Source organism: Caloenas nicobarica, chromosome 1 (assembly GCF_036013445.1).
Source record: "Caloenas nicobarica isolate bCalNic1 chromosome 1, bCalNic1.hap1, whole genome shotgun sequence".
NCBI classification, from domain to species: domain Eukaryota; kingdom Metazoa; phylum Chordata; class Aves; order Columbiformes; family Columbidae; genus Caloenas; species Caloenas nicobarica.
In genome coordinates this window covers 50758788-50902966 of record NC_088245.1, presented here as the reverse complement: position 1 = coordinate 50902966, position 144179 = coordinate 50758788, and positions in this window count along the sequence as shown.

Genomic DNA, 144179 nt, shown 5'->3' with positions numbered 1-144179 from the left:
CTGAGTTTTTTTAATTATGAGTATTCAAATTTTGGTATTATATTTCTCTTTGAATCTAAATTTCTGTGGTGCTTGTAACTTTTGTAATCAAGTTTCTATATTTTGCTTCCTGAAAATGTGAATTATATTAAATAGAACAGCTCTTATGGATGATTCTGGGTGGTGATGAATGATACTATAACTTCACCAAAATTCCAGTTTCTGGTTAAGATAAATATTTCTTTTGTCCAGCTGTCCAATTAAATTTTTGATTGTTATTTCAGTAACTGCTCACTTCAAAAAATCTTATTGTAGTTTATCTACCTAAAGTATTTCAATTAAAAACCCCCGCATATCAGTTCTTCCCATGAAACCCATTTTTTGACCATTTGACACTGTACAAAATGCCTGTTAGGTGCAGAATTTTTCTGATGGTAAACTGTCCATCTTAGCTGATATCACTCACTTCAAAAAATATTTTAATGTTATGATAGTTGCTGACAGAAAAGCTTTCTTAGTAGAAAACATGAGTGGAAATCCCAAGTTTAATATTATTCGTCTCTTTACAAGTCTTAAATTCCATGCCGTGTTCAACCTCCCTTTGTCCAGAATTAACTATCATTCCTCTCGGTCGTTTGTATGTTATGATACATTGTTATCCTTCCTCCTTCACAATTCACTATTTTCCAGCCTGTGAAAATACTTCTTTGATTAAACATAGCCTTGTTTAACACTGGGACTGGTGATAGGAGAGGCTTTAGCTGTGACTTAGAGCACAATGTTTTCTATTCCAATTTCTGGTCTCTTCTTTTACATGACATAAGTTGTTTTTTGAAAGAAGTCACATAGTTTGTATGACTGTTTTTTATTCATTCCTTTTAAATGCTAATAATTCATATAATCACACAAGGTAGCCTTTGCACACTAAAGCCACTATCTGCATTTTATAAACCTAAGCCTACGTGCCAGTGCATCATTAACCATTTCTTTTATTGCTTCATGGGCCTGACCTGTAATCTTCCCAAATTAAATATATAGAGTGTTTGATGAAGTTGTTATTTATGATGACCACTTAATTGAAGCAGAAAAACAAATCAACCAAATATTTTTTCAGTTACATCAGAGAAAAAAATTATAAACAAAAGACAGACCACGCTTGGGAAGAAATCTGCACTTGAAGTACTGTTTTTAAAAATTTTGTTTTATCTTTGACATTTGAAATATTGATATGTCTGCCATAACAGGGATGGGAAGAAAGGCTAGGATATGTAAAAATGAAGGAGACTAGGAAAGTCTAAGCATTAAGTCCCTTTAAAATAGTTTTGTTTGAAGTATCTCACTTTTTTTCTCAGCCTAATTAAGTGAGATGAATCATTTATCATCATTGATTGTATCAACAATGCTTTCAAAATGATGGAATACCAAGACTAAAACAGCTTGGGGAACATGTATCATCATCTCACCATTCTGATTGAACGTTAAATAGTGAGTAAAAGAATAGCAGAAATTAAATTTTAGATTCCCAAGGTCTATACCTTTATACAAGGTGAATTAAAGTTTCTGTTTTCTTCTACAAGGTCACAGAACCTCCTTGTACATAGAATGTGTGTCGTTGGGAAATACCTTTATAACTTATACCCTTTTGGGAATTAAAAATGAGATGATAGTAAAGTTAAAATGCTGATACTGGTATAATATTTTAAGTACTTAGAGAACAGCTTTTAATGAGCATAACAGAAAATACTGCGTGAATTGTCTTACATGTTTTGTGCTGTCAAGTTCATATAAAAACTAATGAGTACTGCCTATGCAGGAGAACATCCTATCTGCCCCATGTCTGCTTAAATTATGTAAAATACAATGGTTAGCTGTCTGCATGCTTTTCTATACACTTGAATGAGTCACAGATGAGACTAAATATTTTAAGCCTGTGAGACATTTCTGTGTTGGTTGTGACCACTGTTTAGATCCTGCTCTTTTATGGTGGTGTAGAGAGTCAGTGTTGGAGGTCATTACAGAGAGAAACCCAATTCTTCCAATACCAGTGGAGCTGGTGGTCTCATGCAAGAGGATGATATTTTTTCTTGACCATCATAAAGTTTCAGAATGTGGTTTTCCTTTTTGCTGATATCATTAAGAGGAACACTGTGATAATGTGTTAGAATATCTCTCGATGATGTGTGCACAGGAGTTTTAAAAGCCATGTACACATTTTCTTATACACCATTTCACTATGAAGTTGTAAAATCTCATAATCTTTTGGAAAGCAAAATTCATGCCAGTGAATATTATGTAATTTGCACAAAAACATTTAGTTTAGGTGGTGTTTCATATTTCAGAAAACTCAAAAATAAACATTTTATTAGAGAAGGTTTTTTTCTTTTTTTGTTAAAAGGTAAGATTTTTCTACTTTTTAAGTGAAACTTGTTCAGAGCATAATTTTGCCGTAAAATAGACCAAGAAAGTCTTCAATACTTTTTTGTACTGTATTTGCTCTGTTTGTGTCACAGCTGCAGACTGCTTTATGCCTCTGCAGGAAGCTTCATGTTGTGGCAGTGCTTGAAAGGTTAATGGCATTTACTGCATTACTAATCTATTCCTTAAACCACTGATTAGCATTGAAATTGATTCCCAGCTCCTCATGGCTGAAACGACATTAATCTAGTCTCTGCTATTAAAAATGTTACACCTTTCTCATGTTACCAGGTGATAATACATCATTAATTTAATGGCTTCCATTGTTCTGTCCTTCGTTGGAACACCTGGAAGTGTGAGCAGTGAGCAAAAACTTAATACATTCATTCAGAAAGAAAAATTACAGTAGGTTATCATTAAATGTATTTCAAATGTGAAGGGCAACCATTTTGTAACTGTCAGATCCAAAAGTATGGATACAGGCATTAAGTTGTGGTCAGGCAGATACAACATTATTATAGTTATAAAACTTGCAAATGCAATTGACTGTGATGGTGTTGAAAGGTGGGTGGACAGTATCCAGTTTTTAACTACTACTGCTCTGTCTCCATATGGCATTCAAATTACAAACAAACTGATGATTTAATGTTTTACCCATCAGACCAAACCCAGATGCACAATTCCACAATATGTAGTGCAAGAAAACACTGAACATCAAAGAACATACAATCTTCAAAGCTATTTTCAGTTTCCAAGCACCAAGCCCAGCCTTGCCACTACACTGTTGATTTAGATACCCCAAGAGTGACATCTGTTTGGGTATGTAAAGTCATATGGTTCAGCTGCTTTGTCCAGAATACTACTTTTAGTATGAAATTAAATAGACTGTAAAGTCAGAATCTATTTTAGCAGGATAGTTTATTCCTGCTAATCATAATAGGTATCAAAAGTTAAAATCATACGTTGCAATTTATGCACGAATCTACAGCCTCCTTTTAAGCAGTAGAAAATATTTTAGAAAATAATCTATCGTTGATAGAAACATAGGAGGTGATAACACACTATTTCTTTACAACTATTCACATCTGGCTTATGAATTTTCTGGCATCAGATTATAATAAGAAATTATCATAAAATGGGGAAGAAATAACATTCGTACTATCATGAAAAAATACTGGTCTGGGTTTTTTTCACTCTAGTGAGCCAGCTGAAAAAAGGCTGATGCTGTTAGTTACGTCAGTGAGAATGCATTATAATCTTCATCTCTAATTCAAATTCCTTTCTAAGATGAGTATGTGTTCACCTTGAAAATAAAATAAGCAATTACTAGAATGGCATCTTTGTAAACACTGTTGTTTTACGACAGCATTTCTGACACACTGAAGGTTAAAAAACAACAAGATATAACACACTGAAATTTCAAAATAAGCAAAATTGTAAAAAATCTAGTAAAAGCATCCATAAGACTTTTATGTAAGTTATAAAACATGGATGAGGTTTGCATAAAAGGCACAAAGAAAGTGAGCTGCAAGATCAAGAGAACTCTAAAAATGACTAAATAAACACTATGTTTTTAAATAGAAGAAAAAGATCATAGAATCATAGAACAATTTGGGTTGGAAGGGACCTTCAAAGGTCATCTAGTCCAACCCCCTTGCAATGACCAAGGACATCTTGAACTAGACCAGGTTGCTCAGAGCCCCATCCAACCTGGCCTTGAATGTTTCTAGGGATGGGGCATCTACAACATCTCTGGATAACCTGTTCCAGTGTTTCACCACTCTCATAATAAAACATTTCTTCCTCATATCTAGCCTAAATCTACCCTTTTTTAGTTCAAAAACATTACCCCTTCTCCTATTGCAACAGGTCCTACTAAAAGTCTGTCCCCATCTTTCTTATAAACCCCCTTTAAGTACTGAAAGGCCACAATTAGGTCTCCCTGGAGCCTTCTCCAGGCTGAACAACCCCAACTCTCTCAGTGTTGTCTCACAGGAGAGGTATTATATCCCTCTGATCATTTTTGTGTCCCTCCTATGTACCATCTCCAACAGGCGTATGTCTTTTCTGTACTGATGGCTCCAGAGCTGGACGCAGTACTCCATGTGGGGTCTCAACAGAGCAGAGTCAAGGGCAGAATCACCTCCCTCGACCTGCTGGCCATGCTTCTTTTGATGCAGTCCAGGAAATGGTTGGCTTTCTGGGCTGCAAGCACACATTGCTGGCTCATGTCCGCTAGTACCCCCAAGTCCTTCTTTGCTCTCGATCCTGTCATCCCTCAGCCTGTATCGATACTGGGAGTTAGCCCAACTCAGGTTCAGGACCTTGCACTTGGCCTTCTTGAACCTCATGATGTTCACGAGCCCACCTCTTAAACCTGTCCAGGTCCACCTGGATGGTATTTCATCCCTCGGGCATGTCAGCTCAGCTTGGTGTCATCTGCAAACTTGCTGAGGGTGCATTCATTCCCACTATTTATGTTATTGATGAAGATAATTGTATTAGATCCGTGAGGGACATCACTTCTCACCAGTGTCCATCCAGGCACTGAGCCATTGACTACTACCCTCTGGATGCAATCATCCAACCAATGCATCAGTCACTGAACAGTCCATCCATCAAATCTGTACCTCTCTATTTTAGAGATAAGGATGTTGTGGGATACCATGTCAAATGACTTACAGAAAGTCCAGATAGGCAACATCCATAGCTCTTCACATATTCATTAATGTAGTTACTCCATCATAGAGGGCCACTAGGTTGGTCAGGCAAGACTTGCCCTTGGTGAAGCCATGCTGGCTATGTTGAATCACCTCCCTCTCCTCCATGTGACTTAGCATAGCTTCTAGGAGGATCTGTTCCATGATCTTCCCAGGCACTAAGTGAGGTTGATGGGTCAGTAGTTCCCAGGGTCCTCCTTTCTACCAGTTTTAAAAATGAGTGCAATGTTTTCCTATTTCCAGTCATCAGGAACTTCACCTGACTGCCACGACTTTTCAAATATCGTGGATAGTGGCTTGACAACTATATCAGCCAATTCACTCAAGACTCTGGGGTGCATCTCATCAGGTCCCAGAAACTTACATTCGTGTTCCTCAGGTGGTCATGAACCTGATCTTCTACTACAGTTTTAACTGAAAAAGAAAACTACTAAGAGTCTTAAAAATAGGTAGAGGCAGAACTAAGCAAAGTCCATAATTTAAAATATGACATAGCACATGTATCATCAAAGGAGAAAGAAGACAAAAGCTCTTATGAATTACTACATTGGAAAGGTCCTGTTCTTCAAAACAAAGACATACAAATGTAATATAGCTGAATATTAAAAATCCCAAAAGAAAGAAGTAGCAATTTAGTTTTCATTTTGAATAATGAGGTAAAAATTCCCATGAGGGCATCAAGATTGTAGGTCACTACAAAGTATATGCAAATACATCAGGCATCATGCCGCACTTCATAAAAAGACAAAATTCCACAAGTTATGGCAAAAATATGTATGCACAGGGTGGAGAAATACATTGAAATTGGTTGAAAGACAAACAGTGGAAAATTAATCTGAGACATGAATCTGTAAGTACTAGTGTTATCTTTTTTATAGACTAAAAAATTTATCCTGTAAATGTTAAGAATGGAGAATTAGAGAACAATGCCAAAGAATCTCTGTAAAAGACACAACTATTTCTGCCATTGAAGGTTAAAAATAAAGAAAAACAACAGAATATGGAAAACCAGTCTATGTGTATCATTGTAATTTTGAGTTGAATGAAAGGATAAATAAACACTTCTGAAGGAACGAACCTGAACATTTTATAAAATAGGTGTTAATATGGAAAATTATGCTGGTGAAGAACATATAATTAGTCATACCAGGCTAGATTACTGATCTGTCTAGTCCAGTTATTTGTCTCCATCAAGAGTCTGTGCCAGCTGCATTAGGAGAACATGTGAAAAATATCCTGTAAGATGCTTATAAAACAAGACACAGAAAGACAGTTTCCATTCATTGGAAGGTAACTAATATTTAGAACTATGAGAATTAATATTAATACCAAATACTTTTCTTCAATGTTCATTATGTTGAATGCTGTGTATTTTTAGATACTCTGGATTATCTCTGTCTGCAGATATATTGCTGATCCCTTTTTGCTGTCAGATTTAAAAGTTTATTAGGGGCATAATAAGAAAAAATTATTTCCCATAAGCAACTTTGGTTGCTTAATTAATCAATTATTTATTGTTTTCTTTTGCTAGCTGTTAAATTGCTGTGTTTCAAATTAGTTGGTCTTCTCTTCCTGCTTTCTACAGAAGATGAAATGAAAGTTTCCAACTTACTTGATGGCAGAATTGCGAGTTACTGTGCACCTGTTCAAAATATTTCCCAATTTTTTCAGTCTTTTTTACAGGATTTGGTTTTGGTTGGTTTTTGTTTTGGGGTGTGTTTTGTTTTGTTTTCCCCAAAATGTCTTGAGTATTCAGAGCATATTTCACTGAATTTCTTCAGTTACCACACTTTTGAAAAAGCTTTTAATATGAAAATATACTGGGGAAAAATGACAACAACAACAACAAAACCCCACTAAAATTTCCATAGCTAGACCATACTAAGTCACATTTCTCAATTAATTGACATAAATTCTGATTCAAGTGGGAAATGCTGGACTCCATTTCCATCAAATACTTAACATTAAAACAAAATTTAGATTGTAGAGCAATTAAAATGAGTAAAGGATCAGTGATAAAAAATTAAAGCTATATGTTAAAAATTTCTCAAATTAAAGATAACATAACCAACATAACCACAATGTTTACCCAAAACCTTGCCATTGAGAGGGAACAGAAAACTCAAATTCTTGAGATGGAAAATATGAGCAATGAACCATGTGTAAGCTGAAAGAAGAGTATATGATAGAAATATACTGCTTTATCAACACATTTTAATCACATCGAATAAATGTTAAATCCAGAGATATATTTGGAGCTATAAAATAAAGCATAAAAGGCAGTATTTTAGCCATTTAGGTTTCTAATTTCTGGTAGAAGATTTTTGAGATAGTTCTGACAAACACTGTTTATTGCTTTTTCCCCTGTCTTTACATTTCAATGGAAGGAAGACAAATAGGCAGACAGACAAATTTTTTTAGCAGATAGTGGCTGAGAAGTCAGATAAAGTAATGACCTCTTTCTGAGTAGCTGAGGAAGAGGTGATATCTCAGGGGGCTTTTGCTAAGAGAATGAAAATTAGGCAGATGGTTTCCATTCTCACCCACAGCTGAGGTGTTACAGTGGTATTATGTCATCACAAATCTATAACTGAAACAGTATCTATGCACTTTTTCTTCTCTTCTTTAATGACTCCGCAAAGAACAGAATAAAATACATTTGATGCTCCTGGTTATACGACTTTCTGCTTGTAATATCTGATACTAGAACTATCAGATATTGTTGCTTTCTAATCTTCATATTTTCAGTAAGGATTAAAATGCAGCTGCATTTGTTAGATTACTTAATGACATACAATATATCACAGAATCACAGAATCACAGAATGTTAGGGATTGGAAGGGACCTCAAAAGATCATCTAGTCCAATCCCCCTGCCAGAGCAGGAACACCTAGGTGAGGTTACACAGGAAGGCGTCCAGGCGGGTTTTGAATGTCTCCAGAGAAGGAGAATCCACAACCCCCCTGGGCAGCCTGTTCCAGTGTTCTGTCACCCTCACTGAGAAGAAGTTTCTTCTCAAATTTAAGTGGAACCTCTTGTGTTCCAGCTTGAACCCATTACCCCTTGTCTTACTGTTGGTTGTCACCGAGAAGAGCCTGGCTCCATCCTCGTGACACCCACCCTTTATGTATTTATAAACATTGATGAGGTCACCCCTCAGTCTCCTCTTCTCCAAGCTAAAGAGACCCAGCTCCCTCAGCCTTTCCTCATAAGGGAGATGCTCCACTCCCTTCATCATCTTTGTGGCCCTGCGCTGGACTCTCTCCAGCAGTTCCCTGTCCTTCTTGAACTGAGGGGCCCAGAACTGGACACAATATTCCAGATGAGGTCTCACCAGGGCAGAGTAGAGGGGAAGGAGAACCTCTCTGGACCTACTAATCACACCCCTTCTAATACACCCCAGGATGCCATTGGCCTTCTTGGCCACAAGGGCACAGTGCTGGCTCATGGTCATCCTGCTGTCCACCAGGACCCCCAGGTCCCTTTCCCCTACACTGCTCTCTAATAGGTCATTCCCCAACCTGTACTGGAACCTGGGGTTGTTCCTGCCCAGATGCAAGACTCTACATTTCCCCTTGTTATATTTCATTAAATTTTTCCCCGCCCAACTCTCTAGCCTGTCCAGATCTCGCTGGATGGCAGCACAGCCTTCTGGCGTGTCAGCCACTCCTCCCAGCTTGGTGTCATCAGCAAACTTACTGATAGTACACTCAATTCCCTCATCCAAGTCATTGATGAATATATTGAACAGTATTGGTCCCAGAACTGACCCTTGAGGCACTCCACTAGATACAGGCCTCCAACCAGACTCCGCCCCATTGATCACAACTCTCTGGCTTCTCTCCTTCAGCCAGTTTGCAGTCCACCTCACTACCCGATCATCCAGTCCACACTTCCTCAGTTTTGCCGTGAGGATGCTGTGGGAGATGGTGTCAAATGCTTTGCTGAAGTCAAGGTAGACCACATCCACTGCTCTGCCATCGTCAATCCACCTTGTTATGTCTTCATAAAAGGCTATGAGGTTGGTCAAACACAACTTCCCCTTGGTGAAGCCATGTTGACTGTCCCTGATGACCCTCTTATCCTTGATATGTCTTAAGATGGCACCAAGGATAAGGTGTTCCATCACTTTCCCAGGGATGGAGGTGAGGCTGACCAGTCTATAGTTGCCCGGGTCCTCCTTCTTGCCCTTTTTGAAGACCGGAGTGACATTTGCTTTCCTCCAGTCCTCAGGCACCTCTCCCGTTTCCCAAGACTTGGCAAAGATGATGGAGAGCGGTCCAGCAATGACTTCAGCCAGCTCCCTCAGCACCCGCGGGTGCATCCCATTTGGACCCATGGATTTATGGATGTCCAGATTGCTTAATTGCTCCCTAACCCAGTCCTCATCAACTGAGGCAGACTCCTCCATTAATACATATATACAGAATAAAAAAAAATCACAGCCAATTATTTGACAAAATCAGAACTTTAAATGAATAGTATTGTGAATTTTTTAAACATTTTCTAGAATAATCCAATAGTGTAATATTTATTGAATATGAACTATTTAAAATGGTGTTGTAGTTTAACCCCAGCTGGCAACTAGGACCACACAGCTGCTCACTCTCGTCCCCCACTCCATCCCCCGCCACCAGTTGGGATGGGGGAGAGAATCAGAAATGTCCCATCATCACCACACTTTTCTCAGTTTTGCCAAAGTTCATTCTTCAATTGTCTGGGTGATTCTTGCTATAATACTGTTCATATGACATATAGCAACTATAGTAGTGATCACATACAGTATTATGTAAGCATTAATGTCACACAATTCAAATTGTTGGTTATTCCCACCTAGAATCAAATCCCCTTGAGGTACACATTGGAATTCCCCATCCTTCCGCATTACCCACCAAGTGCACTCAGGTCCTTCAGCAAACACATTCCCACAGACGGGTTTGCCTTTGTCCAAGGCAGGAGAAACCCCAACTGTCTTCCCTAACATTATGTGCTCTACAGGCACTTCATCCCCTTCTATGGTATGTAAAAGTCTTGATTGTGTAGGGCCAGCTTGATTGGTAGATCCCTTAGTGTTGACTAACCAGGTGGCTTTTGCTAAATGTATGTCCCAATATTTGAAGTTCCCAACACTCATTGCTCTCAGTGTAGTTTTTAACAGTCCATTTTATTGCTCAATTTTCCCAGACACTGGTGCATAATAGTGGATGTGATATACACACTCAATGCCATGCTCTTTGGCCCAAGTGTCTGCAAGGTTGGTTTGGAAATGAGTCCTGTTGTCTGGCTCAGTTCTTTCTGGGGTGCCATGTCACCATATGACTTGTTTTTCAACGCCCAGGGTAGTATTCTGGGTGGTGGCATATGGCACGGAATATGTTTCCAGCCATGCAGTGGTTACTTCCACCATTGTAAACACATAGCACTTGCCTTGGCAGGTTTGTGGGAGTGTAATATAATCAATCTGCCAGGCCTCCACATATTTCTATTACAGCCATTGTCCTCCATATCATATATGCTTTAACTGGTTGGCTGGTTTGATTGCAACACATTTCACATTCATGGATGACGTGTGCAATAGCATCCATGGTTAAGTCTACCCTTGATCATGAGCCCATCTGTATGTTGCATCCCTTGCCTAAGGTATCATGGGCATACCAACTATAAATAACTCACCCTTATGTTTCTAGTCCAAATCCACCTGACACAGTTCAGTCTCAGTAGCCTGATCCACCTGCTGGTTGTTCTGATGTTCTTCAGTGGCCCAAATCTTGGGTACATGAACATCTACATGACGTCTTTTTACAATCAAATTCTCTATCTGAGCAACAATGTCTTGCCATAATTCAGCAGCCCAGATGGGTTTACCTCTGTGCTGCAAACTGGTCTGCTTCCATTGCTGTAACAACTCCCATAGAGCGTTCATCACCATCCATGAGCCAGTATAAAAATAAAGTAACAGCCATTTTTCTCATTTAGCAGTATCTAAAGCCAACTGGATGGCTTTCACCTCTGCAAACTGACTTGATTAAACTTGTCCTTTAGCATCTTCTGTGATTCGTTGTGTAGGACTCCACACAGCAGCTTTCCACCTTCAAAGTTTTTCTTCAATATCATGGGACCATCAGTGAATAGGGTGTGTCACTTCTCATTTTCTGGTGGCTTATTATACAGTGAGGCCTCTTCAGCACATGCTACTTCCTCTTCTGGTGATATTCCAAAATCTTTGCCTTCTGGCCAGTCCATGATCAGTTCTAAGATACCTGGGCAGTTGGGGTTTCTCATTCAAGTTTGTTGTGTGATCAGTGCAACCCACTTACTTCATGTAACATCAGTTACATGATAGATAGAGGGGACCTTCCCTTTGAACATCCAGCCCGGCACCAGTAGTTGGGATGTCAGGAGGACTTGTGCTTCAGTATCAATCATTTTTTGAAGCTGCTCGAACTCCTTCAGATGCTGCCAATGTCTCCTTTTCAATTAGAGTGTAACAGGCCTCACATCCTCAGTTTCCCTGACTCCAAAATCCCAGGGATTGACCTCGAGTCTCTCCTGGTGCTTTCTGTAAAGGCTACAGGTAGGGCCATTCTCCACAGTTGCAGTGTAGAGCACATTTTTTATATCTTCTCCCGCTTGGACTGCGACAAGGGTTACTGCATGAACTGTCTCCTGCTTAATTTGTTCAAAGGCTTGTTGTTCCTAAGAGCCCCATTTGAAATCATTCTTATTCTGGGTCACTTATAATCAGACTGTAATTTGGAATGTGCATTCTCCAAAAACCCACAACCACTAAAAAAGCTTCGGTTTCCTATTCATTAGTCAATGAAGGCATAGCTGCTATTTTGTTGATCACATCCATTGGGATCTGACAACCTCCATCTTGCCATTTTATTCCTAAAAACAGAATGTCCTGTGCAGGTCTCTTGACCTTACTTTGTTTTACGGCAAAACTGGCTTTCAGAAGGATTTAGACTATTAATATGTCATCAACACCTATAGCAATCATATTCAATTCATACTCATCCTCAATTCCTTTTAACAAAATGTATCTTTTCTTATTTGCTAGATAGACTCTTTAATGCTGCTAATCTAACAAATGCATGTAACTTTAACATATTCTAGACTTCTCAACAACAACAGCCTGAATAATAAAATAGTCACTTTTGAAGCAATAAGAAATTCAAACTGCTCTAGCAGGAGAAAGATTGATTACTATCAAAACCTTACAAAATCATACAAAAGGTATTGTTCCTTGCTCTTATTTCAGATATTAGTGGTGGTAAGGGGAATTTGACTGACTAATGTGTTTTGCTGCTGGCTCAAGACCTATTCATAACTTTACTGGAGACAAGAATTAAAAATAAAGGAGGTCTTGTTTCCCCCCAACAAGCAGATTTCAAAATATGGGTATATGGCAGCTCTGAGCCATAAATGTCAAGCATTTAATGATTTATTTCAGGTCTATAAAGTAATTCTAAGAAAAGGATTAATGTATAAATGTTGTAGTGATGCAACATCCTATTTTCAAATATCTTGCGCTTGGAACTTTATTCAGGGTAAATGAGCTATGAAATCTCTGGAGTTGAGATAGCTCTGAACAGAATCTAGGATGGCCCACACTTGGAACTAGATGCTACAGGATATAGAATATACTATGAAGTTTCTAGAGCTAGTCAAAAGGAAATGCGATATATTTTAGACTCCAAACTCCGCAGTATTACATGCCCTAATTATAAACACAAGGTGCTTTTGTGTACTTGGAAACATATAAATCATATTCTTTTTGTTTGGTTGGTTTTGATTTTGGCTTTTTGTTGTTGTTCAAGCTGTACTTCTTCCTTTTCATTTTACCCTTCTCCCTTTGACTAAAACACTGTAGAGATGCAAGTGCTCACAGATAAGAAACCTGAATAAAATTCCCTCCACCTCATGGAATATTAAATTTAAAGACAGAGCTGTTCTATATTAAAAAAAAAAAAAAAGGCTGGAAATCTTTTACCCACCTGTAAAGAAGCTTGGCAAAAAAAAAGGCCTGAGGGTCCTGGTGGACATCAAGTTGATCATGAGCCAGTAATGTGCCCTTGAGCCAAAAAAGGTTAAAGGTATACTGGGCTGCATCAGGCAAAGTATTGCTAGCAGGTCAAGGGAGGGGATCCTTCCCCTCTACTCAGCACTGATCAGGCCATGCCTGGAGTGCTGTGTCCAGTTCTGGGCTCCCTAGTACAAGAGAGATGAGAGAACCCAACAAAGGGCCACAGAGATGATGAAGGGATTGGAGCATTTCTCCTAGGAGGGAAGGTTGAGAGAGGTGGGACTGTTTAGCCTGGAGAAGTTTCAGGGGGGATCTCGTCAATGGATATAAATAGCTGGAGGGAGGGTGCATAGAGGACAGAGCTCTTCTTTTCAGTGATGCCTTTCTTTTCAGTGATGCCCAGTGACAGGACCAGAGTCAATGGACACAGACAGAAACACAGGATGTCCCCTCTGAACATCAGGAAACACTTTTTTGCTGTGACGTTGACTGAACACTGGCACAAGTTGCTCAGGGAGATTATGGAGTCTCCTTGGAGATACTAAAATACACAGTCTAGATACAGTCCTGGGCAATTGGCTCTAGGTGGCCCTGCTTGAGCAGGTGTGTTGGACCAGGTGACTTTCAGAGGTCCCTTCCAACCTCAAGCATTCTGTGTTTCTGTGGTGCAGAGTGATCAAATTTAGTACAGCTTCATGAATACAGTACTCTTAGGCGACTTAAGCTTTAAATGCCTTCTGGCAGGAGAGAAAATTGAAGAAAACTTCTCACTTAAATATGTTGCACAAAAGGCGGAGGAGCATCTCCACAAGTTTGAAAGACATCTGATAGTGCAGTCACAGGGCCAGTCAATAGCACTCTGGAAAGATTGCCAAGTTCATCATCTCAAGAATAGCTGAAGGTGTTAAGAACTCCCTAATACCTATAAAAATAGATTTGAAATAATGTTCTGTATCCCCACGTTTTGACTAAGCTACTTTTCTGCGTGTGCAGGAGCAGAATTTTCAGCACTTAGAGAGGCACTGAAAGAGAGGCATAAAGAGACATGAGGGGGACACTTTTCTAAATTAAAAATCCCAGTATGGACAGTCTCTCCTTAAACCTTGGAATAAATTAATAAAAAAAGAAAGGAATAAGCACTGAGCATTCCACACCAGATGCTGAGTGTTCAGTCATATAAGGAATGTTTTGAATTCTGTCATTATTAGAATGGCTCAACAACATCTGGCACAAGTTCCGATGTTACATAAAAGTGTGGTGGATGGCATTTCCTGCTAAGCATTGATTGCCATAACAGCATAAAATAAGAGGTAATTCTAAATGTTGTATTAAATAACAGCAGTGCTAATACAAGTATCTTTAACAACAAAAACTAAATTGTTTAACCACTTTATTGATCAACAAAACAGTATTTCTCTAATATAAGAGATGTAACTCCATGTTTTTTCTCAATAAAATAAATAACCTTACTGTGTTCTGGACTTCGTCAGAGTTTGTCAAAGAGTACAGCTGCTGAGGGAGAAATAAAATACAATTTCTACCTAAGGGCTGTTTCATTATGCCAGACAACACTTTGTATTGATCCTTCTCTATTTATTTCTAATTTTGTTGTCCCTGATTGAGCTGAGCTCTAAATCTTGTGATGGCTTACATGCTGTTAGGATGCAGAATTGCTAGGTGAAGTGCAAAGCGGCAATGTTCTCATTTTAAGCCCTAATTTAATCTGATTTGCAACAAATTAGGCTTTCTAAAGTAGAATTTTAGTAGAGAGCCCATTTGTTTCATATGTTTTCTATAATACGCATAGAAATTTCTGTACCGTGAAGTCAGTGAAGTTTGTTAGTTTTGCAAGGGTCTTGGGACTTGCTTTTTTTTTTTAAAAAATTTGACACTTCATATCTAAACTTCTCATTTTTTATGACAATATGAAAATATTTCACATCATTCCATCATTTCAATAGGTCACAGAAAATAGAGAAGAGTTAAGTAGCTTTCTGTTAGCCTTTTCTTGGTTTAAAATATATGCTGAATTATATGACTTTTGTTTATCAGACTACTTTTGGTTCCTATTTTTGTAGATCACAATTCCATCGCCTTACAAGTAATGATCATTCAATATAAGAACAGAAATGGAAAAGCTGGTTCTTGGTGAGTGGAGGCACACTTGCAAAATGTCAACTTACATGATAATTCTATGGATTGTTTTAAGAGAGTGTCCAAAAAGGAAAAACAGAATACATTACTAATTGTAAAGAAGCTGTATTTTCCCATTAATGTCATAGTCTTACACCGATGTCCTCACTTGGTAAAATACATCACTGATGTATTCATGCAATATATTCAGCTACATAAATGAAGGTAAATAAATTGCAAGTGATTGTTAATATACTATGGATTTTTAAAAGGAAAAAAGAAAAGCTAAGGAGGGAAAAAGGTGCATGTAAAGTACATTATCTCCAAAACAATAAACTTTAGTCTTTTCATTATAGATGATACAGATGATCACTCTGGGACTCAAAGTCTGTTAGCTAGCATTTTATGAGACTAGTTGGCTTCTTTGAACATTTCTTCCAAACTGAGAGAAATACAGGCTTCTCCAGGGTGGAGGGGAAACAGCAGAAAGCATTCTTAAAGATCTATACTAATCATTTTTAGTAAATTGTATAGTAATATATTTACACCCTTCCACACATCTACACAAAGACTTTTTCTTTTGGGAGATGTATTAGAAAGAGAAGGGAAGCGAGTCTAGATTTTTAAATTAGTTTGAACTAGTGCATAAATGTGGAGTTTATATTTTGATGCTGTTAACATTATTTTCTAATCATGGTCTCAATACCTTCAATCACATATAGATAATGATGGAAGAACGGAGACATTGAGTAGATGAAGTCTACAGAAAAAGGCTTTTCTGTTGTGCCTCTTGGCATAGTTTTATTTTAGATGACTAAGTAAATTGCTTTTGCAAAAGAGGTAAGTCACAGTATAATTTTTTTCATTTTGCTTTATGTGTATTTCTGTTATACATATGCTGGTCAGAAATGTACATGTTTTTTACAGTTATAACCAACCAAGCAGTAAAACTTGGAACTGTAGATCTGGCACAGGATTTGCTACCTCTTGTGTAGCCAAGTTAATTATGCTTAGAAGAAAAATTCTTCTAGTATCTTGTATGAAATTGGGTAAGGGGTGATTTATCATCCTAGTTGCCCATGTTTTAATATGCCTTCTGCTGAAAGTTTATCTAAGGACCTAATTCAGTTCTGCACATCCGTGCCCATGAGATGTGGGCTGCCCACAGCTCAGAAAAGAGCTGAAGTGCCCTCAACCCAGCTTGAGTGCAGGCTGCCTGTTAATACTGACTGCCTTAGAGGAATTTTCACCAAGGTTTCTCCAAGAATTCCAATCTCACAAGAGGGTAAGTATGGATCTGTGGCCTATTATAAGATGTAACAGGCATCAAAATTACCACTGTCTCTTTTTGTCTTAATTCTGCCCTTTAGAAAGGATTTCCATTCATTATTCGAAATGCATTGACTGGCAAATTTAAACTAAATGGCAAGTGCGGATATACTCTTTATATGTTTATTGCCATTAGGAGGAGCTGCGAGATAAAGCTGTGGTTCAGGTGTTAGGAAGAAAGTGTGGTATTTTTCATGACTGCACATCTTAAATAGTCATGTTAATGGGATTAACAGCATACCCATACACAAGCAGCAAGGGTTTATGTTAAAGCAATCTGGAGGTCAGTTGCATCTGATTTAGATTTACTCAGGAAACAAGCAATTCACAATATAGGAATCATTGCCATGATAACTCAAAATAAATTATATTTTTTTAAAAATACTGTTTAAACTAATTTTAAAAGTAACAAATTTAGCCATTAAAATCTAGCCATTACCATGCAGGGAAAAATGTATACGTTTCTCCATGTATGTTCAGTTATAAGGAACGAATGAAGAATTTTTTTTTACAAAATCTTTACTCTGACCTTAATTGGAACCTATCTTCAACCTTAAAACAACAACAACAGCAGCAGCAGCACTAAAACTAAGTTCATTCAAAAATTAAACACCAAAAATAATTCTAATGAAACACTTTCTTGGGCTTTATGTTTGTCATTATAATGTAGGCTGAAATCCATTAAATTTTTCCTTTAACAGGGGTTTAATTTCAGGCATGAAATTTTCATCTGTACAGCAAGCTATCTCTGTTACACCATAAAGACATATGTGACTCTCTTTCAATTCTCACTTAAAAAAAAAATTATAGAGATATATATATCGATATATATATATAAAAATCCAGAATTTGATTGTTGAGAATAAAACTAAGGTCACAATGATCTTTTGTATAAACCTATTTTCTTATTTTGTCTGGAATATAGCATGAAGCACTGGTCACCCCTTCATCAAAATGGGCATAAATAAAATATTCAAAAACTGCAGACATAAAACTGAAAGGAATTTTGATGGTCGAGATAATAATGCTACCAAAAAGATTAATCTCTTCATTAATATGAAGGGTGTGGATTTGCTTTTGTTATTTGTTCTTTAGCTGGTTTTTGTTAGTTTAGGGGTTTTTTTTAAATTCTGCAGACGGTTTCTTCCTTCAGAAAGGATGCTTAATCCTTCTTTAGTTCCCCTACATCTCCAGAAATAAATACAAATATTGTGTATTGCTTTTGATATAAGCACAATAGTTAATTTCATAAGTGTTGAAATACATCACTTGTTAACACAATTTTGAAAGTAACAGTTTTGTTGAAACCATAAGTGTTTTTCAAAGTTTCATCATTGTTTGTTGAATATTTCACAAACCAGTGACCCTGATGCAATGACAGGGTCTTGTTTGCTACTTGGTTTTGCTACTGTTATGAAAAAAAAACCTAAAAATTAAAAAGAAAATAAATCAAAAAAAAAAAAAAAAAAGACAAGAAGAAACTACTCAAAAATCTGGTGGCACAAAAGCTGCTGGCAGCACAAAATATGATCATGACTGATCATATTTCCCAGTCTTTCCCAGGATTGTTAACTCCTTTGTTATTTATCTAGGGAAATTAATTTCTCAGAGGCATCATGCAAGATACCTCCACAGTTCAAGTGGATTGCTCAAGAGCTCATGCAGATTATTAATTCCACTCATCTACTTAAAACTTATCACAGGAGATGAAACAATCTTTCATTGGGTAAATACACCATCCAGTTGAATTTTCAATGAGAAAAGAGGATGGGACTTGATATTCTTGTAACTACTTTGACCTCAAAGTGACATTTAAATGGATCCTTAAGCATCAGAAATCCACAACAAAAACATATCAGCATTCCAGTACACTGAAAACACAGACCTTGTGAAAATATAAGTTTAGATGGAGAATAATCGCAGCGGCTACAGTTTTGTTGATTATGTTTCTCCTTATGCCTTATGGTCCTTAGACAGAATTCAAAGAAAATAACCTGTCAGGCTTAGATAGTGAAGTACCTGTTTCAACTAATGAAACAAAAATTGGCTTTAAGGAATTTCAGACTCTGTTTTTTCTTGCTCCACCATGCACCAAAGTAAAATCCTAAAGTGTTCTCTTTTAACACTATATTTTCAGAGAAAATTATTTAATAAAGAGTATACTCAATTTTGGCTAACTAGCTGAGTTGAATACTAAGATGTGTGACATCAAGGTTCCTTTTCTTTCTTTTTTTTTTTTTATTATAACTTCAAAGTGCATTCAGTTACACAACACTATTCGAGTGTGACATATTCTGAAAAAAATTCCAGGCTGCACAGAGACACAAATAGGAGCCTAGGACTGAATCCCACTCAATGCGGAGGTTGTCACTGTGGCTACCAATTATCATCACATAATCACAAGCTTCTAGTGGAGTAGAAAGAATAATGTAAAAGAAACCAAAGAATTGTGAAAAATGTCATCATTTCAAACTTATGAGTGAACAGCTGCCCTTGGGTCAGAAAAGATTATCCTACAATTTTTTTTTGGTTTGGCTTAATGGAGGCACTATGTTTCATTTCTTCACCAGAACTAGTGAGAGTAGCCCAAACCCTGAGTCCAGCTTTTTGAGATATATTCTGAACGTTTTAGACTCAATTCACCTTAAGCTTTGGTTAGTATATTGACTATCAAATTCAGCAATTTAATTCATTATAGTTTTCATAAAAGAAAATAAGTACGTGAAATCTAAGAAAAAAATGTCTATTTGAGAAATAGGCCAGTCAGATTATGAATTGCAGGATATTACTTAAACAATGAAGAGCAATTCGGTATCAGCAGGCAATAAACATTAAAAAATGAAGAGATAAACATGATCTTCTTCCTATTCCATTTTCTACTCTCATCTATGTGTCATTTTTCTTCCTGTGTTCATCTTTTTTACCTTTTGCCATTCTTATCTCTCTGATTTGTGTCCCTGTTTAATTTTCATACTTTTTATAGAATCATAGAATACCAGGTTGGAAGGCACCTCAAGTATCATCTGGTCCAACCTTTCTTGGCAAAAGCATGATCTAGACAAGATGACACAGCATCCTCTCCAGATTAATCTTAAAAATGCCCAGTGTTGGGGAATCCACCACTTCCCTGGGCACATTATTCTAATGGCTGATTGTTCTCATCATGGAGAGTTCCCTCTTGTGTCCAACTGGAACCTCATCAGGAGTAACTTGTACTCGTTAGCCCTTGTCTTTTCCAGGTGACTCCTTGTAAAGAGGGAGTCTCCATCTTCTCTGTAGCCATCCTTTAAATACTGGAACATGGTGGTGAGGTCTCCCCTAAGCTTTCTTTTCTCAAGGCTGAACAAGCCCTGTTCTCTCAGCTTTTCCTCACACGGTGGCTTCCCAGGACTTTGATCATGTTTGTGGTCCTTCTCTGGACCCTCTCCAGCCTGTACACATCTTTTTTCATAGCAGGGACCAAAACTGAACACAGTATTCCAGATGTGGCCTGAGGAGTGCTGAATGTGATAATGACTTCTTTGTCTCTGCTGGAGATGGTCTTCTTGATGCAGCCCAGCATCCTGTTGGCTTTCTTTGCTGCAGTAGCACAGTTTGCTCATATTGGGCTTGTCCACCAGCACCCCCAGGTCTCTTTCCATACAGCTGCTCCCCAGCTGGGTAAATCCCAGCCTGTGCTGCACTCCTGGATTATGCTTTCCCAGGTGCAAGACCATACACTTTTCCATGTTGAAATTCAGAAGATTTTTCTTAGCCCACTCTTCCAGCCTATCCAGGTCATCCTGCAGAGTGGATTTCCCTTCTGAAGTGTCCACTTCCCCACTCAGTTTGGTATCATCAGCAAACTTCATCAGAGTACATGTGATCCCATCATCTAGATCATTTAAGATATTAAACAGTGTTGGGCCCAATATCGATCCCTGAGGGACCCCACTTGTGACAGGTTGTCAGTTTGAAAAGGAGCCATTTGCCACCAACCTCTGGGTATGGCCCAACAGCCAGTTCCCCACCCACCACATAGACCACTTGTCTAGACAAGGACAGGAAGCCCATCTTTGCTATGTTTTGAAAACCAAATACTGTTCTGGCATGTGGAAATAAAGAGAGAGCTGGTGCTAGTAAAATATTTTGAAGGCATCACAAAATTTTTAAGACAAGGGTGTGATTAATACTGATTTCTTGTGGAATTCATGGCTCATGACAACCGTACAGAGCTGTGAACCTGTGACTGGACATACGTTCTATAAAACAGTCTATTAGCTATGAAATACTGTATTGTACCACCTGTTTTCATGTTATTCTGCAGCTGCCACTGTATTTAGGTTACCTTGGGGAAGGTGAGGTTTGTTAGATGACTCCCATCTTTGGATTCTGTGAAAGATTAAAACCCATTTTACACTCAAATTGAAGTCCGTAGTCTAATTAATTATGTTAATAACATTTTTGCCATAAATGTTAACAGGCCAGGTTTCCACTCTGGTGCATTTCACCCTAATACACATCACAAGGTACGCTTCCAGCATAAATGTTTCACTTTTCTGCTGGTGAAATGATCTTCCCACAATTTATTTCTTCCCAGTTTCATAAAGTTACATGTTAAATCTTCGAAGTTTTCCTTTTCCTTCCCAACTTCATCTTTCCATGCAAACATATGTAATACACAAATAGATAAAATCTATAGATATTTTTCCCCTTTTTCTGAAATTTTTCATATTAGCTGTTGTTAACAACAAACACATGATTGCAGAGAGGTAAGCCTTTTTTTTTTTTAATTTTGTCCAGATTCCACTGAATAAAATCAGATGTTTTAAATCCGTGTTTAAAATATAGCACAGCAAAGGCAAAGTTTGCCAAAAGCCGTAAGCCAGCCTCTGTTCATTAGTATGTAAATGGCAATGAAATCAATCATAGAACAGGGCCAGTGTGACTCTGGAGCAGACTACAAGTAATTAGATTCTTTTTATGAACAGAGTTGGTGCATATAAATGGTATTGTTTATTTTTGAAGGCTCACTTTTCTTTTAAACAATTAATCTGAGAAAATTCAGACACATCTAAAAATCTTAGACAGGAAACACAAATACCACTTTCTTTCTTTTTTTTTTTTTTTAATTTATTACCTGGAATGTACTGTCTCCTAATCTCTCTGATTGGGGTTGGAAATTGAAAGAAATTGCCCAAATCTTCCCTCCTAATAAATTAAACTTTAGAGGTGATTTCTTATCTGGTTTTGCATACGTAGATGTAGAAATGAGTTTTCTGAGACTATGAAGCTTTTTAATCTAGGGAAAAGAACATTACAAAAATAATGTTGAAAATTTACACTAGAAAAATTTACTCAGGTTAATAATAATGTACCAACTTTTAAAGAGTGAGAGTAATCACTCAACTGGGATATTTTATCAAGAAAGGCAATGAATTCTCTGTTGCTTTAAGTCTTGAGAGAAATATCATTTGAAAGAATATAGTCATTTCCTGCAGGGAATATAAACTTTACCCATTATTTCTTCAACTAGAATTCCCTGTCACATTATGCAATAGGTGAAACCAAATTATCATAAAAGTTCTGTTTTGTTTCTAAATCTGGGATAAATGCCACAAATAAAATGGTTGTATCAATAAACTCCTACATTCTGTAAAAATTTACATTTCAGTAAATTCTGTACATGTAATATAACTACACTACTTATGCATAAAACCCAGACATACCTGAACTTTATCCTTTTCAGGGATACTAACAGCAGCATCCTAACAGCACATTCCTTGATCAAATACACATCCATTTTGTACTTTTTATTATGTAGAAGGTTATACTCTTAAATATTCACATTCTTCTTTGTCTTTGACTCATTCGGTAAAGAAAAAATCCTGCTGCCCTCTGGGAGAGTCTTTCTTCATGGAAGAAAACTCATGTAAACCAGACAAACTTCATTTCTATTCAGCTGTCTCAAGTTTTACTGTTTTGGTAACCTAAGAATTCTAAACTCCTTTTTGCTAGCTACATTGTCTGTAGTTTTCTGCTAACGATTTATTGGAAAATTTGTAAGCAGCTTTTATTCTACTCCATTTCTCATGAGCATAAAGGGATTAAAAAAAAATCACCAATTTAATTATGCAACATCTGAAACTGCTTGTCAGTGTGAAAAAGAAAATTCCTCTGGTCATTTCTGTCTCCATGTCCACCTCAAAAAACCCTGAAGTTACTGAATGTGATGAGTATGTGTGACTCATATTCATGTTCAAATACCTTGACTATGTCACTTTTATCCAATATATACAAAGTTATATAAACATGCTGCATTCCTACAGGTGCAAATACAGGCTGCTGTAAGAACACATGATAATTTAAAGTGTATAGACCCAAGGAAAGAAGAGGGTTGTTTCATGTTTCAGTTAATGAACATAGCCTTGCTATCGGTGATTCTTACTAGGCAAAATTCAGCTGTTCTTGAACTTAATGTCCCATTCATCATTTCTGTGTTTCTCTTACACACACAAGCTGTCTTTTAAAGAATAATAAATTATCTCTTTGACCTATAGAAATCTGCACAGCTTCAGTGGCATTTGTGAAAGAATATAAGGAATGCCATAGGAATACCAGCACTTAGTGTGTTCTTTGGTACTGATAAGGTGATATGCATTTCATGGAGAAATAATATCCAAAGAACTAAAATTTATGAGGGATTTTAATTCTAAATCCAAGCAATTTTTCTAACATTAAGCTTTTCTCACAAGACTACTAAAAAAATCCCCAAGAATATAAAATGTAGCATTTTTATTCAGAATTCAGTTACTGATTTTACTAAAATGAAATATTTATAATGAATTTTTCCCCATTTTTATAGTGCATTTTTTGTATTAGTTTCATAATTTTTGTTTGGTTTTCTCCTATAAAGGTATGTCCATGCTTTATACCAGTAACATGGTCTGTAATATGATGAGAATCTGGGTAAAACTATAAATAAGGTGAATACTTTTAAAGAATTTTGAACAACTGCAGCTGAATTAGGTATACAGGAGGTATTAGAGTTTGCATGACCTTCCTTAGTCAACAGGGACAAATTCAAACTCCAGTGTCAAACTTTGTATAGGTGGGTTTCATTTTAGGGGTACTTATAAAACACTGTTCTATTTATTCCGCTACTTATTGGGTAAGAGAGGAAAAAGTATTCTTGATGAGAATTTAGGGATTATTTATAAGAAACATTGAAATTCTGAATTATATCCCAATTTCACGGTGATATAGTATCTCTCAAATCTATAAATACAATCAGTGTTAACTCACAGGTTTTTTGCTGCTCTAAGTGTAAATTTTATAGCTTTCTCAAATTTCTCTCTATCAAAACTGCTGCTAAATCATGACATTTGAGAAAATGACCACTTAGAAATCTGTAAATAGCCCATAGTTGTTTTGTGCAGGGGATAGTACATTTTAGATTTTTCTTACAAAAGCTCCAAATTATTACTGTCTTTACCTTTCAGCTTATATATATATTAAAAGATAACCACCAAAAAATATACACATATGAATATGTGTATATTCATGTATATTCTATGTGTGTATTTGAAATCTATGTAGGAAGAACTGTATATCAGTCAGAGAATACACACATATTGAAAGTTTTCCTCCTTGTACAGACACTGCAAAGCAAAAGAGAAACATCACTCAGTTTTATCCTCAGGGACTGTTATCTATTTAAGGCTGCCTAACGTGCAAAAAGTCCTGAGTAAGCATGGCAAAATATACTGGTTTTAATCTCCAAGACACCTTCAAAGCTATATAAAAGGATTATTGCTTTTATGATCTTCTTTTAACACTGTATCAATATTGATCTTTTCATGTAATTATGGAAGGTTCCCCAACCGTGTTTTCCTGGAGCTGGGATGGAACTGCTTCAGTATTACATATAAATTGTTTAAAAATTGCTTCACTAGGATTGAGTATGCCAGAATGAACAGTGCATTCAAATTTTTTTTAGCCCAGAGCTTTTCATGTCCTCCAAATACAGTCACAAACAAAATCTAATTTATTTTCTGCAAGTATAACGTAAGGACTAGAGTCAATAAAATTGCTTTCCAACATAGTCGCAAACACTGGATAAAAACAGGCAAAAGGATTTCAATGATTATATTTGCATTTAATTAACATTTGGCAGCCTAGCTAACTCTCTGATGGCTAGTACATGGATAACGCCAGATCTCCATTTCCAGGATGGGAAACTGGTTCAATTGAAGGTGATTTTCTGTCTTTAAGACAGAAGTCCAAGGCCATGACTTACTGTTGAAATGCATTCAAATCTGCATCTTTTTTTTCTGGTAATCCACCCTCCTGTCATCAAAAATTATGCTGCTCCTGCTGCTGGATTGTGACATGCTACAGCAGTATCTCACACAATCATGGGCTGGAGTGTGCATCTCAGGTGCATAAGAAAGAAATATTATATGGTACTGGTAATAGCAAAAAGCGGAGGACGAATACTAAACTAGTTTTTGTTCTGTGATGATTCCTCTTTTCCAGGGTTTTGCTGGAAGACTAAACAAGCTCAGAAATATCAGCCTGTCAAAGAGAAAAATAGGATGAAACAGATGTGCCTTCAAAATTTTACTCCTTTAGGAGTATATATTTCAGTGCCCTGGCACCATACAGAGTATTTTGTGGGAGGCTAGTAAAATGCTGGAAGAGGTTGCCCAGAGAGGTGGTAGATGCCCCATCCCTGGAAATATTCAAGGCCAGGCTGGACGAGGCTCTGAGCAACCTGATCTGGTTGAAGATGTCCCTGCTCATTGCAGAGGGGTTGGACTAGGTGACCTTTGAAGCTCCCTTCCAACCCAAACTATTCTATGATTCTATTAGGTGGCATCCTACACAGCTCTAGCTTTAGAAAGCCCTCTATGGCATAACATGTTCATATACATACAAACACAGAGAGCTCAGCAAGAATTTAACAAAAATAACCACTACGTTCTGATGTCAGATTATGTTTATATCTCCAGCTAAAACAATGGAATGCTTGCTAGTTATAATACAACAATTCATTACAAATAAATGACATGTTCATGTTGCTCTTTTCAAATTGTTAAAACATAATGTTAGACTGCCATGTGCTCATCTCAAGTGAAAGAAGAAACCAAAATTAATCTTATGGCTTTTTCGTTGGGGAATCAATTCAGTTTATTTACCTTTTAGCAGAAAAGTCAAACTTTTTCCTATTTCTGTTAAGCGGTCCTGAAAAGTTGAAAAAGTTTCATTTTAAAATAAAATTATACACAATTTTTACAATATACTTTACCCTCTTCTGCTATCCTACATTAATGGAGCAAATATCAAATATGCAGTAATTACAATCATGAAAATATCAGGCTTCTCAGTTAGTTTTTCATTACTGTCATAGCAAGAAAAGAGTATTTTCCCCTTGCAAATACTAATTGCCATATGCTTTCCAGCAGATGTAAATCTCATGTACTTTACTCAGAACAATTTTGGCCTGTTCTTTGCTTGCCTTTGACACACACTATAAATTACAGTAACAAGTGATGAAATGCTCCATCATTCTAGTAGATTTTCCAGTAGGTACTATATATTTACATATAAGGTGATTTTTAACTCATATTATTAAGCCAATGCACTGGTCCCATAATAATAAATATCTTCTGTTGGACAAATTTCAACACAATGCAGTCATTTCTTTCTTCAGTGTAAATTATCAGACTTTTAAACTCACTGAGAGAAAATGTGCATCCAAAAAGCTAGTGGCATTTCATTTAATTCAATTATTAAATACAAAAATTTATTAAGGACTGCCAAGTAAAAACATTCAAGCTAGGAAATTATTAAAGTGAGGCTATTTGTGCAAATTAATATACATAGATCCTTTGTGCATACACATTTAAAGATGATCTGTGATTACACAATCTGCTAATTACATTGACTACTTTGTTTTTCTTTTGATTCTGTGTACAGTAATACTTACAGGATTGGCTAGGAGCTCGTATGGTTAGCTCCAATGAAATTAACAGAAATATAAAAACGGATTTTGTATAAGTAGATGAAATAACATAAAAACTGTTCAAATGTAGGCTTCATCCCTTAATTATAATTTTAATTTTCCATAAAGAGGAGAAAATGTCATATGTGAAATAAACAAACATGGTAAAGCTACCTGAAAGGTCAATAAAACATCTGGGTTTATGGAATAAATAAACTGACTGCTGAAGTTCCAGTTGCAAGATTCATAATACCAAGTAATACTAAAGCACAGAAAAGTCAACAAAACAAAATAAAATCAACTAGCCTTGTTTATGCATTATTGAAAAATAATTCATTGTTTTCTGCAAGTGAAAAATTACTAAAAACTAGAACATTTCCATATTTCACATAATATATATTTCCTTTCTAACTTCTTCAGATTTCTCAAGTCTGAAAAAAAGACATAGTATTGGATTCAACACAGACACTTTTGTGAAAATCAACTTTCAAATAGAAGCTAGTTGAAGAAGGAACATATTCTAGGAAAGGACTACACTTTGCAATTATTTATCATGACTCAGGAAATAGGCAGTTTATTTGGTTAGGGAGCATGTCACAGGACATTTTCATTTGTCCTGAACAACCCTGCATAAAACGAAATTACAGAAACTTGTCTGATGTGCTGAAGTGCAGAAGGAAGGCACAAGTCAGTATAGGTCATTATCTGAGGCCCAGGTTTGAGCAAGTGAGATACTGAAAACTGTGTACATAGAGCTCTGTTGGAAAACTGAATTTCAAAAATTGTTTTTCTCAATCTAATTAAAAAGAATTTTTTATTTAGAAAAATCCACATTTATTATTCTTTCATTTCACTTTGTTTCATTGCAAACTGCTATAAATGCCTGTATTCCCTGTCTCATTTTCTGCTATTTGGTTTAAACACATTCTGGAAGCTGCATGCACATATTTCTCCGCAATATATTTTGCAGGCGATAGAATCAAGGACCTTGAACCAAGAATCAAGTAGCTTGAGAAATTAATTCTTAGAAAAGTTTTCTGTTTAGAAGAGTGAAAAGTCCTGTCCAGCATATGCAAACACCCCAAAGGATGAAGGCAACCATCAAAGGTAATCCTTTCTGCAGTCTCCAGATCTCAGCCCTCTTGTATATTTATCTGCAGGTTAGGATTAATGAAAAGGAGTTTGAACAGAAGGATTTGCCTAGCATAATTCACCTGGGATTTTTTTTGATCAATGCTGAAAATGTGAGTATGTGTGCATAAAAGCATACTGGAACTGCCTGTGAAGTGCTATCTTACTGCTAAACATTCAAAGAATACTTTTCAAATATTGATCTTCCACTTCTTTGGCTGTGCAGCAAATGTGTTTTCAAATTAAAGTCTTAGAATCTTTAAAATCTAAGAGAGTGGATCCATTTCTTTCCTTCCAAAAAGTTTTAAAGAAGTGTGACAAAAATGGCACATACTGTCCTTTTATATAAGTACAACATCTGAAGACCTTGCTGGCTTTAATTTTTTTTAGTATGAATTATGGTTCACCAGTTAAATACTACTCTATAGAGATAGGAACCAAGGCACAGGCAATCCACGGTTAAAAACCATCTCTCTTAACTTAGGCCTTAAGAAAGGCCTTCTCATCTGACTAGCTCACTTAGTCTATTTACACCTGCAGTTTATATCACAGATTTGAAGAAGTGCTGCCCAGCTCTTGACATCGAGTTCGCAAGCAGCAGAACCAATGAACCACTGTTTTCTCTAGTCTTCTACTAATAGTCTTCTACAATTAACTGCTACCTGGAGTTTTGGCAGAGAAGATACCTCCATGAAAACTTCATCTCAGTATTCAGTGGGGACCAAAAAAAAGCAAAGCAAGTGTTGTGAATTAGCAGGAAAGGAATAAAGAATAAACAGATATATAAAATCATTGTATTGATCTATGGTTTACCCATACCTTAAATATAGTGTGCAGTTCTTGTCTCTCTATTTCTAAAAGGCTAAAGTAGTGCTAGATAAGGCCCAGACAGCATCAACGAAAATGAAGAAAAGTGTGAAATATTAATAGCTTCTGCACAAGGAATAAGGAAGTAGGCTAGGATTCTTCAGGTTGACAAAGACAAAATACCATGAGTCCCTTCTAATATATTATTCTGTCATTCTAAAATATGATAAAGAGTAAATCTCAATGGGGAAAATAGTTGTATCTTCTTTCCCCATGATAACCAGTTTTCCTGGAATCTGTAGAGACTTCAAAGCTTTGGAGTATCTTGACTTGTCTTCACTACAGCTACTTTTCTACACCTCAGTGAAATGTGAGTTGAAATTTGCTGAAAGTATAGTTGACACAACTCACTGATAGATAGATGCATGGGAGCATTGAAACCTGAATTTCCTAACAAACCAGGCCATGCTGTCCTGTGCAACACTACTCCTTTTGGTAACTGTTACAAATGTCAAAACACACCACTTTATATCTCTGAATTTCTCGTTTTTCTATTGGCTGCTATAAGAAGTTTTCACAAGATCACTAAGGCAATAAAAGCATTTAAACTTCAACTGCAATCAACTCTTGAAATGATAAAAATTATGAAAAGCAAATGTCTCCTGGTTTTAGCTGGGGTAGACTTAATTCTCTTCCTGGTAGCTGGTATAGTGCTGTGTTTTGGATTTAGTGTGAGAATAATGTTAATAACATACTGATCTTTTAGCTGTTGCTAAGCAGTGCTTACACTAAGCCAAGGACTTTTTGGCTTTTCCTACTGCCCTGCCAGTGAGGAGGCTGGGAGTATATAAAAAGCTGGGAGGGGACACAGCCGGGACAATGGATCCCAACTGACCAAAAGGATATTTCATACCATTCATTTCATGCCATTCTCAGTGTATAAAGTATGTGGAAAGTTTGTCACGGACCTGCTGCTCAGGAACTGCCTGGGCATCACTTGATGGGTGATGAGCAATTGCATTGTGCATCACTTGGCTTTATATACTCCATTATTATCATTGTCATCATCATCATCATCATCATCATCATTATTACCATTATTACTATTTTCCCTTTCTGTCCTGTTAAACTGTCTTTATATTAACCCACAAGTTTTACCTTTTTTTCCAATTCTCTCCTCCATCCCACTACAGGAGAGTGATCAAATGGCTGTATGGTGTTTAGCTGCCTTCTGCATTAAACCACAACACCAAAGTCACTCTGGTGAGCCAAAGGAAGGAAGAAATTTAGAAATTGACAAATTCTACATCTGGAACAGTACTGTCTATTACCAAGTTTCTATAATGGGTAAATATTTTTAAAGTCTCTGCATGTATTTCTTTTCTTATATTTTTAAAAGTCAGCAATTCATTTTGCATAAAAAATATGAGAGAATTAGGTTAACTCCAGAATTATTTCCTACTGGTTAGATTAACTTAATTCATTTCAGAAAGCATGCTTTAGATACTGAGTTGCTTGCCTGATCCCATGGCTAAGAAAGAATGTGAGCTCAATGACTTCAAGACACAGCTATGTAAATATAGCTTTAATCTCACCTCAGCAACAACTTTATTCTCAGGTCTTTTTATATGAAGTGTTTTGACTCTGGTACTTTTGCCTTGAGGTAATGCAGCAGAGTGTCTTTGTCTGGGAAACATTTATTCTCTGCAAAAACTGAAGTCTTCTGTTTTTCTTTCCAAAATATTTACATCTCTATTTCTTTCACCTTTTCCTGTTACCCAAAGTTTTTCATACTCCTTGTATTCCAGTTATTTAAGCTTCTTAACACACCATGTGGTCTTTAATCTCTCCTTGTCAAAGGACGTAGTGAACCTACTACGCCATGTATATCTGTGAGGACGTTGGAGGACTGGGAGGTGGTGGGTTTTTTCTCCTTTTGAATGAATTGTATTCTCTAAAGCTTTAATAAGACCTTCAGATGTCTCATCTCTTTCACTGCTTTCAATTAAGAATTATAACCACGTACTATGGTTACTTGACTTTTAACTGTTGTAAAAATACACTAGAAAAGAAGGAAAATGTAAAATCTGTTCCTCAAGAGTTCTAGCATTTTAAAAATACCCAGGCTCTAAGGAAAAAAATATATCAACATTTATTTTTGGAAAACATCTATATAGCCCTTCTGATATCAATACATACTATCAGTGAATAAATTACCACAACAAGATTTTTTTCTACATTACTGTACCAAGTAAAATCTCAAAACTTAAAAATGTATTGTTATTTTTCTACTGAATTTTTAAAATCAAACGTTGTTACTTAAGCTTTAGAAGATAAACTTGGCTACAAAGGAAAAGTGTCACACAATCCAGTTAAGACATCACAAGTAAACTGGACATTAGTATCAACTGCAGAAGGTGTCATTGTTGAAAATGCTCATTCATATACATCATACATAAAAACAAACTGCAGAGTTCGATAAGTTCCCAAATATACTTCAAATTACAAATGTAAAATCAGGAAAACATAAGCTACACAAAAATATTAAACATTACTTTTCTTATTTGCTCTGTGTACTTTTCACTTGCAAGTTAGTATAGTTCATTATCATTTGTTAACTGTTCTCTGTCATATTTTTTTTCCATTTCTTGCAGATGTATAAAAGTAGAGAATTCTATGCTCAAGAGGGAACTATGATGATCAGCAAGTGCACCACGAAGTGGTGGGTCAGAAGAGGGTTTTTTGAAGAGCTTTTATGTGGCTGAAGAAAATGTTTCTAATGGAAATGTAAATTTATGTTGATCTCTAGAAAAAAGGGAAAGGGATAAGAAAGAAAAGGAAAAAAACGTACAAGTCTGGAGTATACAGAAATACTGACTTTCTGAACAATTTTAATTCTACATGCATTTGTGTTTTTATGCATTTTCCTAATTTTAGATTCAAGACGAAGAAACTATTTTCTCAAGTCTACCTTGCTACTCTGGTAAACTTTATTCATGAAGACACATACAAATAAACACAAAAAATAAACCTAACATAAAGTTTCAACTCTGCTGAAACAATCTATGACAAGGTACTTCATGTTCTCATTGGTGTTAACCTATGTGTTCACTCCAGTCACTGATTCTAAGCAAAGGTTTATTTTTCCCTCTACAGAGAAATTTCTTTTATGATTGTATGATTGAGAAATCATTGCCATGTTGTGGGGGTTTCTTAATTAATTTTCCATTCTTTTTGCTGACGTTTATACATTATAAGATTAAAACATACAAAAGTGACATGAGAATATTGAATGTCAAAGCATGTATGTCCTCATCATGTTTCCAGTTAAAGCTCATTGCAATGGATTTACTTACTTACTTACTTACTTACTTACTTACTTAATTAGTTATTAAGATGAGTTGGGCACAGAGCAGAGAAAAGCCAAATGATTGTGCTAGGAAAGATTGACCATGTTTGATTTCTAATGTACCATGGATGATGAAAATAAAGCTAGCCATTTAGGCTCTACCTATAATCGATTAAGGGGTATAAGCAACATCTTAGCAATCACAGACATCTCTGCTACTGAGGTGCAACTGTCTTAAAGCTCTTTCTTTCCTGGTCTGTCTCTCCATGTCTACAGAAGGAGCCAACATAATTAACTTAGATGAGATAGCTAATTCTAAGACAGCTGGATTTAATGAATTTCACTCAATATTATTAAGATGCTTAAAAGCTATCATCAGAGTGTTGATTAAAAGCTTATTTCAGGATAAAAAAAGAAGAAATTATTAGAACAAACTCAATTTGTTTTTTCAAAAGATAAGTCTAGATCTTATTGTCATAATTAGTCTTTGTGCTTATTTTTATCATTCATTAAGTTACAGTCATGATATTATGTGTGATTTTTTTGACACCACTGGTTGAGGCGTTACAGTGATGACAAGACAAATTTTGTTCTGTAACCAGGACTCACCAAAATTAAAGAAACTACAATTCCAAATAACCCCCAGAAGCAAATCAGTTGGCTATGTGAGCATGAAAAGGCAGGAAGAGATCTTCTGTTGCATTTACTTTAAAGTTCATAACTAGTTTTTCAAAAAACACCATGGTCTGACAAGAGTAAGACTTGAACTAGCATTCAATTTTACAAAAAAAGTACCTTCAGAGGGAGAACGAAACCTATGATTCTTCCCATCTAGGGTTAAATCATTAGTCAGCTAACTCACTCCCTCCTAGGGGCATTATAGAAACATACAAACCAGCATAAAAACATACATTTACTCACCTTTCAGAACTTTTAATTTGAAATTCCTATTCAATGTGAAACATAGTATGTTAAAATCATCTTTTGGCATTTCAGGGTTTTTTTGTTGTTTGTTTTTGTTTGTTTGTGTTTGGTTTTGGTTTTATTTTTCCTTTATAAACACACCTCAAAGTAAAACTGAGCTTGCCATTAAAACGGAGGTTAAGGCAAAACATGATACTTAGGTCATCACAAAAACTAAATAGACCTTAACAGAAAAAGAAAAAAAAGTCTGACTTTGCATGCTCTGTGTATTATTTAACACCCACAAAACAAAAGAAAGTTGGAATAAGAAATAACTGAGAACAAACTATGTATTCCCTCTTTGCTGGTTGCCACGCTTTGCTATGCCGAGTAATAACTTTTAAGTGCTAAGAAATTGAAAAGGAGCATTTGTTCCTCAGTGATTAATGGAAACAGGTATTGGCTCGGACATTAAATGAAAAACCTTACCAGATCCTTTGATTTATCATTCATTGAAGAAATATACTTCTTTGTTATTCTTCTGACACAAACTGCTGAGGAGTGATTTAAATTAGCCCATGTTAGAATCCTCAAAATGCAATTCAGCCTGCATTTAAGGAGTAATGAAATGGTTCCTTTATTAAACTTATATCTGGCTACTTAACTATTGGGGTCGTGTGAGTGCATTCAGATGAAGCATAACCCACAAAATTGGTTTTAACCCCCAATTTTCAAAACCAGATTAATTCAATTTTTTCCACTGCAGACTTGTTTGTGAGAGAAATGTAAATAATCTGCACCTCAGTGTACCCAGGACATCAGTCAAACAACTGGAAAGGCATTCAACACACTGCACATCACCCAGCTGAACATTTATTTTCCTCCTTCTTTGAATAACAAATTCATCAGAAAAAAAAAAAAAAAAAGCAAGTGATAGTAGGCAAGAAGAATACTTGAAACATGAAGTTTTTTTAGAGCCCTGAGCAGACCATCAAACTCTGCAACCTTCACCCACCTGGGCTATGGCTACCTGTACTCAAGGCCAGATTTGATATGGTGCAACTGAGTCACTCAGAATCAGACTGCTGGGAGAAGATCTGTCTGCGGAAACTGATGTGGAGGCCTTTGTGCTATGTCTTGGGGACTACTCAAGCACTTTCCCTTGAGTTTGCCTTGAGCTATGTTGTAGACCTGCTTGTGCCCATCCTTGTACCTGGCCTGGCCTATCTGAATTGACTTGACTTTGAGCCTATAAATGTATGCATTGATTATTGTCTTGTCTGGTTAGCACTGGCCTGTGGCTGACTGTGGCTGTCACAACCAGACACACTCTGCTTTTTCTTAGGTAGTGTGGGGCAGACCCTTTGTTGGTGAGGGCACTACTCTGCCTGCCTGTTGGTGCCTCCTGCTCCTGGCTCAACATCCCTCACAGGGCAGCACACTGTTGCTTTACTATATGAAATCTTGCATAAACAGTAACCACATTTGTTCTTTTTGAAGACAAGAGGTTGCAATGGTTGGGACAGTTTAGGGTGGGTGATTATTTGTGATGGAAGAGTCAGTATATTTGCTTAAGCCTCCCAATACCTGAGAGGGCATGACTGAGAGGAGAGGTCTAAACTCATTGGAGTGTGCTGTAGAGGCCAAGACATAATGGTCGCAAATTGAAACAGGAGATGTTCTGACTGGCTAATAGGAAAAAAGTTTTTCCTGGATTGCTTAAAGAGGTTGTGTAGTCTCCACCCTTGGAGTTTGTAAAGGTCCAACTGAGCAAAGCCCTGAACAAAATGGTCTGAAGTTAGAGCTGATCCATATTTGAAGCAGGAGGTCGGACTAGAGACTACATGAAGTCCTGTCCAATCTCAGTTACCCTATCTTCTCAAGAGAGGAGATCATAATTTTTGAAGAGAGAGATTAATTTGGTTACTTCTGTCCACCTAAAAGGTTATCTGTACCTCTTTAATATTTCATGGAGATAAACCAGTGTAAAGAAGCTCTCTCTGCAGATGCTTAGTGCTTTCCACAATAATAGCAAGAACCTAGGAATTTAGGGAAGACTGTTAGGTTTTGTATAGATAAGGAGAGACTAAATGAATCCCACTGTGAAGAGAGGGAGTATTTCTCCCCTCCCAAAGACTCAAAATCAGTAGAACAGACTTTTTTTAAAAAAAGCTAAAAATAAAATATAAAAATCACTCTGCTGATAATTCGAAATGCTTTACAACAACATTCTAAAGCATGTTTAGATGTTTTCCATAATTAATTTTTGTTTTATCATTTAATTTCTTCAAATGGAGTAATTTTTTTCAATTAAAATATTTATTGTTATTGTGGTTTTTTCTCCATTTCTATTTTACAATACCAGGCAATTTAACTTCTTTTTTTTTTTTTTAATTTTCCATTCCATGGACATATCTATATGTGTTGAGTTTTTCTCTTTCATGTTATTTTGGAGTTCATCATGGACCTTTCCTTTACCTTTAGTGACATTCCTAAGGCTCCCTGTACCAGTAAGATCCCTATAATCATTACTGGACACTATGAACTTATTGCATGACCCAGAACTAATACAAGAAATTAAATCTTACTGGTAGAGTTAGTGTTAAAATTATTTGTTGATAATTCCCTTCTTTTAACCTTAGACTGAAGACAAGTCTGATGACACCAAGTCTTGTTAAAGATTCTGAATGTTTGAATAAAATGCACTGTACTGACGTTTTCTTGTCCTGACTGAATTCCTTGAAATAACTTCATCCAGAAAGCAAAGAGTACTGCATATGTTCTAATATACATATGAAAATAAATTAAACAAATGTTAATATATGCGATTAGTTACTTGGGGAGCCTCCACCAGAACTAAATCCAAGTATTTTGCAAACATTAAAGAAACTATAAATAAAATGTTTATTACCAATACTTTGGGAAAATATAGACTGAATAAGATTACAAAAATACAGTGTAGACACTAATTCAGATCCTGATTAATTGATCTTGATCATATCTATACAAAAAAGAAATTAAACATTTTCGTTAATGAAACCCCACTAAAGTTATTTCTCAGTTTATCTACCAAATAGAAACATTCTCTGAAACAGAGCATTAATTCCCAGCACTTTATGGGACAATAGCAACTGTACAAGCACACAAGTAGTATGTGTTTTTTAAAAATTGCTAATTAACTTGTTCGCTGCAGAGCACACAGGAAATCTGTGCCAAAGTTACATGTTTCCATCAAGTCAGAGAACCACAGATCATGCCTCCTTCCCTCTCATCACCAGAGGCAGAAACTCTTGAGTGTACTGCTGTTTCCTCAATGCCACACCATGGCCACCCTTGCCTCATCTGCTCCTCTACCAGCAGCTCTGCCTTCTCCCCTACACCCTCTCTTTTGCATCTTTATGCTCAGCCTAATATTTCTCTTCTCTGTTTCCTAGAAAATGAAAGAAAATTATGAAGAGGAATGTAGGAGAGGTTAATTTTTATGCTTGAAAATGCCCATGTTTGCTACCAATCACTTTGCTCTACAAATACACATAGAAATGGTTAAGTCTGTGGCTGGCTAATCAGATCCATGATGTTTCGTGGATTCCATATAGTAATGTCCAGAACATGCATTGAAAATTTGAAACTAACCAGAAGCCCAAATAAAAATATTACACCCCACCCACACCCCCAAAATTTACCTCAAAATCTTGATTCGTTCAGCCAATCATGTGCAAACATGCATGTGGACTGCTTGTTTCCCAAAATGTCTATGCCAAATACGTGTGAAGAGTTTATAAGCAAGCAAAAATACTTATTTTTAAATTTTCATTACCTGAGAGTGGAAGTTTTATTGTGTAAGTAACAAAAAAATATAAAAGCGTGTTTAAGAATATTTAAAATATTTTTCCAAATTTTTAAATTAAAAAATCCATATATGATATTCTTCTATGAAGTGAATTCGATAAACACATACAGAGAAAATGTCATGAGTGTGATAAAAATGTGTTCCTCTCCAAAGTACTAACTAAAACACTGTTGACGTTTGAAACAGCAGAGTTCATGCCAGATGTTCTGACACTCTCCAGACTGATATATTACATGAAACTTGAATCAGGTCAGACTCAGTTCATTTTTTCTGTGTCAGATAAGGTACTTCAATGTTTTATAGGAGAAGACCTGTCTGGAGATAATTGAAGTTATGCCTATTCAAATGGTGAACAATAAATTAATTTTTTTATTAGTTCATCTTATTTCCGGTTTTCTAAGATAATTGAGCAAAAGATATTATACTCATTTAAATGAGATATTTGACAATACAAGTACGCATACCTTTGTATTTTCATTAAAAACTGAGTCTCCCCCTACAAGTTAAATCATCAAATCACTTGATATTTTGCCAGCAATCAACAGAATCAGAGAAAATGTCTGTCTCCAGTCCTATTTTTTTCAATTATGATATGACTTCAGTGATATTCAAACTGCAAGTTGTAGACACAATGAATGTATTCCTCAACCCTCTCAGAGATGTACAACTCATTTGTCCACCTAATACAATATTTATAAACAAGCTCTTAAACCAATACTCAACCTCCCAATAGATATAGGGTTCACTTAGCCAGAGTTCTACTGCAGTGTATTAGTTAATGCAGACTTAAAAAATTTCACAGTGTAGGTAAAAAATCAGAGAAGTCAAAATTCAAAGTGAGTCTATTCTGAGATTCACACAACTACTTTTTAGTTTTTTGTTCCACCAATGTGATTTTTCAAGATCTAAATTCTGCTTTTTTTCCTAATACTGAAGTCAGTGACATGACTCGAGGAACAATATTCAACTGCTACCTCTGTCAGAAGAGACACTGAATCAGTCCAGGCTCTTATGGAATTGTTCAACATACAGCCATCAGAGTTCCAGACAAAAAACTACAAGAACTTTCATTTTAAAGAGTAGTTTTGCTACTGAAAAATTTTATCATGATGGATTATTCCTTGTCAGAAGCTCTAATAGTTTTCCAAGATACTCTGACTGAATAAGTGGGTCTAGATATATATGTTGGTTGAACTCCTTAATTTGCTTCTGTGAAAACAGGTAATTGACTTCCTAAATTAAATCAATAAACAATTAAGATCCTTTGCAGTGATGTACTCAACAAGAAAGCTATACCAAAGTGCAGCTACATCAAAACCAATAATGGTTGCTGGTTTTGGCTCTTTGGTCTTCCTGAATTTAGTTGATCTACAGATTCAAATTCTGCTTAGCAATTACAAACAATACAATTCTAATGTTAATGGTTTTGCAATTCCATACTATTTCTCCTTAGGCTGCATGATTAGCTCTTTAGAAGAAAACAGAATAAACATTGTAATTTCTGATTTTTTTAAAAACTGTCTTACACAATACAGGAGTTTGAAAATTCAATAAAAATATTTTACTGTGGGGAACCCTCACCCTCATTTTTCATCTGAGAAATCTCAATATCCTACAATATCAAGCATCACATAACTGAGTTCTTTACTCTGCTTTTACTGTCTTATGAAGTAGAGAGAGTACTTTCTATATTCTTCAAAAAAACATTTACAGTCTTAAATCAAACATGTTCTATCTGCTTCTTTCAGAAAGCTTTTGATCCCTTAAAGTACCTCTATTTATAATATGTTATTGCTGTAGATAATTACTGCAACTCCCTCTTTCTGATTGACCATGATCAGACTAAATTTTTAAAGTTGCACATTGGAATTCAGTAATGAATGTATGATGGGCAATAGTGGTTTTGTAAAACGTTTTAAAAATCTCCTATATTAAATTTAATTCCGTTTTAAGCATGAACAGCTTCAAGTTTTTTTCAGAAAGAGTGTGGCCAGCAGGACTAGGGAAGTGATTGTCCTCCTGTACTTGGCACTGGTGAGGCCACACTTTGAACACTCTGTTCAGTTTTGGGCCTCTCACCACAAGAAAGGCATTGAGGTGCTGGAGAGAGTTCAGAGAAGGGCAACAAAGCTGGGGAAGGGTCTGGAGCACAAGTGTGATGAGGAGCAGCTGAGGGAATTGGGGCTGTTCAGCCTGGAGAAAAGGAGGCTGAGGGGAGACCTGATCGCTGTCTGCAACTACCTGAAAGGAGGTTGCAGCATGGAGGGTGTTGGTCTCTCAGGTAACAAGCAACAGGACGAGGAAACAGCTTCAAGTTGTGCCAGGAGAGGGTTAGATTGGATATTAGGAAAAATTTCTCCCTGGAAAGGGCTGTCAGATATTACTCAGGGAAGCTGTTGAATCACCATCCCTGGAGGTGTTCAGAAGACAAATAGATGTTGTTCTTAGGGCATGGTTTAGTAAGTTTCAGGTTAACAGTTGGACTCAACTATCTTGAGGGTTTCTTCCAACCAAAAGGATTCTATTATTCCATTTTTCAATATATGCTTGGCAATCTAGAACTATGTATCCTTTTTAAATGAAAGTAATTTATTTTTCTACTTCATTTTGAGTAGGTAAATGATGACCACATCAAAAAATTATTTTCATTTCTTATAAAAAACTGAAGCACATGTGTAAAACCAAGCAGATTAATGTTTTCCTTGACCACAGATTTCAATACCAAGCACATGCTTAAACATTTTGGTGAATCAGGACTGAAGTTTTTTCTTAAATTTCCCGCTAGTATGAACCTTTGCAGAAAATATCACATTATAATCCACATGTACAAAAATCTGTTAGCAGCCAGGTTAAAAATGAACCACAACCCAAAAGATAGCCAGGAGTTGAACAGATACAGTACTGGGCCTGAGCTGATTTTCAGAAGGATTTTCAGCTTCTCTTAGTTTACCTGAAGTTGTAATTTCCCAATGCCTCTGAAAAATCAGGTCATACTAGAGGATGAAATTATTTCTACTGGATAGTACTACCACGAAGACTTAGTAAAAAAAGATGTTCCCAAACAAAGATGAGACAATTTTAAAATATCCCAAAGAGTTTCTTACAGTGATGTGAAGAACTTAGTTTTCTAGAATGATTTGACAGTGATATTTGAGAGAAGGAAGAAAGATAATTTCCTCTTCTGAGGGATGTAAATATATTTGTATCACTAAACAGGTACACAAAACTGTAGGTGTTCTCAGGCTAATATTTCAAATGGTCCCTAGTACAGTTTCCTGCTTGGACGGTTTGGCAGAGTGAAAAAGCAAGTTCTACGACCTTCCTGCAGCTTTTGCACTGAGGACAATTTCTGCTGAATAAGGCTGAAAATAATCAGGGTACAAAAATGTACAGCATAGGTATCTGATCTCATTTCATCATTATGGTACAAGTAGTGAATCGTATGAAGATTACACTTTGATTTTAATTTAAATGGATTTTACTGGTAAATTGGATTTTGTCATGCTTCATAAGAATATATTTCATGAAGCGAGCTGAATTGCCTACCTTTACAAATTGATATAGATCAGAAGAGAAACTTCATTTCTTGCAACCTTTGAAATACCCACACAGAAATGTAAAATTTACTCTTGCAAGTCATCTGTGGCTCTAATGCATTAAGAATTATTTTTATCTCACCAGATGGAAAAGTTTGCTATTTAGCTTACTATTTATCATATTTTCAGCTGTTTTATTTTCATCTCTAATAACAAGAAGGATTAAGACTATAATCTCTTTATGTTTCTAAAAATATTTCTATTATTTTAATTCCACTAATTCTACTTGTGCCTCAATTTCCTGCTTTATTCCTATGCCTCATTCAAGCTAAGCTTTTTTCAAAGTAATTTGAAATAACTGAATATGAACTGTATACAAAATATAGTTTTGTTTTTCTGAAAGTTTCAAAAATATGCTTGCTTCATTCTACACTTCTCATAGGATTCTGCATACGGTTTTCTTCATTGCTTCACTCAGACCATACATTTAGAGGGCAAGTAAACATATTCTAAAGTTATACAATCACTTACCTCTATTAGTTACAATAAGGATTAAACATAAACTTAAATACTTTACTGAAGAAGTATTTAACTTAGTATGCACTAATATCCAGTATTCCTCATACCCAGCAAATAATCATGCTAAAATTATTTTAGTTATCATAAAACTAAACTGGTGAAAAACATTCTCATGCTGTACTAAGATACTAATACATAAAGATTTCACTCTTTTTCTTAAATAAATATTTTATTATAATCAAGGGAGTACTCTTAGTATTCATGTTCTCTATAATATGAATTTATTTTAGTATATTTTACTCTTTTAAACTATATGTAGTCACTCAGTATATTAACATTTCATAGTATTAAGAGTACATTAACATATCTACTTTTAAATCATCTACTGACAAAAATATCATAATACTCCCACGTGTTAGTCTAAAACTATATAACCAGAAAGTATCAATAAGAATTATGCTTCTAAAAGCCTAACTGCAGAATTTTCAAGGTATACTTAAACAAAACCCCTACAAAACAACAAACAAACCAATTGTTACAGGTAGTTACCCCTATTGCTAAAAAGAAAATTATTCAAAATAATTTTACATATTAAAATAGTATCTTTTATATATTAAATTATGTATCTTGTAAGACAGCTATGGTGTCAACTTATCTCTAAATTGTGTCCTGTAATATGTTGTAATAAGCCATCTGCAAGGAGCAATGACACGTTGATGAAAGTAAAGCTTATTTCCACCCTGAGGCCACATCTCACTTGTTAAAAATCACAGGTGGAGCCAGGGTAAAGCTTGGAGTCTATTCTGGGTTTGGTGACTGACAAAGCTTTCCATTTCAGGAAGACTGGTTGGAGGTAATTGGAAAATCAATGCGTGTCTGTGTGATTTTACATACACCTTTTTTCAGCATGTTTTTCTTTTATAGATTACCACATTTTAGCTGTATTCAGATACTCTAATCCAAAATTGCTTTTTTTTCTTCCCCCACACCGGATAACCAAAGCATTTTAGAAAGGTCACACTGTACAAAGAGGTCAAATATATAATGAATTTTTGCTCATAAATTTAAGGTGCATTTTCCTGATGCCAAACCCTTCTTGCATTAATAAGTGTCTTGTAATATTGTTACGGAGTAAAAGCAGCTTAGCTTAAGTGATGGAATTTTAATAAAATATCAGTCATTTTTGTGTTATTATTTTATCTGTTTCCAAGGTGATTACAGTTAATATTTACCTTCTTTTAAACATAAAAATGACAATAAATTCTTCTTTCCAAGAACACACAGAGCTATGTTTGTGGTCAACAAAAATATTGTGAGTGCTGTTGCCTAGCAACCTTCATGTGAGGAAAATTATATTCCTGAGCACAGTTTACACTGTAATATAAGACTCTAGGATACCTATAAAATGTTGAAAGCTACAGTGTTGCTTCTGTAAAATGAACTCAGCACCCTAGAAAATACAGTTTGTCAATTTAAATTAACACTAAGAGTTTCAAGTGTTTACTAAGAAAAAAAAAATCCAAGATATGAAAATAATAAATAACATGAAAAAATATTTTAAATGCAAAGATCGTTAGACACTCAGGAAAACACAGTCAAGCCCATCATCAATAATGAGTTCTTATTCCAAAAATTATGCTGTGGTGTTTGGGAAGGTTTTAATTAATGACAAATATTGCTCTTATGAAAACAGACCTCATTTTATTAAAGTATAAGAACACTACTGTGTGAAAAAAGAAACCTTGTATACATTTGATTAATATTAATGCTAAGTGCTGCATGAATTGGACAGCCTATCCAGCTTCATACATTCACAAGATGGCTCCATTATACTTACTCTGTATGAAGGCTTGTTTCCTCTATATTCTATTTTATTTCAGATAAAATTAATTAGAATTGAAACTGCCCCTCTTTTGTAGAATCAGATTAAAAACAAACTAAGTGGTATATTTTAGTGCAGCAACAGGGACAAAAGCTGGCTTTGTCCTCAAATATAAGCAGCATATAGAAACCCATAAGCAAGTTCAACACTGCAATGAACATCCCATTCAATACAAAGCAGTAATATTCAGGCTGTGCCTTCTATTATTTGTGTTATTCTATCATGATTAAGAAAAATATTACTAACAAAACACATTCTCTATTGCTAAAGGTCATGTTAACTGAGGCTTAAAATAAATCTATAAAATACTGTAGTGCTTCCAGTGGAAGAACGTTTTGACTTGAGTCTACAAGCCATGTGCATGAGAAAACATTAAGTAATAATAATTCTGAAACTGCTCTGAATTATCATTTTTTATGTGTAATAGATCTGTGCAACATGTTTTGTGGTCCCATTAGAATGGAGATATTTGGATTCCATTTGGTAAATATTTAAAGTCTACTTAATTAAACCTTGGCAAGTTATATATGCAATGCTTGATGAAATTTGGTACTTTCCCTGAATCACTTTATTCCCTTTATGTAGCTTAAATAAGGAATGTGACCTCAGACTTGTTAGATGGATCAGTGTAGTAATAGCAAGATATCATTCAGATATGCTGGTTACCACCAAGAGTTATTTTGTGATTTGTCAGAAAGGAATCAGTGTTTCCTTTCTTTGTTAGTATGTCTAGTTTTAGCAAAAAACAACATGAGAGAGGTTTATAATTTTTTTTATTTGCTTGCTATATCCACTTGAACATCAGTATTCAATGCCACATCTGCTATATTTATGAAGTGATAGAGCCAAAAAAAATGAAATGGTCTCTATTTAAATTTTCTTCCTTTGATAGCATCACCCATTTCTATCCAATAATCCTGACTGAGAGGCCTCTTAGCTCCAGCTAATTAAAGTGTAAGGGCTACTATAAATTAATCTATTTAGATCCCTCTATAATATATTCATAAACTTTTAAAAAATATCTACTTTCTTATCTTACATGATTGGTGGGGTTTTTTGCACACCTGTGTATCTTCCCCAGCTACAAGGAGAAGAAAGAAGACTAGCTCAAAGCAGCCATGACAAAAGTTGATATTGTATCTCAGGTAAGAATTGTTATTATTTTACAACATTGTTACATATGTAAACAAGGATTATAAGCAATACATATTTTAATTAGTATTTATAGCTGAAAATAGAATTATTTTGTTAATTAGTGAGGAGCAATTGGCAATTATTCACTTGCCTATATTGTTCAAATTCTTTTCAAATTCTGATTTCCTCCATCTAACCCAGCTCCATGGGTAATTTTTAATTGGAGAAAATAATATATTTTTTGTCCAGAGCCTCTCATTTCCATACTAACTCTAATCAGTGTTCCTAAGTATAAGAACTATCAAGTACTCCAACTTCTCTGTAGCTGATGTTGAAATAACAAGTGCACAGGGGCCTTGCTTCTTGAAAACACAAAATCTGATGATAGCAAGCGGGAACAAAACACAAGAAAAAAATTTCAGAGCATTAAAACTTTAGAGGAGTCTGACCTGAGCAGTCTGACCAGAGAGGTCTAGGTCTGCCACACCTGCCAAGAAGAAGCTTGGGAGGAATCAAAGCCTTGACCTTCCCAAAGCACTTGAAGATTTGCGGTCCTTACTTCTTTGAACTCTCCAAATGTAGGTTTTTCTACAGATTCCTGTTAGGTTTAGTGTCATAGATGACAGCTCACATAGGCGATAAGAGCAGCATAATTTTTTTTTTTTTTTAATATGTATATATGTTAACTTTTTCTTAAATTTTGGAAATCCATCATAGCCAAGAGTAAAATTGAATTAGAAGCTTAGATGCAGTTTGAGGTCCATCTCACCTCGCTGAGTTTTTGCTACACTGAAAAACAAGAAGGCAAACTCATGCTTAATAAAGAGATGATAAGATGTAGAAGAGAATGGCAGGGGGAGGTGTTTATTAGTGTTGGGGTTTTTTTTTAAGAAGAAAGGATAAAATAAATAGGCCATGTCACCAGAGGTACCCAGATAGCAAAATCAGAAAAAGAAAAATATTCACTACAGCTCCCTGCTGTCCTTTGAATAAAACATACAGAGGGAATTCTCCCCATTTTCCAGTATGCAAGTTCACTTTCAAAAGCCTGCCCATCGTCAGGGAAGTTGTTCCCAATCACTGTAAATAACCCTTCCCTCTTGGCAGTTCTGCTGCTGCAGTCATACTGCCAGAAGATATAGGCCTCAAGGTATCTACAGTACAGAATCAGTGAAATGTTTCACTGTGAATAATGTATTTTGGCAGATGCTTGATCTTATCTTTTAAAAGTAAAACTGAAACTAGACTTCTTCAGAGTTCAGGCATTTCATCTTCTTAAAAGGGTTCCTTTGACAAAGTCATAGAGACTTGTCTATCCTGTGTCTCTTTTTCTCCTACTACATCAAGATATTAAGCTGTACAACTTTGATGAGCATGACATCCCTTTCAAAATCACAAAAAATATTTCAAAATGTTTATTAAAATAGGCTATCTGCAAACGTTACCTCCTTATGTTTCAGATCTCAGCTAGCGGTTCCATCCAGTTCTTTTCCTTATTTTGGAGTGGAGGAATTCAGGAGCAAGACCTGAATCAATTAAGTATTCAGTGTGTGCAAGACAGAAAAAGTCTTGTCGGAATAAGAATACTTTCAACATACAATCTCGTAACCTATGCATTAGTGAAACTAGCAATCACAGGAAAACATGTCTTTTTCCAAATGGAAAAAATTGAGACAGCACCTGGGCAGAAAAAAAAAAAGATAAAACTATCTGTATAAATGTATATGTGAACCATACGTAGAAAGAAAGAAAGGCAGAGAAATAAAGAAATATAAGCTACCATTTTAAAATATATACATTAGTAATAACGTGAGATTATTATTTTAGGGGTTTTTTTCTGTACGTGGTCATTAAAATTTTCAGTTCTGTAGCATACATTCCCAGTTCCTCTAAAAACAAGAACTTTCTAAAACAATCAGCCTAATTCATTGGATTTCTGGTTCTGAACCGTGTTCAGGGTGGTAAAGAAATTTGAAAAGATTTGAGGAAATCGGAAAAGCAACAGCAATAACTCTTAGAAGACCAATTTAACATCTTGGAAATAAGATGAGGAAAGTATATGTCTGGTCTTTTTGTTTATGTGCTTTATTATTTCTGCTCCCTTCTTCTTAAATTATACTATATGTATATTCTTTTAATGGTCAGTTTAATTTCTCACTAGTATCTTTTCTAGAAGCAAGTATTAAACTTCTAGAATAGGACTCATGTCTAGAGTAAAAATTCAAAATTTAGGTATCTAGATTTTAGCTAGCTCATGCTGCAGTAAATGGAGATGTAGTTAGGTATTTCATTAAAGTCCAATGAAGTGCACGTTAGTGGTTATGGTGCTTGTTTTCTAAGAAACATTGACATGTGCTGAGTCCATGCTTTCCAGGAAGTGGCTGAACACCTGCCTGAAGATGGGAAGTAGTAAGTAAATTCCTGTTTTGCTTTGCTTGCACACACAGCTTTGCTTCACCTATTAAACTGTCTTTATCTCACCTCGTATGCTTTCAGCTTTTCGTCTTCTGATTCTCTCCCCCATCCTGCCAGGGCAGAAGTGAGTGAGGGACTGTGTGGGGGCATAGTTGCTGGCTAGGGTCAACCCACCACAATAAACAACTGAATAGAACCCTTGGTTCATACAGAAAAACCTAGACAAAGACACTCTGATATTTTGTATGGTATTCTTTACTTTCAGGAATCAAAAAGGGCATTCTGCCTAAAACCTCTTACTTTATTCCATTTGGAACAGTTAATTCAAGCACTTCAATGGCTCGGCTGACTTTCTGAGGCTTCTGATTTTCTACTATTTCACTTTAAGTGTTCCTAGTTCACTTCCTCCCATTGAATACTTAGCTTCATGACTGCTATAAAGTGCTGAACAGTAGGAAATCAAGTTACACAAAACACGTCGCATTTATTTTTACACAACTCCTAATGGTGTCGTTTCATGATCTGATCACTACAAACAGACAGCTGGACAAAGCATGTGTCTCATGAGCAGAAAGGAATGCCTAATTTAGCATTTATTTATAGCATCAAATGATTTTCTCTCCTATGATCGTTGAACACCAAATCTGATTATGAGGCTAACATTTGATAGCCTGCATGATCTGTGAGTCAATAGGTGCAGCAGTACTTTCTGGATAGATTAAATCTTGAAATGTGTAGGGAGAGAGAAACTGTGGAGGGAAAGATAATTGAGTGAAGCTAAGAAGTAAAATCACAGTCACTGAAATACAGTTAATTGAATATTTCTAACTGTTAAAGAATACCTGGGGCATCAAACTACTAACATGAGAAAATTAAACTGACTTCAAGGAAGGTTAGGGTAGGAAATTTTGTTCTCAATTGCATTAGTCAATTATACTAACTCTGATTTGCATGGATATAAACGAGGCCATGTAGATCTGGTCAGAGAATGACATTTCTTTAAAGGAAAACTTATTTTAGGTTTACTTTTTTAAGTACAAACCTTAACCTAGAGAAAAAAAAATCAAATTAGTGTACAAAACTGATGTGGACCAGAGAAGAGGAAAATTTTTATATAATTTAAACGACTTCATGTATTCTATATGTACACTATATATAAAAATTATATATCATAATTGCATTATATATAATTTAAATTACATAAAAATAATATAAATTACTTGTATATACAATATTTTTATACATATACATATAAAACCTTGTATACATGTGTATAACCACTCTACATTTCATACATTTTACACACAAACATATAAGATATTTTTCAATCGAAAAATAATTTATAAACAAAGAAAAGAAATTTTTATTATGGAAATTAAGCATTACCCTAAGAGAAAAAATAGTATTGTAAAATCTATGCTTTTTAAATAAAACAGGTAAGTATTGTGGTATTATATGACAGAAAACTGTCTTGATTAAAATGTTCAAAACACTTGAAAATGTGTAATTTTTTCCAACTGTAAATAAGTCAAATGTGTCCTTTGCCTTCATATAATATTTTGTCCCTTTACTGAGGCAATTCTTCTTGGATTCAGCCAAGAATGCTGAAATTTTAATCAATGTTCTTTCCTTTTTCCATTAAAAATTCTGGAGTGGGGTTGGGACAGTTTCTTTAAAACAGTATGGAGTTAAAATTCAGTTCATTAAAATACAACAGTAGGGCATCTGCTGAGCATCAGGTGAATTTTTCCATACAAATGAGGCAGTGTAGAACTTACTCTGTGGAGCTAATGATTAAGAATTCTAATCATCTGAAATTCCTCACTCCATGGGTGCTGATCTGATGGCTCCATAATTCAGCACATAAGAATGGGATTACATTAGAATTTTAAAAGAGTAGTCTTTGTGGTCACAGAGGGCCACTTTTAAGCCTTCATGAATAACACACAGACAAGGAAGGGAAGAGATATCATTCAGAGTTCTAACCAGAACAATTACGGAAGAGTTTTGGAATAAAATGAGTTTCTTTGATTCTATTCAGTTTGAAAGCTTTCACAATCAGCACAAACTAAGTTTAACATGAACATATGAATGAGCTATAAGTACTACATAACTGATTTTCACCAAATGGTATTGGTCCTATACAGATATAATGCTGTATTTCTTCAATTGAATTAGATTAACTAAACCTTTCTGCCTAGAATTATTTTCTATAGGATTGCCACAAAATGTAACTGGCTATGTAAATTATTAGTTGTGCAAAACTATACTCTCTCTCCTGGAAACTGATTCTGTAATTTCTAGTTACTTCTATTTTCCCCTTGAATTGCAATGAAACTTAAAATTGTCCATGCTTGACCAGATTCAAAAAGCTAGGGATTCTTAGGAGCATTATTTCCCTACTTTTCTGTATACATATACAACTCTGCATTACGTAAAATCCTATCGGGAATTTTGCAAAAGGCATGCTGGCTTGGGCCAGAAAGGAAGAACAAGGAGACTGAGAGCATAAAAAACCACAGGGACAGAAGTATGTGAACAATCCATAAAACATGGTCCTACCTTTTCAGAAAGTATCTCCTCAGAGAAGCCATTGCAGTGTCAAGTGCTAAAATAACTGATAGCGTGTCTACTTCTCAACTTTCACCTTTTAAAGGGCTCTATGTGATTATTAGAAGACGACATGCTTCTGAGATGGAGGAATTTTCTCCATTCTACTGTTGTGTGGAAAATATAGACAAGACAGACAAAGAATGGAGAAATTATTGCTCTGTTCCTGGTCTAAGTTAACATTTACTTTGCAAAGATCCAAGAACCAAATATAAATTAAATAAAAACCAGCAATTTAGTGCATTGAGACTCTGTAATAATGAGTAATATTTTGAGGAATATTACACATCTATTTATTGATTCAAATATTTCCCCTAATTTGGACACTGACCAGAAAAGTACCTCTGTGGACTCAGTTTTAATTAAATTTTAGCTCTGCTCGTGAAGTTGCTTAGGTTCTGAAAATATATACAAAAATCAGTAACCTATATTTTGAAAGAGCAACAACACAAAGGAAACCAACCACTTCACAGAAAACTAGGGAATTCAAGGAAAAAGAGAGAGAAAAAAGGAAGAAAAATGAAGGGAAAAAAAGAAACAAAGACGTGTCAGTTTAAACACAAAATAATTTGGTTCTTTTCATGCAAAGAAACCTATTTCCAAATCTAATTTGAGGTAACATTTCTCTAGAATTTTCTATCCAATATCAAATACTCCTGCAAAATAGTGATGGGTTTGAGCCTTTTTTACTGTTCCTTCTCTATCTTATCTCTTTGTCCACTTCTATTACCACATTTCCATGGGAAAAGGCATTCGCATCATCATTCAGTCTTCGATTTCATTATATTTTTAGATCTGTACACACATGCATACAAAATCTCCTGTCAATGGTGTGAAATACGTCTGAGAAAGAGCCTCTAATTAAAAAAAATAAAATAAAATAAAATAATTTTTTTTTTTTATTCTAAAGGATCACCATTTTCTGTTAGTTTGCTTTCGGACTGAAATGACTTTATATACGCCCTATACTGTGTCATTCTATAATAAAATCCTACATTGCAAGGGTAACATAATAAAACTTATATTTAATATAGCCTTTGTCTTGTCCTTGTCTGTACTTCAAATTTTAATTTCAATTACCTCAGTTTTCTTTCCTTTTATTTTTAATACTGCTTCCATTCACCCTTCATGTCCCCTGCAGTTTTTCTTTATGCCATTCTATGACACTCTTCATCAGCATTTCTCTAATCTCATCACTGCCTGAATTTTAAGTTCTTTTGATATGAAACATTTTAGGCATAAGCAAGAGCATTCAGAAGAAAGAGTAGAACAGTTCATTGTTCACATAAAGTAAGGGTGATAGTAACATTCTGATATCCCCTGGGTACAAAACCAATGAAAAAGAGAACAGTTTAGGAGCACTTTGTAATTGAAAGTAATAGTAAAATGGTAAGTCATGAAAATCATAATGTGATTAAAAGTGTAGAATTTACAAGCACATGGTTTTCTTTTCTGGAGAAAATTAAGCTGAAGTAACTAAAGATGTGAATTTAAAATATACTAAATACCTCCTTGATTATCTTCTTCAAAAGACAGGTGGTTTTAATCTACTTTAGTTTCGTTGCTTTGAGGAAAGGGAAGGGACATCCATACAGGAATTTAATGCTCTTCAAATTCACAAAATTAATTAGCAGAACGATCCTAACTGTAGAACAGACTTGCTCTTAAAGGCAGAATGATCAAGAATGGTGAAAGTTGCACAGGGATTAATTTAAAAAGATTTCAGGGAATATGCTGCTGAGAGATGATACTTCACCAAATCATGTCATTTTACTGACTACTTAGGAAAGGGCAGTCTCAGCACTATTAAAACAACTTTTCATCAATCAAAACCACTTGCTTTGAGGAAAGATGGCTCATAAAAGTTTTTTTTCAAAGATCTCTGCATTAAGGCAGGATGAAGTTTAACAAGGGCAAGTGCCGGATTTTGCACCTGGGACACGGCAACCCTGGCTGTACATACAGACTGGGGCACGAGATGCTGGAAAGCAGCTCTGCAGAGAGGGACCTGGGGGTTCTGGTCGGCGGGAAGTTGAACATGAGCCAACAGTGTCCCTGGCAGCCAAGAGGGCAACCGTGTCCTGGGTGCATCAAGCACAGCATTGCCAGCCGGGCCAGGGAGGTGATTGTGCCGCTCTGCTCTGCACTGGTGCGGCCTCACCTGGAGCACTGGGTGCAGTTCTGGGCACCCCAGGATAAAAAAAGATATAAAGCTACTGAGAGTGTCCGGAAGAGGGCTACAAAGTTGGTGAAGGGTTTGGAGAGGAAGCCATATGTGGAGCAGCTAAAGTCACTTGGTTTGTTCAGCCAGGAGAACAGGAAACTGAAACCTCATCGTGGCTACAGCTTCCTTCACAAGGGGAGGGGGAGGGGTAGGCACTGATCTCTTCTCTCTGGTGACCAGTGACAGAACCCGAGGGAATTAAAGGAAGATGTGCCAGGGGAGGTTTTATGTTGAACATTAGGAAAAGGTTCTTCACGCAGAGAGTGGTAGAGCACTGGAACAGGCTCCCCAGGGAGGCAGTCACGGCCCCAAGCCTGACAGTGAGAGTCTCTTCAAGAAGAGACTGGACAACACCCTCAGATACATCGTGTGAACTGTCTGTCATGTGCAGGAACAGGAGTTGGACTCAATGATTCTTGTGGGTCCCTTCCAACCTACTTTACCCTAGTTTATACACTGAGGGTGACCTCATATGATATGGAATATCCCTTTGGCCAGTTCAGCTCAGCTGTCCTGGCTGTGCCCTCTCCCAGCTTCTTGTGCTTCTCCAGCCTCCTCACTGAAAAGTTCTTGACTTGGTATAAACATTGCTTGGCAACAACCAGAACATCAGTGTATTATCAACATTCTTCCCATATTATGTCCAAAACATGGCAATATTTCAGCTAGTAGGAAGGAAATTAACTCTATCCTCGCTGAAACCAGGACACGTGGGAATTTTATTCTTTCAATCACTGTGAACAAAGAATGTGATCTCCTACAGAACTGGGTAATTTGCACTTAATGTATTGATGTAAACATTTATCAGCATATCAGTCTTTCATTGTGCAAGGTTGTGTAGTTTTGGGGTTTTTTTCATTTTGGTTTTGCTTTTAACCTGGAGGCCATCTTAACCAAATTGAATTACCTTATAATTTGTGCTTTTCAGTGAAGCTGGTGATGCATAACAGTAATTAAAAATACAGATTCCTCATCACTGTATTAAATGACCTAACTTTTGTAACATTGAATGAAATACAGCTCCTATTTAAATACCAAAATAGCTAGTGTTTCAAGGACCACTTTCTGCATTCCTGTGAATCTAATTCATCTGAATTTTTAATGGACAAGAACATAACTGACATTCGCCCTAATTACATCCTCATTCCAAGACAGAAAGAGGACAAAAGAAAAGCATAAAAGGCATAAGAGTGAAACGAAATCCTTCATCTATGTAAATAGCTAAGCATCTGAGTATGTAAGGAAGCCCAGTTACACCAGTAGAACTATCCAGCTACTTTGAGTTAAATGTCTGTTTACCAGCTTTGCTGAACTAGTACCTTAATAAAGTAATTGTTATGTTCCCATATTTTTTTGTACTCAGGTAAATGATAAATCTGGTGATCCAGAATGCTTTTCTTGCAATGTTACCAGCATCAAGAGCAAGGTGGTGTCATCCATCATGAGATATTTTCCCTAAAAAGAAAAAATATTAGTTCTTAAGACTCAGTGTCGTAAGGTATGTAAGGAATGCCACAGGCCTACTGACAGCATCTCAGAAGAATTTGTGATAAGACATGATAAGTTTCTTACTAAAGTAGATGATCATCAGATTATCCAACACAGCTCCAATGAAGTTATGGACCCATGAAGATTTACCCTCAACTTAGAAAAGGGATCATGAAGAGATTCCACATCCTAACCACAATTTTAGATTCAAATTTTGGAAATAGTTGTGAGCATACTTAATTGCACAAATAAATTAATATTATTTGTATTATGCTAACCAGTATTTAATACTTACTTTGGTATGCAGGAAAGTTTGCTATATGCCTCGAGTCTACTTTGCAGTGCAGGATAAACCAGGCCTAGCCACTCAAAGTATCGAAAGTGGCAACTAACAAGTTCTTTGCAGTCAGTATTGACCTTTTATAATACTCATCAGTTTACACAGGTTTATTCAAAGATCTGATATCCGAACATCATTAGAAATATCATTAAAAACAGAGGTCTAGGTCCTGTCTATTCCAAGTAATTATAGCCAGTTCATTAATCTTTTGGAAAACACAGCGGAAAGTAACTGAATGCAATACTTACTGACATGTTCAGGAAACATTCATACTGTGCTGATCAATTGAAAATGAAGTATTATTTTAATATAAAACATAACAAGTTCTTCACTAACATTCCTAGGCCTGTCCAGACAAAACCTTATAGGGAACACTGATTTCACAGATTCAAGTTATAAAGTCTAGGAAGTCTTTTCTTTCTCCTTTCCTTTCCTTTCCTTTCCCTTGAATCAATCTTTCCAGATGATGCCCAGTACTGCAAACTCGGTTTAAATGCAATTGCAGCTGATGTGATTGTGTGAACATGCCAACACTGTTCACCTACAGATGAAGAGAAGTAAAAAGATAACAAATATATTTGTTGGCCTCTCATCTGTGTTTGAAATTACTGTTATCTACTTTGATCATTTAAACACTCATGTAGAAAATAGAAAATTTATCTTGGCCATCAAAACAGTGACATGACAAACAATGGACTTCCAAGCTTCTACACTCAAATCCTTTCTTCATTTTTCCCCTTTTCCCATTTCACTTTTCCCATTCACCAACTTCATCATTAAAATCATACATTTGAATGACATTACACTTGTAATAGAGAAGGCTAAACAAATCCTGAAAAAAAAAAAAAAACACCACCACAAAACAAAAAAACAAAACCTCACAGTTCTAGTGACTTATGTCACAGATCAGCAATTGAAACCAAGGATTGCATTATCTGTATTCCACTTGAACAAGCAAAAGCCATAAAACTGCTCACAATAAATTTCTGTTACACAAGACCAAGGTAAATCAACAACTACCCAAAGTATCTTTCAGCTGCAGAGTACAAGTCATAGTTGCTAAAAGCAAATGAAAGACGAAAGACCAATAAATATCACAAACAAGCTAGGACATAATACCAATACAGTGATACTTATACCCTAGAGATTTTAGCACAGGCATTAATTACATTTGCAGCAGAGCATTGCTGTCATTTGCTAAAGCAGCCCTCATACCACACTGCTAGGTAAAATCTCATTTTAAGAATGATAAAAGATGTGCTAAATTCTCTTCAGAACTCCCTGGCTCCCTATTTTGAAACACTATGCCAGTAAGTTTCAGACACGAAGTACTGATGCTACAGAAGCACAAAAATCATGGTTGATATCAACTTAGTAGGCTATAATTGCATTGATAATATACTTAACCACTTAAATTCTAGAAAGCCTGAATATATCACTAGATCTTGCAACAGAAATGAGAAAAATCTTGAGTTATTAAAAAAAAGACCAAAAAAAAGACAAGAAACATCAGTGATTTGATGTTCTAAACAAGGACTTCCTTGGCTCCAATAAAATTAGTATAAAGATACAGTTTTCCTTTGGTATTGGTCTATACTCAGTCGTAACAGTTCACATAAGTCATAAATATCCTTTACAATAATGGAGTCACACAGTTTTCTGCATAGCAGCCCTGGCAAATTGAGATTATCACTCAAACATGAGTATATGTTCAATGCAAAAGGCCTAAAAGGAATTCATTAAGTCCCCTCTGGTTCTATTGAATAACTCTATAACCAAAATATAAATTTATCATCTACTGTTGCTTCTCAAAATGCCATATGCATGGGAAAGAAAGCAATGAAAAAGAGCATCAAGATCATTTTTTTTCTCAGATAAGGTATCTTGACAGATGATGTTAGGTGCAGATAGAGCATTCACAGGAGTACAACCTTAGTCATGAGAATTTAGCCTTAAATTTTAAAATGCAAGGGAGACTACAGTGTCTAGAGCCTTCCTGTACTATTTTAGCCTTTTCAGTATTCCGCATTTTGTTGCCTGTTTGTTGCTCTATTTACTTACAGATTACTAAAGCTGTAATCATGAAAAATTGTCACTAGCAAATGAAATTTCAAAATCAAAAGTAATTCCATTTGCTATTATATTTCAAGGACTATATAACACTTCTGGCAGTTATTGCAAAGAATGTGAAACATCATAAATCTGTTATCATGACAAAGATTTTCACAGCAATGGAAAATAATGTGAACTCAGTGCAATCATGTCTACATTTCCAAAGAAATTAACCTAGCACCGTTCATCATGACTGATAGTCATGGAAGGATGTAAACCTGGACTAGATGGTTTGCTCTGGGTCGTATTTCACCTATGGCGAAAACATAACCTGTAACCTCTGGCTAAATAGGCATGAATGACAGTGTTGGATTTTACTGAGCAAGAGGGAAGAGTGGAAATCAGTGAAGTAAAAGGGAATTGTTGTTTTAAACATTTAAATGCTTTTTTCCTCTCCTGTTAGAAGCACCATGACATAATAGAATAACTTAGAACATAGATGCTCTTTTTATTTCTTATAGAAATATGCTGCTACTATTTTGAGGACCTATACATGACAACTGCAACAGGATGCAGACAGGAGAGCTGAAAAACCTTAGTGATCATAAAGCTGAAACTGAAGAGTAAAGTCATTTTTCCTTTAAAGCCACAGGGACATTCCCGTTGATTCAGGAGGTGTGAAAGGATCAGATACCTCCCTTACTTAAATCAGTGAAACACTAAAATGACAATGTATTGCAAACTCATTAATTATATAAACTGTAGCAGTATTGCCGATAGCATATGACAAATAGTGTAGTGATGGATTGGCACTTTTTTATACAGCATCTGAGCACCAGCTTCTTGAGTTTGTCAAATGAAGATCATACTTCTGATTCTGCCATTGAAAGAAATGAAAGTTATTGGGAGAGAGTAACATACAGAATAAACTGAGCAGAGAAGCTGGAGCACTTGTTCTCTTTTCCAGCTCGATCATGATTCTGATTTGTGACTTTTTAATCATAAAATAAAGAATAATCACAGCTCCTCCACATTTATGCTTTGATTTACCTTAGTACTAGAAATCAATGCTAGTGTTTAGCTATGTTCAAGCAAAAAAGTGTTGAGAGAAGCAATCCTGAGAAGCAGTTTTTGTCATGGTTTCCAAAATGTGACACTGAGTGCAATCTTTTGCTTTTTAACAAGTTTAAATTCCTCTGCTTTTTAACAAGTTTAACTTCCTCTGCTATTTGCACACCTGTTGTTATTGTTATTTGCATAGCTCTTCACTACTGCTGAAGACATTGGGAGGAGTGCTGAATTCTGCATATTCTACTCAGATATATGAGATTCCAGTATAAATTCCATACTGCAACAAATGTTAATGAGTGATCATAGTTCATTCCTTATCTGAACCAAACTAATCACCAGTTATAAACTGTGCTCATCACTACAGCAAAGCATTCACAAATGCTATCTATTCACAGCAACAGCTTTTGCTTTATTATCATTTAGCAATTTCTTCCTTCATTTTCAACCCACGCTATGTTAGTTTTACTTTCTTTAGAAATTCATCAAGTAACTTCACATTTATACATACATACAATATGCCTTGCATTTATATAAGCTATATTTTCTGAAGTTCATGTACCAAGAAAAGTATATTCAAAAACTGATCATATTTTTAGCTTAGCAGTAATGACATCTACTACAGGTCAATGTGACTAATTGCATGTTTATCAAACAGTTCAGATCTCTGATTACTACCTTGGTAGACATGCCCGAGTTATCCTAGGTACTAATACTGGCATATCTACAATGATGTAGCATAAGTTAGAAGTCAACCTATACACTAGGACATTTTGTTTGCACTTAATTCTGTTCAGAAATGATTACATAAAATAATTGCCCATGTTTGCTAGTTTAAAACAAATCTCATGACTGTGCTGAACTACAGAGTGAAAAAAAGCTTCAGCCAAAGAAAGGGATATGTCTTTCGGAGAAGAAATTATAACCCTTACCTGTTCATTCCTGTGACAAGAATTGGCACAAAAAAATGTGGTTTAGCTTAGGCTTCGAATACAACTTGTATCTGTTGTGAGCTTTGTACGTGCAGCCACCTTAGTTGTTTTTAACAAAATCCCTCTGAAGTGAGCAGAGGTAGCTTATCCCAAGTGATACAATGCTTCTGAGGTAGCTCAATTATATAAATATGTAATGTCAGTGTTTTCACTGTCAAGCAGTGAACACATTAACAGTGAAATATCTTAGTCCAAAGGACATTATATACTCTGTGTAAAACAAAAAAATAGAATATAAATTGCTTAAGTAAAAATTTCAATTCAGAACTGACTTCAAGTGTAACTATTCCCCTAGACCTCTGCGTCACTGTAACAGAATTTTTGTATGCTCTTTTAGGATAACAGCAAGAAATAGACAATAGATTACCATTATAATCACCTCTTCATAGTCAGTAGGCATCTGAGCTCATTGCTTGTTCAGTTAAGATCTCTACTGATATGACAAATGATTGGACTCCATCAGTTTCATCTGTGGTTTTGCCCTCCTACAGTAAATTTGCCTCGTTTAGCATACCAGAAATATCCCAGGTTGATATATAGTAATTTAAATTTAAACATTCAGTGCAACACAGCAATCTGTTGTTTACCTCTCTCCCCTTTCCCCTCTTCAGTACATAGTATCTGCAGCTCTGCTGCACAGAGTTCAAATTTGAACTCTCTTAACCTAAGAAAGAATAAATGGCTCTACTTTGAGGCCTTAAATTTGAATTAATCTCTTCAGACAAAACACATTCTCTTTCATTTTGTTCCAGAAGACAGCAAGAGATGGCATGGACATGATCCTGACTGTCACAGTCAGTGATTTTATTCCAGTGGAAAATTTCCAAACCCAAGACAAAATTTTCACATTCTCTTAAATTATAATAATAGCTGTTTTGCAGTGTCCACATTAGGGGGGAAAAAAAAAAAAAAAGAAAAAGGAAAGAAAAAGGAAAGAAAAAATACTAATGTAGAAAATATTAAATTACGCTTATTTAGAGAGTAAGGAATGTTTTGTGTGTTGCATGCATCATTTCTAGTAATGACTCTGAACTCACAAATTTGATTTGCACAGTAGAAGGAAATGGAAATATTACAAAAAACCCCCTTTTTATGTGGTTTCTATTCCCACTGGAATGTGTTGGCTAAGGAAAAAAAATAGTTCATACAGTTGTCTTTTGAAAACTCAGTCTCAGATTAATCTTTTTTTTCCTTTAAAATACCTTTGATATGAGCTTTTCTCCGTGTTATAGAAAACATTATAAAAAATGTTTCAATGTTTCGTTTCAACCTTGCTAACCTCATCAGCAATAAAACATAAAATTGATGTATTTTTTTTTAAATCTTCCAGAAATGTTTCATTTCAGATGCTTGAATATTTAAACTTTACCTTCTTACAGAAGCATCATAGGTCCAAACTGTGGGTATGTGACTGAATGAAGAAAACAAGACCAGGAATGGAATTTGCATTAAATATATATATAATATATATAAACATATATACATATATTGCTAGAAATAAGATATGCAAAATCTGGACTTTTTTCCAAACATTTGTAAGCCTTATCTATAAAAATCAGGGCTGTAAAACAAGTTATTTTTCATGCATAGACAATTACATCACTTCTTCTGTACATAAAAGCTACATTCCAGTTCTATTTATGATCACTCCCAAGACTTCTCTTTATGTACAGTCTCATCAATGAGTTTAATAACAAGTAAAAGGAAAAAGATGAGGAAGCTGACTAAGATTAGGTTAGATAGGGAACACCTACTATTTAAAAAGGAAAATGACATATTCAGACTTGTAAACCCTCAAATAAAAAAAAATGCAATGCAGCCTATTTTGAGTATAGAGGTGAAGCCTATATACATGAGTCAGTGTTGGTATGCATGTATCTCAAACCATATAAGAAACAGCAATTTAATCCTGATAAAGATTTTACAAAGACACAAAACTCTAAAGGGCATGTTAGATGTTACAAATACACTTCAGAGATGAAATGCATGATGTTTACTCTTCCAGTCTGGAAACTTTCTGACACCAAGGTTTTGAGAACAAAACAAAAATCGTACTCTTATGTGAGCTGCATAAATAAAATCCCAGACGCTCTCTACAAAATTCATTCGTGCATCAGAACCACAAAAAAAACTGAAGGCTAGATGTCTGTGCATGATTCTGTGGCTTAAAACCACATTCAGGCTTTTAAGTAAGAACAAAACGCATACACCGTGTAAACGTTATGATAGAAATAGTCTAGACTTTGCAAACCTCTGTGGAGAGAAAATGTTTTATATAATTGCCTAGATGAGAGAGCTATAATTATCTCCTGTATTAACATGAAACATATCAAACATAATAGGTTTTTAGTTTCATATTTATCTGGTAAAAAATTGTTTGTTCACCTCATACAGCAACAAATGTTATTCACCTAAAAGATTTTCAAAACATATTGCTTAGGACACATATTCTTAGAACAATATCAATTTGACTGATCATTTCATTTTACCGGAAGTCATAGTTAGAAACCTGAATACCATGTTTTCTTTTATATAAATTTAAATAATACAGTCTTCCTAGCTCTTTTACAAAACAGTAAACACTATTCTCAAAATAAGAGAATAGGCAGTTCTATTATTTCTGCTCCACAAGCCTGTGTGGAAGCAACAGAAGTGAGATGGTTTTTATATTTCTACTTAATAAGTGAATTTCATTTTCGCTTTATACTACGATAAATAAGTAATATTATTGATTAAGGAAAGTGGAGGAAGGTTGATATACACAAAGCTTTATTCCCACCATCCTCTCCTAATGGAACATATCCCCTTCAAGGTCACCTTGCAAAAAAACAGGGAGAGGGAAGAGGTTATGCAGGAAGTGGCAGAGGCCTTCCAATAAGAGCCGTCTCCTGGGTTCCTCTGCTCTGCAGAAAGGGGTCACAGTGACAAAACAAACAAACGAGGTACAGTAATGCCTTCCATTGACACTCAAGTATTATACTGGTCTTTGTTTCGTGACACTGCTGTCACTGATGCTTAAATAGGTACAATTACTGTGCACTGAGTGACAGCTAGATTTAAGCACACCTATAACTGGGTAATGTTTATTGGATAATAAGATTACTAGTATTTGCTTATTATCTATTGTGCTGGTTGTAGTATGGAGTCAGCAACCTACAAGTTGGCAGGTAGACTGGAGAAAGTAGAGATGGGAGCATCAGGGTGTGGAGGTGACAGGTTTCAAGTGGAAAGGCAAACTAAAACCAGAAATGGAATGCCTTTAGCAATAAAAAGTACTTATATCCATGCAAAAATATACCTACCAAAGTTCTGAAGTATCTCCTTCCAGATCAAAAATATATCTGACCACCTGATGACTCATCTTGTTATGTAAATAACAAAAATTGGCATAGTAATAAAGGACATGACTAAATGTTGGGGATTTTTCCCCTAAAAATGTGCATATATAAGTAACACCTTCAAAAATATGACAGGTATGGTATTTGAACATAAATAAAAAATGCCATTTCCACTGTCCCTAGATGGATGTCTCTTCTATGCCTAAGAGATATCAGTCTGTAATGTTTCAAAAGTATTCCTAAGTAAGAGTGGGAAGGGAATAAGGTTTTTTCCATACCACTTAGTTTTCAAATCTTTCAAGCAGACCTGCTTTGCATCAATAAGAAAAAGACTTTTCAAAGGTTCTCATAAAAAAAAAAAGGAAACTGATAATCATTTTCAGATACTCCAATTCAAGATGAGGAAAAGATGAAACTCACGTTTCCTATGTAACAAGTTATTTTTCATTTAATGTGGAGTAGAATACTCAACAATGTTTCACATGCCCTAATCCTCACACAAATCAAATGCATTGAGATCTTTCCTGATTAACATGGACTCTACTGATACAAAAGCCTTTTACTGATTAAAATTTAACTGAAACTACTATAATTCCATAAATAGTTTTGATAGTGATCATCCAGAACTATTAAATGAAAACCAACCATATGGCATAATTCCCTATCAAATATATTTCTTAAAATATTGTGGTGTTTTCCATTTCTTTAAACCATATCTTTGTGTTGACCAATGTATATTTCATTCTAATTACTGATTTATTCAAGCTTATGTTAGAAATTATGACTTTAAGTCTTTTGTAATTTCATGATGAAGCAGCACCTGTGCAAAGTGAGCCAACTATAATTGGCATTAATTTTCAAATTATGTTGAGTGGTCCCACATGTCAGTATAATTCTACCTTCCCCAATTTGCTTACTTCACTTCTTAGTTTATTTATTACACCTCTTTTAAACATGAGTTCCAATCCATTGATCACAAAAATATAATGAGGGCAGTAGTACATTATGTTAGTACAAACAAAAGCTGACTGTCTGATATTTTATTTTATGAAACAGAATGAAAAATGTAAAAACAACAGTTCTCCTACAGGCTGTTTAGTATTCTTTATTTATAATCTTACCCGCCCACATAAATAATGTGAATACTTATAGTTATGACTGTGTTGACTGATTTAAACAGTGTAAGATAAATGCGTGGCAGTGTGATCTACTTTATCTGACACATCAGAAAAGAAGCTGTCATTGTGTATATATATATTAATATAACACAGCAGCATAAAGACGTGGTTTATATTCCTAAAATATTAACTGTGCATACAAAATATTAGTATTTTAATTGTAGTTTAAAGTTGTATTCTTGTGAGATTATCTGAGTTTGATTGTAGAGAAAGATAAATAATAATTCATTTTATTTACTGGGATATTTTAGATCAGTTCTATTAATTTGACTTGCAGAGCATTAAAAACCACTGGAGTATTTGTTGCTTGACAACAGGAAACATTATGAAACTGCAGGTTGCATTTAATTGCAAGAGGAATGCTATTTAATCAGTAATTTTCAAGGACCAACAAATAGCAAGGGTCAAGGTTACAAACCAGGTAATTACTGTACTTACAAGTAAGAGAGCAAGAATTAGATTATTCTCCCTGTTATCTTGCACCCTCTTCTATCACTCAGTAAACTGAATTATAGTGCACATCTAGAATGAAGTGTTACAGGATAATTTACATGATAAGGTCTTGCACTACTGGAGAAGTTATTAAAGAACCTCATAAACTTCCCTTCTGAAAGATATATGGAGCAGTCCATCTTTGATAAAGAGTAGCTGGGATTGAAATATCTACATGCATCCTGATCCCTGATCCCTGGACAAGCTGTAACATATAATGTGCAGATAATATTTCTTTCCACTTGCATTGCAGTGCAATCGTTAACCAGAATACAAATTACATACTGACAGTCCTTGAGCAGTGTTTAAAACTTATACAAATCTTTGTAAAACTGTACCATATAAGCAGCATTATATTTCATTATGCTAATACTGTAGATGCATGAGACTGTTGATTTTATCTTTCAACTTATATTCAAAGCAGTGCAACTTATTTTACGTGTTGTGGTTTTGTTTGTGGTTTTTGTTTGGTTTTTTGTTTCTCATTAGCTATTTACTGTTCAAAGGGCAAGGAGTAGTTTTTAAATTACATGTGATCTTAATTGCCTTCAAGAAAACTTTAAAAGTGAATCAAATTTCTGGTTGTTTGGGAAACATTTTTGGAGTAGTATATGAAGAGAAAGGCAAAAACATTGTCTTACAAATAAAAGTAATTTAAACTAAGTTTAAATTTAAGGATGCGTCTATGTGTCTTTTTTTTTTTTACATTTTTATATTGGGTATCACTGAAGAGTTCATCCATCAGCTGAAAAAGCATGCACACAAACAAAATCATATTCCTGAGTCACAACAAAAGGTCTAATAATTTAATGAAAATCTGCCAGATTTCTAATAGCAATTTTGATGTATCTACCTTACTCATAAGAAAGGATTTAGGAGCGCTTTAACATATCGTTTGCTCTGCTGCTTCCACAGATGACAGGTCCTGCTGTCATGAAATTCACATAATCATTAATTTATCACGGAAACAGAATGCAGATATAGACCATGTTCTATACCAACAGATTTTCACTTTTGTCTATAGGCAAATGACAACAATACATTTTGTGAATTCATGGTTTTGTAGTTGTTGGGGTTTTTTTCTTTTTAAATAAGAACATTATATAGATGAAGCTGTATTACAATTTCTACCAGAATTACAATTATAAAGTATCAGTATTATACAATCCAGTTAGCCTCAAAAAAGAAAAATCTGATTTTCTAACCATCACTTTGTTAAATTCAATTCTAAAATACTCTTTGGTATTCAAAATTATTATATATTTTCAGGACAGCTTTACCACTAGTGATGTCAATATGTCTAACTAATTACACATTATTATTGCATGTTTTATAAAGTTAAGACAGTATTCAAATGTTAATTAGGAATGTTCTTGATGGACTTTGGACAAGACCTGGACAGAAATTACTCATTTGTTGCAAAAAATAATAATATGAGATCAGATATATTCTTACTCTAGCAGTTCATCAAATCAAATAACAAGTTAAGTTGCATAAAATTATAATATACAGGCACGGTAGAATACATAGATGCATATACGACAAGAACAATTCAAATCCAGTTTAATCTGAACAAAATGGTGACCTGCATTAACAGTAATATTGTATTCTCTTTCCACCCAGGAAAGCCCTGCCATTTGCACTTTTCCCTGTTTATTTGGCAAAACTCAAATTAAAAAAAAAAAAAAAAAAAAGTAACTTAACATAGAATTATGCTAATGATAGCACAATTGCAGATTCCCTATCTGTTTCTTGGATAGAAGAACTACTCATGATATTTATGAATTCCTAGGTCTTCCTGGGGTATTAGTTTTCATAATCATTGCCTCATTGAAAAGAGATTCTGGTGAAAGGAACATGATAATAGCTTAAGAAAAGTCCAGAGAAATTGAGAGAATATTGTCTGTACAACCCTGGGATCAGAACTAACTGCGGAGGATGTCACAGAAGAAGAAAATCAGCAAGAAACTACCAAGGAAGAAAACAAATAAAATTAAATAAGATCAAAATAAAAAGTAATTTTTAAAAAAAGGCAAAAAAATAAAACTACTTTCTTTTTCTGGTTACTTTTTGGTATTTTCTAGGAAGTTAATTTCTAGAGAACTAAGAAGAATAGTGTCAAAAAGAAAGACTAAAGGGTTAAAAAACACAATTGCACATAGAACTCAAATCTTCCCCTTTAAGAACATTGTTCCTGTCCCATTTTTCAGTATGTTATTAACAGCTTTCTGTAGGACTAGTACCTGCCTAAAATTCCTTCTTTGTGATTTTTCAGTCAACTTTATAGATTTGAGCTCTTTTCAGCAGTTCTACAGGGACTGAGAACTCATTCAGGCCACATTTATTTCTTTATACAAATCCTTTCCCTACTACAGAGAGGAGAAAATGGATACCTCTGTCAGATAAGAATTTTGCTGCCACATAATTGTCCCCTTGATAAGTTTATTCAACATGAAATCTTGGAATCTGAGCTATCAGTGAAATGTGAACTACTGCTGTCAAAGTGAGCTATAGGTAGATATTATTTCCTACTGAGACAGAGGTTATAAAACACAAGGACTTTAAATGGACCTCAAATGTTATTTTATATATATTTTGATGTCATTCTGAGATGATATTGCAGAATAAGGAATAAATTAGAAGTGGTCATTTTCATGGTAATTTTCACCGTCATTCTTTCTCTTAATTGTATGTATACATTTAGGCGTTTTTCTCTATTTTTTTTGTTATTGTAAATGAATGAGGAAGAAATGCTACAGGCTATTTTAACCCTGTTTGGTATCTTTTCTCAGTAACTAGATATATGCAGACTGATTTTAGCTACATTGTTTTGAAAGTTGGAGGTTATTTCTTAAAAAAAAAAAAAAAGTCATATAAGTTAAAGAGCTTTACCTGACAAGTCCTAATTAAATCCAAGAATCTCTGTTTCCTTAGTAACTACTCATAGCATCACTAGCATTCAAGAGAGAGCAGCAGGTGCAAGAAACCATAAAAATGAAAAATCTTATTTTCCCAATTACTTATTGAAATATTAGATTGAAGTATTTAATATTGGCTTCCTATTGATTTCAGTGCTTTCTGAGTACAATCTTCTATCAATCTTTCAAATAATTATACAATACTGAAAGTCAATTTGATATTTTTTCTCTTTGGCATTCCATATTCTTTTGTTAAAGGATAGCATACTTGCATCCATTCTTGTGGTTTGATACAATTGTATGTTTCAGAATCAAGTACGTACTCTTAATGTTATTCTAATATTATTCACGAGCTTTTTTTGTCTCATACTTTTGAGACCTGTAGGTTGTCAAATGGAAATATATAATGCTGTAGAAACTGAGGAGACAGCATTTACATGAGCTTCACAGACCAAAATCAGCTTTAGAGAGTAAAGCAAAATTATGCAATGACAGTGAATTAAAAATGGAAATCTATGAAACAGGGCCATCTTTATTTCAACAGCAGGATTTTCAGCATGGTTTATTTCATATTTATACTACAACTACTTTTTATAGTAATACTTTAGCTTTATTTAGTACCTTCTGCCAAAATCAAGTCAGTTTACATCAAAAGAATGTCTTAAAAAATAGGATTGCCCAGCAGGGTCAGCTGGATGAGGATGAAAGAATCAAGTTCATCTACTGCTTCAGTGACTCTGCTTGAGGGATGAATATGACCCAAACATAAAGAGACAATCAGACTTAGATAAGCCATTTAACCAGAAATGATAGCTCTCTGGCCTTAGTCACCTTGAAACTTTCACTTCCTATCCTCATTTTTGTGTTTCAAGTTATTTTCAACAAAATGGCCCTTTGCTCATCATAACGACTTTAACAAGACACTTTACAGTGTTAAAATGTTGAAATACAGATGTCGTTGTGTAGTGTGATTAAACATGTATTTTGAATCCTTAATAGAGCAGCATCCATTATGCACATAAATGATGTCTTGGTAACAGTCTGTCATCCCTGTTTTAATCTCCTCTCCTCCTTAAAATCCTACCACACGTGGTAATTCCACCCCCCCAAAAAAAAAGAAAAAACAAACAAAACAAAACAAAACCCTATTATATTTAAAAAATAATAAAAGAATAAGCAAATGAAAAGGAGTAATAGCAGAAAAGACAGATCATCCCAAGATACCTCTGTTTGACTATTTGCAGCTCTTACAGCCCATCCCATATCCATTCTCCTCTGTTGGTAAACCAGATATTTCAAACAGAACAGTAACTAATCTCCATATGTTAATAACAGTCAATGGAGACATCCAGCCCAAAAAAGGTGACAGAGATTCTCCTTCATAAGGAATTCATTCAGATATTACCAGGTACTGAGGTAACTAAAAGATGTTGGTGTCGTTGTCCTGTCTGCACTGGTCTTAATGAAATACTTTCTTAATGCTGACCCTAAAACTCAGCCCTTATGTTTGACCATATGTTTGACCATCTGGGCATAAAAGTTTCCCTGCATCTTAAAATTCTGCCTTTGAAAATCCTAGTAACCATTTAGTCCTCAGTGTGAGAAGGTGCAAGCACCCTGCTCAAACCTGTGACTCATTAGCATTGTTCTTAAATCTCAAAGAGAATGTCCCACTTCCTATACCACTATGCAGCCACATTTATGCAATGGCTCAGCATATGTAATTATGAAGTTCAGTAACCCTATTTGACCCAAGACAAATTAAACCCACATTTCAAGCTTCCTAGCACAGTAACTGAGCTGTCTATGTGCAGGGCACTCTCACCCTGGCTTGCTGAAACCATTTCATTAGGTAGAAAATAATTACACATCTATTGAGCTGAAGTTCAAGAGTAAGAATTGCTTTTCAGCCATTTCTTAGGACATCCATATGGGAGGCAGAGTCCTGATCTTCATTTTCTGTTCCAGTAACTGCTGTAGTATTTTAAACTATTACTCCGTTCTGCTAGAAACTGGAATTCAGGGTGGTCCCTTCTTGTGTAGGTGTCCCACTCACTAGATTTGACACCTAGCTATACTCCAACCTAATGTACATTAAAAGAAACAAAAAGAATCCTAGATTATTCCTTCAAAGTGCCCACATCCTGTTGTCACGCTCTTAACACAGAAACAGAAATTCCTTTCCCAAATGCAACTAACCTAAAAAAAAAAGATCAGACACTGCATTTCAGGAAAGAATTCAGGAATTCAGATTGTGGGAGGACATAACTTTAAGCCAAATTCTCAAAAAGAAATAGCTTCACACCGCTTATCAGAAGTTGATCACACCACCAACATCCGTGTATCTCTACAATCTGCCTGATAGTACATGACTGGAAATTAACTGGACTCTACTTTTTTTTTTTGGTAAAGGTTTATTTGCTACATTTGTCCCAGTAGTACAGCTGCTTTGAGAATGCAACTTACACGTTCCTTGTGAGAACTTTAAATAGAAAGAATACATTGTGTGATGCATGAAAAATACTAATTTTTGCATGAAATATTATGCTAGTTGCATTTTTAGTGGACTGACAAGAACATCTAATTTGTACCACTTAAAAACTAGCCAGAGGGCACTGGAGAAAAAGTATGGTAGAATGGGATTTTACCCAAAAAAAAAGGGTCAGGCTAATTACCGTGTTCACTAGCTATCGTGACAGATTGACCTGATGCCCCGACCCCCTATTTAACCAAGCCAGCATCAGTTTGGTACAGGCTCCAAAAGAGCTAAAGGTCTGAGCTTTAGCCAGTTCTACAACTCCTTGAGGAAACCCACGAAGGAGCAGTGAACATCAGTAAGTTGTGGGTGCAAGGAGGTTCACACATAGCTTTCCCACTGTCTGCAATTTGAATATAAGCCAACAACTTTATTCCACAAATATGACAGCCTGGGAGAACCTACTTTGAGCTCTCTCAGACAAACATGGCTGTAGGGCAATGATCTTTTACTAATCACAGATCACTGGATGAGCCCAATTTAAGTTCTGTATTAATTGTTTATCTTAAATAAGTAGATTTTCAATAGAATGAATCATTTAGACTTATAAGGTCATGCAATTTTTAATATACTGTCTGTTTTGTGTTACTTAGTAGCTAAATTTGCTGCAATCTTAAACTGCACATTGTAAAGTTCCACTCATATTTGCCAAACCTGTATTAAAACAAAGCAGCGACAAAACATCAACAACACGTGCAAGATAAGGCCTGTTTTGTACCTCGTTGAGCAAAACAGGTTCCACTTGGGCAAAATAATGCCTTCAAGGCCAGCATGAAGCAGCTGTAAACTATCAACATCTGCAGCTAAACAAAACAAGGGCCTGTCTAAAGGCAGTGAAAGAATCCAGTGAGAAGCAAGAAGACCCCAGACTCAAATATAACTATTGGACTGAATCATCATGTGAAGGATGGATAATTAGTCTGTAAGGGTATAATTACCCAGGGACTTCTATGCTTTTCTCAGCACCTCTTTGAACACACTTAGCTCAAGCCAAACCTGCAGCTGTACTACTCCAGTAAATTATTTATTTATTTGAACTTCGACGCCTGAGAGTTTTCTTTGAGAGATCTGGGATCCCATCTTTGTCAGCAATTAATTTCAATGCCTGAGAGCTTGCTTCAAGACACCTGGGATCCATATTTTGGAATGACCTGTCACCAGGCTCCCAGAGAAGAGGTGAGCAGGTTGAGATGCAGCATGACGAAACTTCGAAATCCTAGCCAAGCAATACAAATAATCAGGAGTGCATATATAATCCTTTGGCCACAAGCACGTATAATCCCTTACCTGTTTTCCCTTACCCCCTATGTCTCTTAGACTTAAGCCGTTGACCAAGTCTGGGGCTGTTTGGATGTAGCCACACCTAGAGTCCTCTCTGAGAAGGAGCTTAGAAAGCAAGAGAGTCCATTCTGAACCTCATGACTTAACAAGAGGGCCTCCCTCTACTCTTTATCAATGATATCCTGTCCCCATAGAAATCACTCTAAAATAACTCTCACCCAATTCTGCTTGGCATATTTTCTCCATGCAGTAACTAATAGAGTGAACCTTGCCATCAAACTCTGTTAAATTGCACTTTTTTTTAAGTGATCTAAACGCTGTTCTGTGGTAAGCAGGACCCTAAATCACTCATCTGCACCAGCTACATATTACATTTATTAGATTGTTAAGAAGGATAGAATAAAACAAATAATTTTTTCGAAATCAAATTAGAGGCAGTTCTGTCACTTTTTTTTTCTGATTTATTATTGGTTTTCAGACACTTTTGCTACGTTTAAAATGACCAAATGAATTTGTCTTTTGAAGAAATAAAATACAAATGTACAGTATCAACAGTGACTGTTAAAAATGATATGCCATCATATATATGGGTCACATCAAATTCACAAATTCATGACAAAAATAAAATATTTTGATCACACATATACAAAAAAATTACAGAAAACACACAATCTACAAATTTAGTAGCCATGTTCTAAAGTTTTTCTCTGTACAGTGATTCATTCAGAACATTAAGTTCAAGATGTCGGAGACAATATATCAGCTTCCAAAGATGCTTTTGTGACTGTTGTGTATTGATAAGGATCATGGCCAAAACCATTATGGCAAAACTAGTTCCTCCAGCCCCAGGACTCAGGAGATGACACATCCAGTACAGGATGAACTGCGATTTACATATCAACGACAAGCTAAGGAGCCACAGCCCAGGCCGGATGGCTGATACAGGAGGTGGGGGATGTGCTGGAGGGCACATAGCTCCATCTTCTGATATGCCCATCTTGGCACACAAAGGGGAAAAGCTGAGGCCCTTCAACGTGGCCCAGGACTTGTCCAGACTTGTCCATCTTTTGCAATCACCCCTTCCCCCCAGACTTTCCTTTACTCGGAGAGCTATAAAAAAGCTCACCTAAAACAGCACTGCCAGGGAACCCACCACCCTGAGGACCCTCTGTGCACCAGCCTCGCCGCGGGAACCAGAGCAGACACCCGAGGGTGCTGCGCTTCTGAACTACAAACCCCAGCATCCTTGCTGCGGGACACCGGAGGCCACACATCATCATCCAAGTCTCGTCATCCACCCTGCGGAGCCGTAAGAGTGGCTGGATCCCTCACTCTTTTCTTTCTTCCTTTCTTTCTGCTCTTTCCTTCTCTCTTTTTTTCTGTGTCCCTATTTCTTTGTCTCTCCTTCTGTGAGTGGTGATATGTTACTCCCTTTCCCTATCTCTTATACCTTAGTTTTCCTTCCCTCTCTACCACTCTTTCTTTTCCTTTTGAACATATAAGAGTAACATCATCTTAAGCTCTGTTGTTGGATTCTTGTTAAATTTTGTATTATAGCTACTAATGGTTGCCAGTACATTGCTTGTAGAAGGACTTTTTGCTGTTATACTTTTGCCAAGACCCTATTTGCTGTAACTAGTATTCCAACACATACTTTTAGTAAAACTCATAATTGAATTGGACCCTTGGAGTGATTGTCTGTCATTCACTTCACATAACCGTGCAGAATTAACTCAGAGTTAACTCACACCTGTCTCATCTGTTGAGTCAGGGCGTGTGTCGCATTCAGAGTTAACTCATCCCTCATCCCATCTGTTGGGATGGGATAGTGACTAACTAAAATATAGAACATGATAAATACAAATTAGAGGGCAGACCAAACCTCAATAAAACAACTTCTAGGATGGCTGGTCTTCAACAAAGAAAGCTATGTGTTACACTCTAAGAAATAAAGAAAAAGAGAAGAGGTCTCTATCAAAGGAAAAAAAAATCAGTTTCTAAGAAAGGAAGTAAAAAGAACTCCTATTTTCCTTTTATATGAAAAGTACACTTCAGATAAACTTATTCCTACTGTCTCTGCATACCTTTTTGAAATAAGCTATCAAGCAGAAATATTTATGTTTTTACCTATGGTGTGAAGAGCTGTCAATTTTTAACAATAATGGACAACAGGTGGTTTGATCACCTCTATCTACTTAAAGGTCAAGATATTTAAGACAAAGTTTTTCCTTCTGAAATCCTCTGCAAAGGAAAATTCATTGCTGTCTCATGATGTTTTTTTAAGGTTTGTGTGGGTTTTTTGTTTGTTTTTAAGTTGGACTATTCTGGGATTTTTGCTTGTTTGTTGCATTGGCCTTCATTTTAAGAACAGAAGTGACTGGTCGAGGTATACAGCAATATTTATTCCCATTGTTGTAGGAACAGCATTCCTGAAAAGAGAGAGAGAGAGAGAAAAAAAACTTTCCAGCCTCTTCTTTTTCTCCTAAATCAACTCATAACAAAAGCAAACTGATACAGAGTGTTTGTACAGTGAAGAGTGTAACATATAAACTGTGCCCACTGCTACTTATGTAACCATGTATTTTGATTGTGTTGCATAATAAGTAAATTAAATTTAAAGCATATCCATAATTTAAAAATCAAAACTTACAAGAAGAGCTGGTTAATTAATTCAGCCTCTCTGGTTCAGACTTTTGAGAACTTGTTGGCTGAAGGAAACATAAAAGGCTATAGTGAAGGGAGAAATTTCTTCTGACCTGTTGAAACATTTGGAATTAGTGGGAATATTCACATACTGGGAATATATTCGCATTTTAATGGAAAGAATATTAACAAACTCTTCTGATACAGTGAGATAGATTTCAAATAATCAATATAGTAGGAATTAATACCCAAGTCTAGATCCTGGCTCCATTATTCTGTGTTTGGTGAAAACATATGTACGACTTAGAGTATATCATAGCATTTTAGTGTAATAAACACACAAAAAATATTTATGAAACTGTTCTTTCCTATAATTTTTATTTCTTCAAACATAATCTTTCCATCAACTCAATCAACTGACTTTGATGTCAGTGACCTGAAATTGTCCATTTTCATCCAGTCAACCTCAAAAGAATAGTTCAGTCGCAGTCTGGAGAAGAATGAGAATTAGACACTAAAATCCAGATCACCTTACAGACAATGGGAGATCCTAGCTTTTCCTTTCAATGATATATAACAGTCCTTGCATAGTCACTCACAGATTGCATACAGCCATTATTCTTGATCTGCTAATTTCCTACAAAAACTCCTTGAAGTATTGTGAAGTAGAAGTTATCAGCTGTGCTCATTCCTTCGGTATTGGTGAACAATGTAGTAATTATCAGGGGCTGAACATTTGATTCCTTCCTAAATTTAGCTAATTCAGTCACTGAATAATTAAATCAGTTTAATAACAACATTAATTGTGCAGTAGGTGTATTCTTAGCTACAATATCTAAAAATATCTGAGCCATATTAATTGAATAATAATTTAATAATTTTACAGAAAAAGTGTTTCTGTTTTTTCTGCAAATTACTTCATTTCTTCAAAAGCTAGCTGACAAAGTCTTGGAATTCAAGTAAGCTTTCTTTTCAAGGCAATTATTTCCTGGTTATATGTGATATCCTTAGGAGAACAGATATCACTTTAGACATGAACTTTGCTTGAGAAAATGTCTAGTCTCTAAATCTCTTGTTTACATAGCCTGACCGAGGTTAAGACAATATACTTTTAGACATGAAAGCACTAAATCTTTAATTTGTTTAGTAAATATAAGTTTCAGATATATGATTGTGTTTTCTGTTGTTCTTCCATTGTTCTACCTATGATTCCTGCTGGTTTTACTCACTTATAGACAGTAATTGACAACCTAATCAAACTGGTGCTCTTAATCTTTACATATTAGTTACAACTGGTTAAATATTTGTACTTCTATTAAGAAATTTCAAATGCTATGCAAGTACAACTCCTAGTTCTAATCATGCCATTCAGCTGTTCACTAGCCTTTTGGAAAATGAAATAATCAATCTATAATAATTAAATATATTAAGATTATTTAAGACACTTAAAAACAAACGAACAATAACAAACAACAGTTGAAATCGTTTACTTTGGGAGTGGAAAATGTAAGAAACAAATTTGTTCACAGCATCGGCCAAAGGAAAAAGACATAAATTAATTGAGTTTATCTGCTGGTTTTGATATGTATCAAAGTGCAATAATTAACGTAGCATACATTAAAAAAACTCTAACCATCTTTGTTGATATTAGACACCTAACAAGAATTAATCTTTTTAATTATGTATGCTTTGCAATATCATAGGTGGAATAAATAGCTACTTGGAAGAAGTACGCCATTTAGTTGGATGTATAAACCCTTCAACACTTTCTAGAACCCATTATTGAAATACTTTAGTTTGACTGGGAACAGATCACATCTTCTTTTATTTTGAATTAAGCTAAGCATCACGTTCCATATACCCTGTAAGAAAATGGGAAAGGTGAGGGTTTCAACTACATAAATGGGGCTAGTAAAACTAGAAAATATTTCCCCCCCCGCAAAAAAAATCACCATTATTTATCTTTAGAGTATCACAGGCAGAAAAAAATATCTACAAAACATCTTTACCATTTAAAGATTTCTGCACCACTGGCAAAGAATGCAAGAGGAGTCTTTGATAGTTTTTTCAAACCCTGACTGCACTGTGGGGTTAAAAAAAGTATAATCTATTTCACATCTATCCTCATTTTTATAATAAGGTCTGTCATATTTTTGATCTATGTCCAGTCTAGCAAGGAGTCTGGTAAATCTACAATACAAAATAATTGTAAAGAAAGTTCTAATCCAGATGTACGAGTTTGAATCATTCACATTAATGTTTAATCACTGCACAGTCATTCACTGCATATAATCAGTTATTACACTAATTTTGGAGTGACTTACACCCACTGTTTCATTAAAGGGTAATTTAGTCTCCCAGGATAAAAGGCGAAGAAGCCCTACCTAGCTAATTTTGTGTGCCTAATGTTCTTGAGAGCCCTGAGTGCCCTTATCTGGGAAGCACATCAGAAGCGTGCAATCTAAGGCTTTGTACTGAAGTTTCTGGGGCTGTTACAGTTCTGCTTCAGTACCACATCTGTCTCTTCACACATGGCCCCTGTGGCTGCACTTCAGAGAATCACGAATGAAAGAGGCTCAGCCAGACAGATGCTAAAGGACAATATGTCCTGTGTCTTTCCTACTGTAGAAATGTTGAGTAGCTGGTCTGGAAATATTCAGAGGACTTTGCACACATAAAGTAGATCTGTTCTAATATTGCATGGTATTTTATCTCTTTAATGACACATGTACCATCCAGAGATTCATAAGACACTGCTATTCTGAGCTTGTCCAGATGGCCCTCCATGTCTACAGTTTTGCACCTGTCTCTTCTATAAATCCAGTTAAAATGAATAAAATAGTTGTTCATCAACTAGAGTTGCTTGAGGCAATCTGGTGTGTTCTGAACAGATGTAGAAGATCAGGTTTTCTGTTAAAACAGACCACAAGGATTTTTAGAGGTAGTGAACAAGGGCTCAATTATTTTCTTTCCCTGAAATGATGCAGGCTTCCCACTCTTCCCTGCTAACTCCCTTAACACTCCAGGATGATGTGCTTTACAGGAGGATATTGCTAGGAGCAGAGGCTAGCAGCAAAAATTTCAGGCTCTTTTCACATTGCACAAATAAAGACTAACAGAACCAAAAAGAGCATGTAAATTATCATGGCTCTCCATCCTGCTGATTAGGATGCTCACCCAGGCTGTTCTAGTACCTGAGCCAATTAATGTTTCAGTTTTTATATTAGCTAGTAACTGTTCAGGAAAACAAAAATTGAAACAGAACTGTAGCACAAGTTATTTTGCTTCTCTCATGCCATATGCCTTCTATTTTTCATGTTTTCTTTCCGTCTTAAAAACAAATAAAATAGCTTTATCTGGAGTATGTGACCAATCAGGGACACTTAAGACCTGGTGGTAAAGTTCCTACCAGGTTCTTTCATGAAGGTTTCTATCGGTTAAAAAAAAATGCAATGGGAAAATTGTATGTTGTATGAGTGCAGTATCCCCTGAACTGTGAGATGAGAAGAAAGTCCATTCTTCACATCTCTGGCTGGTTTTTGATAGCTGAAGATGCAGATTACCTTTGTGGTGGTGAAGGATACTGAAGTTATGAATTCCCTGTGGAAGAAAATGCTTTAGTGGAAGAAAAGGCCAGGTCCTCTCTGAAGCATTTCTTATTGAGTAACACTTGAAAGTGATTGTTTATTATGTTGGTTGTAGTTACTCTGTATTCTGGAATCTACAATTTCTCCTAATTGTTTAAAGGGCCTCTCTCAGGTGGAATATGATTTTTCAGTAGCCAGGCATAAAATTTAGATTTTTTTGTTACTTCATGCTGTGGTACAAAAAAATTATAGTTAAGTACATTTTATTTCTATTTCTGTTACTTCTGTATATGTAGTTTAATATTAAGCTACTAAGTAATTTTCTAGAACTACTATAATTTCAATATTATTTTAATGAGTTTTCATTCAATTTTTTGATTAATTTGATTTGAAAGCTTATGCTATGTCATTACTGCCTTGGGCAAAGGTCTGAGTTTCTGTACCAATGTTAGAGTGTTCCTGTTCTGATGCCCTATCTTTCAAATGTATAATATACTACTATGCCATAAAGTTCCTGAACTGAAGATAAATACTGACCGGCACTGTTATTGAAGCTTATTATTTGAGACGTAAGGTGTCTGAAAAGAACTGTGCATTCCTATTTTATGTACCAACAGGCCACTTTTGAAGAGTTATTTCAGATCTTGTTGCACAATAACATTACAAAAGATAAAGACATAAGAGTGGCTGCAGATCACACATTTATTTGGTGCACTTCTTAATTACCCTGCCTGAAAAGAGGTATAATTGAGCTGTTAGTTTTGCACAGCACACAGAAATCTACAAGAAAACAGAGTTTGAAATGAGAATACTTGAACAACTCCATGGGCATGACTATTGGTAGAATTATTTGATGATAATATTAATAAGGGGATTCAAATGTTTAGAAACAGATTCTTTGAATCCTTAACCACGCATGCTGGTTTTGAAAGTTTTAATGCATAATTTAGAGTTCTCTATAATGCAAGTTAAAAAGCTTTAATTCTCTATTAATATATATAAGAAAACTAAGGAAAGACCTGATTGCTCAGATGAATTTTTATGAATTCTACACAAATTACTTTAAGTAGTGGGTTTAAAGGTCTTTCAGGTTTTGTCTCTACATGGCAAAAGTGAGGATCTATAACTCCTCTGGCAGCAGCTGGGAATGGAGCTGGCATTTGAGGGAGACATTTGTACTTTGTGGAGCCTCCAACAGACTCAGTAACAGATTGGGTAATATGGCTGTGAAAGTAGAAAAGTTTCGCCCCTGGTTTTAGCAGCACTCGATAGGGGATGGTTCTTTCTAGTTATGAAGATCTTCCTGTTTGCTGAGATTTGTGTAGCATGTAGATCTTGCTGGACAGGAAGAAATATGAGTGTGCCAGCACCTTACAGAAAACTGATTTTTGGCAATTGTAAAGAAGGAGCAGAAGTGTAGAGGGAAGCAACAAGAGGAGGAGAGGGGGAAGTTGTTTAATGTACTGTACTGACTTGCATCTTCCAATGATTTTCACGTAGGAGGAAAAGAGACAAGAGCAGATATCCACATGAAATGTTCAATAGCTGAAACTGCTCTAGTCAAGAGCTCAGACATCTAAACTGTCTTCCAATTTTATACAGTAATTAGACTTCTCTTCTGGGGTAGATGAGTAATTATTAAATGCAGGAACCTTACTTTAGTAGAGAGATGCAGCCTGCCTTTAGAAATCTACTTTAGTGAGACAGATTAAATCCTGTGATGGCAATAACTACTTGGTTTTATCTACCAGGCCATTCAGCTAATGAAGTGTCTGGCAACAGTCTGTAACAGACAACTGTGCATAACATTTTTTTTCACAGGATGATCAAAAAAATGTCACAAAAGTCTGACTTGTTCTGTGCATAAGCATTTAAAATAGTGGTAGTTGCAAGCAGTGCACAGCTCCCAAATTCATGATCTGGTCTGAAGAAAAGGCCATCTAGAAATGGATGATTAATATATAAAAATAGGTAAACAGCTACAGTAAAACTGGGGTTTCAAGGTGAAAAAATAATGACCAGGCTTAAATCTCTTTTAAAAATATTCAATGACTTATAAAAAGAATAAGAATTTCCTGTAAAATCACTAGTAAGCTGTAAATACTTTCTAGAATAAGATCAATCTCTTTGTAGTCCTTCTTATGCACTTCAATTCTTTATGATCTTAATTTCAGCAGCAGAGCAGCTGTTGAAACACAGAATCACACACACAAATATATAACAAAGTATGTGAACATCTGCAGGTAACAGGAAAAGATAGAAAAGCACGTATTACTTCCCAGTGTCCTGATTTAGCTTGAGATTGGAAAGATTTGGTGCCAATTTTGCCATACAATTACACAGTGTTAAACCTGTTGGGACTAGAAAACAGGGATGTGATGTTTAAATGAACTGAAAGAGCTGAATCTGTAGATCTATAGCGCCTAAAAGTTTCTAACAACTTTTATAATTACTATAACTGAGGGATTTTTTTTTTGAGTATCAGCTAGAGCTTCTGTATGTCTTCCTGGAAAAGGTCCCAGAGACATTTGTATGTGAGAGTCTATTTCTACTGCTTGCAGTCTAGATGGATAGTGGAAATGATGTATAGACCTAAACTCCCCTTTCTGGACCACTTTCACACTTCACGTGAGAATTTCTGTATTTACTGAAATGTGTAATTCATGTAAAAATGAATTAATCTGTAGATTAGTCAAAATGTCATTTTGCTTATGTGACATGTGAAGTGAGCAATCCCAAGAGAATTATAAAAGAATCCTTTTTGCTGACCTCAAGATAGACTATTTATCATACTAACCAAACTACATGCTGCAGTTGCTGTGAAAACTGCCTAAGTCATCCCAATAGTTTGGTTCACAGACAACACCCTGCCAACACGTTTTATGCCAAATTGGCTGTTGAAGTACTGTCCAAGCTTGCGTCTGCAATTTATGAAGCTGAAGAACTGTTCTGTGTTAAACATTATCACTGACAATAGGAATGTTGTCTACAACCCTCTGCTAATCAGCATCAGCTGGTGACTGCTGTACCTACATCTTATGGCTAAAATGTCATCTGTACGGACAGAAATATCTTTTTTAAGTCTGGAAGATTTTAATCTATGGTGACACACTGAAAACAGTCACATCATGTGGTTTGTTTTGTATCTATTACAATAGTACATGTTTACAAAAAGAAAACAGTAATGAAACTTTTCTGAAATATCTATACTTTAACCTATGTCACTAAAATAATATTAATGTGTTCAAGTAACTCATTTGGCAGTCCGATGTACTACTTTTATTTTTTTTTCTGGAATGGGATATATCAATACCCTTAAGGACTTACAAATTAATTCTGATTAACAGAAGAACAAAAGTAAGTCAATTACTAGCAGCAGAAATGGTATTATACAGGAGAGTTCAAAGCTTGCATTCATTTAATTGACTTTAAATTATTTCTATAACCTTATTGCTTTAGGGATTTATGCCTCTGATTTTAAATTAAAAAGTAATTAAAATGCTTATCTAGTATCTGGACATTACTTTGGTTTTAGAGAATGCAAAACACAAAGGATCAAGCTGAAACTATAAAACTTAGAAAAGGGTTTGTACTTTGGCAATAGGAGGAGGCAAACACTGAGCCAGACATGATGTCCCCAAGAACTTTGTTATTAAAGTAGTTGTCACTTTCTCCCAGAGCTTTGTGTAACTGCATTTATTGAAGCTTCTCTCATTTCGGATGTTTTTTGTTTAATTAATGCTACATGTTGTATCACCATACAAATACCGATTTTATTAACATGCTATTGCTGGGTGAGTATCTCCCCATCACTAAGTAAATTAATGAAAGTTCATTCAGACTTGTAACTTCTAGGAAGACCTTCCAAGAGTATGTTTTTTCCTGTTGTTTTTCCAGTCTTACAAGAGACCAACCTCTTTCAGTCTTATAGACCAATACTGTAAATACATGCCAGCAGTGGCATGAAGTTCTCCAGCAGAGACAAAGTTTAAAGTGTCAAAAAATAGAAACAAAAATTAAAAAAAAAAAATCTGTCCCCACATGACAGCTAACTCATTTTTTTCAGTATAAATTAGCTCTACATGAGATAACTATATCATATAGATAATTACAGTGCTTTTTCCTGCACTTAGGAATTACATTTTTTTTTTCTTACACTCCCAACATTCATGCAGATGTCTAGAAAGCTTTACAGTGTAGAAATGGCTTACAAAACTTAAAACTGTGTAATACAACACATACATTTTGCCCTTTCTTACCATTATAACTTTAGGTCCCTTGCTAGCACATAATTAGAAAATAACAGCTTCCTATTTAGACAAAGATATCAAAATTCACTTCCTTCAAAAATAGCAGTAGTTTCAGGAAAAGCATTTTATATTCCTATGTAGCCTCTACAGTTCTGAGAAGAGGATAAATAGATAGCCTGGAGACATTGTTTTGGACAACTAGGATACTTTTATTTACCAGAATCTGGTTTCTCTGCTAAACACCTTCATGCATGTCTAATTGGAATTCACTGAGATGAAAATTATCTAATCGCCCTTAAATAAGCGTGAGGTGAGACAGCAGAAGAAGTCCAGATTTTTGTTAGTAGATTAAAATTTGTAATTTGGAGAATAAAAATCTCTAATATAGTCTTATCATTCACTTATTGCAAAACAAATAAAAGATTGTTTTCTGACTATATTGCTAATGAGAACCAAACCACTTAAAAACAATTAAGTTTTCAGACTCACGTTATTCAAAGAAAACAATTTCTTCTAGATACACAAAACTTTCATGAAGGTCACAGTATCAGCAGAATGCACAAGGAGGAGTTGATTTTAAATAACCTTTGTATCCATGTGAAATCAACACACTCAATGGAGAATTAGAACCTTCTGTAGTTTTCTTCTGTGGTTTGAGCCTTCTGAGAAAGTGGAAATTCTTGTGCTGTATCTTTTTTTATATTTTGTTGGTGATATTAAATGTGAAAGAAAAGTTCCGAGGAGAGATTTTCTCCTCCCTACATTTTGAACTGTGAAGTATCATCATTTGCATCAATAAAAGGATGACAGCAACTTAGATACACCTTGAAGGTAGTACTGTTTAAAATACTTAAGCATTCCTTCTATATAAAGTGGGATTTATGTGCTGATTTTGAGGCTGCAATAGGGTAGTAAGTGTATTAAAGGAGAAGTACTAGTAAAGCTTCTTCACTGAAGACAAAGAAAGTTGGATCCTCTTTAATTGGTGTGATGTTTTACAGTGTCTTTTTCTGCCTTGTGGAAATACTATCTTTAGAATGAAAGATGAGCTCTATTCTCCACTCTGCTGGTTACTGAACATCTTGTTTAATAGACAGAGCTGTGATGAGAGGTGTTGTTTAGGACATTCTTGCACGTGCTTCTGAAGATGCAGACTCTTGAGAAAGCAGATAAAGGAAAACTTGTTATTTGTTCTTTAATACACCATTAGAATGGCAGTAAATAATTATTCTTCTGAAAATCCTACAAATTCACATACAGAAGGAATAATGAGTTTATCTTAATATGTGAAGAGTTTACAGAAGCACACATAAGACTGAATTTTCATCTCTATGACCCAGCTACACAAAACATAGTAGCTTTTTTCCCTCGCCCCTGCACCACCCTCCCATTCTATTCCGATATCAATTCCTCTCTCTTATTTTCTTCTTCTTTTTTTTTTTTCCCATTTTGGTTATTAATAGTAATCTGCATCTATAACTACAAGTGCAAAGAAAAGTTATTTTTGTCCCCTAACACTGCTTGGTAAGACTTTATAGAGAGCATTTACCCCCGTAAGTTATCAGAGCTGAACCTGCATCTTCATTCAGAGCTCCGAAAGATGTGGAAAACATACTGCATTTGCCCCAGCAGGCCTTCAGGCTACTACATAATTTAATTAAATAATAGGAATGGAAAACCTTATTTTTATATATATATATATACACACAAATTTTCCTCAAGATCAATGCACCTATCAGTATAAAATTTCTCACCACTCAACAGACTTGAAGTATGGTTTACTTCAAATCCAACTGACTGCTTATTTACATGAAGACCTGATACTTCCTTTTTTATAAATGGTTTACATTTATTTTAAAGCATTGCAGGGAAAAATACATTTCAAAAGTGAATGAACAGTCAAATGCAGGATACAATACAGAAATCTAGATTTCTAATTATCCATGCAGATGTGTTAAATCCACCTTTGCAAAACCAAAATAATTCTGTACGGCACAGCCAAGAGTTGAAAAATAAACTATGCTAACGTATCATCTGGAGAAATGTACTGGAAACGAAACACAGTCTACTGAAATGAAAGTCTTTGGAACTGAAGGCTTAGCTAATGGAATTCCAGTAACCACTGCAGCATCTAGAAAAGTAGATGTACTTGGTTCTACCCAAACTGGAACTGCACCAAGGAACAGAAATAAGACTTATGGTTATAGTCTCTGCTATAGGGACCCCACCACCCAAAAAAGAATTCATTAGAGTACGACGACAAAGCAATGTGCAAGCTTACCACCTGCTGTTGTGTTATTGCTGCTGTTTACAAAAATGCATGCATTTAGGCTTAAGTGTCAGAGTATTTGATGGAGAAATTGTCTATGAAATACATCACAAATGGAAAATCCTTCTCAGCTCTCTCTCCTGGTAAGTCACTTGCTATAAAAAAATCCTTGTTATTGTTGACTACCATGGAAATGAAAGCAACTGTACGTTTGGTCATGACTTTTGAGTGAATACATTTATCCTGAGATTATTAAGGTAATATGATGAAAACCTAAATACTGCATCTAAACTGACAAGAAGGAAAAAAATAATAGGAAGAGATATTACTATTTGCAATATAAAGTGAAGTTTGACACAGAATCTGCACGACTTTGACAGCACTTCTTAGTGATTTTGTGACTGGTAAAAAGGAATCCCACTACTCCATAGAAATTTTCTTAATTATCACTCCTTTTTTTTTTTTTTTTTAATCTTTCCCTGTTGTGTTATAGCTTGCTCCCATTGGCTCCACATATCTAAGATGCCTGCTTAGCATGGAAGGGGTATGAAAATAGTTCTCAGCATTGTCCCATAATAATTTTTGTAGCATGGGCAGAGTCAACCAAAGTAAGTGAATCCTCCAGATCCCCAGTATTTCAGGAGAGAATGTTGTCTTTAGGTGTTTCCATTATTTTGGATAGAGAAAATGCATGACACCTTGTGTGGAAGCTCTGTACAGGATGGGGAGCCTTGAATGGTTAACCAATAAGACCATTAAAAAAAAAAAAAAAAAGGCAAAACCAACCAAACAAAAAAAACCTAGGTAGGATCAGATTTGTCAACAAAGGATAATTCAGCACAGTAAGGCTTGTCACTGGACCCAAGCATGAGACTGTACATCTTTGTCAATTGGTGCTCGTTACCAGAAAACAAAAGCTTCTATTTCTAATGAGGCAACAGCACCTCACAGTCTAACCAATGTTTAAGGGAAGATTTTCAAAAACATCCAAAGGGACTCAGGAACCTCAAATACATATATTTTTTTTAATAGACTTTTTTTGGAACTGAGTTCTATTTGAAATGTCTGTGGTCAGGCTTTACTTTCTTCTGTAATTTTATAGTTCATATATTTGATCCTTTCTGCAGACTTTAAAAAGACACTCAGAAGGGGGGATCAGAAGTTCATTTTTTTATTATTTTTACCTGCCATTGGAAAATTGTAATGTCCCCTGGACAGCATTTGGGTTTTTTTAAGAAAGTTATAATGAGATACCTCATTGCCAATAGGAATAGATCTGAGCTTTGCACCGAGAGATCTAACCATGTCTTCTCGTCTTCTTGTTCTGCTGTATTATAAATTGCAATAGTTTCAGACTCCTGCTCTCCTCCATCCAGCTTCAGACAATATATTTGAATCTGATTTCTTTTTTTACCCTGAGAATATTTGTGGCAAAACTGGCAGAAAATGTGATTTAGACTGCATTCTTTGAAGTGTTATACATTCCCCAGGTGAAGTTCCATATGACTGTTTCATATGACAGAGAAAGTTTTCTGAGTTGGAAGCTTGTGTTTGATATCAGAGTTCAGAGTTCAGGCTATAATTAGGCCAGTGTCTTATCAATGTCTAACAAAAATACATATTCATCTGAAATTAATATTCTGAAAAAGAATCCAAAATTTCTTGTCTGCTTACTGTTGAATATCATTTAAAAGCAAGAAAAGAATTTTTTGAACAAATGATCATGGATTATATGCTTGTGAGTTCTCTATCACAATATTTTCCAACCTAAGTTCTAAGACTGGAAACTCGCAGTTTTCCAGCTGAGGTTCTGAATTTTTTTTTATTCTTTAAAAGTATTACCATACTGCTACTAGGAAATGCAAAATTCAGATATTCTTAATGAGAGAACAGTAGAAGATTTCATTCCCATTATTTCCAGAGTTTTAGCACAAGAAAGCCAAGTTCCTAAACTCTGATTATTCACTGAGTACTATCAGTCCTGAAAATCTAGGACATTAAAACATAAATACAGGCAGCTCCAAACAATAAGCTGACTGAGAAAGATCCGTGCTTGAATCCTCCATTCCTGAACAGTCTTCTCAAAAGCTGTTCCTGCCTAATTAGCATTTTCTTGACAATGACAAATCTGGATGAGCAGAAATTATGGCTTTTGCTTTGTACCACACAGCATAAGCTATATAATATTTGCATAGCATGATCTTAGTATCGCAATAGGAAAAGATGACTTTTATGTCAGACTTCTTTCCTCAATATGAGTGTTTCACTATCTTTTTAATATGTTTAGATGTGGGAACAGTAATTTCACTTATGTAGTAACTCAAGTCTCTCACCTGGTGGTGAAAGAGGCAAGCAGAGTCTAGAAACCACAATACAGGACATAGATATGAGGAAAATCTTTTTCTTCATGTGTGTTTATTTACAGTATTCACTAAAAGTTTTAAGCATAATTTCTTTTTAAATTATCTTTCATAAATGTTTATTAAACATACTACAATTATCAATTTAAAAGATATTTAATTCTCATTGATAGTCACATCAAAGTTTACCTCTTCTTGTCTTTCGCCTACCAATTGCAACATCGCATCAAGGCAGTTTGGTAAAGCAGTGTTTCAAGGTCTCAAAGCATAATGGAGTCCAGTTTCATATCACTAACAGCTGCTTTGTCTTGCTTATAAATCAACTGATTCTGCCAATATTTAAAAATGTTTGAGACAATAGACTTGTCAAATAAATGCAGACAATTGTGCTATCTACCTTCACATAACTTCCTAATATCACCAAGATTTCCAAGAATATTCTCACCACAAGAGTATTTTTGCTGAAGATGACTCTGCAATTTTGCTTGTAGCAGAGAAACTGCTGCTACATAAATGATCATAAATGAGAAAAGCAGGTAAAGTCTGTAGCTTTCATTATATACATCAATGCTCAGCATTCTGATGTTTCCAAGTATTTCTTACATACTGCATGTTTCAAAATAGTCTTCTAAGGGAAAAAGAAAAAAAAAAGTAATCTCTCATATTGTAAACCTCTATCTTTATAAAACTGTGCTCTGCCTCAAGAAAAAAAATATAACAACCTATGGGAAAATATTTTAAAATGTATTTATGTATCTCACATGCTATTTAAGATCCGTTGGTAGATAACAGTATGCAATGCTCATATTTCAGACATACACTCATAGTACGTTTCCTTCACTAACACAGTTTTGTCCTTGAAATAGCTAGAATTATTAATATCGATGTTAGTAGTTAGCTTATCAGAAAAACAGTCAGGTTTATAAGCAATAGCAGGATAATCATTATCTATTACACTGTTAATTTTTCAATGAATCCCTGTCCCAATAGGCCACAGGATTGTCCCTGGAATTACACTATTTTGGGGAAACTTTATTCGCTACAGCTGAAATTAAGCCATGAGCAAAGGACAGGAATGGAGTCCATGAATTATGTATTTTCAAAATATGAATGGAAATTAGTTGCTATTGTCCTTCTAAATTAAGGCAATGTTACCCTTGCAAAAAGGAAAAAATACACAAACAAGGGATTTAGGTGCCTCTGCTTTAGTAAATTTTGTATACTATATAGTATATTGTGACTCTCTCTTTTTTCCTTTCCTCCAGTATTAAGCATCTTGGCCTCCATATACATATTGAAGAAAGGCCAAGGCTTTTTCTCCTTATCTATGTCTATCATAATTAAATCAGTAAAAATGTCATTGTCACCTTTTCTTAACATCATCAGGAGCTGAATTTAGAAGATGTACTGCATAGTTTACAAGATATGGATGATAATTTTCAGTCAACAGAAGGAGATGCTATTAGGATAGATTATGACAAAAATATAGTCTCTGAATAAATAGTTAGTCCTTTTGATTTTTCTCCACTGGTAAATATGTGGTTGCAGAGGTGCAGTCACTTGGGTCTTGGTATCTGGTATGAGGGAGATAACATTTGTACAGAACTGTGCTGCATAAAGAAGGCTGTGACACACTGCTAAACATGAGATTGATGTCCCTATGTGCCTTGCCAAAGAGAATATCAGGAGAGAAATACCACTGCACAGAAGAATAAGGCTCATTATTTCAGTATCAAGTCCAAGTAAAAAAACTTTACAATTTTGTTCAAGAACATGTACTGAATTTTAAAGAACATGTACTGAATTTTAAGTACTTTTCACTATTTGCTCTCCTCAAAATATTCTAATTCAGGTTGAAACGGAGACAATATATAAAATAACAGAGGCACATTGCAGAGCAGTAGAGCTCCCACAATGTTATCAGAAGTATGGCGATTTTTTTGCTGCTTCTAACCACTCCATCTTAAAATCGCCTTATACAGAACAGCTTGAAACTGTGACTCTTTAACGTCAGAAACACAGAGCAGTTCCTAAATCCTTACTTGATCTTAATATAAAACCAAACAAAACCCATCACCAGAAAATAACAACCATAATAATAATAACAGGACTTCTGAACGTCAACATACCCTGAGTTTTCTAGAAAATTGACCTGAACAGCTACCATCCCAGTTTAAAAAGGGCACGTAAAATTACATCTCTTTATAAAGATATGGTTTTTGTCCAAGAAAGTACTGTATCTCCTATGTAATCAGCAGTTAGCTATCTTTAAAAGGTTCTGTTTAAGGCTGAAGTACCATCTACAACCTGAATTGCTTTTTGCCTTTCCATCTATCTAAACCAGGATATTAAAAAAAAAAAAAAAAAAATGGCAGGAAAGGTCATCATACTTGTGAATCATACTTGTGATACTTTCAGTACTTATAGACTTATAAGCTTTTGCTTCTGTGTTTAGTGACTCATGGTACCTGATAATTGCAGAGTATTCTTGCTTTAAAAACCTGCTTACAAGTCCTTTCAAATTTTTTGTTTAATCAGCTATCAACATCTGAACAAGTTCCATGTTCCATATTCTATCGACTGAAATATATTTTATTTCATCTAGAACTATTTGAATTACAAGCATCAAAATTAGGCATATCAGAAAATATTTCCTCCTAACAAAATCTATAGCACCAGCTTTCTTCAACACTTTGTCAAGAACATTTTACAGCTAAAGAATACATCTAGCTTCACAGAGAATTTATTTCAGCCCAATTCACCCACTCTAATTTCTGTACTAGAATGACAAAACACTGGTAAGTAGGAGGTAAACACTATATTGAATTTGTATCCCAAGGGTACTTTTAGAACTGCACATAGCTCACTTTTTTGATGACTTGAATCAAGATAGGCTAGTAGTTTGCTTACAGTTTCAGAGAAAAGGTCAAGGTTTTCGGGTTTCTTTGCCCTGAACTGTCATACATAATAGTGAACAATTCTGCACAGTTATAAATAATCGGGTTTAGCATACAGTTAGAATTCTTCAGAGTCTTTGGTCTGAAGAACACCTATCAGAGATGCATGAATTTGGAGATACATAAATTATATGTAAAGAGGTCAAAATAATCAAATATTAGAGATATATGACAATGCAATATGCAATAGAAACTGAAAACACCAGAAGAGTCAAAAATCACAATGCCAGAGTCAATGTAGTGCCTCTGAACACAAAATCTCAGTGTCTGTACATGATCCCTCTCTGTCCCTCACTTTATAAAGGATACAAAGGTTTTACTCCTGAGTTGTTCTGAAATGTGCTAATTTAAAACATTAATTTAAAACATTAATTGCATTTATTTATAAATAATGAAATCTTTAGGAAGTTAATCACAGAATTCACATGAATTTCATCAACAGGCTGCTACATGGAAGCATCATCTCATGGTACATACTCAGAATTTCACACAAAGAAGAAATCCAAGACTGTTCTTGGAAATGCGTTGTTTGAAAGCCTGAATATTTTCAAGCTGCTGATATTTCCCATTAGGTCCCCTTATACATAATACACAGATGATGCTAGAAGATGTCTCAAAATGACTTCTCTTTCCAATGACTCTACTATTACCCAAAACAGGCTGACAGAATGTGTGCTGTGATGCGTAATAAGGAAACACTTTGTGCTAAGACATAAAAGAGATCAATGTTTTTGCTAAAGTAAAACACTCAGGCACATATGACATGAAGGGCAGTAGATACCCATCAGGTCTTGAGCTAAGATATGTGCCCTTGGAGAATATCATCAGAAGACTCTGTATTGTTGGTTAACTAGCTGAACTTTTCCTGCAGATATTTGTTTTCACGAAAAGCAAAACTGTTGTCTGGCTCTGGGTTTATCCCAACACCATCTCTTGATGTGGTCCCTTCATACAGCAGATAATAAGAAACATTCAGAAAAAGTAATCAACCCCTCTTTTTTTTTTTTTTCTTTTTCCTCATCATGGTCAAAGTAAAATAATTCATCATAAAGCCAAATAAATGTACAATATTAGTCATATACCTGTATGTACCAGCATTCGGATTAACAGTCTTTCCAAAATTACTTCTAAATCCATGCAGAATTCCTTATGGTCAGCAATAGAGTTTATCAATACAGTCTAGTAAACCTGGTCATCTGCTTTAAGGATTCTACTGTCTTCATGAGAGTCCACCTTATGCCTTCAAGTACGGCAAATGCTCACCATTTTTATGGGTTTGGTAGTAGATCAAAAGGTAGATGCAGTTGTGTGCAGTTTACCATAATACACACATCTGTTGCTCATATTTTTTTTCAGTTTTAACTTCCACCATGGTCCATACATTTATAGCTTCAGAATAGATTACTGCAAGGTTTTACTGTTTGGAAAAATAGACAGATTCGGAATTTTTACAAGCTAATCACCCCTTCAATGTCAAAGTAATTATTGCTGCTCTGGGATCTACAATGAATGGTATGAATATAAACTTTTCTTCTGATCAGTTAGGTGTCAAATGGTGAGGACCTTAGCACCTAGGACACTCCGACTTGCCTCATAAAAGGCAAAGATAGGGATCAGCAGCAGCATTCTTGGACTAGTGTTCAGATTCCATTTTGATTTAAAGAAAAAAATATATCCATATAGTATTGCCACATAGAAAGCATCTGCTTCTAAAATTTGTGTCAAAGGATTTTGGTCCAAAAAGTTTTCTAGTCAGTTTTCTTGTACAGTCCTGTTTGTCAGCTGAAAATGAGAAACCAGATATATGAGAGGAAATAAACAGGAAATAATTTCAATATATATTTACAAATAGAAATCCTCTTATCTGTTTCAATTTGTGGTGAAAATGACATCAGTCTTAGTGAGGTACAGCTACCTATGAGATATTACAGCAAGATTAGATGGGAAACAAATCCAAAAATTTAAGAAACAGAAAATTTATCATTGAAGAGGAAGAGTCAGTGTCCAGTAAGTCATTTAATAATAGCATATAACACCGCCAGGGGAAAAAACAAACAAACAAAAAATTCTTGTCCCCTTGAGTTTGAGAATATTTTTCAAAGGTTGTGTCAGAAAAGTCCACAGCCCTCAGTCTTGCAACTCTGCCCTACTCAAAGACAGCACCTCTCACACGCAACCTGTGTTTTCTCAGCACTTCAATAATTTATTCTTAAATTTTTAATATAGCGCTCTTGTTAGTTAGCTGATTCCATTTTGGATATAACTCTGCCTATTACTAGGTACAAGCATTGCTTCAGCTACAATATCTTCAGTAAAAAGACACCACAGGAACACAATTAGTATAGCACAGGCTGATCATTCGCTGCCTGGAGTCAGTTCGAAGGTGATGACAGTCTCTTGAAAAATGAAGTAATGAATTATTTATTTATTTGATACATACATGTAAATACATTTAATACATAAAAAACCTATCTTCTTAAAGCCATATATTTAGTAATATTTGTAAGCAGTCACTGATAAATTTAGCAACCTTCTATTTTGAATTAAATGATCAAGGGTGAAATGAACTCAATAAATTATTGTAGTTCTATTCCATTGCCACTTTCTATTCTGAGCATTGTGTCTGAGCAGTTCTGGTCATGTTCTGCTGCAGACAGTCAGGACTGCAGTGTACAACGAAAAGACAAATTTTCATTCTTACCTCATTTAGGACATACCTGACAGCAATTTAAGAAAAGCAGCAGGGCTTTGAAAATTGTAATGAGAAAGGAAGATCATTTTTGTAATTTCTATAATGTCGAGCACTACCACTAGGTGGTCACCATTGATTTCATTTCAGCACTTTGCAATGTTGCCACCACCATTGCTCTTTGAGCTGTAATTAAGGTAAAGTTACTGTGACAATCTTGTCATTTCAGGTTTTCGGATTTTCTCTTTTGAGGTTTATATTTTGATGAAATTCCTTCTTATCAGCCTACAGCTGTAAGCTAATAGACTGTGACAAATCTAAATGTCATATATAATGAAAATAGAGCAAATGAAAAGTAGGCACAAAGCACAGATAGTTCTAGCTTTACTAACACTGAAAGTTAGTCAGCTATCCCTGGATGTGGAGAACCCTCTTCCCCTCTCCACAAGTTCTCTCTCAGAACCAAGTAGCTCCACATTTCCAATGAAACACCAAAGCAGTGTATCTAGACTCATTTGAAAAAAATCACTGGTAGTGGTATGTATTAGTCGCCTCTGCATTTGCACTGAGAAAATTGCATCAAGAGTCAGAGCATTAACAATCGCAAAGCTGTCAAAGTTAAAGTGATTGTGACAGGTTCTCCCCATATTATTACAATTAAAACATTCATCTTCTGGACAAAATGGCTGCAGAATTTGATACCTGAATTAAAGGAGAGATACAAATGCTAAGATCCAACTCACCTTATGACAACTTTATTATAACTGAAGGCCGTGAATATGTTAACCCTGCCCAGTCACCAGCTCCCATTAGTAAAACTCAGATAGCAAATTCAACCAGCTAGTGAATAACAAAGGTGTGATGGGTGCGCTCAAGCCCTTGACCAAACTACCAGTAGTTTGGTACAGGCTCCAAAGGAGACAAAGGCCTCAGCTGCAGCCGGGCCAAGAATTCCTTTAAGGAAACCTACAAAGGAGCAGAGTGACATAGTGTTCATCCATGCACATGAGCTTGGAACACTAATCATGCAATTTAACATGTGAATAGCAAGTGGCTTTTCCAAGACTCACCTATCAAGGAACAAAGAAAGTCGTGGGTACAACGCATCTCGTGCCAACCTTTCCATTGCATGTGATTTGACTGCAAGCCAACCACTTTATTCCATAAATAAGGCAGCCTAAGAGAGCCTTCTTTGAGCTCTCTGTGCTAGGTAGCCGTGTGACAGTGCCCTCCCTTTGAGTTGGGACACCTTCTAAGGTTGCTCCTCGAGGCAGAGAGACCTTTTACCAACAGCAGATCTTTGGTAAGTGACTGATAACACTGCAGTATGGTAACTCTGACTTTGCCTTGGTAACTTTGAATGCATGTTGAATTGATACTAATGAAACATTACTAATCCATGTAGCCATTCAATATTCATTATTATAACCTTTATTTTGCTTACACTTTGCATCTCCAGACTCTGTGTGGCTCATTCTAACTGGAGTCTAATTCAATTTTTGTTCGTATATTTCTTCCATGCAGTAATTAATGAGTTGAACCTTGCTGTCAAACTTATTGAACCTTGTCAAAGCACCGTTAAACTTCATTTAATTCCATCAAATTCACTGAATTCTATCAAATTATTATTTTATCTAAATAAAACATATGTCTGCTTCTCTCTTTTAAGTCAGGTGCATTCCACTTATCTGTGACAAAAGGTAAATTCAGAAGTTTGTGTTTCAGGTATGGTCTGTTCATCTGTGTCTTCTGACTTTGATCACTATGCAGGGTATATCTCATGTCAAATATTTGATTTTGGGTATACCAGAAAGTGGTACACTGAGGACAAAACTAAATCCTTTGTAAATGACTTTGACTTTCATTTTGAAATCTGTATGTTTTTCTTCAGTGTATTATTGTAGAAAGCTTGTAGATGAAACCCACTGGCATGATTGTCTTGATTCAGAAATTAATTATATCGATTGCAGTAGATATCTCTGTGAGAAAATGCCTGGAATTACTACTTTGTTTCCAAAATTTGCCAGCCCACTTTAATTGTTGACACATCGTAGAAATGCAATGAGTAAAGGAGCTTGAACAGTACAGTGCTGTCTAATTCGCTTGAAAGTATGACTGTATCAAAAGCTGCAAAATAGAACATTATAAAGATAAAACTACTAAAAGAGAACACACAATGATCTGCAGCTATTTTAGGCTAAGTTCAAACTAGTTTAATCTCCTATGCAGAAAAAAAAAAAAAAAAGGTAAAAAGTTTGAAAGTTATCGTTGATCTTTTCACATAATAAATATGATATTTTTATCTTTAAAATATCAAACACAGTATGTATTCACATGTTTGTTATAAATTTTGATTCTTGTAGAACCTTTCTTGTTACTCTTAAAAAATATTTTTTTTTCTTGTTTTGCTTCAATTAGTCAACTAACACTATTCTCCTAACACCATTCTAAAAGGAGTCTACTTTGGGTAAATTTGTCTTCTATTTATGTCATAAAAATAATAAATTCTTTATTAAAAGTTATACATTCTTAACAATTTGTATACAGACTCAAGAGAAGAAATAAGAAAGAAAGAAGCAAAAACCACACAAAACAAACAAGAAAAGAAAATAATTCCAGAACACACTCTGTGCAAAAACAGTTTGCAGTAATTTCTGGATTCCCATGAATCACATATATGAGAGCTATAGACCTAGTATATCTTCATTAAAGGTACTACCAGAATTTGTATTATTTTCAGAGGCAAATTTAAGGCTTAAAGAAAATGTAACTCCTATTATTCCTCAGATAAAAGGGACAGCCACATTATTCTTTCTTCAGGTAGTGTGATCAACTTAAAAAAGTATATAAACCTACACTCTGTGTGCTATAATGTTACTGGAAGGTGGAAGATCTTTTTCTTAAGAAGATGCATTTATACTCCAAAGTACATTACTTGATCTATCTGCAGTGATATTGCAACACTTAGGTATGTCAGTAGCTTGGAAACAATCAATACCTAGAAATGGTGAGGGAAAGAGGTGCAATTTTTTCTGTCTTTACTTAGATTATGTCAATGAAAATCAAAATATACACTGCTCCAAAATAGCCTATCAACCAGAAATTTGAATGCACAGGATTAATGGTTACATTTCACACAAATAGCGCTGTTGTCCTGATGCTTGTGCTCTTCGCCAGATAAATTGGTCACTTGAAATGTAAACTTGTCTTTTTCAGCCGTACCCTTTGAAAGAATAACATAGAGAAATTATAGTACTGCAGTTCCTACCTGGATGTGAAAGTCTTAGCAAATGTCTTTGGCAATTGTGTTCCAACAGCTATTTTGAAGACAGACTAACTAATGTAAAAAGGATCCAAATGAGCTGGCTGTCATTATATGAAAAGTCGCTATGCTAGTTTAGAATATTTCAAATATATATATTAATTATATAGCTTGGCAGAATTTTTAGTAAATTATAATAATCTTTTTCTGTTATCATTCTGGGCCAGATGCACATTTAGCTGTTTTCTTTTTTTCTATCTACATAACTTTCTCTTTGGTCCCAGAAGTTGAGCCTGCAACCAATCGTTCCAATAGGTATGTGAAAACCCATCTCCATTACTGCTTTTTCTTTAAAGATTTTAGAGACTGTTTTGCAATATGATTGTAAGTCTGTGAGGAGTTTCAACAGCTTGAAAGTGAATAATACACTGTGACAAGGAAATCTAGAATGCTTATAAAAATGCTCTGTGAAATGCCAACATCTGAGAGTGACTTATCTCTTTCTATTAAAAAAAAAGTGTATGTGAATTGAAGAACTTCTGGCTCTGCCACAGCTGTTCTTAGTGACTTCAGAGAAAACTGACCAACTAAAATTTTGTCTCAGTGAAATGAAAGGGAATTTGCTATTAATGTCAAGGAACCCAGAATATCACCCTTTACACTTATGTTCTGGCTTTCTGTCAGTACGATGAGGGTAATAACACTATATTTCCTATTCCATTTGTCTGTATGGATTGTTAGTTCTTCAGCATAAGGATGTTTTCTCACTGCATACATCAGAAGACACTGATCTTGATTAAAGCTTGTAGTGTTACTCTAATGGATACAGTTCATGGTATAAATAGATGTAGACAAGTGGAATATATTTTAGTCAACTTCCAAAAGACTGTTCTTTTAATTTCTTTAGTGGTACACATTCACAATAACAACAATAATCTATATCTTTGCCTGGAGACAAAAATCAAACATTATTCACTACATTGATCCGAAGTCCTTTTGATGCTAATAGGTATATGATAGGCCTTTCTATTTCCAAAGATTCCCAAAATCAAAATAAAATCTTATTTGTTTCATGACTATGCAAGAATGCTTATGGATCTACTCTTTAAAAATAAAATAATAGACTTGACTTAGGGAAATTAACTTAATTTCTTGCCAATTAAATAGAGCAAGACAATGAGAAATAAGAACAAATCTGAAAAACACCTTCCCCCTTCCCCTCCCTTCTTTCCAGGCTCAACTTCACTCCCAGCTTCAGTACCTCCTTCCCACAAGGGGCACAGGGGGAGGGGGAGCAGAGGTTGCAGTCAGTTCATAATGGTTTGTGTCTGCTGCTCCTTCCTCCTCATGCTCTTGCCCTGATCGAGGATGGGTTCCCACCCACAGGAGACAGTCCTTGACGAATTTCTCCAGTGTGGGTCCTTTGCATGTACTGCAGTTCTTCACTAACTGTTCCAGCTTTCTATAGGGAGCAGTCCTTCAGGAACAGACTGCTTCAGTGTGGGTCCCCTACGGGGTCACAAGTCCTGCCAGCAAACCTGATTCAGCATGGGCTCCTCTCTTCAAGAGGCCACAGCTCTTGCCATGAGCCTATTCCAGCATGTGCTTCCCATGGGGTCACAGCTTCTCCACAGGAACATCTACCTGCCTTGCCATGGCATCCTACACAGGCTGCAGGTGGATCTATGCTCCACTCTGGGCCTCCATGTGTTGCAGGGAGACAGCCTGCTTCACCATGGTCTGCACCGTGGGCTGTAGGGGAATTTCTGCACTGGCACCTGGACACCTCCTCCTCCTCCTTCTTCACCGACCTTGGTGTCTGAAGAGTGGTTACTCTCACATACTCTCACTCCTCTCTCCCAGCTGCCGTTGTGCAATGTTTTGTAACCTTTCTTAAATATGTTATCACAGAGGTGCTACTGCCAGCACTGATAGGCTCAACCTTGGCCACAGATGAGTCAGTCTTGGAGCTGCCTGGCACTGGCTCTATCAGACTTGGGGGGAAACTTCTGACATCTTCTCACAGAGGCAACCCCTACAGTCCTTCTGGCTACCAAAACCTTGCCACACAAACCCAAGACACTAGACTTAAACAATTATGTCATTAGCATTTTGGAAAGATATGATAATATACTTGAAGAAACAACTGATTGTTTCCCTGCTATAAATAGCAAAATTTGTTTTTTCTTGTTCCTTTGGAGTACTTCCTTTCTCCTTTATGTTTGAACATACATGGGTAGTAGTAATACTTTATGGACATTCATTAGCTATTATCAGAGCAACTGCAGACCTTTTTTACAGTTGTATCAGGAACAGAAATTTTGGGCTAGCAATGGCTTGTGCACATACTGCTGCACCTGAGGTAGAAATACATTCTCTGTTATCATTCTGCATTTGGTATCTGTCCTCTTATTGTACATTGCTGTTACTGACTGATTGATGATGTTTGTCAACCTGTAAATATTGTGTTCTGTCTCTGTGTCTCATTTTGATTTTTATTGCCAGATCTTTCCAAGAATTATATGTTATTGCTATATAGATGTCTTTCAAATAAGGGATTAGATTAAATGATCCATAAAGTCCCTTTTAGTCCAGTGCATTGTAGTTTTAGTTTTAGAAAAAAATAAGTCATGATAATAAATGTATCGGTTTTCTGCCTGTAATATCTGCTCTGCATCAAGCAATTTGGCAGTCCTCAGGCTTATAGAATTTTAGGAGAGTGGAGATAAGTACAATTGGACTCGTGCTGTATATAAACATGAGCTAAACCTGCTTTACAGTCACGGCACGTACGTGTTACTATTTTGACTGAGATTTCTGATTATGTGATAGCCAGATACCCAGAAATTCTGGGAAAAATCTAGAAAAGGCAATATATCTAGAAGATGAGAGATATGATCATTCTAATAAAGGATTATCTCTTCAAGTAATCATGTGACATCTTCCATAACTAGTGAAAAGAAATAGTGACTTCTAGGCTGTGAATTTCCTAGGCCTAAAGTACATCTATTGGGGGGGGGGGGCGCAGAAAGAGTCAAATCCTCTAGAGAAGCAGAGTTTAGGATAATTAATTCAGATCTAGATGTCCAGACTAAAACCACTAAGAATTACATAAAATGAATCCCATGATGGGTAAGTGTCAAAGTATCTCACGTAAAGTCCCAAAATTTAGCATTAAGTCCATATCAGTTGGAGCATGTGAAATTCAGTGGCTAGAACGAAAGTCTAGTGTTGAATTAAACGGTGCAATTTGGTGAAACCATGACTTGATAATTCTTTTTCTTTATATATTACATACTACAACTATATATGTAACAAGAGCAACTGTAACTAAGGTTATGCAATATCTGTAATGGTTTAACAATTGCAGTCCTGACTAAATAGTTTTTCAAGTTAGAAAGGAATTATCTTTATCAGTTTCTGCAGTACAAAGAGTTTTATCAATTGGGCATTTCAGAAAAAACCAACCAACCCATAGTTTCAGATAGTCTTCTGCTCTGTAGTTAATCAAACTTAGACCTAGACTCTGATGCAATACAGTACTCTCTAACAGCACTTTTCAAATGTCCTCCATACACTTACAGAAGCACAAAATAAAGTGAACACCTCTGACCTACCCAGGTGAGCAGTTGCTGCTCTGTTTCAAAAGAGAAAAAGGAACTCTGGCAGATTTCAGCACTTTTGAAAATGAAACTAGTGCAAGAGTTGTGCTTAAATGTGGATTTATAAGCTCAGTTTTAAACATTCAGGTTTAGGATTCCGGCCTGTGTACAGAATGATAAGGTATATATGTGTTGTCTTAAAATACTTGCTAGATATTTCTTGATATGTAATAAATATCATGAAATACACAGATATTGAATAAGAAAAAAACCTGAAAATAGTTCCTGTAGAGAAATAACTTTCCTTTCATACAGATGTTTTCCTATTAGCTACAGCCTCTTGCCCTTATACTTAAAAAATGACCTTTTGTGGTGAACAATGTATATAATAAACCTCATGCTGAAATAGCCTCAGAATGTGTCCAAGTATGCCAGGAAGTAAGTATTTTACCAACTGCAGCCACAAGCCACAATATTTATACTTAATAAACAAATAATAAACATGACATTAAATTGCTAAAATTAGAAAGACTAGAAGCCATCCATGAAATTGTCAATTATCTGACTCTTCCTGCAGTGCTGAAAGGATAAAGCAAAGATTCAAATCACACTTTGCTCTGTATCAGTCTCCAATTTATACATTCTCTCTAACTCAGCCTCTTCAGCATCTCAGAACCAGTTCTCCCCATGCTCTTTTTTTTTTTTCCTTGAAAAATAAGATTTGATCTGTAGAATTCACCCAAATATGAGCTAACCTTAAATACACATTTTAGACCAGGTTCCCAACATCCAGTACTCTCTTTAATAAATGTTTTCTGCTATGATAAGAAATGGTAGAAAAAAAGAAGTATTTTTGATTGAGCTGTTACACAAAGATCAAGGTTATTCAAAACATGAGTATTACTGTTTACCTTCTCGGAGTGAGTCTCTCATTCTTATCTAAATTTATCTGTACTGATAAACATTAGTATCTGCAGTAAAGATATGAGTATCAAAATACCTTACAACTTTCTTCACTTCCCTTGGGCAATAATTACCTACATACTGGTATTATGTATCTGCTGTAGCCTAAATGAAAACCTTTGACTTCAGTTAAATAGCTAGGATTGGTTGTACATCCCTAGAAATAGTGTTAGAACTGTTCTAATAATTCAGCATTCAACAACTTTTTTCTTAAGAGGGAGTAGTGGTAATGAGAAAATACTAATTCATCAAGACTAAAATTCGCTGTAAAAATACATCAGTTGTGTAAGCTGACTTACTGAAAAAGAGTCTCTGGATCTAAGCTGAAATTTCTAGCCAAAATAGGATGGAAAAAAAAAAAGAGATGAACCACATGAATTCTCTTCTCATATAAAAGGTCCTTGATTAACAATTTTTCCACAATCCAAGTGAATGTCCCAATTATTGGACATGTGAATACACCAAGCTAGTTTTTTTCCCTATTATGTGCTCTTGGTATCATCTCTTTTGTGTAAATGATATTTTGAAAAAGATTCCATTTGAAACTCATTTCTGTAACATTGCTACATCACAGAACTATTTTTTTTTGTCGTTTAATGAATGACCATCACCAGCAGGAGGTGAGTGGTACAGACACTGAATTTTGCATCACCTCCTGATTTTTTGTTAGTAATTTTTCTTTTTTTTAAAAAAAAAGTTCTAGTTTCATTCTTCCATTAAAAAGGATCATTTGTTAAATTTCAAAATATAACATGGAAAAAACACTGTCTGTCCAGAATTAATAATATTTTGGGGGCTGAAAAACTGTACCGATTCCAAATGCAGGGTTTTTTAAAGTATTCGAATTTTGGAATTTGAAAGTACCTAAAAATCCATTCTGTTTTCAGTTTTTAAAAGCAGCTTCAGTGAGTTTGGTTTCACTCATTTCATTTGACTAAGTGATATTTCACTTAACTCATTTGCTTAAACACAGTACAATATTTTTGTTTCTTCTATTAGGTAGAACAGTATCAAATAAGTACAAATAGTGGCATCTCTAATGCTTTATAGTTGTTCTGGATCACAAGAGAATTTTTTCTAGTAAGCATCTGTGTGTCTTTGTCCCAACACAAATTTAACAGTTTAAAACAACAGAGATGAGAATTTTTAACTGTTATACACTGGAAAATAATGAGTAACGGTAATTACCTTGAAAAGGACCTTGTAATTTTATCCTGTGTGGTACTTGTTCTGTCATTTCTTCATCATGTAGAAGCAACAAGTATATAACAGAGGTTATATCAATGCCATTACTTGATATAGCTAAATACATGCTAAATAATGTGCAGATTTCAGGAGCAGAATACTTTTTTTCCCCTACAGCTTTTCCAGCCTCCCTTCTGTGTAAATAGAAATACATATTCCTCACAAATAAGGTATATTAAGTCAGGATACTTTGATACTTCACAGTACTTCACTGTGCTTCGATATTTAATTATTTCTGCCATGATTCCAAAATATGTTGACTTAATGAAGTATAGATGCAAATCAGATTTTTGGACTAATGGCTCATTTAAAAATAAATATTATTTCTTCATTTCAATAAAATCCTTTTTGTAAGAAGAAAAATCTACATTTGCACACAGATGTAGTCACGGCTGTTATCTAACATACATTTCTGAGCCTTCGTTTTCTGTTTCCCTCTGATTATGCTTTATTTACAATTACTAGTTTTTTACCGCATTTTCTCCCTCTACTTCTCCTCATGATAAATGACCAGCTCCAGAAGCAAATTGCACAGGTCCATCACATTAGCAGCTTTCCCTGAACTTCTGCAAGAATTTCCTACTTCCATTTGAAGAGCCCTCACAGTAAGAGAATGTTGAAACATGTAAATCTCTCCTTTAAAATGCCACAGTGCTGTTAATTACTGTCTTGCTGGTATCATGTGTTTACTATACCAGAGCTAATCATGATTTTATTGTTTACAAAAGGTTCATTACAAGAGTATTTTAGAGAATATCTGCTGGTGTTTAAAACTGTGTAGTATAATCATTTCTCAGAGGAATGCATCTACCTAAGGTTAGCTGGAAAATGCAAAAGACTATTTATCATCCTGAATCACCATTCAGCCATCTGTTATAAGAAGGCAATACTCAAATCTGAATCCCACAAAAACAAGAACATTGTGAGAGAAGTCCAAATATGTTTTGCTACAGTACTTACAGAGGTAATAGCAGTAATATTACAAACAAACTTTATCCTCAAGCAGTGATAATATTTCTTATCTAAATTTTAGTATATAACAAGGAACGTATGGATAGAAACTGCTATATATCAGATGCTTAAAATGATGACAGTGACATACCAGATTTGTTTCCCATTGCAAAGGAAGACAGGTGGAAATAAAACAAAAAGTTTCACATGAGGTTTGAAACAGTTTATATGATTCTGTAGTTTATGAGTTGTGTATTAAATTGAAAGCATATATATACACACTGTGATCTTCCAATTTATATATATAGTTACGTATATATAGCTTATAAGTTTAATATCAAATGTAAACATATATAATGGACACAAGCATGCCAGTTGCGGACAGTTGACTCAAAATATCTAAATCATCCAAAACCCCTAAGTGAGGTTAGGACTTCTAAGTCACTTGCAAGAACATTCTAAATAATTCAATCAAGCAAATAATAAATTCACATTTTTATTTCCAACAAATACTTCATTTACAACAGACAGTATCTCTTCTCTTTATTAATTATTTACTCTGCGTTATTTATAGCATGCAATGTTTTACATCAAAAGGTTGAGGTTGGGTAAGTTGACTCCTTCTGAATGCTGACTGCTTGTGGAGCAACCTGGTACTAAGGACCTGGTGTCTGCAGTAAGCAGCAGGATTTACTTCAGTGTAAATTTAGTCTGTTCTATGCACTGAAAATCCATTAACAGTAGGATTATGTGCTTCTGAAATGTAACTTCCAATTTAATGACATCTAAAAAAATATCTAGTTTGTGTACTGAGACTGGTTCATAATAAACCAAAGGACAATAAATAGTGATGATCGGGAGACTTGTTTTAAAAACAGTCCTGATCCAAACGAAAATGTTAATGTAGAAAAAACCTTTGGAGTTGAATGACAACAAATTTTTTTCTTAGAAAGGAGAATGTGCAGTTGGCAAAATCTGAAATGATATTGAGAATTGCTAGATCCATTCTGCTACAATAAAATCACATAACATAAAGAAGCTTTCAGACTTTATTTATTTTTATCTCATACAGCAGATCTGTTTTCTCTGTAGATAGTGTCACTTCATTCTGGTTCATAATATAATAAAACATAGCATTAGATATTGCAAGTCTTTTGGTATTTCTTCCTGGCAGACTCATTGATATAGAAATTGGTAAGGAAAGATGGTTAAACATGCAATTCTAAAAACCCACCGTGGCACATCACATCACTCTCATCCCACATCCACGGTTAGCCCAGTTACCTGGGAGGATGAGTATGATAAACATTACCTTCATCTGATGTTTTAGAGGGTCAGTGCATTAAGAGGGTCAGTGCATTGTCAAACTGGGCAAATGGCAATTCTTTTTCAGTGGGGGCAACTTTAAAAATGTAAAAGAAGCATCTTTATTATTTTTCATTGCTCAGTTTTTACTATGTAAAATTGAAACACAAACAGAACTCTATTTCACATTACTTCATGTTAAATGCTCAGATTCTAAGTTAGATAGTACCATAAAAAATTCCATAGGCAAACAAAGAGCATCAAAATGCACTCTCATACACAGTAATGTCATATGACCTGGGTTTTATGATCAGGGACTAATTCACAGTCTGAAAAATAAAACTTCTCTCTAAGGCTTCAGCAAATGCACCAAATCCTAATTCCATTTCCTCTTCTCAGTTATCCTTTTTTTTCTTTTTGCTTTACCCTTCAAAATAAAATAGCTAAAATAGCCTAAAGACATTATATCTTGGTCCAGCTACTTGGTTGCGTTTGATGGCCTATCACTATTTATAGCAATAAGCTACAGGTACTTGAAGCAGCAATGCCATTATACAGAAAGCTAGTCACAAAAACACTGATAATACTTCATAGTATGAGTTCTAACAAAGACATCGACTCTTACTTGTTATTGTCCATTGTTTGCAATTGTTTCAAGATAGTGGTAATATTTCATAGTCCTTCCTTTTTATAATAAAGCATAATTAAGGATGATTTTGGAATCTTTAAAACTTCAAAGGTAACTAAGCTGTATTAACTGAGCTGTAAAAAGAATGGAAGAATTCAGAACCATCACTTTTTTATTGTTTTAATCTTTTCCACCCTATTGACACAACAAAGAAGGCTTCATAACAACTGCTGTCTGAACTGCTGTGGTGCTCCAAGCTATACATTAATCTTCAAAGCTGAAGCATTTTGAGTTGTATTTCCAAGAATGATAGTGTGGTGTTAGGAAATAAGTGATTCCAGTTCTGTAAACATTCTTATATTTTTTATTTTCTCATGAAAATGATCAAGGAACAAGGAAAGATTTTGTTGGTAATTTTTGTCCCATGCTTCAGACTTCACCATCATCTGCAAATTGAGATTAAAAAGGTTAAAAGTTACAGGTATTTACAGCCTTTTTAAAGACCTAAAAGTGGCAGTAGCTATAGTTTTATAAATCAAAATTTATGTAATGGTTCAGTACATTTTAATAATTGTTATTTATAATAAATTTAATGTAGAGTTAGATTATTACTAATGTAGATTCACACCTTCCTAGCAGGAATATATTAAAAAACAAAAACAAACAAAAAAGGGCAAAACAAAGCACTGCAGGCTGAATGAATAATTTATTGTAATTTTTTAAGCATAAATATTTCCAATTAGTACTCAGAGTTAGTAAGTAATTAAATATATTATGATTAAATATTGAGAAGAAAAGAAAAAAGGCCAGTAGAGGAAAGACAATGATAAAAGAGATCATCAGAATTTCGGAAAAGGATTCTGTATCAATGTTGGGCAAGGAAATAACGAAGAAAAAAAAAAATAGGTGGTAGAAAATTAGACAATCACAGCAAAGATGATAGGAAAAAGACAGGAATGAGCACTCTGAAACTGTTGAATTTATAGAGCACATAGCCCTCTAAACAAGATATTGCAATCTCTAGAAATAGGCCCAGAAATTTTGTATTGGCTCGACAGTGCTACACCTCAGGACTCATTTGACTTTGTCAGGTTTCCAGATAACCATGTTTTTTTAATAACCAAGTGATAGCTATCTAACTTGTATTAGCTTTTGTTTAGCTTTGTGTAATTATGTCATTGAACATCTATTGTTGTAATAATGTCTACATATTTTTGTAACTGCTAGATAGTAACTACAGATAGTTGTTCTATGCAGAGTGCAATATCTATGATCCTAGGAAAAAAAAATGTATGAAAGTACAGGAAGATAGAAGTGTCCTTGAAAGTACAAACACCACATCATGCCAGAGGCCCTAGGGCTATAAACAGAAATTAGCAGTTGCTGCAGAAAAGCAGTCTTGTGAGCTGGATAAAACTTGTTTTAGTGATAACAAAGAAAACAAACAATTATCTCGTACATGTAAAATACCATGTCTTAAAAACCAGCATTGTAAATTAAAAAAAAATAAATAAAGCAGATCATGTCAGCAAACTTTAAAAATTACCTCCAGTTAAACCTACAAGTGAGAGAAAAGAATCCCTTCCATTTATTTCATAATTCTTCCAGCAATGAACTCATAACACTGACTACTCTCTGTAACAACACGTTGGGAAGAAGGTGAGCACAAGGCTAGAGAAAGGGTCAGTGCACAACAGTTTTACGTGCTTGTTTATTTATAATGAGCTACAATTGGAGAACTGAACTTTAAGTGCTCGTATCAGTGTAAGTGAACTAACTGTATCACCTTGGGTTTTCTTTTTGGTTGGGTTTTTTTAAAATTTTTTTTATTGTCTAACAAAGTTTTGTTGTCTCTGCACATCAGCTGTGATGCTTTATCCCACAAAAATTGTCCTGAGTATAGTGCAAGAAGCAGAAAGGAGTTCTGTCTCTCCAGAGATAGGTATGATACATTTGGTTTAACTGTCCTTGAATCACCTGGCTGTAAAAGATTTTCAAGAGTTTTTGGGCACAAGTGATGTTTTTTCTGTGTTCCATGAAGGCATCAAATGGTGCAGCAAATCATTAAAGCTCAGCAGATGGCCTGAGAACAAGGGCTGTGAGGAAATTCTGAAGATGTTTGACTACTGGCAGCCTCTGTGGAAAGAAAATTTTTCTTGTTAGATAGATTTCAACTATTTTTGGAGTATGATCTTTTGGGATCAAGTATGGCAAGATGTATAAGGGCCTTAAAGCAGGAAACAAGAGAGAACGCTGATAAAGGAAACTATAACTTACATGTGTGCTGTAATAGCAGATGTAGAAAATCAGGTACGTGAGGATACAGTAGATGGTACAGGAGTATTTGCAGGTATGATTATGCAAATAAGTACAGAATAAGGTTTGATATTAATGTGACTATCAGTCGGACAACACACAGTACAACTAAATCAGCAAGAACATTAGCTGAGAGCTGAAATAAACAACTAATACAAGCTGATGGAATAACAAAATGGAGAAACTAGTTAATTCATTGCAATGCGTGAGAACAAATGCTATAAGAAGAGAAGAATCCTCATAACTGGAATGTTATGTTAGGGCATAAGACATTCCAAAAAAAAAACCTAAAGCTAGAAGTAGTTGGAAAAACACTTATGGTAAGGAAAAAATATGACGTGATATAAAGATGGAAAACCTGATGTAGCATAGTTAGCCTTGACTAGAAATAATCAGAGGAAAGACTGTAAAAGAGATTTTATTGCTTTAATGTAGGAATCTGCTGTAGGTGCCCATGTTAGGATACAGATAAGGTTAGATTTTAATATTACTGAAGAGACAGCATGAATGTCTTTCTGTTTGGTTATTTCAGTTTGTAGATAAGATTTCAAGATGCTCTCTGCAGGGAGAGGGCAGGATAGTGATTGTGTCTATGCTGACATTGACGAATCCTTTTCTTCCTTTTTCACGGCTATCTGTCCCACTTATAGTCTATACTGCACATTTGTTATTAATTCCCAGGCTTCCTTGGGAAGTGAAAACAAATAGCTCCTGCTGAGACAAAAAGCATCCTGATATCCTCTTCAGTTCACACTAAGATTTTTCTGTGAAGATAACACCAGCAAGATGGCACCAGGTTTAGTTCTTTCTAATTTGCACAGACCTGCCATGACAGCCCAGCACACCAGCATTGTTTCTAAAAAAAAATCTCATGATATGCAACAGATATCCTTGATATTACATTATGAAATGACCATTCTGACCACATAAGCTTCGGTCCTCTCATTATTTCAGACACTTTGGATTTTAAATAAAAAGCCACAAAAAAAACCAACCCTACCTCACTCCCATCCCCCACCCCCACTCCCCAACCCTGCAAATTCCTTGAGTCTCAGAGCTAACAGGTCAAGTTCTATGCATTTTGCACACAGACAACTTACTCCAAGGTTTGATGGAAAGCAGAAGCTGCAGCTTGTTTTGTGCAGTCTCTACTACTTGCTGTATTGATTATTTTAGGCAAGAATCACAGAATCATAGAATCAGATAATCATTTTGGTTGGAAAAGACCTTTAAGATCACCTAGCCCAACTGTTAACCTAACACTGTCAAGTCCACCACTAAACCATGTCCCTAAGAACCTCATCTACACATCTTTTAAACACCTGCAAGGAGGGTGATTTGAGACAGAAATGTGTGAATTTTGGGAGGCTGATGTAATCTACCTAATACTGGCTAGACTGTGGTGTTTCCAAATGATATTTGTTCATAACCAGTGACTTACTGACTTCAGGATGTCATAGCAATATAAAAGTTTTGAGAATTTGTCTTTAAGACTTGCAGAGCAACATGCCACCTACACCTCACTTTGGGATCCTTACTGTCTTTGCATTCTGACTGATCTACAAAAATGTGCTTATTTAAAGTTGACAAATGAAAAAAAAGAAAGGAAATTAATAGGAAAGAATTCATAACTACACAAATAAAAGACAAAGAAACAGACATGCAACAGCTTTGCAGTGAGAATAAGGTTACACTAAAACCAATCCAGACACAACCAGATACTAATTGAATTCTTTGTCTCAGCTTTTATCCTGAGGTCACTGGAATATGAATGGAAGTGTGTGAGAGTCAATGAGAATGCATATATGGAAATACGTCAAAGAATTTAGTGAACTTAAACTGGGAGGTCAGATAGTATTAATTTTAAAACAATATATAATTTGGAAATGGATCTGACAATAAAGGCTTCAAATACTTAGGTTTTTTATGCAACCAAAATTAAGACTGACAGAATATATGATTACTCTCAACAAATACTCAAAAACTTGCATATCGGGGAGGGAGAATTGCTATTCAAGTTCAAGGACAAAATTCTCACAATAACAAATGGATTTCAGTTGACTGTGAATAATGTTGACCAGAAGTGAGAAGAAGATTTATAATTCTAAAAGAGAAGATGCTGTAGAGCAACCCTTCATTCAACAGCAGAGGAAAAACCATAGCTAAACTGAATTTAGCTACCCTATGAAACAGACTTATGACATAATTCAGTGTAGGCACTAAGCTCTGTTCCTCATGCTGCCTTTCAATTCTTTGTACTATATTACTAAAACCCAGATATTTGCAAATATATATATGTTGATATCAAATGTGTCACAGATATAAATATCTAGATAGCGTTTTCTTTTTTCCTGTCAATCACTTTTTGACCCTACTTTAGACAGCATTTAACTGATCTCACGGATTTCAATGTTTATTGCTTATCTTAGCAAGAATCCTTTCCTGTATTTGAGCTGTTATGTTTGTTACTTAACAAGCAGCTACTACATGAATGAGAAACAAAAGTTCTCATTAGATATGTATTGTAGAAGTAAAGCAAATGTACTTGTTATACTGGTCTGATTATTTGTAAATTTGTAAGAATATTTGTGATCCTAGTTTGTGCCGGTATTCATAAAAGCAAAAATTTGCCTAAAGACATATTTAGGGAGACAGCATTAACAGGCTCACCTCAATATTTGCATGGGTATATAAAAAGCTATCTGCAGTCAGAAGACATCCTTTCCACCACCAACCCCCCCACACACACAAATTAGGATACTGGTTTTCTTGTAACTAGAATACTTAGATACAAACCTATAACTTTGAGACGTGTTAACTGACAGTCACAGTGTTAACACATACCACTTTTATTAGAAAACACTTATATTAGTAGGCACTACCAAGTCAGTCCTTCCTGATTGTCCTTGAACATTAGATTTAAAGAAAGGGCATAGCTTGTCCATTCCTTTCAGTTTCTCTTAAAGAGTACAGAAAATTAGGTAAGACTTTGAGAGAGAAGGACAGGAGAGAGTACTGTAAATGTCTTTGAAGTAATTGTCTATATGTTCACTCACACTGTGGGTGACTAAAGAGTGTAGCAACTAATAATTACCTGGAGGAGGACCCTTAGAGTTCTTAATTAAACAAAGATTGAAGGATAACTCCCAAAGGCAACATGATCATTGGATGCTTCAGCAAGTGCATAATGCTTAGTAAAAGTATGAACGGAGCTCCAGGTGGCCTCTCTGCAAATGTCAAGTGTGAAATGTTCCACAGACAACCCACCATCCCTGCTTAAAATGGTCAAAGAAGCCTTTGTAATTAAGGTAGTTTCTCTGCCAGCAGATTGATAGCATTCGTTGACACATTATGATAACTAGGATGGTATTATTTGTGAGGACACTGACACCCCCTGAGGCCTTTCAGCCTGGACACAAGGACTTGGAGAAAGCTCCTAAAGTCTCTTCTGTCAGTGTAAAAGGACAATGGGTATTCGTACTCTAATGTGTAGAGAGTTGCATTTACTGAGGAATCATGGGGCTTAGGAGAGATGTGACAGTCAGAAAATTCTTCTGGTAAAACCTTGGAAAGCCTGCTAAGGGTTGCTTTTCCCATAAGGAAATGACACAAGAGGAATCAGCCATAAGACCCTGTATCTCAGCTAAGCCTTCCTGTACAAATGATAGCCACTGAAAAGGCTTTTGAAAGATAAATGAGGAAGAGATTGTATCATTTAAGGCTTGTAGAGCCTGCATTTTTGAACTGAAAGAGCCTATCAATATTGCACTGGAAAGCAGGTCTTTAGCTGTAGGTAAAGCCTATTAGATCCTTCAAAAATTTCTCCTGGGGAGTGAGAATACTGATTAATCTTCTACCTAAGGACAAAAAGCCATGATGGCTGCTAAATTGGCTGTGACTGAAGAAAATTACAGGCCACAAATCTTTAGTTTTGAGACATAGCTAAGAACTGGAAAAGTTGCTGAAGCTGGGAAACATGACTTATGAGAGTACCAATACATAAATGTAACTATTTAATTTAGTAGGCAGATCTAGAATTTCTTCTACCTTTTATAAGACTCTTCTTCCCTAGAGAGAAGATATGCTTTAACTCAAAGCCACCCAGCAGTTAACCCTGAGACAAACTAAATTTCCTTTTTTTCAAAAGACAGACCTCTTGAAAAGGGCAAGACCAGGGTGACTTGAAAGGTGGTACCTTCAAAAAAAAAGGATAGTAGAATCCTTGGCTATGACATCCAAAACTCACTAACCAGAAATTATAAACTGAGATGTTTAATGTAAATTTGACACTCAGTCCCAGAAAAGAAGCTGAGGAATTTGATAAAGACAAAGGGAGGCAACAATAATGCATAGCTCTTCAGCATAGCATCAAAATACCGTCATTATTCCGCCAGCCTTGTCTCCAAGATGGTTTATGCAAAGATAGGCCTGTAGGTAACTCGGGGCATGGCTGTGCCACTGTGTTTTCACTGTCCAGCTGAAAGAGATTTAGTGTGTAAAAGAAATAGGGCCTGTGTGAACATGTATATGATTATCTTGAGTTAAGACTGAAACAAACTCAAAGATCTCTAGATGACCATAAAATAACTGTAGAATGTAGTTCATATAAGTATATACACTAAAAAGGACTCTTGCTCTTGGAACTGCGGTTCTTTAGAGATACCTGTGACCACTAACCATGAGGGCCTTTTCAGGACAATTCTCACTATTATGGACCTAGTTGTGATATCCAAAGTAAAGTTAACCTACAGACAAATTTTCAACTAAGATAGGATCACAAGCACTCTTAATTTCTTCATATTAAACTTGAAAAGAACCTATGATAGTAACATGCATTATTTATCAGCAACAATAATAATTGCTGATCCAGGATCAGGGACAATGAAAGATATTTTCATTCAGAAAAACAGTCAATATATTTGTAGTATATCTTCTAGCAGTCTATATCTTCTATGTATACTGCATGGGAATAAATTAATGGACTAAGTTCAGTCACATGTTCATCTAGTAGCTTTCCAGATTACAACACATGATCATAGTTTCTGAATTTTCATTTGTGCTTTTATTCCTTAGTATTAATTGAAACAAGCTTAAGAGGTAACATTTCCCTTTTGTATTATGCGCTTCTCTCTATTAATAACTATAATCAGAAGTAGATATCATGCCATCTTTCTCTCACTGCGTGGTGGAACAGGAAACACAGCAGTATATTCATTTTCCTTTATTTCTGCAGAGTAGGGTGGTTTCAATGGCTGCACTTTGAGTGAGTCTACACTTCAGATCAACAGCAGGCTTTCAAAAAAATTTCTGAATTGTTTCCACTTAACATAATATACTTCTCACTGGAAATGATCTTGGGATGCATAAGCTTGATTCCTTCTAAATGAAAATAAATTCAGAGATGCACCGCTGAAATCAACCTCAATGTGCTACAACCACTACAGCTGTTCAGTCTGCAGGACTGAATGCTAACCCTTTGAAATGTGCATAGTGTAGAATACCTCATTTTCCATACCAGCTGTTTCACTCTGGAGACCTTCCCACTGCATGGCACTTCCTGCTAATGTAAAAGCCTTCGTTTATCTCTTCTGTTCACCAGTAGTGGCTTTTTCCTTTTCCTATAATGAAAAAACAAAATTGACAGCATTAGCAGCCTATATAAATTCCTTGAAGCAGAGAAAATGTTAGTACAAACCCTTAGCATTCCTATAATCCTGTTGAATTAGAAGCTGTTTAGTTATTTAATTTCTTAAACAGTGATCATGAATTATAGGCGTGGTCCAACAAAAATTACAAGCACTCAGTTTACAAATAGTGAATGGCATTCTGTAAGTCTTCTTATGCTTAAAGTTGAACGAGTGCTTCATAAATACCATAGATCAGAGTCTACATTTTGACAATTAGGATAGGTGTGACAGTTTCCAGGACTGGGCAATGAGTCATGCACTGTAGCAAAAGTGAATGGAAAAATCAAAACAGAAAAATACAGATTCACTACAAAATAATTATTTAAAAAAAAAAAAGGTCGTATGACTAATTAATATTAAAAATATCATTAATACACTTTGTCAAGGCTGAACACTTTTGTTTACTACTAGTGTATGCATATAAAGTAAGGAAATACAGCTATATTAACTCACTAATGAAAGCAACAATATTAAAATTGTTGTTTTAATAGTTGTTATACTGCAATATATTATGAAGGTAGCAACAGTTAATCCTGCTTCTGAATGACTGTTCATTAGAAGTATATATTCAAGATTGCATGTTCACCTAATCTGTGTAATTGAGTGGAGAAGAACTGACATTTCCCCTAGCAGCCGATACGGACTTCTAACTTCCCCAGAAATTGTCCATGCCATCCCCTTCCACAGGCATTCACAATCACTTTTGTCCTTGCTGTATAGCCTCAAGAGAAAAAAATGGTTCCTGAAAAGGCAACAAGTTTTAAAAGATATTAACTCTACTCCTGGACAACTGTGGTGGCATGCTGGGCCTAGGACAGAAATAAAGCAATAACTTGTCATTACCATAAAGTATACAACATTTTTAGGTCACACTGCTGGCCACTAAGCAGTCTAGTTGACATAAACTGAATAAGTGTTCTTTACTATTGACAATAGTTACTGATGTACTAATTCAAAATAATGTCATGATTCTTCTAATTTGAATATTATTTGCATTGTCCACAATCTCATCTTTTAAAACCCTCACAGAATTTAGAAAGTTACTACCAATACAAGTAACCAACAAACAGGAAACCTTTCAACTTCTTTAGGTTTTCATGTGTTAGTAGATGTAAGAGGCCTTTTTGTCCCTGTTTACACAATTTCCCTGTAACACTCCACCACATAATGGCATACTGTGGAGACCAAAGTGAGTAGCCTAATGAGAGCAAAAAACACCATCAAAGGAATCTTCTACTAAATACCTGAAGTCACTTAATCTGGCCAGGAAAGTGCAGAGGCTCTTTTTTGAGGTAAGACATGCCTCACGTGTTCAGAAGAGCCAAAAGCAGAAACTTCTTATACAGTATTTCTGTGTTAATTTGCTGGTTTTGTTTAGGGCAACTACGATGAAGACTGAAAATGTAACCCTTCAAGCTCTATGACAAATAAAGACATTATGGAAAAAATTGTTTGTTACAAATAAGAAAGTTTCAGAGTGCTGTTGAGTCAGAACTCGCTTGAATAAACATGCCAAATAGATGAAATATGAAAAAAAAAATTGCATTTGCTAAAATAAATGCACATTAAAATGAATATAGCTATGCATAGCTGCAGTGCTTAGGGAAATAAATAGAGCTCAAGCTGAAATAAATGTAAGACATTGGAAAAAGCATGCAGCTTTTACAGAACATGATAAAATGAACACTGCACCATTTAAAACTGATTGACAGGTAATGAACTATAAAATGTATATTGAAATGGAAATGGCAGGAAAGAATAGCACAAGGCAACAATGTTATAGCCACAGGGCTGAAAGATGGGAAAATTTCTGAGACAATACCTCACCGAAATTAAGCAAATTAAAGACTGATGAAAAATCCATGTGTTCTGATTGAATTAACCGGTTGCTGAGAGACAGAACAGCACTGCAATTTAACATGACTTAAACGGATGCTCCTGTTGAAAATGAGACACCAGTAAGCCAAAATGCATTCCTTCACATCTGGCCTTTCCTTGGCTGTACCAACATATGTTACCTGTGTTATCAGTGTACTCTTCAATGAAGTTTCAATATGGTAAGCGCTTAATGAAGCAAACATCACTTTATTCTGAACTTTCAGTTCAGGACTAATTTGCTTTGCATCTGTTTTGAAATCCTTTCTGAGCAAACCTTCCCCCAGTCTATTTGGTAAGCAAAATTCAGATAGTAATATTCACTTGCAACATTTTCTGGAACTTAGATTTATTTAATAGGATGATTTCTTTCTCTTTTTTTCTGGTTTGATTTTTTTGTTTGTTTGTTTGTTTTTCTAAGGGTTCCTCTGCTTCCTTTCCTGCATAAAACAACAACTTTCAATATTTGTAGTTTTCAGTCAATGGACTGCAACCCACAGCTTGAAGTGACTAGCTAATCTGCAAAACACAATCACTTTCAAAATGTTTTCAAATAAACACTGCGATAAGGACTCATGACAGTCATGATAAACTTCGATACATAAAAGTGGTCTATACTCAGTTAAAAGTTTGAACATTACTGCTCTAAACCATTCATTCTACTACAACTGTCTGTATTAGGTCAAACAATGAGCTGCTTTATCTTTTCTTTTTTTTTTTTTTAAGGAAGAACAGTATCACATTGGATAAGTAAAGAATATATTTATAAATTGATTGGTTCTTTAGGGGTGTTTTCATGATATCCTAGCTGCATGTAAGTTGATTTTTATATGAAGCATTCTACATCTTAATACACTGCCTCTGCAGTCAACAAGGAAACAGTAATTTCCCTGAATTTTTAGCACTGATGGAAAGAATATGAGATATAATAATCTAGCTATTGAAAAAGAGGGGTTTGATTTCAAGATTTCAGTAACTTCACTCACTATTAGCCAGAAAGTGTTATTAAATTGCATGATCTTGATCTTTCTCCAACAGGTCATTAAATTTTGCCTTACATTGTGTTTGTTAAGACATGTTTTCAACAAGTAATTTATTCTTGCTTTGAAGCCATGAATAGATATCCATTATATTTTAATGGATGTAATATATATACGGTACCAGGGCTTTCTCTCCATTCACAAGCATGCTCAAAGGGTAATCCTTTATCACAAATTAAGGCAAAAACATACGTGCTCTGCAGCTTCTCAGCCTAAAAAAACTCACCTAAATAGTTTTCCTAACAACTTTGACCTATTAAACCTCAAGATACCTTTTTTAAGTAAATCCTCAGTGAATTTTTGAGTCTTATACCTTGTTATCTTTCTTACATGATTTTAAGGTACTCTTCAACTTCCTGAAAAAGTAATGTTTAAATACCAAAGACCGTGATATACCTTCAGCAGATACTCCAGATAATGTCTGAGGATATTAGGTTTCTGGTTTTCCTGGTCCTTTTTCAGCAGCATGGTACATAAACAGAATAAGGAGGAACTAACTACCCTCATCATTAAGCTCCTTTGCCATATTTTCAAAATCCTGAAACTGTGAAATCACCTGGCTATAATTCCTCTCTGAATCAGATCTCATTTTATTATCTTTTTTCTGGTGTGACTTAATTTTACATTTAATTGTTGTCATGACCTATTCAACTTCATTACATTTTATCTCATGCTCAGAGAAGCTCCCCATTATGATACATCCTGCACACGTATAAAGATATTAATGTTAAGATGGGGATTTTTTTTTTTTTAATAAGTGTTTCAGTGCTAACCACCCTAATTTTTCTCCCAGGAATGTTAACATATTTCAATTCAGATTATCAAAAGGGAAGTACATTTTCTTGGATAACAAAAGGACATGACTGCAAGAATGTTGAGAATGAGTAAAATCCATCTTCCTGTCACTATGCAATGGATTATTTTTAACTACCTATAGTTTGGGGGTTTTTTTGCTCAGTAATATCAGTAATAAGCTGCAAATATACACATCAAATAAATCACTAAATATGAGGAATGAAATGGAACAGATCTATTAAAAGAGGTATAGCAAAGTGTGTCGACTGCTGCAGTGCACTAAAATGAATTTAGACTCATTTTACCACATGGTTGTGTTGGAATACTAAATACAAGACTGTAGGCAATTTACAAAAATAACTGAATAATGCACCGAGAATATTTGCAGATCTATATTGACAGATTTCCATCTTCAAAACACTCCTCAGAATAATAACAGTATCTTCAGTTACTAAAATATCTAGACAGAGATATTCCATCAATTACTGAAGAAATAAAATTATTTGTATTAGCCTATGAAATGTAAAATCCCTGAAGCTTCTGTGTAACAAAATCTTCAGAGTTAGATACAGTTCTAAGAATACTGTCAAGAAAAGTCAAAATTTGGATAGCAAAAATGTTACTTCAGTGATGAAATATATTAAAGTTGTCTGTACCATGGCTCTGTCTTGGTGTAGTTAACATTGTCCAGGACAAAATTCAGAACGTATCTGTTTAATATGGAAAATTTCTAATGCATAGTTTAAGGAAATCTGAAATATTTAAAATATTTCTAATGAAAAAATAAAAATATTAAAAAATACAAGTAGTCACACAGCTATGCTACATTTTTATGTAGTACCCTCAAATACATAAACTGAAATTCATCCTTAAAGAATCACCATAAGAACAATACACTACTTAAGCATCAAATTACAAAACTTTTGGAAGGAGAAAAAAATGCTAAATTGTTACATAAGTGATACCAAAGTTATCTGAGCAAAACAGTTTGCACAGGCTGACTTGGAGCTAGAGTTGTGTGATATGGAACTAAACTAAGATAAGCTACATGGAAACTGTATCTGTTTTTTTTTAAACAAGCTTTTGAAAAAAGAAAAGTTAAAAGCAAGCCTTGCTTATTCACCCATCTTAACTTTAACAAAGAAACTAGAAATGCAATCTTGAGATGGCACCTAAAATGCCAATTATTTGGGCTTTTCAATCAGTAACTGACAAAGATTTTGTTAAAAGAAGAAAGGAGGAAGGATGATGAACTTCAAAGTTTATTATAAGGGTAATGGCATGTTAAAAATGAAGCCATGATTTCCTATTGTTGCAATATCAGTCATTAACTACTAGAAAATTACTTAAACAGCATCACATAGCATGAGATGCAGCAAATGTAGGAAAATGGTACTTTATATATTCTTAATTTTGCATGGTTTATAAATAATGGCCTCTGGGATTAATATTTTCTCACAGTTAATGACTACCTCGCTTTAGGGGCAAACTCCTCTGGATAGTCATTAACTGTCAAGAAATGCTGACCCCACAGGTCATTCTTACTGAAGTGTTGTATAATGCATATAGTAGTTATGTAAATGCTGAGTATCACTACAATAAATATTTAAATGATGTACTTAGGAAAAGCTTATGGATTATTCTTGAACAAATGCTTTGGCTGGATGTGGAAGGTGGGTGCAAGAAGGGTCTGTGAACACTTGGACACAAGGGCAACTGAGCCTAAGTGTTTTTATTCTCTGATCATGAATACCTGGGATTAGGGTTTTTTATTAACAATGACGAGGGATACTGAGACTGCAGAAGAGACTCTAGTTTGGAGCCCTGCCCTTTGTGGTATTTGGCTGTAGTGGGAGGAATTATATAGCGCACTGCAAAATAAACAGTCTACTGCCAAATGTTCTCACTGTGTCATGGAGGCACATGTCCAGAACCAGAGCATCTATTTTGCCCACCCTCCTTAGATTTGGATGGGTAGTTCAGGCACCTCCCTTAGGAGCACAGCCGTTATTGTGTCTAGTGAACCTGTATGTTTCCAAAGAATGTCCCTGAATTTTAAGCACTGAGCCTCTTCAAGTCTGTCAGTCAGACATATTGATGGAGGAAGAAGTTTTCCTTCCTGAATGTAGACACCTCACAAAAGGTTGCTATCAAGGCACATCTATTCTAAATTCAGAGCACTGTGTCCTCTACTATGGACTGATATCTAATTGGGCAGTTATCAGTCTTTTTAAAATGCTGATGGCCACAGTGTCCACATCTGCGTAATAACAGGCACTAAGATGGAGAACACATCTAGGAAGTGAGCATTCAGGGATCATTTCCTTCCTAGATCTGAGAAGAATTCAGCTTACTTTACCCACTTCCCAAGTGCATTATTCTCTAGATTATAACACAGTCAGTGTTAGCAGCACCAACCACAATCCTTTTGGAAGTAGGGCTGCTGCATAGGCAAGAAAACAAGAATCAAATACCCAGAAGTCAAACGTATAGCAAATTCTTCAAGCTTTTAGGTGAAGCATTAAGCATGGAGAAGAAAGGTTTGGTTTTCTGGTCCTCCAACCCGAGTTCTACTTTGCTATTTACATTGGATCAAAAACTGAATAAAAAGCAAATTCTTAGAAGGATCTCCCTGTATCAAATACTGAACTATCCAGACACTATTTCTGTGAATAAAAACACCGTGCCTCTGTAAGATGTTAGGTGTCTCCTCACCATATATCCCGAATGTATTGCCAGAAAGGAACTCTGAGATGACAAGTATGATTAAAATCTTTGTTTTGAAATGCCTCTAAGAATATATCTAGTATGACAAGTTAACCCTATTAGGCATCATACCTTCAAAATAAAAGATAAAGAAAAATGAGTGATTTTTAATTGCCAGAAAGACAGATTGTTGTTGTTGTTTTATTTATCTTCTATAGAGATTTAATTTTGTGTCATTTTTTCAGACAAAAATCCAAAGCGATTGATGTGCAGTCCACCCTTTGAGCTATGACAGGAAGCAGGAACTATCTTAGTCCAAGGCCAACGTCTAGGATGTACTTCAATGTTTTGGACTAAAGTACACAGACTACGGACTAAACTATCTTGAAATAAAAATGAAAAATAGCTAATCAACTGGTATATTGTACTCAATATATCACCCAGATGTACATTCTCACAACGAGTGTATATATGACTAGGCATTCAGGACTAGAGAATTTTTACACTTTTAAACCTCCTTTCTTGTGTTTTATAGAGCTATGTAGGGCAGAGCATACACATGCGCTCTCAGATCTGACTCAGCCAGAGAACTGCTGTGCTGCCATGTACTTTAAGAATTCTCTGAAAACCAAAAAAGGGCAGAAATTTTTCTGTATGGATGTATAGACCTTAAAGACCTATAGATACTGAAGAAATCTTTCTGTATTCAAGTGATATACACATTACATGGTAAGCTACCCCAAGCAGTAACCCCACAGCATTCATGATTTTCTGAATGTAGATCTCAAAGACCTTGATTTAAAAAAAAAAAAGAAAAAAGAAAAAAGAAAAAAAAAATAACAAGCTTGCTGAAATATATATTATCTCCGAATGCCTTTGTGCAGTGTAGCCAAACTTCGTGATGGTTTTGTTCCCTGTAACTGTAGTCAGAATTTCAAGGGACTGTTAAGCAGATGAGAGGCCACTGAAGTAGTGTAACAAGTGGTTTCATACCCCGTATCCTGAGATGAGGAAGTTCTCCTGTCTCATCAAAAGTGTTGACACAACCCAATAATCAATTCAAGAGCCTTTGCAAGGAGAAGTTTATACTGTCATTTTTAAATATCAAAACCTTGAGTCTGAACTCATCAGGACCAGGAGTGCAGGCATATAAATTAACCTTAAGGACTATATTATACTGTTTCGGGAAAAAAATGCTCTCTTGTTTTAGATGAAATTTAGAAACCTCTTTTCTTGCTAAAAATTACTTAAGGCAAGAACAACACTTCCTTAGGTGGGTACAAAGTACATAAATTGGTAGAGGCTCAAAGTAAGGCTTAACAACCATCTTAAGTGTCAGGATCAAGGGAGCCAGGAGATGAGCATGTTTTACAGATGGTTCTGAAGCTTAATGTGTAATACAAGTTCTGTATGTCTACTATATGACAGATAGGACAAATACAATCTCTAATGGATAGATGTAGTCACATAGTGTACCTGGAGGTCTCACTGTTACTACGCAGTACCTACTGTAAGCTGTAGAATTCTGACAGTAAGGCTGAGCCTTTCTAGGGACCAATGATTCTCATCCATCAGGTCCTCTACTTGGCAATCCTACTGAAAAATTTGATTAGATTGAGTGTAGGAGATCACTAGAAGGAAACAGAAAGAAAATCTGGTAAGCAATGCAGTACTCAAAAGGGAATTCAGATTTTTGAACTGAAAGAATGTCTTCCCAGAGAGAACATCATCTGAAGCCGTAACTATAAACTTCAAAGCCTGACCTCAGGCAGCATGAAGTTGTCCAAATGTCCTATTAGAACTCAGTAGGATTTTACTGAAGTGATAGGATGAGTCTCCAGGCAAGGAATTGAGAAGGTGCCATGCATATGCATGCGTATCCCCCACCCCAGTACTGGATGTCACATTAGATTTACGGACATTCTGTATATAAAGAATGATGGCATCACTCCACACAATGGATCTTCTGGCCTGCAGTACTTTGTTCTTGCACAACTTGAACAGTAGTTTAAAAGTTATTCTTAATAAACTTGTTGGCTTCACACTGATTTGCTTTTAGAGAATGCCATGTTCTAGCATGTATTTGTTCAAGTAATAATTGTCACCCATATGGTTGTCTGCCTCTGTTACAATTTATGCTGGTAGTGTACATTATCAGTTATTTTCAGCTCAATTTTATGAGACTGTATGAAATGTACTCTTAGAGGATTGGCATAAAATCATTTGCAAAGGCAATTCCATTCTGGTGCTGGTTTTTAAATTAAGAATAAAACCTGAAAAAAGAGAGTTGGTTAATAATGTGTTCTTTCCTCTAAATAAAAGCAGGGGTTTCTGAACAGACACATAAATAGCAGAATTCAGAAAATAAGGTATTTCTATTGCAAAGAAATCATGTATGCTGTGCACGTGCTCACTTCTGCCCAAAGCCATAGGATGAAACACTGAGTTAAAACTGACCTATTTAGCTATAGCCCAAAAAAATGCAAGAATATCGCGCTCTTTTTCCAAAGCAAAACTCCTTCAGGAAGAGATTATATGGGTTCCTCCACATTAAACCTTCAGTTGCTCTTTAATATTCTTAGCTCACTGTACAAGTTATCATCACTTTTTCAATATTTTCCCTAATCTACTTTCTTTTCATTTTCCTTGGGAAAATATATTTGAATTATGTAAATCATTCTCCATATGCCAATATGAAAATAGTCATCAAGAGCACTTAGAAATAATGTAAAACCACAAAAATATACAGAAAGCTGTACTGTAGAGCTCTACAACTAAGCAAAACCTTTTTTATCCCCTAGTCCTATTTACAGCATAATAAACTAGAAGGATTGATTTCATGGTTTTTTGTGCCCCCAAGAACATAATAAGAAGAGATGGCATTTTACAGGGGAAGGCTTGAAATTTTGAATTAGATGGTATTGCTCTTTAGGAAAAGATGAAAAATTTGCCTTTGATATAGCGGGAACAAAAAGATACTGCTATTTTCAGAATCAGTAGCAACATCAGCGAATACAATAAATAAATTAGATTACTAGCTGTCCAATATTCTTTTATTCAGTCTCTGAAAAAGCAATCTCAGGTTTGATATGAATTCTTAAAGGCTTTTAGTTTTTAAAGAAATATTCTGTTACAGAAGCTTCTAAACAGAGTCCTGGTATTTAGGTTAGGAGATGGCAATAGTATTGTTCCAATGTCAACAATCTTCTCAATAAACACATATTAAGGAGGAAAAATGATGATACTATCTGATAAGGCATTTTTTACATTATGGAGAATTTTTTTTTATAAGAGAATCTTCATAAATACACCCTCGCAATTGAGTAATTGAGATGCCTAATTTTAAGCATGAACAGCACCAATGATGAACTTCCAAGAGTCCTCTCTATATTTCTCCTAGACATTTATTATGGTGCTAAACCCTTGTAACACATACAACGAGTTATATACTAGGAACAAGCATTTTCCTCACACAATTTTCGTTTTCTAGAGAGTCTAGATATATCTCACAGACTTGTTTTGGCTTTCTATTGCTTACATTCTTTTTTTATTTAAGAAATTGTAAAAATCAGCTAAACACTGCAATGTCTGCAATAACCTTAACTGAGCTTATATATTAATTCTTATGTAAGTAGAAAAAGAGAAGCACATGATAAGTAAATCCTCCACCAGGTTGTTTCCAAATTACTGAAAGTAATACCTGTTCTCTTCTAATTTTTGAACTGGAATATAACAGCAATTTTATCATAAATCTAACAGAAAAATGACATTTTTTCTTAACAATTACAGTTTAAAAAAAAATGACTTCTTCATTGACTGATAAGAAACTATAGAAGATATTTTACAAGCATGCGCATATATTTATATACACATAGCCCCTAATTTGTCTTTGCCTTATAATGCAGTTGATCAGAAACTAATTACCTAGTTCTCAGGTAACTTCTACTGATAAAAGATTAAGAGGGAAATTTTTATGTTTATTCAAGAGCCTAGCCACAGTTTAAAGCTACTGTGTGACTTGCCTGTCTGGGTAATTGCTACAACCTAATATGTACTGTACAGTTCAGACTTGCCTTGTTCACATTAGAACATCCTATTTTTCTAGGTGTAGAACCATCATACACCTGAATCTAATAATCTTGCTAGTAAAGTCAGTAGCATTATTTACTTTAGTTTCAACCATGCAGAATTGGCTGGAGTGCATCTCCTCATTTTCTTTCTTGTACTGTCAGACATTACCCAGTAGAGCTAGTCTGTGCTCAGTGTTAGTGCCATTACATTTGACAGCAATATGTATAACACATTCTATTATGTGAACAGTTAGAAATGACTGAACTGAGATCTGTAAATGAGTCTCACTGCAAGAATTTTTATAACACGTTTGAATTCAATGGGCACATACTGAATCTAAAATTCTGCATTAATTTACATTTCATGAAAAGATTTACAGAAATAAAAATTAATCCAATTATATAAAGTAATTACTGCATTTTCTCCTTTGCCTCTAAAAAAAAAGTTTTTTCCCACTCACTTTCCACTGAAGTCTAAATCAGCCAGTGATAGCTAATAGTAAAGATGGAAAGGAGGCTTCACATTGTCTTCTAAAGGGCAAAAAACAGTCTTAGGAGAGACCAGAAGAAAGAAATATTCTGAAATAATGGTCCTTCGTTTAAAAATATCACGCATCTAGGAAAGGCCTTCTGCTTGAAACAGAAGACTTTTTCAAACATTTATTCCTGCAGCTTTCATACAGTCACACTTGTTTCCTCATCACCTTATCACTCCCGCTACAAACATGAAAACAAATCATGTGTGCACTCTTCAATACCAAAACAGTGGTCTCATAATTTTCTTGATATTGTAATACGATTCCAATTCTGCAGTAGTGAAGGGTCTCTCTTGACTTCCATTACAATACCTTGATATATAATAAATGATCATAGATATGCCTTACCATATTAACTGATACCATATTAACTGAGAAGACATTCAAATAAGCTTAAAGTGATCCAGATCCTTTCATAGGTTTATGCTTAATTATTTAGATATGATGAGAAAGTTATATACTGGAAACTTATCTATTGGAAATTTTAAAATAAAGTAAGTGAATAGTAAAAGAAAGAATATCAAATTAGATAACTGCAGTACATATCATGTAACAATACATTTGCATATGTTACATAATTCTTTTCCTCTGTAAATCAGAAAACCTTCATCATTGGAGGCACAGTGCTTTCTTAAAGTTTAATTAGCAGACCTTTAATCTACCAAACAATGTGAAGTTGCTGAATGACATTAAAAATTATCAAATGTCTGATAATGCAAGTCACATCTTTGCAACAGCGCTCATAAATACACAGATCTATCTCTCTATCAAGGCTAATACATTCAGATTCTTAGAGCACGTCTTGATTTTACACTATCTTCTTCTTAGATTTGATATACTTCATTAGACAGGGAAGACAGCAGTGTGACTTTGTGGCCAAGAGGTGGATTGCCCTACAAAGCCTCACATGTAAAGCTCAGGTAGAAGACAAGAGCCCAAACTGCTACATAAGATTGTATTATCTTCTACCTCATGATCTTCCTATTCTACTCGCCCATCAGATTACCCACTGTACGTAATTTGATGATTTTATAAACAATTGTTTACTTCTTTTAAATTTAGATCAGAAGTTCACCAAGAAAACATCGTTTTTTATGTGATTGAATAGTATCTAATAGCTTTCACCCAAATTCTGCACCTCTGAGCACACACACACAAAGAATAATATCAGTAATGACAAGATTTTTCTGTTTCTTCAATGTTCCCACATTCGGTTTGGATAGAAAACAAGAAGTACAAATATAATATCAATATTTCTTTGTGTCTCCAAAATCAAAACCAGTTTCTGTTTTGAGAGAATGTTTAGGCTAGAACTTCCTCAAATATGTATGTACTAATGTATTCTTTCTGACAATTAACAGAATTAATTCCATATTGCAGAACCATAAACAGTAGGATATACAATTTTTTCTGGTCTGTCTTTTCAGTGAATTGAAACTTTCCTCCTTCAGACCTGTGCAATTGTGTCACAGTCTCTGTTAAGTCAGAACCAGAAACAAAAATTGATCTGAAGACAGACCCCTGCTTTAGGAAGAGAGATAATCAAGAGAAACTGCATTATTTAATACAAAAAAACACAACTAATTTGGGGAGGAAACACTGAGAATAAATTCCAAATACCAAACATACCTTTTTTTTTTTGCCTTTTTTTTTTCCTCATGAAACAAAAAAGGCCTTGGCACAAATAGGAATATCCAATCATACAAGAGTGAAGCACTAATAGGATAATAATAGTTTAATATGGATCTCATAGATTTCAAAATCTACCCACAGTATACACCAAGGAGAGCCTTTGGCCTTCAATACTAGGATTATTTTCAATGTCAAAGAGAAATATTCCTGATTTTAATTAACTGCCTTTCTATATCTTTAGTCTCACAAAATAAAATAGAAAAATACATTTTTATTTTAATATTTTTGAACCAAAATATGATTAAAAAATATGGTATTATTATAATTCTGCATGTAACTCCTTTTAACATTGCTAAAAATATAATAAACATGGTGTATTCATTATTCCATAGTTATTAGGTATTTTTTTCTAATATTTAAACAGCATGAATTATGTGAAAACAGGCAATGCATCACAGGGGTTACGTCACTACTAAAATAAGCTAGTAGTATATTGTTTGAAAGAGAAGGATGTCTGCAAGAGCATAGCCCAGTTGATTTATCTCTCAAGGTGTAAATGATGTTTCACAGAGCAAGAGTCACTCCATGCAAAAAGCAATAACAGTATTCCTCCCTTTCCCTCTGACAAATAATTCTCTGCAGTGTCATAAATTTAAATAGATCACTAGAACTGACGTTTTACTGTCTTTTAAAATCCACCTCTCTTAAGAAAAATATTTTAAGAGAAAATAAGACTGGTGTTCAGTTTATCTAGACAGTCTTCTAATTTTTGTGAAGATAGATTACCAAATCTGCAAGTAAGTAAAAATTTGTCCAGAGAAAAAACCTTGAATTACCACCAAGAGAACAGTACACACTCTTGAAAACACTTCATTTCATTAATTCAATTTAGAAGACTGAGGCAGATCAAGTGGCAAGCAGTAAGACAAGGAACATTGACAATTTTTGAGAGTAAGACTTGACTAGAAGACAGTGATGTCGGATATTAGAGACTCTAACAGACTTACAGGATTAAGGGGTGTATAAATTTCTGAAGAGGCAACGGAATTGAGACATTTCATAAGCAGCCAATGGGGAGTTCTTTGTTCCATACATCCCTGCTAATCCTGGAGAGGACTTAAAATTTCAAGCTCCTTGGGACAGAATGTTCTGTATTCATAGAACACATCAACTCTGGGCTTCTTAGTGTCAGTGTCCTATAAATACAAAATAATAGTGCGAAGACTTATTTTTCATGTGGAAGCCATTCATTTCTGTTTCTTGAGATAAAACTATATTTTTTTTTTCCGGATTAAATTTCTTTCAGTTTGGCATTTTGAATCAGTTTACTAAAGAATAAAGAAGAACCAGTACTAGCATGAAAAAGAGAGAAGGCACTTGCAGCTAGAGTTGGAATTGCACACAGGAGAAAAAGTAGGAAGCAGCTCAGATTGATTCAGTCTGTGTTGGAAGTATATTCTGAGCTAGTTAAAATGCTGCAAGATTTAAGAACAAGTTGCTGCTTCCTGTGTTAGTGAAATCTGTTGGAATTAATTTCACGTTTTGTATTACAGATTTGAAGGGAAAGGCACTGAACATTGGATCAACCTCCAGTCAAACAGTATAAACTTTGAGCCCTTAAAGTGTCTATTACATCTATATCACTCACAAGTCTGTATTTTCTTCATAAGAAGAGACACCAAATCAGAAGAAATATACAAAATCACACGATCATTGAGGTCAGAAGGGACAGATGGACATCACCCAGTCCAATGCCCCTGTTCAAAGCAGGGTCACCAAAAGCATGTTGCCTAGGGCTATGTCCAGCTGTTTGTTTTCTTAGATGGATACTGCACAACTTCTCTCAGCAACCTGATATGGTGCTTGATCACCCACACAATCAAAAGGTATTTTGTTGTGTTCAGATGGAATTTCCCATGTTTCAGTTTGTGCTCATTGCCTCTTGTCCTGTCACCGTGCACCACTGAAAAGAGCCTCTGTCTTGTTTACTGCTCCCCTTGGTTATTTATACAAATTGATAAGATAACACTTGAGCCTTCTCTAGACTAAACGTGTTCGTTCTCTTAGCTTCTCATATGAGAGATTCTCTAGTTCCTTCATCATCTTCATGGCCCTTCACAGAACTCACTCCAGTTTGTCCATTCTGCTCTTGTGCTGGTGAGTCCAGAGCCAGACTCATCACTCCAGATACAGACTCATCAAGGTTGAGGATCAACTCCCTTAACCTGCGACAGTGCCCTTCCTATTGCCCAGTCCCAGAATGTGTTGCTCAATCATTACAGGAACCAAAGTGAGGTTGACCTGCATGTACTTCCTCAGAACCTCTTAGTACACTTTCTTGAAGGTAGGACTGACATTCGCTTTCTTCCACTTCTGAGGAACCTCACTCAATTGACCATAACCTTTCAAAGACAATCAAGAGTGGCCTCACAATGGCATCAGTCAGTTCCCTCAGCACTCATGGTCCTCCCATCTTGTCCTGTGCACTTGTCGGTATCCCATTTGTTTATATGTTTTCTAACCTGATAATTTTCTGCCAAGGCAAAGTCTTCCTTGCTCCAAACTCCCTCCCAGTCTCAGAAGCCTGGGCTTAGGGCTGACCTGATTAGTAAAGACTGAGGCAAAGAAGGCATTGTGTACCTCAGCCTTTTCTGTGTCCTTCATCTCTGTGTCTCCCTGTCCATTCAACAGCAGGCCCACATTTTCCCTTTTTTCACTGTTCGTGTATTTGTGTGATCCCTTCTTGTTGCCCTTCATGTTCCTTGACAGATTTAACTCCCACGTGAGGCTTCACTTTCTTAACCCCATTCCTGTACAATTGGACAGTATCTCTGTATTACTCCTGAGTCATTTGTCTGTGCTTCCATCTCTTGTACACCTCCTTTTGAAGTCTGAGTTTGACTGGGAAATCCTTGTTCATCCATGCAGGCCTCCTGCTGCCATTGTTTGATTTCTTGTTCATTCAGATGTTCAAAGTCTTGAGCTTGGAGGATGTGATTCTTGAATATTAATGAGTTGTCTCGGACCTCTCTTCTCTCCAGGACAGTGTCCCATGAGGTTCTTTCAAGCAGATCACTGAAGAGACTAAAGGCAGAATCCTGAACTCCTGTCATGGTCACTGCAGCCAAGGCAGCTCTTGCCCTCACAAGCCAAACAATCTGTCTTTGTTAAGTATGAAATCCAATAAAGTCTGTCTCCTTGTTCTCTCTTTCTTTTTTCCTCTTTTTTTTTTTTTTCTTTTTTATTAGGAAGTTGCCATCAATGCACTCCTAAAGCTTCTTCAGTTGCTCATGCCTTGGTGTGTTTTCCCTTTGGCTGAAATAAGAATTTTAACATTCACTGGTGATACAGTTGTAGACATCAGTCAGTATGCTTCAGTGAATGGAAAAAGTGGGTAGACACTTTGGCTAGATGATTCTGGTAAAAGCTGGATGTTGAAGAAGAAGAATGGTGGAACAAGACTGCCACATTACAGAGTATATCACACATTCCTGTAGCGCCTTTTTTTTTTTTTAAACAAGCTGCTATTGTCAATATATAAAAGTATATATGATAATTCTTTATTTATAAAAATTCAGTTTTCTGCCAGAATTGCTGAAAACAGTAATAAATATTTTACTGCATGACTCACACTGCCTGGAACAAATTTTAATGAATTACATTTTAATGCTGCAATCCAAGCATTAAACTGTCAAAATTATGATTAACAGAGTTGCTTTTGAATAAAGGAAAAAAAAGCTCTGTAAGAGAAGATAATTTTGATCATCATTACTATGACAGTGGTATGATGAGAGTACTGCATCATCAAATGTATTGTAATATATTGTAATAATAGAAATATAAAGAAAATACATGTTATGGAAATGCTGAACCACATAATTTTGAAAAGCCGTAGTTAGCGCAGTGATGACGTTATTAATATTACCACTGCAATAAAAAAGGAGAGAAATAAATATCTGCATCAGGGTCATAGAAGGACTACTTGTTAACCCAAATAACAAATTTTAGGGTCTAACTTAAGTATACAGTAATTATTTCAAGAAAAAAAAAATCAAAATATTTTACATATTTCAAACTTTTATTTTTTGTTTCAGAATGAATAAAAACAAACATTTAATTTCATGTTGACCTGATTGTTTCCACAATTGCTTCATTCAGCCAACGAACCAAAGAATCAATTAGTTGCACAGCCTTGTTTTGGTGGTTCGTTTCTTACTTGACTGGTCTCAGGCAGAGTAAACAGCACAATGGTACCAAGAGTAATCTATTATCAAAATCAAATAAAAGTTCTCAAACTAAATACATTGACACATAAAGAGAACCCTCAATTCAAACTGATACCTTCTGAAGGTAGATATTTATGTGTATGTGACAGAATACTTTGCATCATCCGTAATTTATCTTTTCATCACTATTAGACACTTCCAAAAGGTCAAATACAAATTGAATGACATTTCCTCTCCACGTTAGAGAAATAACATGGGTTATATTTCCAGAACTTCAATCAAGTATCTACACAATGTATTTGTTATACTGAAGAGGAAGGAGGCATAGAGGTGAGATTTGAAGCATTTTATTGTTCAGATCTAAAAGATTTTGCTCAGGTTGGAAATGTGACTTCAAATTTGTGCAAGATATAATTGAGGGTTAGTTAGCTGTCACTGGGGCAGAAGTACATCTGACACATCCTGGCTTACTCTTCACTTTGTACTTTCGTGTCAATCATCTTGCTGGATGGAGTTTGGAGCAGAGTACCCACACAGACACACTCTTTAAATTTTAATTTTCTTAACTGATAAATAATTTAACCCTAATTTTCCTAATAGAGAAAGATAGCACTTCTCATTTTACTAATGTGTCTGCTGTAATAAAATGTGGTGAGTGGCAAATTGCAAAGATTTTTTTCTCTACAGAAGACAAGGGAGATCCTGCTGCAAATAAGTAGTAACTTTACTAATGATTGTAAAAGCAAAGCTAAGAAGAAAAACAGTTAAATTTATGATAAAAGTGTTTGATACATATTTCCACTTTGTCAGAAAAACTGAAGTCTGGACTAGATTATAAAGCTAAAGCTTACCAACCGTGAGGGAGATACTGGTACGTTGTTATGATTAGTAAGCATATGAAATATTTGTAGAATAAATTTTATATTACAAAGAACCATAAAGGAGACTGCTATTAAACTTAGCAGAAGTCTTTGTAAACTGTGTAGCTATTTTTCTTAAGAACAAGAAAGGACTAACTGCTTTGGCCTTAGCAGAATGTGACAATTAAGTAATAATTTAAGATTATTTTTACTTCCTCCTAGACCACATTGCTAAATCAGACCACTGTATTTTTCTCCATATTAATGGACAGAGAATTCAGAATATCTGTAAAAAGGTGTTGAACACGACATGCACATAAACAGCAACTCCACTAGCAAAGGAGGTCAAAGGCAGAACATTTTTTGTGTCTCTAACTAAACTCTTCAAACACATTGCCCACTTATCATTAGCATATCACTTTCAGATACCTCAGGGTCCTGACTCCATATCTATGCAATTGACCTCTCCATAAGAGCTCTCTGAAGAAAGTCATACAATAAGATTTTTCATAGGTATTTAGCTCTAATTTGACCCATCAAAAGCATTTGACGGTATTACAGCAATACATACATCAACAGCCATACTGATAACTGAGGGAGACCAGTGAATAGGGATCTGTTGTGCTTTGCTCTAAAAAAGGAAAAAGAACCAACAACCTCCAAAACAAATTTATATTTGCTAATGAACATCTAGTTTCCTGATAAAGGCATAAGCATTTGAAATCACTCATACATATACATATACCTACACATATACAAACTGACACATACATATACATTTTTGACTGCATATATATTTGACTACAATATGACTATTAAGTTCTCCAGAGGTGCACTTATTGATACATTTGATTAAAAAACAAAAACAACAAGCAAAACCCCACACACACACAAAAAAAAGGTTCCTCTGCTCTGCTGTATGTGGAATGTCCTGCTTATGTCCAGTCCCATGAACATGTAAATTTATATTAAAAAACATTTTTTTCTTTTCTTACAAAGATCTACATCCAATTTCAGTAGGTTGGAGGACCATTGACAAAAAAACGTTCAGGGTTTTTTGGTAGGATGACTAAAAAAGTTTATTACCACTGTCATTGCTTTGTTTCTATAGACCCTGGAGAACTTGGAGTGGATGCCATCATCAAAATCAGAGAGCTCTTGCAGACTTATTCTTTAAAAGTAATTTGAAGAAAGTGAAGTGAGGTGAATAAAAGCATCATAGTGTTTAAAAATGTTTTTCTCTTAAGGAATGCACATGGTGGCTGCTACCCTCATATCATAACTTCTTGTCATAATACATAGCTTCTAAGTACTTTTGATTATTTAACAAAATGTGTCAAAAAGAGGACAATTGCCGTCTTGCATTTTCAGTTATTCCAAAAGATTGTCATCATAGACTTCAGGACACAGAGAGTTTGTTGTCAAAAACAGATTCAGGCTTTTAAAGTATTGCCAAATACGTTTTAAGCTTCAACACAGAACATTTATCAAATCATCATGCTACACTTGATTTTTCCCAGTGGAAATCTTCAACACGATTAAAATTAAAAACAACCCAATAAAGAAAAACAATCACGACAAAATGCATAATTAAGATACACTGTTTAGTTAAAAACTATGTTTTTCTCCTAGCTGATATCTTTGCCTTGCAATCTATATTTTGCAAAGACAGGTTTGTTAAACTTGTCAAGTGATGGATGAATTACTCAACATCTTTTCCTCACTTACGGCCAAAGACATGAAAAATAAAAAAGTGAGAGCATTTGGTTTTAATATGAGTATTTACAACAGTGTTTTAATGTAATGAGTTTCAATACAGACCTTCCTGCGCTTAGCACAATGTCTTGTCCTCTACCTGAACTTATGTCATTCTTTTTTACAAATGATCTTTTAAACCAACCAAAAAAGTTTAGAACAAGCTAAATTGAACATTATTATCACCCATATTCTATCTCCTTTGGTAAAGATTGTTACAAATTTTAAAAATTAATTTATATCCATGTATTTATATCCATTAAGCTTTTTAAAAGATACTATGATGTATATATTGAAATGTTACTGTTGAAAATAAAACTGTCAGCAGATAATCACCTTGTGGATATAGCAGAAGTTACTTTGCAATACAGCCAACAAAGAAAATTGCAAGTCACCTCAAATTAATATCTGGGATTTTTTTGCCTCTTTGCAAATAAAACACATACTAAGTCAAGCAAAGAATTTGCAACAGTTGAGGAGTTTCCAGGCAGATATGGCAGATGAAGGCAAAGAAAAGTTTAAAAGTTGCTTTTTGTTCCCTCATTCAGAGTTACTACTAAATCACCAACACCTTACATTAGAAAATAACTTCAGAACAAAGAAGCTCATATCTTTCAATGAAAAGCAGAAAGACAAAACAAGAGTTCCAAGTTTGTTGGCTTTTGTAGTGTTAAAGTTCCAGGTGTACCAGCAGGAGCTCTAAGTATCTGTTTGCAAACATGTCATCGGGAATGGAAAAGGCAGTTGGGCAGTTCCCTGCTTTGTGTTCAGTTAGCCACATGCATGCTGGAGGCAGTACTTGTCCCTCCCCTCCTCTTATTCTTGCCTCGGCTTCCCATCCCCTCAAAGATGCATTTTCAGTTTCATTACTCTCTTGTTTTCCTGACATTGTCCAACCTGCTTTCCTCACCATCACAAATTAGGACCCAATCTCATACCCCAGACATCTTGACCAATCACAGTGCTCATTACTCTCCCATCTTGGCCATGGTCATGTCTACAGGATGGGAACAGCATGCCTCAATGTTAGCTGTTTCCAATGCTGTAGCCACACCAACAGGGTATTTGCCACTACCCATGAGTCAGTGTAGAGATAATGGCCACTTTTCTCATTCAGCAATCTCCAGGGCCAGCTAGATGGCTTTCAGTTCTGCAAACTGAAAACATGCCTTTTTGTTCAACAGCTTCAACAACTTGTCACGTAGGACTCTACACAGCAGCTTTCCACTTCCAGTGGTTTCCTACAATATAACAGTATCTGTCAGTAAACAGAGTTTAGTTACTTTCATCTTCTGGTAACTCATTATATGGTGGTGCCTCTTGGATACGGGTCACCTCCTCAGGTGAAGCTCCAAAATCTTTCCCTTCTAACCAGTCCATGATCTTTTCCAGGATTCCTGGGTGATTGGGGTTCCCATTAAATCTCATTGCATGATCAATGCTACCCCCTTACTCCATGTAACATCAGTGGCACAATACACAGAGGTGACATTTCCTTTGAACATCCAGTCTATCACAGGTAATTGTGATGCCAAGAGGAGATATACATCTCTACCAACAAGTTCTGAAGTGGCCCAAACTCCCTCATATTCTCCTAGTGTCTCTTTTTAAGTTTGGCTGTAGTGAGCTTCAATATCTCCAGCTCCAAAACCCTAGAGGTCTACTTTGGGTTTCTCCTGGTGTGTCAGAGGCTTCAGGTGAAGTCATGCCCCCTAGTTACAGTGTAGAGCGTATTTTGCAAAACTGGTCCTGTATGGATGGATTCAAGGGCCACTGCTCAATTTGATCTGCTCCAAGGTTTGCTGTTGCTCAGGGCCGTACTCAAAGTACTTCTTCTATCAGTTAGTAGAGAGGGCTCAGAAGCTGCCATTTAACTCAAAGAAATGGATCTCTTAGGTAAGTCCTTTGACTTTGCTGTTAGAATGACCTGAATTGTTCTTTTTCCCTAGTCAAGCATTTTTTCTGCTTTGTTGTCCTGTATAATTATGTTATTGATGTATTACAGATGTTCAGGGGCATCACCCTATTACAGTGCAGTCTGGATTATGACGAATGGTAGGATGGTGCTTCCACCCCTGAGGTACACATTCCAAGTGTATTGAATACCTCTCCACATGGAATCAAACTGTGGCCTGCATTTTGTTGCCAAAGGAATTAAGAAAAAAAATGCATTAGTGATATCAGTAACAGCAAACTACTTGGCTGCCTTGGACTCCAGTTCATATTGGAGTTCTAGCATGTCCAGTACAGCAGCTCTCAGTGCTGACATGACTTTGTTCTGACCACAGTGCTCCACAGTTAGCCTCCACCCTCCATCAGACCTCTGTACTGGCCATACAGGGATATTAAAGGCTGAGAGAGTCTTGCTGATTAGTCCTTGGCTCTCCAGTTGATGAACCAGCTCATGGACAGGAACCAGGAATTCTCCATTGGTGCAGTATTGCTGCCAATGCACCATCATGGTAGCAATCGCACCTGCAGCAGCCCTGCATTTCACTTACTCCAGGAGTCTTTGACAGAGACAAATAGATTTCTGCTGTGTGAAACTTGTTCAAGTATTTAAAATTGTCGCACATCTTATTCAAAGTGTCCACAGAAAAATATGACTCTCTGCCAAGAGACACTTGAAATTCCATTTGTTTTTTCCAAATTAACTATTTCATCGTGTTATATTAAATAACTTAAATTTCACCTGCACCTATACTGTTTCCTGAGAGAAAACTGGCATATTGAAGTGTAACATTTACACACTTCTGTTTTATGAAACCCTTGATAAACCTGTCTATGAGCAATGTCATGTTTTAACCCTACCTGGTAACTAAACATCACATATCCACTCACTTTCCCCACATCCCCATGGGATGGGAGAAGGCACTTAGAAGGGTAAAATGAGAAAACTTGTGGGTTGAGATTAAGGCATCTTAATAGGGAAAGCAAAAACTACACACACAAGCAAAGCAAAACAAGGAACTCACTCACTGCTTCCAATCGGCAAGCAGGTGTTCAGCCATCTCCAGAAAAGCCAGGCTCTATCACACATAATGGTTACTTGGAAAGACAAATACCATCACTTCAAACATTCTCCCTTTCCTTCCTCTTCCCCCAGCTTTATATACTGAGCATGATGTCATATGGTCTGGAATATCTCATTCATCAGCTGGGGTCAGCTGTCCCAGCTGTGTCTCCTTCCAGCTTTCTGTGCCTCGTTAGCAGGCCAGTATGAACAGCTGAATAGTCCTTGACTGCTTCACAACAAGTAAAACCTCAGTGTGTCATCAACTTTCTCATACTATACCCAAAACACAGCACTAAACAAGCTACTAGGAAGAAATTTAACTCTATCCCAGCTGAAAACAGAACAAGCAATTATTAGTATCAGTTATGAAGGCACTGACAATTAATTATATCTGACTATTTTGGTCAAGTGTTTTTGTACTGTTTTCAGCATTTCACATAGGTATGCATCTATCATAAAGCAGAAAATGAAGTGTATTAGATTTCTGAGAAGTGAATCAATAAACTCATAATGTTACTTCAGGGCAAACTTTATTGCAATATATCTTTCTAATTTTATAATTACAAAAGTTTATAGAAAGCAGTTGTATATTTCTTGCATATATTACTAAGTTATTTGGCATGTCCACGCCCCCAGGCCCTGTTCCTGTGAAAGACCAGATGCAGTCTTCCCTTCATAACAGAAGCCATTCAAGAAACACATAAAAGAATGGCCGTTAATGTATTTGGGAAAAAAAAAATCATTGTGTTTCATATAAGACCTCTGTACCAGAATGCTTACTTAAACTGCAATATGGGAGTAGAATCTACTCTGTGTCTGTAATGTTTGCTTGTCCTACTTTTCTATTGCTCAAGAAAAAGAAAAAAGGTCATTTAGGGCTTTTATCTTGATTTTATTTCCTTAGAGGACACAAATTACCTTTATCAGTTAAACATAACTCTTCTGTCTCCATTCTTTACTATGCTGTATGCAGTATCCAAAACAGTAGAAATAGCACCTCCATGTTTCCAACGGCTGCAAAAGCTTTGTCCCAAGACAATTTCTCAACCTTCAGCCCTCTTCTCCTGCCAGGTGTAGTATCATGTCCACAGGGTGTGGCACCCCACAAAAAAAAGGTTAAGATGGGATTCAGATTCAGTTTTGTACTCTTACGCATAGGTGGCTACACAAGTGCTAGGTATCTTACCTTCTGTGGAGACCTATCAATGTCAACAGAGAAACTTGGAGAGCTATTGTCTTGTACAGGTCTGCCTTTAGGGCCCGGGTGATATCTGATGCATCCACATGGGATTCATAGATACGACAGAAGGCTTATGAAATATCTGTTCCTTTCCTTTTTGGCAAGGCAAATTCCCCTGGGACACCTCTGGCATCTGAATAACACTTTGTGCATGCACTTCAAGGTGAGTGAATCACTCTCTGTCTCCTCGGTTGCAATTATTAGACTTTCACTGATTACAGCTGAAGTTCAGGCAACTTACAGAAATACTTACATGAAAACACATTATCAAACCCTAGATGTCAGCTCCATTAAATAGCAGATGCTAATACTAGTTAAGGGGTCTGAATAATTTTATATTCTTGGACCACAATCGATATGATTTCCATGGCAGATGGGGGAAAATCTCGTCAAGAAAGTCAGGCAAAGAAAGATAGGGTGCTTTTTACATTGATAGACATTACTAAAAATTCTCACACAAATATTTTACTGCACTGGACTAATAAGCTAAACTGCCGCTGAACTCTTATGCAGAATGTTTTAAACAAAATCAAAATACTTGACTCAGAAATCAGTGATAAAAGTCTCACTAGCTAATATCCCCAGCAAAAGAAGAATTGTGTTATGAAGAACAAAAGTAAGCAACAATAGGAAAAGAAATACAGCCACACTAATTGAGGCATGAGGATCCTCCAGCTGAGTAGTTAAAGTATAACAAATTTGGGGAGTAAGGATGGAGAGGTAAGCCACAGAGAAAAATGGGGTAAAATAATCTTCCCTGCTAATCTCCAGTAAATCGAGATTAGTTTAAAACTTGAAATATGATAGTTAATCATTTTCATATTCTTGTGAGAGCAACTTAAATACTACAATCATTAACTGCCCGACAAAGTATGTATTTCCACCACTTTTGAATTTGTCACCTTCTATTTTAATTGAGCAGCCTTTTGTGTTTATGTTTTAAGAAAAACAGATTATTTAAACTGATCTTTGTTGCAACGCATTATTTTATGTAGTTAATATTCTCTTTTCATTCTCCAGTTTTCTAGGTTAAATCCTTTGTCTTCTTCCTGTGAGAGTTTTTCAATACCTTTGGCTGTTTTTTTTACAATTCCCTAAATTCTATGCAATGATCAGGTACTGCAAATGTAAATTTACAATGTAAATTGGTACAGCATATATTGTTTCCTACAAAACTATACTCTTGATTATTCTATGCAGACTAATACTCTGTTTTCTTTTCAGCAGCAGAAGACACATTATCTGAGCTCTTCCCCATGGCATTTAGATCACTATCTTGTATTAGTATATTCACTGTAAACCCATGCAAAAGGTAGGGATAGTTTATATTTTTCCTTACAACAGATATTATTTTGTATGTCATCTGATAGCTTTATTTCCATTCCCTTGCTAAATGAAAGTTTTCAGAGTTTCCACAGTTTCCACTTTCTTACCAAATCTAGTTACCAATCTTTTTTACAAGTGAAAGTGTATAATATACATTAGTTCATAAATATATACATCTTAAAATATAAATAAGCATGTGTTGGACTCTACATAGCCTAGAAATACTTCCATATTAAACAAAAGAGGAATATTAAAGACTTGGAAACTGTTTCCTTCATAGAAACATGGCTCACATTCAGAATAAGAGATAAAAGAAAGCCAAAGATGTAAAAGAACCCGTAAAATACCTGCCTACCTCACAGACAGCTAATACGACAATAACATAACTACCACTTTCTAAGGATGAAAGTAACGATCATACAACAGGTTTTGTAGCCATGGAAAAAAGAAAGTGGCTTAATCAGAATCTGAAATAGAAATAATTAAATTCCAGAAGGAATCAATGTGTCCAAAAAAGGTAATAAGAAATGTCTACATTGAAAAGAAAACTTTTTCCAAAATCCCAGTACATATAAACTGACAGAGGATGCTTTTTTTTCTCCATCATTAAGCCCACAGGTTTCAGGAAGACATCTGAACACACAGAACTGAAAGCTCCTCTTTAGATTAACAATTTAAAAGTAATTACCTTAATTTTTCTCATAAAAATCACATACATAATTTATGCTTAAAATTTGCAGAAAGTAGATTAAGACTGAAATTTATAAGTGACAATTATGTCAATCTACGGAACAAAAATTCTTAATTTAGTAAGCATAACTCCTAACCAGATTCATATCATCTAGAATATGCTTTCTAAAATTCATGGACTTGTAGTAATTGTGAGAACTAAAAAACACTATGTTGTATTCATGCTCACCCCTTAACAAACTCTGTAAAATGTCACTTCAGTAGTAGCATGTGAAAATTTCCAATTATTGATCATTTCATTCATTATACTCTCAATTAATTAAATATGCTTTAATCAGGATGGTAAATATACTTTCTGAAGTCAGACAGAGACTATTCTAATATTTTATCCCCATTCATCTGAAGGAATCTGACAAGTTATCTAACTAGAATTAATTTCCCTACTAAACCAAAATTAAGCCATTGAATCTATTAAAAATCACGATATTGATTACAAGAGAAATTATGAACTCATTGTTAAAATTAAATTTAAATTTACATTAAATACAATAAAACATTTTTTTAAATAGCCCAATTATCCGGATGTAATTCTGCTACTGATTTCCTAAGTCAGTTTGTTAAGAATGGACAACAAACTACCTCATAAAGCAAAACACATATAGAAGGAATTGAAGTAAGAAAGAAGCTGTAACAGTCTCTTGTGTTTGCTTAATAAGTCATTCAAACATTGATGTACAGCATCTTGCAAATTTATTGTAAAGGGAAATAACATCTGTAAACTATGTTGAGATATTATAAAAAGTCTATATCATTGGGAATTATTGATAGTACATGAAATAGAAGATTCTTTCTGAAGCTGATACAAACACTGATGAATATCATATTATTTTCTGAATTTATTTGAGGAGCTAACAACCTCTTGCCAGCACAAGAGTTACAAGAGAAACCAGGAAGAAAAAAAAAAAAAAAAGGAACCAAAATGAAGTATTGAACATATATCAAACTATTCAAATTTATTTTCTACAATAATGCACTTTGATGACTGGATCAACAAGAGCAGAGGATAACAACTACATTTCACCGCATTGTGCTGTGTCGGCCAAGAGAGGGTTAATTTCCACAAGAAGCTGAGAGGACAACACAGCCAGGACAGCTGACCCAAAACTAGCCAAAGGAGGATTCAAGAATATATAATGCCATGCTCCATTTAAAACTGGGGGCTGGCTGGGAGTGGGAACTCTTTCATTTCTAGGGGACTTGTGGTGGTCCAGGGAGCTCTTTGTTCTCCGGGAACAGAGGGTTGGCTGTTATTGTGTTTCAAGCATGAGCTGCTGTCCAAGACAGGGTGGGCCAAGGGAGGTTTCAGCGTGAGCTGCAGCATGGAGTTCACGATCGCTGCTCAAGGGGGATCACTACTTGGAAACAGGCTGCACATCTGTGTTGCCACATGGTCAGAGATTGCATTGTGTATCCCTCACTTTGCATATTTTTTCATTATTATTATTGGATTTTGGTTTTGGTTTTCCATTTTGCTCTTCCTTTAAACTGTTCTTATACTAACCCATGAATTTCGCCTTTTGTTTCCTGAACATCCTCCCATTCCACCAGGGGCAGGGACAGGTGAGCAAGCAGTACATGGTTCTAGTTGCCAGCTAGGGTGGGCTGGGGATGAACTGCTACAGTCTCTAGCATCATTGTTCTCTCTCCCTGCAAGGAAAGGAAAACACTTAGCATTAGTAAGTAGCAGTAAAAGTGGTCCTATTTTTGAAAACATAGAAATTGAATATGCAAAGATACCCCAGTTAAGTAAAAGGTTTATAATGAAGTACTTGATAGCATTGTGATAGCACCTATCACAATAGGTGATATTCACCAGGCAAAACTAAATGTCTAATATGTTAGCCCTCCTCGTCAAGGTAAACTGAACACTTCAGAGTTTATGCTTTGTCACAAAGAAATCAGAAATAATGAAAGAATAATTCTAATTTTTTCTTTGTCTCAAGAAAAAAAGGTTTAAAACTGATATTGTGTTCAAAGTAAGACAAGTATTTTAACAGACTTTCAACTGATACCTAGAATAGATGCTTTCAAATGAAAAGTAAAGTTGAGTGGACCAAAGACTAAATCTTCAAGAAAAGTTTTTACTATAATTGGGAAAATGAAAAGAGACTATCATTTCATTCTGCTTCTGCTTTCTTAAAAAAAAAAAAAAAAAAAAAAGTAAAATCAGATTGTGTCAGACTTCCTCTTCACAAGTCACTTTAGTGAGTTAGCCCTTTTGTGTCCTTTTGAAGCTGGGGCACCAACAAGTGCTGGACTGGCGTGTCTGTCCTACATTTTTTAGGATTTATCAGAGAAATTGAGAGCCATAAAATACAGCAAAGACTGACATGGTTATCCTGAATGGCTTTTGGAGAAGCGGCCAGCACTGAGACCAGCTTGATAGCTTATACCAGCATGTAGTATTTGGTCAAAGTAGCTGGACAAAGTCAACAGTCTATTATTTAAGTGTATCATGGAAGGGTGAGTAAATAGCTCTTAGGTTTTCTTGCAGAGATTAAAACCTTCTTTCAGTGATCAAAAGCTTTCTAGCTAGCAACTCCAGCAGAAGAATAATTATGTTATAAAGAATAAATATTAATAAACAAGAACAAACTGTGATAGGCCATACTAGAACCACAGAAACCAAGTATTTCATGAAAGCAGACAGAGCGGTGACTAGCCTTACTAAGAACAGTGGTACACTAAAATGTGAATTTAACTTTATCCACCAATAGTTCTGAGGGAGCTGATGGAGGTGCTCATCAAGACATTTTCAACTATTTGTTAGCAGTTCTGGCTAACCAGGGAGGTCCCAGCTAACTGGAGGTTAGCAAATGTGACACCCTTCTACAAGAAGTGCCAGGGGGAGGATCTGGGAACCTACATGCCTCTCAGTCTGATCTCGGTGCCTGGAAGGATTATGGAGCAGATCATCCTGAGTGCCATCACATGGTATATGCAGGACAACCAGGCGATCAGACCCAGTCAGCATGGGTTTATGGAAGGCAGGTCCTGCCTGACCAACCTGATCTCCTTCTATGACAAAGTGACCTACTTGGTGGATGAGGGAAAGGCTGTGCATATTGTCTGCCTGGACTTTAGTAAGCCTTTGACACCATTTCCCACAGGATTCTCCTGGAGAAACCAGCTGCGTGTGGCTCGGATGAGCACGCCCTTCACTCAGTAAAGAACTGGCTGAATGGCTGGGCCCAAAGAGTTGTGGTGAATGGAGTCAAATCCAGTTGGTGGCCAGTCACAAGTGGTGTTCCCCAGGGCTCATTACTGGGGCCAGTTCTCTTTAATATCTTTATCAATGATCTGGATGAGGGGATCTAGTACACCCTCAGTAAGTTTGCAGATGACACCAAGTTGAGTGGGAGTGTTGATCTGCTTGAGGGTAGGAAGGCTCTACAGAGGGATCTGGACCTGCTGGATTGATGGGCTGAGGCCAATTGTATGACGTTCGACAATGCCAAGTGCTGGGTCCTGCACTTGAGTCACAACAACCCCATGCAATGCTACAGGCTTGGAGAAGAGTGGCTTGAAAGCTGCGCAGCGGAAAAGAATCTGGTTGTGATGGTTAACAGGCAGCTGAATTTGTGCCAGCAGTGTGCCTAGGTGGCCAAGAAGGCCAACAGCATCCTTGTTTGTATCAGAAATACTGTGGCCTGCAGGACTAGGGAAGTGATCATCCCTAGTCCCTAGTCAAGGCTGCACCTTGAAACCTATATTTGGTTTTGGGCAGCTCACTACAAGACAGACATTGAGGTGCTGGAGCATGTCCAAAGAAGGGCAAATAAGCTGCTGAGGGGCCTGGAGCACAAGTTTTATGAGGATTGGCTTATGGAACTGGGGTTGTTCACCCTAGAGAAAAGGAGGCTGAGAGACCTTCTTGCTTTCTACAACTACCTGAAAGGAGGTTGTAGTGAAGAGGTTGTTGGTCTCTTTTCCCAAGTAATGTGCAACAGGACAAGAGGAAATGGCCTCAAGTTGCGCCAGGGGAAGTTTAGATCAGACATGAGGAAAAATGTCTTCCTGGAAATGGTTGTGAGGCATTGGAACAGGCTGCCCAAGGAACTGGTTGAGTCACTGTCCCTGGAGCTGTAGATGAGGTTCTTAGGAATTTGGTTTAGTGGCAGGCTTGGCAGTACTAGGTTAATGGTGGGACTCAGTGATCTTGAAGGTCTTTTCCAAACAAAACATTTCTATGATTCTATGATTCTACAGTTCTGAACTAACTTCCTCAGTCTAAGAGAAGTACTTCTGGGGCATGGCTCTAGGAACCATGAGTGCAGCAAAAATCACCACCTGTGGCAGAAGTCAGTTGCTCTCCTGTAGATTTAAAAGGCTGGTGTTAGAGAGCCTGAAAAGTACTATTTTAGCAACATTTCTTGCTTGAAATCTTTATGTATTTCAAACCAATTAAGACAAATCTTATTTGGCTACTTTGTATTGGCTGTGGATAGGACAGGAAATATTGGATCAAGAGAAGCAGCACAGACCAGGAAACATTTGGGCCAACTGGAGAACGTTATGAAATTATGAACATATAGGGGAAACCTGATATACGTTGATATGTACATGCTAATGAATGGTTTAATTTAGATCATTTTGTGACTTCTTAGATATCGAAGTTAGACTGTTACATGTTATAGATTTATTTTCCACTCTCTTTTTTTCACTTGAGGAAATACTCAGTAAATGTAACTCATTATTATTTATTGAAATCAGTGCAATTTTTTAGAATAGAAAACAAAGTACTGCTGTTTTACGCTGGCTGACTGTTTTGAAAAATTCTTGCTTACAAATTCAAAGTATCTACAAAATAAATAATAATAACACCAACACACAGGTGACACATATTTATAAATAATAGTTACTGTTAAACATCCATAATAATCGTTAGCACTATTGCATGGTATCATGCAATAAATAGAAGAATGGTGATTTTTTTCAAGCTCTTTCTGGAAGAGTAGCAATTTTTACACCTACGAAGGACCTTTGAAGCTATATATCACACAATTTAGTTGAAAAACAAAGAGCATTATTTATTTTTATTTTTATTTCTTAAGCAACACATTTCCAGCTCATCAACAACCTAGCTCTGAACTACTCTTAGATCATTTTTTCTGTTTACTGAAAAAGACATAAAGATTATATCTAACAAATTCTTGCTTACAATGCGAACAGCAATTTAGTGTTGCAAAGGGATAGATGTAAAAAAGAGAAATAATTAGAGCTAGCGATATTGAAACCTAACTGCATGGGGCCTGTTTACTTCAAAGAAATTGTGTGTTGCTACAGTAAGGAGGAGAAAAGGAGATGGCAGACTGCCAAGGCAGGCTTCTGTTGGTTGACAGTCAGTATTCCAATCTAGAAAAATGCTTCTATATTATTTAAGCAAATTTTACAATGGCCAAATCAATCTACAAAGCTATCGGTCAGTAAGAGATACCTGAACCAGTATAGGGCTATAACCACACTCATATTATTAGAAGTTTTCCTGGTTCATAAGTTCAAAGACTGCTATGAAATATTTATATATTTTGGAAAGCACCTTGAACTGTGTTTCTTTTGAAAGTATTTTAAAATGGAAATGTGATTCAATTTTTTACATTTTTTTTTCTTTCTACTGAAGTTTTTAAGTCTGTTAAACTTTTCGAGAGCCTGTTATGTTTAGAAAATGTATTGAAGGGGAATCCTACATTTGTGAGACTACAGTGGCAAGATAGTAAATCTGTAATTAACACTAGTGTCAGAAAAAGAAAAGCCAGGACCATAGAATAATTTAGTTGGAAAAGACTTTTAAGATGATCAAGTCTAAATGTAAACCTAACACTGCCAAGTCCCACTAAACCATGTCCCCAGATGCCACATCTACACATCTGTTAAATACCTTCAGAGATGGTGACTATGAAGTTTAATACTTCATCGCAGTTTTGATCAATCACTTTGAAAAGCAGTGACCACTGCTCCTCCTCTTTCCCTCCCAGGGAGAGCTGACAGTCCCTACTGACTACAATTTCTTCAGAAGAAGAAAGAAGTCACAACTCCTTTGGAAACAGAAAGGAGTCACAATGCAGAGTGTTCTCCCATTTCCTTCTCAGTGGGCCATGGAATGCAAGAAGCTAAACAGAGTCAACAGGTGAGGAAAGAAGGATTACTTCTTGTACAAGGGCTTTGAAGTAGATAGGAAATACTGTCAAAAGAGACTGAGCATTTGGGGGAAAAGTCTAACATAGAAGTTGCATAGAGCAACAATTGAGAGGTAGGATAACCAAGTAAACAGGAGAGATCTTCAAGGTCTGGGAAGCCTCAAAAGTCCTTACTTATATTCCCCATTAAAAACATATTGGTCTCTCCTAAGCTGAACTTCTGCTTCTAATGTTCCTGAAAATCTCCTTGAACCTTCTTTCCCCTCCACTAAAACTGGTTCAGACAAGCCTTTACCTGCTTCTAACCAAAAATGAATTCTTATCCAATCTAACTAAATTGAAATTACCTACAAAACATACTTTGTTTCCATTACCATATCCACTAACAGGTGATACAATGCTCTTCAGAACTAAGACCAGAAGAGCAGAGTTTCATTCTCAGCTGGGTTCATGACTTGATGTATGTTACTGGACAAGTAACATGCTTTTGAGTGCCCTATTATCTTAAAAATGCATGCACCTTTGAGCAGAGGCTATTTTCTGTTGCAAAGGCCAAAAGGAAAAGTAGAACTAAGAAAAAAAATGTATTTTTGACAACTTTTTAAAAATATTGTATTCTATAAGCTTTTGTTCGTATAGCTCTACATTATGAAATTCCGTTTCATGATCTTCACAGGAACTGCAAAAAAGTAAAGAAATTTTAACTTCATTACAGTAAGTTTGACTACTAAGGGAACAGAAGGTACAAAGCCAAACCCCTTCTGCCCAAAAACATGTCTAAAAAATAAAAAATAATGTCTGAATAAAAGAAAAAAAGAATTAGTAGAGATAAATTAAACTGATAGCTTGGCTTTAGGAGACTTTGTTGGAAAACAGGACAATTTCTACCAGTTTTGTTACATTATTTCTTTAGTCTGCTGCATTTTTTATTTCATTGATCCTTGAAAATCTTGTATGGAGAATTAGGATGAAAAAGACTAATTTTTTTTAGCAGTAAGATTTTCATTCTTACTGGTATCTCATAGCCTTTTCTGTTTTCTACATACTCATCTTATGCCAATGGCTCAATCCAATTCAATGAAATTTCATGAAACTACCTACTGACTTCTCCTATTAGAGAAAAGGACTTCCAGAGTCATCATGAAAGCTTTATTGGTATGTGCTACCGTCTGACCAAAGCTGGAAGCAGATAGGAAAGTACAGGCCAAACAGAAAGCTGGAGAGAGAGGAGGAATCTCTGTCCCACAAAGGGTCAAGAGGACTTCTTGCAGGGAAGAGCAATAAGGGACTCCAGCACAAAAGGTCAAGGTGACTGTTTGATATAGATACTGAGATATAGCTTGTAAGAAGAAGAAAATACCAGTGCAAGATAGGTTTCTGCAAGATACTAGGTGGTAAATCTCTGAAGTCTATGAGCTCAGGAAAACAGAGGATTGTGTGTTGGGAAGTTCAAAATAATTTTTCTGGGTAAATCTGCGGGAGTTTTAACTCTAAATGCTTCTGGTCGTGTGGAGAAAGAAGGCTTAATGAAACCATTGCAGTTGTATCTTTGCTATATAGCACTAATCATGGTGGAGTTTATGGAAATTACTTTTTGTAATGCAGCATTTTAGTTCATGATCCTTGAATTGTACATTTGGCATCCTGCTTTCCTACAAAGTGTTCCACATTGTCGATTTACCATGCTTTGGGAAATACATGGAAGTGGCTTCATTTTATTTCTACTGCTGAACTGCTACAGTATATTTGTTATTTCTGAGTAGTAAGCAGCCATCATACTTTCATTTACACACACAAATGTCTATGTGTATCTGCCTTAAAATAATTGCATAGGGACTTTTTTTTGTCCAACTTCTCCCTCATTTCTTGACTCAGTATTTCTGTGTTTTCGTAGCAGCTTGTTCTGAGTTCAATAATAGATTGCCAGTGTCCATTATGAAATAAATATTTCTCTTAACTTTGTTATTAAATTAAAAAAAAAAAAGTAGCAGTAGCCTAAAGCATAATCTATTCCTTAAAATGCTGAAATGAATGTTGGGCAAGTTACTTAAAACCCTACATCAATAAAGTATTGGAATCAGGCCCTAAGGGAAAGCTAAATTTTAATGGTTATGCACATAACATTGATACATTTCCTTACACACAGCACTCAAGAGAATAGATTCCATGCTGAGTGTTTCTAAAGTGCTACTTTTGTTGGAGCAAAGCAAAAATTGGTATCTTTTTATGACCTCTGCCTTTTCTTATGGGAACAAATCCTACCTTTGAGCTAAGTGTTAATCTGTGCTCATAATAACCACCAAAACTGCAAGTGAAAAGGAAAGTGAATGAAGACTTCAAAAGATCTGTCCTTAGTTTCTCTCCATCTTAACTATAATTAAATAATATTTTGAAACTTTGATAAATAAATATTTTTAAATAAATTAATTAATTATAATTTTCTACTTCGATGACAAGAGTCACCACAGTACTAGGCATAATGGAAACTGAGGATTGGATTTTGTATAGAAAGAAAGATTCTTTACTTCAAAAGAACTAAGAGCTATGTCATACTTGTCAAACCTAGGTTAATGAGGTGACATGGACGGTTTAGTAATTGACCATGTGTCACTCAGAAGATATAGGAAATAGGTTTCTATTTAGCATACAGCTTCCATTACTGTAGACTTATGTATCAATATGCAGCTCACACATGTAAATATGCCTTTACCTGTATAATTCAATCTTTAAATCCTTTTAAATGAAGATATCACTCTCCTTCCCTTTTTCTTGCCCTATGGTGAGAAAAATTGATAAAAGAACTTGTTTGGTTTGGGTTTTTTTTTTGTTTTGGTTTGGTTTGTTTGTTTGTTTGTTTGTTTTGTTGTT